This window comes from Grampus griseus (assembly GCF_964374135.1).
Source record: "Grampus griseus genome assembly, chromosome: 3".
Lineage (NCBI taxonomy): Eukaryota > Metazoa > Chordata > Mammalia > Artiodactyla > Delphinidae > Grampus > Grampus griseus.
The window spans coordinates 33,399,500-33,543,678 of NC_139019.1; the positions used below are offsets into that span (position 1 = coordinate 33,399,500).

The 144,179-nt window shown below is 39.5% G+C and overlaps 5 protein-coding genes and 1 long non-coding RNA gene across 7 annotated transcripts; 2 read left to right on the top strand and 4 right to left on the bottom strand.

The window, feature by feature from the left end:
* Positions 1-6,702: 6,702 nt before the first annotated feature.
* On the top strand, positions 6,703-19,735 carry PTGER4 (prostaglandin E receptor 4; the record flags this gene model as incomplete). The annotated part of the gene is made up of 2 exons (XM_082651145.1): positions 6,703-7,572; positions 17,785-19,735. The coding sequence occupies 2 exons, from the start codon at positions 6,703-6,705 to the stop codon at positions 18,373-18,375; spliced, it is 1,461 nt and encodes a 486-aa protein (XP_082507271.1). The 3' UTR covers positions 18,376-19,735.
* Positions 19,736-30,881: 11,146 nt separating this feature from the next.
* TTC33 (tetratricopeptide repeat domain 33) lies at positions 30,882-62,998 on the bottom strand. 2 transcript variants are annotated; one of them, XM_082651146.1, is made up of 5 exons: positions 62,904-62,998; positions 60,133-60,354; positions 37,935-38,016; positions 35,982-36,113; positions 30,882-33,049 (listed from the first exon to the last, which is right to left on the bottom strand). In XM_082651146.1, the coding sequence occupies exons 2-5, from the start codon at positions 60,351-60,353 to the stop codon at positions 32,696-32,698; spliced, it is 789 nt and encodes a 262-aa protein (XP_082507272.1). In that variant the 5' UTR covers position 60,354; positions 62,904-62,998; the 3' UTR covers positions 30,882-32,695. The 2 variants fall into 2 exon arrangements, with proteins under 2 accessions (XP_082507272.1, XP_082507273.1); XM_082651147.1 differs by lacking the exon at positions 62,904-62,998 and adding an exon at positions 62,762-62,899.
* Positions 62,999-63,204: 206 nt separating this feature from the next.
* On the top strand, positions 63,205-74,150 carry LOC309820417. The gene is made up of 3 exons (XR_014296509.1): positions 63,205-63,337; positions 69,216-69,265; positions 73,919-74,150. It is a non-coding gene; the product is annotated as an uncharacterized lncRNA (long non-coding RNA).
* On the bottom strand, positions 66,490-112,808 carry PRKAA1 (protein kinase AMP-activated catalytic subunit alpha 1; the record flags this gene model as incomplete). Its single annotated transcript, XM_082651144.1, has 9 exons — positions 66,490-69,395; positions 71,797-71,923; positions 72,036-72,522; positions 75,491-75,715; positions 77,476-77,563; positions 79,122-79,266; positions 83,283-83,376; positions 85,055-85,196; positions 112,682-112,808. 9 exons carry the CDS (start codon positions 112,806-112,808, stop codon positions 69,151-69,153), a joined length of 1,680 nt encoding a protein of 559 aa, XP_082507270.1. The 3' UTR covers positions 66,490-69,150.
* Positions 97,855-98,229, bottom strand: LOC309820918 (non-histone chromosomal protein HMG-14-like; the record flags this gene model as incomplete). Its single annotated transcript, XM_082651991.1, has 1 exon — positions 97,855-98,229. One exon carries the CDS (start codon positions 98,227-98,229, stop codon positions 97,855-97,857), a length of 375 nt encoding a protein of 124 aa, XP_082508117.1.
* Positions 112,809-129,809: 17,001 nt separating the features above from the next.
* Positions 129,810-132,515, bottom strand: RPL37 (ribosomal protein L37). The gene is made up of 4 exons (XM_082651148.1): positions 132,391-132,515; positions 131,518-131,653; positions 131,190-131,274; positions 129,810-129,926 (listed from the first exon to the last, which is right to left on the bottom strand). Exons 1-4 carry the CDS (start codon positions 132,391-132,393, stop codon positions 129,857-129,859), a joined length of 294 nt encoding a protein of 97 aa, XP_082507274.1. The 5' UTR covers positions 132,394-132,515; the 3' UTR covers positions 129,810-129,856.
* Between the last annotated feature and the right edge of the window lie 11,664 nt (positions 132,516-144,179).

Genomic DNA, 144,179 nt, shown 5'->3' on the forward strand with positions numbered 1-144,179 from the left:
TATACCTAATATCGGCTGTAATCACAGTCTAGCTATTGAGGTGATATTAGTGAATATTACCCAGACACAGAATTCATCTGGTTTTCTTCCAAAATAAGTTTCCAATTTTTAAATTTTGAGATGTTTATAAGAAGAATTGAAGCACATTTATTTGGGAGAAATGAATGCAAACCCGCCTGGAAGCAGGGAGCCAATGTGGGGACCTTGCAGAGGGGAGGAGGACCAGGAGGGGAACATTTCCAGTAAAAAATGGAAAGAAAAAGAACAAGCATCTTTGTGAGGAAAGAAGCTGTTCTTCGACAGGCATAAGGACTCAGCTTGTCCTACCAGATACTATCTATAGCTATGGGGTCCCTTGACCCGGCATCAGCTTATCCAGGGTACCACTGGGACCCTGTCCTGCAAAAACTGCTAGTGCCGGGCTTCCCTGGTGGCGCAGTGGTTGAGAGTCCGCCGGCCGATGCAGGGGACACGTGTTCGTGCCCCGGTCTGGGAAGATCCCACATGCCGTGGAGCGGCTGGGCCTGTGAGCCATGGCCGCTGAGCCTGCGCGTCCGGAGCCTGTGCTCTGCAACGGGAGAGGCCACGACAATGAGAGGCCCGCGTACCACAAAAAAAAAAAAAAGTAATATATACTCAACTTATTATTATGCCCTCTAAACATTTTATGCACAACAACTAATCATATAATCATTAGAAATAAACTTGGGCAACATAACTGTACGTAATAATAGTAACTATTGTTTTTAATATGTGCCAGATATTTTGTTTGTATGGATTACTATATTACTTAAACTGCAAAGGAACCAACTTAGTAAAAACTCCTTTTTGCTAAGGCTTAGGCAACTTAACTTACCTACTATGACCTTGAAGCCAGACTTTCTTTATCCCAAGGCCAATGATATTGAGGGGGAGAAAAAGAACACAAAGAGTCATATGGCTGGAGTTCCAGTTTGGGCTAAGAAATATAGAGGTTAGGGATAGAGGTTTGGGGATCAGACAGACCTAGATTAAAATCTTTGCCATTTATCACTACTGTGATCTGTAATTTACTCAACCTCTCTGTGCTGTGTGGGGTTATTATTCGCAAGCAATAGAAACTGAGTATGGTCAATTTAAGCAGGAAAATAATTTATTGGAAAACAATCAGTCACACGAGGAGTCAACAGGACGGCTGGCAGCAGCAAACTCAGTCAAGGTCACGCCTAACCAAGATGGTAAGGATGCCTCAACCAGCAGCCACTTACACTGTGGGACCCTTCACACCACCATCCCCAGATGCTGTGTAGTCTTTTAAGAAAGACTCCACATTCCTCCTCCACATTCCTTAACAAATATCAGTTTGCTCATCTGTAAACTGGGCCTACTAAGTGTAGTACCCTCCTCATGGGTTTCTTGTGAGCATTAAATGATATATGCATAAATCATTCAGCACAGTGCCTCACTGACTAAGCACTGGGTAAATTTCAGCTGGCCTCACTAATTTTTGTGCCTTTGAGTAAGTCACATAGCTTTTCTGTGCCCACAAGCTCATTACTGAAGACAGATGATTCCAATTATACTGTATTAGTCAGTATAAGCTAACTGCCCAAACAATCGGTCCCTCAAATCTCACTGGATTATTTCTCTTGCACTTCATTGTCCACTGAAGGTCGCTGGGATTGGAATGAGGTCCCTACTCCATGCAGGCATTCAGAGACCCGGTCAACTTCTATCTAGTGGTTCTGCCATACACCAGGGCCTTGCATCTTGTTGGCAGAAAAGGGAAGACAGAGAGCACAGAGGATCAGGGTCTTTTAGGGACCAGGCTTGGAAGTGGCACATATCACATCCTCCCGTTTTCCACTGGCCAGAATACAGTCACACGGGCTTCACCTGACCACAAGAAGTCTGGGACACACCATCCAGCTATGTGTTAAAGCAGAAATGCAAACAGCATTTGGTGAAACATGAGTCTCCATCACACCTACCTAACATCCTCGGGGGTTGCTAATAAGAACACATGCGAGTGCAACTGGGAAAGCTCTGTGGAAAGCAGCCAACAAGCTACAGATGACGCTGGTGTTGATGATTAAACCAGGGAGTCCCTGTGTTATTTTCTGAAGTGCTAAAAAATACAGCAATTCCGGGGGTGTGAGAAGAAACTAAAATATAATCAGAATGTCCATCTTCCTGTAGAAGAGATGCCTGGACTCATAAGGCTTTATCTCTCCACCTGTATCTTCAAAAATGAGGAACACTAGGTAAATAATCTCCTTTCTTTGTCCATTAGTCCAGTTCACAATGGGAATGCAGTGGAAATATTTGTTTGGAGAAAAAACAGGGGAAGAATAAAAGGGTAGAAAGCCATGCCGTTGAGGAGTGTTAACTGTCTGAGAAGAAGGCAGCCTGAGGCTGTCACTTGGTGGCCACCAGCCTCCACAGCAGTAATTTATCCCCACATGAAGACACTGGGGAGTTAATCACAGTACTGACACATGTAACAGCTCCAAGCACTAGACTCAGCACAAAATTTACGCTTATAAAATGAAAATAATTAGGTGCATATTTGAAATGCACCACTAAAAAGGGAGGGCAGTCCTTAGGACCACAACCACAACCGTGGACCTCTTTTCATGGCCAAGGTCAGGTTAATGCCATGCTTCTAATTTACTGAACCAACTGGGTGAGGGTGTAGAAGGCAGATGTATCCAAAGGCACTGTGTTATTTGTACCAGACAGATGCTTTTTTCACTGTTTTGAATATCCGTAATGGCCTGTCCAGAATGACAGAGAGCAAACACAGTTTGCACAGGCTCTGCTACGTGAATGTTAGCGCTTTAGAAACGCTCTAAGATGTGGCCAACTTCGGCTTAGTAGGGGATCCAGGCCAGATCTGATTCATCCTGCTGCCTTCCTTCCAGGAATTAGCCCCTTTGTTGCCCATTCCTTTGACCCAAGGAAGATTCAACCAAAGGGAACATGGTTGGTACCCTGCAAGCAGACTGTGCTTTTAAACGAGCTCCCCCCTTGGTATTTACTTAAAAGAGTAGTCAAGTAATTAGCTAGCAGAGCGCAATCAAACTGATCAGTCAGGCCATTCTTAGACTAGTGCAAACCTTCAGAGAGGATTTAATGACAGTTCTAAAGAACTGAACTAGGGGCTTCCAGTGCAGAGAAATAGGGACTGAGGCAGCAATGCAAGGGAGGATAGCAAACAGTGCTTAGAAAAAAAATCTTTTCATTAAAATATACAAACAGTGAAAAGAATTGTCCACATAATCAAGGCGATTCTTCATTTCCTTGTGCAATGTAGATTCCTGGCAGAGTGTGAGGGAAACTGAACTACACTGTCTCAGCTTTTCAAGTTAAGAAAATAAAATAATTATTTGTTTCCCAAATCTTCAACTTCTACTTCTGAAGGCTAAACTTAAGTTTTAAGAATCATGCACCAAAAGAAGTTACAGGTAAACCTACATTTTTTTAGTCTTGTATTCTGGATTCTTATTTATTTTCATTTTCCTAAGCTACTGTGGAAATAAAATGTAAAGGACTAGTAAGAAACACAGCTCTATTGATTACAAGCCCAGTTTATCAACGACACGCTAACACCTGTGTGCCTCAATTTTAACAACAGTGTGCCTCAATTTTTACACTTAATATACTTTTCATCGTGAAAAGTTGACAAGTACTAATCCTAATTGTTCTCCATTTTAGGAACTTCAAGTGGAAAGAGAACTGGAAAAAAATTTTTATTAGCAGAAAGTGATTGATTATAAGTGGAACTTCCCATTTCGTCTTCATATTGTGACTGACAACCACCTGACAGGGTAATAGTGATACAATGTGGTCAGAGAAGACTGGGGGTTAGAAGGTGCAGTTTCCTTTTTCTAGTGTTGATTTGATTTCAGTGCTGACACAATCCTAGAGCTTACTACTCATGGGAAGCACAGACAACAGGAGTGGTTATAGTGATGATTAAGACTCCGAGAAACTGACAAATAGCCATCAATTATTTTATACTGGGTAACAAATGTGTTTTTCTTTCTGAATCCCTGATATTCATGAGGAAACAATACAAACAACAGAATGATGTATCAATATATCCACATGGTGCCTTACACAAAATGTGTAAATACAATTCTAATATGTCCTGTAATTAGTTGAAATCTGAAATGCCCTCTTTTGTTTCTCCTATTATTTGTTACTGTGTCATTTGAGAATAACTGGAGAACCAGATAAATTCTTAGGTTTGTTCATTCATGAAATAATATTTAAGGCATAAGTACCTGCTCATCGTAAGAAGAATCAAGTTATTTACCTACCCTGTGAGGAGATGCAATATGTTAAAATGCATGTATACAACCCCTGGAAAGAGGTTTTCTTAGGAACTGAAATTGTGAAGACTCACACAATCTCACTTCATGGTTTAAAAAAAAAAATGGTGAAGCAATTATAATTATGCCATAAAGTTTTACAACCACTTTTTTTAGTTTTCAGTTCTTACTTCAGGAGGTAGAATAGAAAGAAGTGAATAACGCGTCGTCAAAAAGACTGTTCCCATCACAGAAGAAATTATAGTGTAATTCAAAGTAAAAAGGTAGAGCAATTGGGCTTTTCCAAGAGTTGACCAGGGTTAGAGTTGATTCCTTTACTTTCAAATCCCAGGCTCACTCTGCATCAGCCTTTCCAAGGATTCGTGGTGAAGGTATCTAAACACGAACGTAACAGGGCCAAGACACGAAGCTCAGTCTAACCATTGTCGCCAGGCGGAGAAGTTCCCCGGAGGAGAAGAAAGCCCTCCGCGGTTAGACAGGCAGCCCTTCCCCCTCACTACCCCTCCCCTGGGGGACCGCGCGCCACCTCTCCGCAGCCGCGGGGCTCTGCCACCTGCGCCGGGAGCGGTTACTGTCCCGGCTCCTAATTTTTGCCTGGGACTGCCCTACCGAGAGCAGCCCACGGCCTGGGCCAACTAACTTCTTTCATGGTGAGAAGATGGATTCTTCGTTGTTTCCCCGCCCATGCCTGGCGCCCACCCGCCCATCCACCCACCACAACCGTCGCGCGCACCCTACTGCTGACCCGGGGTCACGCGCGCACACACCCTATTTCTCCTCCCCGGGCCACGCGCGCACGCGCGCACACACACACCTCGGGCGTTCCAAAGTAGAGTCCTAAGCCGCTGACCTCCCTTCCCAGCACCCAGATGTTGCGACCCGCGTGAAGTAGGTGCGAGAAACAGCCCACTTGGAGCGGGAGGCAGTGAGGAAGAAGAGATGCCGGTTTCAGAGCTGGCCCCGCTGGATGCCGACTTCAGAGTACCTAAGAGGGTGCACAGAAGAGCACTGGGGCTTCCCCAGGGTTCCCGCGGACCACTGCTTCTCCGCACCACCTGCCTGAGGCGAGAGGACCAAGTCTCCAACACCCCCTCCCCTACCTCGTTGGAGGGCGGGAAAGCTGCAGGGAGCCGCCCCCCGAGGCGCGGTGGGATCCGCGCAGCCCGGAGCCCCTCCCTCCAGCCCGCGGAGCTTCCTCGCCGCGCAGAGGAGCTAGCACGCGCCCCGCCCCCTCCCGGTCTGGCCAATGGGCGCCCGGGCCGCGCACAGTGTGGCCCCGCCTCCGCCAGGGAAACTTGAAGCAGGAGAAAAGTTTGTACAGAGGCTGGAAGGGCAAGAGCGGAGCTCCAAACAGGCAGCGCGAGAGGAAGATGAACGGCCCCAGGTCAGAGCCTCAGGCCGAGTGGACCTCAAGCCGCCCCCAGGGCGCCAAAAGCGGCCTCAGCTGCAGCCGCCAGCCCCGGTAGCCGCCCGCGCTGCCTTGGGCTGGGAAGGAAGGCGGCCCGAGCCGGGGATCGAGGCTCGGTGCCACCTGCGCGCGCGGCAGTACACCTGAGCGCCGTCCGTCCGCGGACGAGACCCGCGGGCTTCGCAAAGCTTGGATCGTCTTTGAAGAAACGAAGGAAAGGAGAAAGAAAAAAAAATCCAAGATCAGGCTTCACTGACCCATTTCGCTGTCCTTCTGGTTCTCCAAGTTTTTGAAAGCTGACCGCTCTGACCCCTGTACCGGAAAATTGGCAGCCACCGAGAGCAGGCTCTGAGAAGGCAAAGGCTTGGTAAGCTCCACACTGAGCGGGGCAAGGCTGAGGGCAGGGTGAAGGCGTGTCCAGGATATCCGAGGCTTGACCCTGGGGGCTTACGTGGCTGCCACCTCCGCGGCTACCACAGGTGAGATAGGGTTGGAGGCACTGGGCAGAGAGCGGTGGGCGGGCGCCCCTTGAGCCGAGCCAGGGAGGGAAGAGCGCGCTCTCCAAATTATCTTCCGTAACCTGGTTTCAGTGAGACTTTTATTGACTCAGAATCTGTCGGGAAAACGAGCAAAACACTTTTCCCTTGAGATAAGTCTTGTTCATCTTGGCAGTGGATGAGTTGGCTTGGAGGAGGAGAGAATGGCAGTACTAACGTATAAATATTAATGCCAGTAGAGTGGTGCTGCTGGCAGGACGTATCCGGAGCCTGGAGATTTCGGTAGCCGCAGTTGGTAAGTGGCTACAATCCACAAAGTAGGATCGAGTTGCTCCCCTGGTCTCATCAGCATATTGTCTCTTGGGCGCGGGTCTGACACCTTTTTGCAAGTGGTAATTTCCGCTCACCGCGTCTTTGTCTCTCTCCTACCAACAGCAGACCCAGCCTCGCGATCCAAGGCAGTGTACCGCCGGCCACCACCATGGCCACCCCTGGAAGCAATGCATCCGCCCTGGCCTCCGACCGACTGAACAGCCCAGTGACCATCCCGGCGGTTATGTTCATATTCGGGGTGGTGGGCAACCTGGTGGCCATCGTGGTGCTGTGCAAGTCGCGCAAAGAGCAAAAGGAGACGACTTTCTACACATTGGTATGCGGGCTGGCGGTCACCGACCTGCTGGGCACATTGCTGGTGAGCCCGGTGACCATCGCCACGTACATGAAGGGCCAGTGGCCCGGGGGCCCCGCGCTGTGCGAGTACAGCACCTTCATCCTGCTCTTCTTCGGCCTGTCGGGGCTCAGCATCATCTGTGCCATGAGTATCGAGCGCTACCTGGCCATCAACCACGCCTACTTCTACAGCCACTACGTGGACAAGCGGCTGGCGGGCCTCACGCTCTTCGCGGTCTACGCGTCCAACGTGCTCTTCTGCGCGCTGCCCAACATGGGCCTGGGCAGCTCGCGGCTGCAGTACCCGGACACCTGGTGCTTCATCGACTGGACCACCAATGTGACGGCGCACGCCGCCTTCTCCTACATGTACGCGGGCTTCAGTTCCTTCCTCATTCTCGCCACCGTGCTCTGCAACGTGCTCGTGTGCGGCGCGCTGCTCCGCATGCACCGTCAGTTCATGCGCCGCACCTCGCTGGGCACCGAGCAGCACCACGCGACCGCCGCCGTGGTCCAGGCCGCCTGCCGGGGCTCCTCGGCCGCCGCCTCGCCCGCCCTGCCGCGCCTCAGCGACTTTCGCCGCCGCCGGAGCTTCCGCCGCATCGCGGGCGCCGAGATCCAGATGGTCATCTTACTCATCGCCACCTCCCTAGTGGTGCTGATCTGCTCCATCCCGCTTGTGGTGAGTGGCTGGGGCCAGGGCTCCACTCGGCCCTTTTCCTTCATCCACCTCCCTCCTCCATCTCCCGCTCCCTCCTCTTCCTCTCATTCCTCGGCCACCAACGCGTCTCCTCCAGGTAGGGGCTGGATCTGCACGGTCTGCTTCTCAGAGCAGCCCCGACCTCTTTTTAGGCCCCGTCGCTAAAGAGATGCAGCAGGTGCCTTTCCCCTACATCGCCGTTTCCTTCCCCGAAACCCGGGTTCTCTCTCTCTCTCTCTCTCTCTCTCTCTCTCTCTCTCTCTCTCACTCTCAATCTCTCGCTCGCTCTCTCTCTCTCTCTCTCTCTCTCACTCTCTCACTCTCTCGGGACAGCCCCTACCCCTTGATGCCTGACACTGGTCTTCAGCCTTCCGGGAACACCCGCCGCACTCTGTCAGATGCGGAGGGGAAACCGTTGTAGTGTGACTTAGCCCCGTCCTCTGCACTGTCTAGGGCAGAATCCGAAACATCAGGTGGTGATCTCTTTGGTGTACACTCCTTACAATAGTGGGGTTTTTATTTATGTCGGGTTTTTTGGTAGATTATGTAGAATTTTAGAGCTAGAAGGGACATTGGATGCATTTTGGTCTAGTCTAACTCCTTCACTTTACACAGGGAGTGACTTGCTTAAAATAATCCAGCAGAGCTAGTCTATCAAGCTGAACTCCCTGCTCTTTACCATGGTGAGAAGCACATCGCAGTGCACATGTGGCCCTACACAGGCATGGTCCAGACTCGGGTTCCGTCATTCTCTCTAGGGGCCAGGAAAGCAAGGTTTCTCAGGGGGCATATTAAGGGCAGCCTGATGTACATGGGGTATTGAATTCGAATCATCAGCTGTGAGAGGTACAGTGCCTTTCTAGAGAAATGGGGTTTTAGAGATGGCCATCTTATTTATTGCCAAGCCAAAGCCGTGCAGCTTGAAATGAACCTCAGACCCTTCTGACTCCAAACCCTGCCTCTCTTCTATTACGTCATGTCTCCCTCCGAGAACGCTTGTAATGTTGGCCTTCGCAGCAGTGTGTGTATTTGAGTTTTGGTACACTTTATTTTCAGGACACCACCTTCTTTTAAATTGCCTTTGGATTAACTTTCAAAGTGTTTTAAAATGTCATAAGCAGGAAGGTTGAAAGCCTACCGAGTTCTCCTCTGTTTGCACTAGAAACCCATGGGCAGATGCACATACGACTGTATCTAGAGTTTCTCTTGAAAGCAACTAGTTCTGAGTTTTTCCATCTCTCAAAACACCTCATTCCTGGAAATTCTAAACTATCAACTCAAAAAAGTTTGGGTTTTTTTTTATGCTGACTGGGAGCAAAAGAAAATAAATGTAACAGCTTATTATTCCTTCTTTTCCCTTATTAATGCCGTTCGGGGGATCTTTAATATAAAAATATTATATCTCTCGTAAAATTGACTGTAAATGGAAGGAACTTCGAAGTGGCTGAGAGCCAGCATACAGTAGCTTCTTGCCAATTTGTATAAACAGAAGTAAATATAATTGGCCAGAAGGGCCTTTAAACCATTGCAGGACCCAGTATAATTTACAGAATTGATCGAGCCACATAAATATATTTTACTGTCTGTAATGGCAACTCAGAATAAAGTGAGATTTTGGAAGAAACAGCTCTGCTCCTGCTGGGGCTTCCTTCTGTGGCCTCTGCGTTATGTTTTACAGAACAGTAAATGCCAAAGTGAGTTGTTGTTGTTTGCAGAACATGCACTTGAAGGAACTGACAAATTAGAGCCAGAAGCTTAGCGACATGCATATACTTTTAAAATGTGTTTTGGTTGGAGATAAGCATGTGAAGCTGTTGATTACCGCACAGTCACAGATGAATTGTTTTCTTCAAGCCTCTTATGAGCTGAAATAGCAGATCTGACCCAATGGTGCAGGGCCATTTATCACAAAGCCTTTGACATTATTTGAGAAGTAAGAGGCAAGAAATTATAGGAGCTGTATTTGTGGTTTGCAAATTAACCACATTTTAACTAACAGGGACTATACTCTATATAAAGTCAGTATCAAGTAGTAGATATTAAGTCATTTTACCCTGAAAATTGACAATGGCTCAGCTGAGAAGTAATCACATGGACATACCTTTGTAAGGAATAAGGAATCGTACAAGTAATGGCAGCTTCAGTTTTTAGCCTTTAGTTTTGGCCACTAAAATCTAATTTCAGAATCAATTTAATTGTAAATTAATGATAAGAACGGTGTCATTGTACTACTCACCCAGCCACAGTTTAGCAATTACTGAAAGAATTAAAAGGGAAACATCCACAACTGTAACCTTCCTTGGGTTATTTTTACAACTTTCTTGTTTTTCATGTTTCTCTTATTCATATTGTAATTTAAGTTGAAAGTTTCTGAACTTTGACATTTAAAATAGTCAGATCTATCTTCAGTTCCAAGGAAACTAATGAAGCATCTCTTTTAACTTTATCAAATAAAGTTGGTCACTAATCCTATCTGAGGCAAATCAAACCCTTCGAAACATTTAAAATGCTTTGGAAATAATAGAGCAAATACAGTTTATGTGCAGTTTAGCAAAGCGTGACTCACAACATATAAGGAAAACAAGCAGTCACTGCAAAGGACCCACATTTTTTATCTTTTGGACACCAGGGAAGGAAAAACTACAGTGGCTCTTAGAGGGCAGTTGGTATTGAATTTAGGATCAAAAGTAAATTTTAATTTGTTATCCAAAATATATATGTTGCATAAATAGAACTTGGAATGGAAATTTGAGAAAGGTTGGAAAATTAGTTGTGGATATATAAGGAACTGTGCTGAAGTTGCAAAATTTTCTAAAGCGAGTCATAAACAATGAACAGAAAAGATATAAATACAATGGACAGGGAACATTACATGACAAGGTTTTGTGGGAAGGCGGCGGTTGTCATTTTGTCTATTCTATTTATAACCAGGCTCTGGTTTTTAAAATACAAGAGAAGCTAAAGAAATGAAAGAATCTATGCTTAAGATAATAAAAGGGATTGAATTCTTTAGAAATATGTGAGACAGCCTCCTAAGGTCCTGGTGTTAAATGCTGCAGCTGGATCAACGTCTGGTGCCTAATTTTGCAGTTACTAATGTTACGATAATGATTATAATCCAATCTTTTGCCTCAGGGCTAAACAGTTACACTGTAGGATTTGAAAAGGCATTTTCCCCGCATGCACAGGCAAGCCATGGCAGTATTTATTGCTTACTCGTTTCTTTTATTTTCTTCTTACTTTGAAGTAGCAAGCATTCATCTCTGTTAAGGGCAGAATGGCCAATTTGATTCATCTTCTGCCTGGGACAGGTGAAACTTAGGTCTTCAGGAAAATAGCTTCCTGTGAGTGTTTATTTGTTTCCTTACTATAAACTAGTTGTCTGCATAAAGACTTCATCCGCATCTGATCAGTAAAGGTTTATTAGAGCAGAGGAAAGCTGTGTAGATTTTTGTTTACTGTAGGCAGGCTGAAATTGGAATCTTAAAACAACTGATGGGGTTTCAGATGCGTAAAAATCACATCTAGAGGTACACGAGGAATACCATAAATCCAGGCACGATTACAGCAGAACCTGAAGGATCTGATTATTGTTTTCAAATATATTTGGCTAAATTAAAAAATAGCAATGCCCCAAAGCAGATTTTTAGCCATAACATAAAATTGCAGACCCAGCAGTAGTAAGTACCTTGAAGACTGCAAAGCAGCACGTAAAAGTAAGGTGTTTTCCCTGCATCTCATCTGAGTCTTAAAAAAAGCTCTAGGATTCCTCAACTGCAGATGAAGACTTATATCATGCTACTTCCTGGGTGGCTGTGGGTGAGTCCTAGTCTAATGTTCCTTTCGCCATGCTGTGCTGACCTGTCAAGGCTTGGTTATGGAACATCTGCTAATAAGATATTTTTCCCCCAGAGCTGAAGTGATTCTTGCAGGTTCCTATTAGAATGTTGAAAGTTAGAGTTTAAAAAAACAAACACTGCAGAAATAAATTTTCAATGTACAGACCTGACCTACAGAGACGAGGCAATTCGCCTGCAGTTAAAATGGCCAGTTAGTGAGGCAGAGGGAAGGAGAACAGAGCTCTCACTCCACCACACAGCCAAGCACTCTCTCCACTCTCCTTTACTTAGAGATATTTTTTGTCACTAAATTAAAAAAAAAAAAGGTAAGCATTTCTAGTAACAGCTGTGTCAATTTTGGACTCTTCACAGGGCAGTTAGATAACTGAGCACACACAGATCACTCCTTTTATGTGCTCAGAACAGAACAAGGAGCACACGCACACAAATCCAGTTACAGGTTCTTGTCATTTGTTGGAAAACATTTCTACCTCGACAGTCAACTACCAAATCAGTCTAATCAAAATTTCAACATTCTTTTTCAATTAGACATTCCCCACCAACAAGTTAATTCTTAAACAGAAAGTGTGTGTTTTTGATACCGTGTCATTAACTATATACCCCAAAGCTACCTCTAAGCTGTGGTTTAAAAATTATTGGTATATTCCACAGTGGCCAAGCCTCCACATACTTGTACTAAGCCCTTTCATAATTTGCTCATAAATTCTTTATGGAGCAGGGCCAGCATTTATCTTTACAACATGTAGCCTCCCTTATAGCTTTCCTGTCATCACATCTAATTTTGAATTTATCATCTTTTCTCCAAGTTATGTTCCAATGCTCCTGAATCCTAATGTCTAGTCATCTTTGAGAAGTTTAGAATATTGTCATGTATGCCAATTTTAACAAGAAGCCACAGGCGCAAATCTGCAGCTACTGAAAAGTAGACTTTTAAAATGGCAAGAGACTGTATGTGTTGTTTGTATTCAGTGAATTCTTTTAAGGTGTTCCCCCGCCCGCCTCCGACTCAAAGGTTCAGTTTTCTCAGCAGCACACTCTTCCAAAACTGAAAACTGCCTGAACATGTTTATTTGTGTAACAAGAGCCCATTGGACAAGAATTGCAGAAAAGTGCTTTCCCCTCCCTACATGACACTGAAGTCCTGCTGTGGATGGTCCCATCTTAATCTGGGGTTTCCCCCCTTTCGGCAGAGCAAATCAAGTAGCCTTTAAAGTAAGGCAGAGATGGCTGTGTTTTTTTCAAACCTTATGAAGTACGTGGGCATTTTGTTCTTTTTTGCCTTCTTTTTCTCTACTTAAAGTCAGTCTCCATTGAGAACATGCTGCAAAGGAAAACTCTTTCATCTTGATTTTTTTCCAATGATTTGACCAACTTTTGAGAATGTTTTTACCCGAATTTGGAATGTTGCTTTTCAAACTCACGTTTATGCTACCCCGTGAGGTCTCCTTTCCTGAGAAGACATTAAATGACCAGGTTCAGTAGCTTGTATTAATTGTAAGCACCGCCCCCCCCACCATGGAACTCTGAAATAAAGCTCTTTCATTCCCTTAACAGTAGTCAGAATTAATTACTGCTGAATATGAAGTGAGCCACAAAGATGATTCTTTCCTTGCCTCTCGTCACCTTTGATTATGTAAGTCCATTATTAATTTTTTTTTACAACACTCTGACTTTTCTGAAAGGTCATGGGAATTTAAAAATTGAATGGTAACTCCTAATATTACATTCCCTTAAATAGCTACAAATTTCATTCCTTCTATATCCATTTCAGCTGTTCAAAATTCTTCCTCCTTTCAGGAGTAAGGAAGCAGTGGGAGAAACAACTAGCAACAAAACATTTCTATGTTAAAAATTTGAAAAAAAAAATTTGAGAAATGCAAAGTTTAGAATTAACCAAGATTCTGTTCTGAAAGAGGGTCTTGGAGGTGGCTGGGCAAAATACTTCTTTTTCTTTAAATTAATTTATTTGTTTTTGGCTGTGTTGGGTCTTCGTTTCTGTGCGAGGGCTTTCTCTAGTTGTAGCAAGCGGGGGCCACTCTTCATCGCGGTGCGCAGGCCTCTCACTATCGCGGCCTCTCTTGTTGCGGAGCACAGGCTCCAGATGCGCAGGCTCAGTAGTTGTGGCTCACGGGCCTAGTTGCTCCACGGCATGTGTGATCTTCCCAGATCAGGGCTCGAACCCGTGTGTTCCCTTGCATTGGCAGGCAGATTCTCAACCACTGCGGAAAGGGAAGCCTGCAAAACGCTTCTTAAGCGGCCTGTGGGACCAAAAACTCCCAAGTGGAGCAACACTGCCACCTAGAGGTTGGAAGTCTCAAATTCGCACAAATCCTGCCTTAGGTTTTTCACTAGAGGCTACTATACACCAGGGAGGGCCTGATACTAACAGATTTAAATCTATCCTTTCTTTTACCCTTAGGAACCTACTGTGTGAGAGTAAAATATAGATCTCATGCTTTTTACCAATAATTCCCTTGTCAGGAAATAATTCTTAAACAGAAGGCCAGCCGGCCTTAAAGCAGAAAAAGCAACATGGAAGTCATCTGGAGACCTGAGCCCCAGACCAAAATCGCCCACCAACAGGGTGGGGGATCTAAATAAGATTCTCAAAACGTCCAGGTTTCTGTAACACTTCATCTGAGAAAAGGTCCGTAGACCTGAGGGAATCTCGATGCCCAGGCGCAGCTGAGAACCTCAATAAAGAGTACGGTGGGAGGAAACCAAGATGCTTTGTTTCACTGGTTTTTGAAAGGATAGAAAATCAGTCATCCTTTGTCTTGATAGTATTTAACCAAACATGGTTTCTAATAGTATTTTAAGAGTAGTCATCATATACTGCTGTTCATTCTAGTTCAGTTTTTATTTAGCTGTCTTCCAGAGATCAAGGTAATAATTTCATCTTAGAGCCATGTGACCGCGTTATTCTATGAGATTTGCAGGACTGCTATTGCTTATTCAAAACATTTAGCACCAGATGTGTTTTAAATTCAGAACTTCTTGGCTTTTAGAAGAGTAATTTAGTAATATACTAAATGTATAAATGTATAAAATGTAATATCCCCAACAGAACTGGAACAGGACCTCTGGAGCAAAACATAGGAATATTCACATTAAGTAGAATAAATAAAATTATAAATCACTTCATGGTCTAGTCAGTTCAGGTTTTACAACCAAAAACAAAACAAATGAATAACAAAACAATAACAACTTCTTGATAAAGGATTATAAGCCTGTGGTTGATTGAGGTCTAAACTCCAGTGTAGGAAGAAACAGAAATGCAGTTACACCTCACTGATCTATAGCATCATCTAGAAATAAGTTTCGTATAAGTTGAGTTTTGCAGATTAATGAAATTTATTTACACATTTTAGACATTTTTATCCAATTTGTTATAAATCTTTCTAAAATATCCCTATTCTTTCTTAGTGACTCATACACCATGAACATTAATTATTATACTGTATGGCAAAGTGGCAATGTCATCAACTCTTATTAAAGTTAGAGATATTTGTCCCTAATTAAATGGCTCCAGCTATGTTTTTATGAGTTCTTTCTTCTTTTTATGGTTTTTTAATGCATCCTCCTTGGCTGTGAGACTCACTTCTTACTTCTCCCTAACCTTAAATAATTACTGAAGGCAATAATAATTATCAAATAATTACTAAAGACAGACGGCAGTTATCTTAAAACCACTATTTTTATATGAATTACAATGAGATTTTTATATAAAAGATCCTGGTGGAATTAAAAGTAAGACCCAGACATCATCATCATCATCCTTTAAGAGAAAAATTCTGGGGGTTTTTTGAATTTATATATATATACACACACACACATATATTTATTTATTGAGATATAATTGATATATATTTGTTTCAGGTGCACAGAATAAGGATTCAATATTTTTATATATTACAAAATAATCACCACAATAAGTCTAATTAACATCTATCCCCACACATAATTACAAGACGTTTTTCCTATGATGAGAACTTCTAAGATCTGCTCTTCAGGAGTAAATGTGAAAGTGTACATTTAACAAGTACTTTTTTGAAGCAGACTCACAGATATAGAGAACAAACTAGTGGTTACTAGTGGGGAGAGGGAAGGGGGAGGGGCAACAAAGGGGTAGGGGATTAAGAGGTACAAGCTATTAGGTATTAAATAAGGTACAAGAATATATTGTACAACACAGGGAATACAGCCAATATTGTATAATAACTATAAATGGAGTATAACCTTTAAAAATTGTGAATCACTCTATTGTACACCTGTAATTTACATAACATTGTACATCAGCTATACTTCAGTTTTTTAAAAAGAGTAAAAACTAACAAGTGCTTTTACCTCTAAGGAATAAAATGATAGTCTTCCTTCAGTTTATACAAATTCATACTCTTTTCATTGAGTCATCTGAAGTTCCCAGAAGTTGGCATATCATTTCATTCTTCCATGACTTGGCATTTTAAATAGAGTAATTCTATATGCAATGTCTGGGCTTCCCTGGTGGTGCAGTGGCTGAGAATCCGCCTGCCAATGCAGGGGACATGGGTTCGAGCCCTGGTCCAGGAAGATCCCACATGCCACAGAGCAACTAAGCCCATGCGCCACAACTACTGAGCCTGTGCTCTAGAGCATGCGAGCCACAACTACTGAGCCCATGTGCCACAACTACTGAAGCGGGCGCGCCTAGAGCCCGTGCTCCGCAACAAGAGAAGCCACCACAACGAGAAGCCTGCGCACCGCAGCGGAAGAGTAGCTCCTGCTTGCTGCAACTAGAGAAAGCCCGTGCGCAGCAACGGAGACCCAACGCAGCCAAAAATAAATAAAATAAAATGCTATGTCCTTCCTTCTAAATTCAGCAAACTCCCACTCATCCATCAAAACTCAGTCCAAGCTCCTCTCCCACAGGAAGCATCTTCTGATGCCCTCCCCTCCAGGTCTGGGTTAGCTGTGCCCCCTGTAAATGCCTCATCATTTATCCCCAGCAATAGTTGATCTACCTTCCTGTTTTGCACGCTGGAGGTTACTCTCTGCCTTCAAGTGTTGTTTGGTCTTTAATGCAACTTTTTGTGCCCAGAACCCATCACAACGCCTAACACACAATAAAGGCTTACTATTAAATGATTAAATGCATGAAAGAATATGAGTAAATAAGTGATTACGGTAAGAGCAAAAACGTTTAACTGTCAAAAATAAGACTCCACAACAGCAAAAAGGTTGTTAGGGTCTCCTTGTGTTTACTTCATTCATGCCATCCCGGCCTGTGCTGGGCTGGCAGCGTGCCCCTTCCCTTGAATAGCTCAAACTGCACTAGAATGAGTTGTCATCCTGTTGGGCTGTCCAGAGTGCTCTTGGCTGTTTACTGGCTCAAATGCTCCAGAGACACAAAGGAGGGATGGATTCCCTGAGTGGCAGTTGTTGAGCAAAACTATAGTTCCCAGGCAGCAGGGAGCCAGTGAAGGCTTAGCAGCCAAGTAGCATAATCAGATCTGCATTTTAAAAATAACCTCCTGGTGGTAGTTTGGAGGATGGATTGGAAAGAACAGAAATCGGAGGTGGGAAAGCTAGTTTGGTGGTTGATACAGTTACCCAGGTGAGGAATGCAGTTAGAGGGAAAAAAGGGGAAAGGTTTTCTTTTTTTCTTCTTTTCATTTATTGTATTTATTTATTTATTGACATATAGTTAGCTTATAGAAAAGATTTTTGAAGGAAGAGTTGATAACACTAGATGATTATTATAACCGGGGAACAGATTCATATAGAGAAAATAAAAACTATTCTCTGGTCATTCTAGATGATACTAGATTCAGATATTGGTTTAAAAGTTTCCAGGCTATTCTTTCTAGATCCTAAAATAAATTTCTGGGCTTTTCTGTGATTAGATGATTAGTTGACTTCCAAAATAAGTTTCATTTAAATATATACAAAGCCAACTGGCATAAAGGAAATGAGTGCCTATTGGGGAAAAAAAGATACTTCATTAGAATTACAAAAACTTGAAAGCACTCACAGAAATGAAGTTAATAAAATTATTCTCCAGGGAACTTCATGCATATGTTACCTGTACACACATTACATTCTTTTATACCCTCTTTGATCTTGGGAAGATATTCATAAGGTAGTTACAAATATATTGAAGTTACACTGACTTGAAACATAAATGTTAATCGGTGGTTCTTCTGAAGCTAATTGTGTATGCTGCTCTTTTCCTGGCACTTATTAACAGAAAAGAGGGCAGCTACCTAATGTTACTAAGTTAGACGTTGCATAAAAATGTTTCTCCCAGTTGCTTAATGATAACCACTAAAATGTGGGCATCTCATTTACACAGGTGCGGGTGTTCGTCAACCAGTTATATCAGCCAAATTTGGAGCGAGTGATCAGCAAAAACCCAGATTTGCAGGCCATCCGAATTGCTGCTGTGAACCCCATCCTGGATCCCTGGATATACATCCTCCTGCGGAAGACAGTGCTCAGTAAAGCGATAGAGAAGATCAAATGCCTCTTCTGCCGCATCGGGGGTTCGCGCAGAGAGCGTTCGGGGCAGCACTGCTCTGACAGTAGAAGGACATCCTCTGCCATGTCCAGCCACTCTCGCTCCTTTTTCTCCCGGGAGCTGAAGGAGGTCAGCAGCACGTCTCAGACCCTCCTTTACATGCCAGACCTCAGTGAAAATAGCCTTGGAGGCAGGAATTTGCTTCCGGGTGTGCCTGGCATGGGCCTGACCCAAACAGACAGCACATCACTTAGGACTCTGCGAATATCAGAAACCTCAGACTCCTCACAGGGGCAGGACTCAGAGAGTGTCTTACTGGTGGACGAGGTTGGTGGGAGTGGCAGGGCTGGACCTGCCCCAAAGGGGAGCTCCCTGCAAGTCACATTTCCCAATGAAACACTGAACTTATCAGAAAAATGTATATAGTAGTGAAGGAAAGAAATACAGCACTATTTCTGGAAGCTTCTAAGATCCTGTGCAATAGACACATAAATGAACTGTTTAGCCGTGCTCAGAAGGGCCCTCTTCATTCTACAATGCACATTAGAGAATATCCTGGCTTTTGGGCACTTTTCAAACAATCAAGTTGATTCCTATGGGTCCCGAGGTCTGAAGCACATTGGTTGCCATCTCGCTATGATACAGGATTTCGGTTACAACTTGATGGCTGGGAAGATGTACCCTCAGTTTTTCTACTTGATAGGAGGATGGCATAAGTTTGCTATTTTCATAACATCAAGAGCTTTATATCTGGCACACAGCAGAAGGCCAGGTACAGAAGGGCTCTATTCCAATAAACTAGGAGGACTATCTTATGGATGATTTACGTGTCTCACTAAAGCATGAAATGTGAATTTTATTGTTGTAAATATGATTTAAAGTATTTAAAGTATCGTCTTCTCTGTGAGAAGGTTTATTGTTAATACAAGGTATAATAAAATTATGGTAACCCCTCTCCCCTAGTATAACCAGCTGAAGTTGCAGATGTTAGATATTTTTCATAACCAAGTTCAGGCTATGGTGTTGAAAATTCACAGTGAGAGTCGTATCTATAAAAAAGATAAATTTTTAAAAGAAAGAGTTTAGCACTATTAAAGGAATAAAGCAAAATACTATTGAAGACACGAAAATTACAGGCCAAAATATTAAAGTTCTTTCTAAGCTATGTGTAATACATAGTAAAAAACGTTTAGTGATGCTGCATGCATTTATCCAGAAAACTGTGATTTCAGGAGAAACTAATATGCTGATAAATATTTTGTACTTCTGTCTTCTCTAGCTGGTACTTTTTAAAATGTAACATAAATTTTAAAAAGTGTTTAATAAGTAACCCATAATTGAAGTATATAATATAAAAATAAAAAGTCTAAGCAGCTTGTTTCCCCCCCAGAATTGTGCATAGTTTTACTTTCCTAAGGAATGATCTAGAATATTCTTTAAAATTTAAGAGAAAGGCAGATTGCACCATGAAGGGCTTTACTTGGAGGCGTGGAAGGATTGGTTAAATTAGCCTTTCACAGATGTCACAACAGAAGGGGTACAGAAATTGGGCATGTAAGGGTCATCTTTTAAAAGTTTTGTGTTAACGCCCAGTAATGCTGTACACATATTTGAAGGACTTTCTCAAAGAAATATTAAGCATGTTTTGTTGCTTAAAGTGTTTTTGTGAATTGCTTGGTTGTAATTAAATTGAGCCTGATAGTGATGTGGTTTTAAGCAGTTGTACCAACTGAAATTATTTTGGAGATTATAATAAATAAATACACTCAGTCTGAGTTCCATATCATCAGTTTTGGAAAACTTGTGTGATTTTTGTGTGTTTGTTTCAGGTCATCTTTCATCTTTTTTAATTGAAATATTTAAAATTTTTTATTTTAAAATAATGTCGAAGGTAAAGTTACAAGAATAGCACAGAGCCTTGGATCCACTTAGTGAAGACGGGCATTTAGAAACCAAGATCTGGGTGCGAAGTGTACTCAAAATTACCAGTCTGTATGGATAGTACGGGAGACAGTATTATGCTTAACTTGCTACATGTGAAGTATCCAAATATTTAATATTAAAAAATTAGCATAAACTTGTGACCCTTCCTACTTGTTAATTCTCTAGATCAGTGCTTTTCAAGCTTTAGCATGCATCACAGTCATCTGCAAGTCTTGTGAAAACACGAAGTTTCTGATTCAGTAGGTCTGGGGTATATCCTAGGTGATGCTGATGCTGCCAGTATTAGAACACACTGAGTAGCAATCCCCAGGAGTGAGGTTATGATTTTTTTTTTTTGCGATTTTTTTTTTAGAGAGATTTTTGGATGATATCAGAAAAGCTAGACTGTCATCTTCACAGTCCTGATGGCTTAGTGATTTCCGGCTGAGGGAAAAGGAGATCTGGCTCTTTCTACTTTACCGTGCTAACCAATGAAGAATAGGAAACAATGTTTTCAGAGAATATTTTACCTGTGAGAGAAGCTTTTGTTTTTCTTCCATGTATATGGACAATGAGACAACATCTAAATTTACGTATAAATGAATATATATATTCATCACCCATGTTCACGGAGGAAAAACAAAGCCTCATTCAGAAGTCAGCATTACTAATAGTCAAGGCATAATCTCACTCATCCTTTACTTCAGGTTCACCACCCGGAATGCTGATTCTGGCTTATTCTTTTTTTTAATTGGAATAAAACACATATAATAAAATTTGCCTTGTAAAGTATTGTAGCATATTCATAGAGTGCAACCATTACTCCTAATTCCAGAACATATTCATCATCCCCAAAAGAAACCACATACCCATTTGCAGTCACTCCCAATTCACCTTTCCCCCTAGACCCTGGCAACCACTGTATCTCTATGGATTTGCCCATTCTGGACATAAATGTAATCATACAATATGTGGCCTTTACTGTCTGCATAATATTTTCAAAGTTCATCCATGTTGCAGCATGAATCAGTACTTCATTCCTGATTTATGGCTGAATAATATTTCATTGTGTGAATATACCACATTTTGTTTATCCATGCATCAGTTGATGAGCATTTGGGTTGATCCCATTATTTGGCTGTTATTAATACCGCTGATAGCCACAGTTGTGTACAAGTATTTGTGGGAACATATTGTTTTCAATTCTCTATATACCTGGGAGTGAAACTGCTGGGTCATTTATTAAGTATATATTTACCTTTTTGAGGAACTGCCAAATGTTTTTCCAAGTGACTGCACCATTTTACATTCCCACCAGCAATGTACAAGCGTTTCAAGTTTTTCACATCCTCATCAATACATGTTATTGTCTTTTTAAATTATTACGGTCATCCTAATGGGTATGAAGTGGTGTCTCACTGTGGTTTTGATTTGCATTTCCCTAGTGACAAATGATGTTGAGAATCTTTTTTATAATTTTTTTAAATGGTAATTTTATATATATATTTTTTTTTTTAATTAATTTATTTTTGGCTGCGTTGGGTCTCCGTTGCTGCACGTGGGCTTCTCATTGTGGTGGTTTCTCTTGTTGTGGAGCACAGGCTCTAGGTGCACGGGTTTCAGTAGTTGTGGCATGTGGGCTCAGTAGTTGTGGCTCACGGGCTCTAGAGCACAGGCTCACTAGTTGTGGCGCATGGGTTTAGTTGCTCTGTGGCATGTGGGATCTTCCCAGACCAGGGCTCAAACCTGTGTCCCCTGCATTGGCAGGCAGATTCTTAACCACTGTACCACCAGGGAAGTCCCAATGTTGAGAATCTTTTCGTATGCATACTGGCCATTTGTATATCTTCTCTGGAGAAATGCCCATTCAAATCATTTGTGCATTTTTAAATTGGATAATATGTCTGTATTAGTTTGCTAGGGCTGCCATAACAAAGTACCATAGACTGGTTGTCTTCAACAACAGAAATTTATTTTCTCACAGTCCTGGAGGTTGAAGGTCCAAGATAAAGGCACTGGCAGATTTGGTTTCTCCCAAGGCCTCTCTCCTTGGCTTGTGATGGTTGCCTTATTGCTGTCTTGCCACGTGGCCTTCTCTGTACACATGCATCCCTGGTATCTCTTTAAGAGGACACCAGTCAGGGGCTTCCCTGGTGGCGCAGTGGCTAAGAATCCACCTGCCAATGCAGGGGACACAGGTTTGAGCCCTGGGCCGGGAAGATCCCACATGCCGTGGAGCAACTAAGCCTGTGTGCCACAACTACTGACCCTGCGCTCTAGAGCCCATGAGCCACAACTACTGAAGCCCGCATGTATAGAGCCTGTGCTCCTCAACAAGAGAAGCCACCGCAATGAGAAGCCCACACACCTCAACGAAGAGCAGCCCCCGCTCGCCGCAACTAGAGAAAGTCCGCGCACAGCAATGAAAACCCAATGCAGCCATAAATAAATAAATAATTTATTTAAAAAAAAAAAAAGACACGGGTCACATTGGATTAAGGCCCACCCTATGACTTCATTTAACTTAATTACCTCCTTAAAGGCCCTATCTCCAAATACAGTCACACTGGGGGTTTTAGGGCTTCACCATGTGAATTTCAGGGGGATACAATTCAGTCCATACACTGTCTTTTTATTGTTGAGTCTGGCTTATTCTAAAAAGAACGAAAGGAAGAAAAACTTCAGCATTGTTCGTCATCCATTCCACATTTACTTATAAGACTTACCAACTATGTTATGCAAAGACAGTTTTTTTGTTGTGGGAAACTTGTTTCTGATCATTTAGAGTGTCAAACTTTCTATGCAGGACAGTTTTGATTATCTAACTGGCTAGTATTAAATCCTACCTGGTCCCAGTAGGATATAGCAGACAGGAAGATAATTTTAACACCATCTCATAATCTTTAAGACAATCTCATAATCTAACCAACCAGGTCAAGTGTATTAGAAAAGATTGTGATATTGGTACAGCTATTAAAGTGGTACTTTGACTAGAAGACCATGGAATGCAAGAGTCTTTTCCCAAAGTACAGCCACCCCTCTGCACAAGTTTCTTACTGGAGCCACAAACACAAAGGGCCATGGAAAAATCAAGGCACAGTAGTATTCACTGTTAGCTATGCCTTTGGCCTTAGACTTTAATGCAGAAATATCTGCATTACATGAAACAGTCATTTTTCCTAAACTACTTGTCATAGTTTCAGAACAAAACAAGCCATGAAGTTTGCTCTCTTTTCACTGCTCCCCCACCTCATGCCCTTCCTACCACCACAGAGCCTGAGTCTAAGATGCTGCAAGTGTGATCTTATGATTGCTCTCAAGGTACGCCAGAAGTGGAACCAGAGAAAAATAGACTCAGCTCGAGAGAACATTCGACCCTATTGTTTAGCCTGAGCTGCCCTAGGCCACACATGGGGCTGTAGCCCTAGGCTGGAAGTGCTTTGGAAGAAAAGAAGAGAGAAAGATAGTTGGGCTTCTTGTCTTTGTATCAATATCAGCATCTCTACCATTCACTCACAACCTTATATTTATTTACCCTCCCAGGTCATCCACCCCATTCCACACCACAGAAGAGGAGGACAGAGGAGCACACCAGACATAGCTGTGTCCTAACAACTTTCAACCACAGCAAGTCCATACACTAAAATCTGAACAACTGGGTAAATATTTCTCTTTCTTGAGTTCAATACAAGGAAGAAACAAAGAGAATTCCAAGAACAGTGATGAAAGAGAACTCAAGGCCAACAGCTCTGCAGTAGAACACAGTGAAAGTAGCCTAAGGCAGGAGAAGGGGTTCTGGATGTGTCTCTAGGTTAAAAAAAAAAAAAAGGAAAGAAAATCAATGGATTATTTTATATTTGGAATATTGTGGGGAGTATTATATTTCTATTAGAGGGGATATTTGTAATATATACATGGAAAACTAAAGAACGACAACAAAAAAGGCATATTGACTCCATGAAAAAGAGAAGTACAAGAAAGGTAAAATAAAAATAATAGACTAGGTGAGATGAACTATGTGTGATAATTACATAGTCATATTAAACAATGAATATAGATGGAGGCCAAAATTATAAATCAACTGTATTGGAAATGGATGCAGAAGTAATAATATATTGAGGAAATGTAAGGGAGCCAAATCATATTCCAAATAGTTCACATCGTAAATTTCTAAAAAAAAAAAAAAAAGAGTAAGCAGTGAAATCATAATTATATATACACACACATACATATATATGCAGTGAAATCACATATGTGTGTGTGTGTGTGTGTGTGTGTGTATTCACACCCTTATACACCAATCATATTTGTAAAAATTTTATAATATGAAAATATCAAGTATGCTTTAGAAACTCTAATACATTGTTGGTGGGGTATAAAATTAGAACCATTTTGAAAAAATGAACTTGGCGTGATCTACTGAAATTGAGGATGTACACAACATCAATACGAATAATAACTGCAAGGATCGAAACATATATGTCTCAATGCATGACTTCATAATGATACAAAACCGAAACAGAACACCTCACCCATCACATTTGGAGGGTGCTAGAGAACCAGCGTATTATTTTGAAAAGTGCTAAATAAAGGGGAAGAACAAAGCCTCCACTACAGAAACTGCCTGTACTACATAAATTGTTTCCAAGGTAACAAAATAGTTGATGAGGGGAAGTTTTTCTTCAAAGATGTTTTCTAGCACCAAAATTCTAACAATTATCACCATTTGTAGCCTCTAATGACACAATGAATCTAGGCAAAAATAGGCAACAGCTTCTGACATTACAAAGAGAAAGAGATAGCCAGAAATATTTAACTTCTGGTCTAAATATCCAAAACCACCCATGATGTATTCTTACCAGAAAATTGAAGAATTCTAATCATTTTATAGGAAATGTAGGTACAGAGTAACATAATGATATTAGGTGGGATGCAAGAGACAAAATACAAAAAGCAGAAAATTCTAAAGGACAAACAACTCAGTTTAAAAAAAAATAAACTGCAAGGAAAAAATGAAAGGGAACCTATAGATTATAAAAGACTAAGAGACATATCAACAATGCAACAAATGGACTTTTTTGGGATCCTAATTTAATCAAATCATACTATCACTCAATGTGACACAATCAACAAGGTCTATGTTGTAGCTATTTTTGAAACTTAATTTGTAATTTTAAACTTTCCCAAAAAGGAAATGCTAGATCCAGGTGACAATGCTTGTTAGTTCTATTAAACGCTATTGAACAAAATACCAGATCTGTAGAAACTCTTTGAGAAAAGAGTAGGTGGAAATACTTTTCAACCTCTATTTTTAATGAGGTCAGCATTACTCTGATTCAAGAGCTAAGAGTATTACAAGAAAGCTACAGACCAATATTTTTCATGAACATAGACATAAAAATCCTTAATATTACCACATTGAATCAAAAAGGATCTAAAAACGATAATCCATCATAACTAAATAGGGCTTATTTTATCCCAGAAATGCAGTTGATTTGACGTTCGAAAAATACATGTAATTCATCATATTAACAGAATAAAAGAGAAAAATCATATGATTTCTGATGGATGCAGGAAATACATTTATCAAAATTCAATCCCCACTTGTTATAGAAGGTGTTTAGGGCTTCCCTGGTGGCGCAGTGGTTGAGAGTCCGCCTGCCGATGCAGGGGACACGGGTTCGTGCCCCGGTCCAGGAAGATCCCACATGCCGCGGAGCGCCTAGGCCCGTAAGCCACGGCCGCCGGGTCTGCGCGTCCGGAGCGTGTGCTCCGCAAAGGGAGAGGCCACAACAGTGAGAGGCCCGCGTACTGGGGGGGGGGGGGGGGGGGAAGGTGTTTAGTAGACTAGAGAAGGAACTTCCTCAATTTAATAAAGGACATATATAAAAACTACAGCTACCATCGTACTTAATGGTGAAAGACCAAAAGATTATAAACATGGCAAGAATGTCCATTCTCACAGCTTCTGTTTAACATTGTGCTGGAGGTTCTAGCTGGTGTAATAAGGCAAGAGATGGAAATAAAAGGCATTCGGTTTGGAAAAGAAGAAGGAAAACTATCTTCATTCACAACATGATAATATATGTAGAACAGCCTAAACAATCTACAAAAAAGTTAATGCAACTAATAAATGAATTATCAAGGTTGTAGGCTACAATGTCATTATTCAAAAATCGATTATATTTCTATGTAATAGTATCAAACTGGAAAATGAAAATTTAAAAACACCTCTTAAAGCATCAAAAAAATATGAAGTACTTAGGGATAAACTTAACAAAAATATAGGTAAGACTTATTCACAGAAAACTAAAAAACATTACTAAGAAATTAAAGATCTAAAACAATGACAATTACGCTGTGATCATTGATTCAAAGATGTGACATTGTTAAGATGGGAATTCTTCCCAAACTGATTTACAGATTCAATACAATTCCAATCAAAATTCCATTAGACCTGCATGTAGATAGAGACAAATGATTCTAAAATGTATATAAAAGAAACTAGAATAGTTAAACGATTCTTTGAGGAAAAAAAAAAGGTTAGAAAAATCACACTGATTTTTAAGACTGTAGGACAGTGTGATATTGGTATAAGAATCGACATATGGATCAGCCTAACAATACAGAACTCAGACAGACCCTCAAATACATGGTGAAGGTATTTCAATGGGAAAGAGCAGTTTTTAAAAAAATACATAGTACTTGAATAACTGAAAATCAAAAAATGAACCTAGCCCTTCACCTCATATATTACATAAAAATTACCGTGAAATGAATCAGACCTAGACATAAAAGCTAAAACTTCTAGTAGAAAACATAAAATCTTTCTGATCTTGGAGTAAGCACAGATTTCTCAGCACACAAAAAAATACAACCATAAAAGAAATATACTGGACTTCATCAAAATTAGAAACTTCTGCTCTTCAAAAGGTATCATTAAGAAAACAAAAAAGCAAGCCACAGATGGGGACAAAATATTCACAATACATATATCTCAGGATTTTTATCCAGAATATAGAAAAAACTTTTATGACTCAATAATAAGATAACCCAAACTAAAAAATGGGCAAAATGTTTAAAAAGGTACTTCCCAAAAGAAGATATACAAACGTCAAATAAGCATATAAAAGATGCTCAACATCATCGGGGAAATGCATATTAAAACCACAATGAGATATCATTACATATCCACGGAAGTCACTAAAATGAAAACCAACAGCAGTACCAAGCATTGACAAGGAAACGGCACAACTGAAACTTTTTTAATCCATTGCTGGTCAGAATGCATGATGGTACAGATACTTCGGAAGATTCAGTTTCCTCTAAAGTTCCACATATACTTATCATAAAACTCAGTAACTCCACCCCCAGGTACTTAAACGTATATCCACACACAAACTTGTGACATATGTATATAGCAGCTTTATTCATAATAGACCAAAACTTAGATGTTCATCAACAACTTAGATGTCCATCAACAGATATGAATAAGTGCAAATCATGATATCCATACAACAGAGTAAGAGCATTAGAAGGAACACATTACTGATATACACAATAGCGTGGATGGATCTCAACATGGATGGATTTCAAAAGTATTATGCTAAGCGAAAAAGGTCAGAAAGAGTATATATTGTATGATATATTTTTTTGAAATTCTAGAAAAGTCAAATCAACTTATAGTCACAGAAAGAAAATTAGTAGTTGACTAGTGCTGGCTGCTGGGGTGGAGGGGAACTGGCTATAAATGGGCATTAGAGAACTTTCTGGGTAATGGAAATACTCTACACCTTGATGGTAATGGTGTCAAAGCTCTTACAATGAATGCATGTTATTACACGTAAATTACACTCTTAAAGTTGACAGGGTGGGCAGAGATATTGTTTCATATTCTTCCCTTCAAATTAAATCTAGAGTCGATATTGTGGTCTAGCACAATGCTAAGTCAGCAGACCTTTTAGATACCCTGAACAAATGTTTACATGTTGCCTTGTAATTAACATTACCCATTTTCAATAGAACTTCCATGGTTTAAAAAAAAAGCTAAAATTAGAAAAAAATTTGGTTTTTGTCTCATGCTTACATTGAAATATAATCTGCATTAATCTTTGTTAGGGTTTGAGGGAGTCATAAAATAACACCCTTTTCTCCTCCTGACTTTTTGAGCCGCTTGAGAGACAAAAAGTCATGTAGAGATTTAATATGTCAGATTTACTGCTGAAAAAGTCTAGGTCAGAGGATGTGATTTAGGTTTGTGACAACAATGGCCACCCAATATCAAACCCAGAATTAGACAGACCTGCTCACCAAGACATGGGCAGTCCTGCACAACCACAGGTCTCCCCTCACAGGGACAGAGAGTCTTCACTGCAAAACCTACAACATTTCTGGCAAGAGACCACAACACAGGCTCTCTGCAGGCATGATACATCCAAAAAAAAAAAAAAAAAAGGCAGAAAGGGGCTGTATGTCCAGTTCTTTATCTTAAACTCCCTTTACTGGTGAGGTGGGAGAGGGGAGGGAAGGAAGAGATTGCAATTTCTTGGTTAATGGCTGTCCAAAGCAGCACCATCCCCACCCTCTGCCTTCCCAACAAAGTGTAGATCAGCATTTCTCATCCTTTCTTCCACCCTGCACACACAGCAAGTGAGGTTCACACACAACACACATTAAGGCACAATTCATGGTACACTGGCTATAGGGCCATCCCTTCTCTTCCATTCAAGTGGACATACTTAACTGCATGTGGCAGAAGTGACACATTTCATTTTACTTTGGTAATGAGTAAATCATTTATAAACATGTGTATTTTATTATTGGTTAAAAAAAGAAAAATCTTACTTTCTCAATCCTAAAATGTCATCAATTACAAAATACACCATCAGTTTCATAATAACCTCTGAGGAAAAACACACTTAATATACCTAATGATTTGAAGATAATTATAGAACTATGGTTTTTGTGTCAACTCACAGCTCATTTAGATACATGTATGTCATGAAATCAAAGTCCAGAGTCAATTTAGAAGGCTTCTGACTCATGAAACCTGAAATTAAAGAAATGACTGACAATTTCCTACTGCTGGGAAAGGAAGGGAAACAAGCTTTTGACATCATTACATAAAGTATATAATGTAATGTTAGTTATAATCCTGGAAACTCTAGTTTTCTGAAACAAACCTTTTTTTAATTTAAAGTCTTCATTATAGTTTTGACATACAACATCAATTTAAAAGCTGATTTCGTACGTGAGTACCATAAAATTTTGTACATAGGCTCCAATTAAAGTAGATCCAACTAATTATTAGAGAAATGCAAATCAAAACTACAATGAGGTATCACCTCACACCAGTTAGAATGGGCTTCATCAGAAAATCTACAAACAATAAATGCTGGAGAGGGTGTGGAGAAAAGGGAACCCTCTTGCACTGTTGGTGGGAATGTAATTGATACAGCCACTATGGAGAACAGTATGGAGGTTCCTTAAAAAACTAAAAATTGAATTACCATATGATCCAGCAATCCCACTACTGGGCATATACCCAGAGAAAACCATAATTCAAAAAGACACATGCACCCCAATCTTCATTGCAGCACTATTTACAATAGCCAGGTCATGGAAGCAACCTAAATGCCCATCGACAGACGAATGGATAAAGAAGATGTGGTACATATACACAATGGAATATTACTCAGCCATAAAAAGGAATGAAATTGGGTCATTTGTAGAGACATGGATGGATCTAGAGACTGTCATACAGAATGAAGTAAGTCAGAAAGAGAAAAACAAATATCGTATATTAGTGCATATATGTGGAACCTAGAAAAATGGTACAGATGAAACGGTTTGCAGGGCAGAAATTGAGACACAGATGTAGAGAACAAACGTATAGACACCAAGGGGGGAAAATGGCGGGTGGTGGTGGTGGTGGTGGTGGTGTGATGAATTGGGCGATTGGGATTGACATGTATACACTGATGTGTATAAAATGGATGACTAATAAGGACCTGCTGTATAAAAAAATAAATAAAATTAAATTAAAAAAAAAAAAAGTAGATCCAGGTTCTGTGATTTATACCTTGCATGACTTTTCAATGTTTAGCACATTTAAGATAAATACTCTATAATCTAAGAACCTGTTGTCGGGACTTCCCTGGCAGTCCAGTGGTTAAGACTCTGTGCTCCCACTGCAGGGGGTGCGGGTTCGACTCCTCGTCGGGGAACTAAAATCCCGCGGGCCACTGGTGCGGCCAAACAACAACAACAAAAAGAACCCGTTGTCTAGAGAATAATATATGATTCTCAAATCATCAGGCATGGTCTGGATGTGTAGTGTTCTGACTAATGAGTGTCTATGCCATACAATTTTCAAACAAGAATACTACAAACTATGTTCAATATAATGTTAGTGTTTAGTGCTGTTTCAGAAAGTATATTAAATATATTTGATTATATCTTTATCATGAACATCAATTGTTTTTCTCTCAGATTCAAAAGAATTTGCTATTATAGTTACCAAGCTTGGTAAAGATCTATCGGTATTCACATCCTTATAAAATAATGTATGCATTCTTCTCTTCACACACAGAAGAGTGTTAGCTAAGCATCTTTTGGGGCCTGAAGAAATGAGCTGCCTTCCTTCTGTATAATTCACTATTTCTTTCTCTCCTCCGTCTTGCATCTAAACCATCTTATGTCTTATCTCTGTGTAAGGAAGAGACAAACCTGGCCTACTGATGTCAATACAGAGGAAACGCTAGGTTCATAAACAGAATTTAGTGGCTACATGCACTCCATCCTGGGTCTTGCTTCTTTTGGGTTGAGATATAGACCTTACACCAAGAAGAGTCCTCAACTGAAAGCCATCTGTTCTACAGTATCAGAAGTAGTGACTTCTCACTTTCACGAAAGGAAAAGATTACAAAGAAGTTCTCCTCCTTTCTTAAAATCAGAAGAAAGTGAGGTTAAATAAAACCAATGCAAGTTCTTCATAGAAATAGCTAGCATTTACTGAGTACTTCATACACAAGACACCATACAAGGTGCCTTACATATTTTATTTTCACATAAGAAATGAATTAAATAAATCAATCTAATTTTTCAAAAGCTAACAACACAAAATAATAGGCAAACCTTTAAATGCAGAAAAAACCTATTTATTCACAAATTATACAATACACATCCATTACTCAAAACAACATACAAAATAGTAAGTGCTCACTTCTCTAGATACCCAACTATCTGCCCTTTGAGAATATACCTTATTAAACAAAATAAAATATAATTAATATTTGTTTTTTGGGTCTTTCTAAAACTAACTTCTTTAACCAGAGCTAACTTTCTGATACAACCTTAGGGAAAAAATATAATACTTTCCAAGGTAAGTGCTGGCTTCTCCAACTCTGAAAAAAAGAGGTAAGCATTCGACTAAAAGAAATGTTTTTAAATTATCTCAGAAAAATGTACAGTATTACATGTACATGCCCTCAGAGGGTAAGGTGAGATTCTTTAAAATAACTTACTTCCTCTCTAACAAGGATAAAATTAATTTTAAACCAATAATAGCTTCCTGAGTTTCAGAAGTAACAGTACACAGCAGTTCTACTGTACTAACATATATGTGGCATAAAAATAACAATTAATATTAGCAATGACAGTATTGACTTGTGGATGTGACTGTGGCCTTTCAATGAAATATATTCTGCAATATATCCTTTCTACTCATGGGACTGAACCATAAATCACATTTCATTTTCTATGTATGTTGTGCCTAAGGTATTCATTCATTGGCACTTCAATAAATCTCTACTTTTTTTTTCTCCAATTTTTAGAAAGGTATAATTTAGCTATTTAAAACTGTGATTGTTTCTCATTTCACTGAGTAGTTCCAGAAGAGTTAACTAGAAAAGGAATTCCAAACCATCAGCTGGAAAGTTATATCAAGAGATAAGTTATTTTCAAGGGTTTTAATCTTGTAAAAATAAGGAAAAGAAAATAACTGCTTTTGACTGGGACAACAGCAGTGCAATTTGTTATGATGTATCTATAAGAGCCATTCGTTTTAAAAAATGCACATCTTAAAAATGACTCACTTGGTACTAAGGACTACTCTATCTACTTTAATAATTTAAAAAATAAAACCATGATTCTGACATTTATCAGTATTTCACACATCTAACAAATACTGAAACTAGCAACTACCATTGTTATAAATAATTATAAAGTCAAAACAAAAGCACAAATCAGAATTAAGAGAAACTTCAGAAAATATTCAGAATGTACACATTTGCATGCATTTTCAGTCAAACTTTCAAGGATCCCACACATAACCAAATGACAACTTTGAATCAAAATGAATGTCAAAAACATTCAAGCTTTGTAACAGACTTACTCTAATGAAAGAAGAGAAAAAGAAGAGTGAACAGTAACAGCAGGGTATTTCTAGCAGGGCAAGAAGCCTACTTCCTTTATCATAAAAGCCAACAAGTCAATATTTTAATAACACTGGCCATCAAGTTATTCACTATTTGAGAATTTACTTTTCAAGTTGTATCTTTAAAATGCATTCACTTATATATTTGGATTAAATTAAGCTTATTAATCAAAAAACCACTGTACTCAGAATTTTAATCTTAAGAAGCTGAAATCATAGCTTATCAAAGCAGAGTCCAAACACTACACAATAATTCTTCCATTTAGTTTTCATATGCCTCATCTGAAAAACTTATTTTACAAACAGGAGTTTTGCCCTGTTTCTCTAAATGCCCCAACGGCTAAAATTTAGGTGGCAAAGATAGATTCAAATGATTCCTGCTAAGCTTTATCGGGCTTTGATAAAAACAGAGCCATCTGGTGGAGCAGCACCGTCTTCCTTCTCAGTCACAGTCTCTACAGTCCCAGAAGCCGACACAATAACCATTGTTTTATCTGCTGCAACTGTCTTCTGTTTTTCAGCAATAGCTGCACAAACAGCTACAATCTCCTCACTTTCAAAGTCATACTCAGGAATTGACTTTGGTGAGAAATGTGTTACCTCTGCTGGTGCTTCACTTTTTTTAATCCTCTGTGCTACCTTCTGCTGCTCCTGGAGCGTTCTTGCCCAAGAAAGGTCTTCTTTCCATATTTCAGGGTTCATTGGATAGATGTGAAGGGCTACTTGAAAACTTCGAATTGCCTAGGGAGGAGAAAAGGTCAAACTTTTTTTGTTTGCTTAGTTTTAAAAAAGGAGTGTATTTAATATAATCCACAATATCCATATCTCTCTCTCTCTTTTTCCTCAATGTATTAGAATGTAAAGATGGAAGTTAGAGCTGTTCTCTACCCACTAGATGATGGTTACAGTAAAAAAAAAAAAAAAAAAAAAAAGAGTCAAAGAGTGTAAAAGAAAGTGGCTGACAAATTGTTGATGAGGACTAAAAGTCTATTAAAACAGAGGTACTGATATTATGGCTGAAAACAAGGTAAATGCATTGTTCAGCTTCTGCAGATCAGCAAATATATAAATCTGGAGATTTCCTGGGCTAATCCATGATCAGAAAGGTACCAGGAATGCATATCTTTGAAGCCAAGAGTTTAGATCATAATAATGATAACACATCTTGAGTGTCACAGGAGACAAAGAAGGACGTTATATAATGATAAAAGTGTCAATTCACCAGAAAAATATAATGATTATAAATATATATGCACCCAACATCAGAACATTTAAGTATATAAACACTGACAGAACTGAAGGGAGAAATAGACAGCAATAAAGTATTAGTAGTGGATTCAACACTCCACTTTCAATAATGGATAGAACATTCAGACAGAAGATCAATAAGGAAACAGAAGATTTGAACAACACTATAGACCAAAGGGACCTAACAGATATATATAGAATGATTCATACAACAGCAGCAAAATACACATTATTCTCAAGAACACACAGAACATTTCCAGGATAGATCACATCTTAGGTCACAAAACAAGTCTTAAATTTAAGAAGACATACCAAGTATCTTTTCTGACTACAATGGAATAAAACTAGAAATCAACAGCAGAAGGAAACTGGAAAAACTTACAGATACATGGAAATAAAACAGCACACTCTTGAACAACCAGTGAGTCAAAGAAGAAATCAAAAGAGAAATTAAAACATATCTTGAGACGAAAATTAAAATGTAACATCCTGATACTATAGGATACAGCAAAAGCAAAACTAAGTGGAAGTTTATAATGATAAATGCCTATGTTAAAAAAAGAAAAGATCTCAAGGAAAAAAAACCTAACTTTATACCTCGAAGAATTAGAAAATGAAAAACAAACTAAGCCTATGAACATTTTCCAACATACACACCCAGCTCCGCATAAAAATCTAAATACTCATAGATGTATATACAACTATTGACTTTTAATTTACTGCCTGTTCTATTTATCTATGTATTTTCTTATGTTTTTGTCCATATGTATATGTAGAAAGAACTGTGAGATGTTAGAAATTTTAGCTTGTTTTCAATATATTTTTTACAGTATTCCCTTCATTATGACAATGAGTAAAGTTATTTTTTTAACCATTCTAGTATTTCAAAAGAACAGCTTAAGTTTACATAAAAATTACAAATTTAGATTTTTTTCAAGTAGAACCCTAAAACTGTATTAAATGGGGGAAAAACACTTTTAATTCCAAGAATTTCACAACATAAATGGAAAGAAATGTATCAAGCAGAAAAAATAACAATTTTAAAAAATTGAATAATTTTACTTTTATTGGTTTATTCAAAGTATCTCTGTTGTCTCACCTGCAGTTTATTTTCTTTCTTTATAGGACAATCTTTGCTAAACATTATGTCCTAGAGGTTTTTCCCATTACCATAGGTACTTATAAGCAAAACAGATAATGATCTGTAAGTTTTTAATAAAGGAGAAATGGGTAAAAAGTATCATAGAATAGACTTTTGTTTTGCTGTTAACCTGTTAGAAAACCAAATTCCTTGAGTTTCTTTTTCCAACTCTGATATGATTTAAGTCTTCAGATAAAAAAGAGGAAAGATGACTATGTTAAATGGCAAGGAAAGAAAACAACCTTTGGTTTAACTTGTTTCCATCACTGTGAATTTTATTTCAGATTATCAGTTTTAAGTTATTTTACTTTAAGCAATCCTTTTCTCATCAAAATTCCTTATGATTTGAGAATTTGACAAATATCTTCTTATTTAGAAATAATGATATATTTACAAGAGTACCAGAAAAATCTAAGTTATCTACAACTGACTAAAGCCATTATTAGTAATGTTAAATTCAGGATTTACCAATAATTTTAGCCTTTAAAGAAACTTCTTTGGTATTTTTTTGCTTGTTTTGTTTTTAACTGTAAAAAGCTAATAAAAGCATGAAAAATCTTAATTTTTGATGACAAAGAGCAAATGTGGCACCACTATATTAGATTTACAGAAGTCTTTTAGGAAATTAGCTGTCAGGTATATATAGTTCAGTCAAAAGAAAAACAAAAACAGGACAATGCTCACAGCCAACTCTGACCTACCAAGCCTACCTACAAGGTATAGTCCAGACAAGGTGAGAAATGCACCAAGTACCAGTTTAGAGTAAACTTTACACAATGAGTATTTCATTTTCATAAGCTTCTACCCTTCCCCATTTCTCCCCTCACTAAGCTTAGCAATTTTTCAGTCTGAATATTTATCACCATTACTCTCCCGTATTTCACTTTCTTCCTTCCTCAACATAATCTTTTAGTGGTTTTTGTCTCCATGGTGATACTAATACCACTTTATAATGTGGTAAATTTAATGATGCAAGGAACTAACCTAGAAGTTGTTTTATATTTAAATAAGGTTTACCAAATGCCTACATTTCATGTTAATATTTTTTTAATTCCCAGGATGTCAAATACCTGAAAAATATTCTGATCCTGATATAATTGATATCTGTAATGGAAAAAGATGTTTGGTAATAACTCATCTGTGTTTATGGGTTAATACCTTTAAAAGGTTATTTGCTATTTACTTTTTGTGTACACATGATAAATGACTATTTACTTTTTGGTTCAGCTGATGAAAAGCATGTCAAAATAAAATGTGATCACTGTAATAATCTGACTTACTTACCAAGACTATCTCTCCTAATCCAAGCTGAGCACGTCCCAAAGTTTGCCAAGATTCCCATGAATGTGGATTTCTCTGGACAGCCATTTCTGCAGCATGAACTGCTGGGAACGTTTCATGAAGAGACATTAGGACCTATAGCCAAAAAAGAAGAAACAAAACCCATCAGTAATATTCATAAATTAGCAAACTAAATACTAGCCAAAAAGAAAAAATGGATAATTGTATGTAAACAACTCTTTTCATTTTTAAAAATATATTTTTAGTCTGGAAAATGTAACATTTTAGTGGGTTTGACCCCCTTCTCTGCTCTTCAGGGTTAGAAATTATATTCTTCCTACTCCTGAAATAACTATGAAAAATATAAAGCATTCCCTTTTCAACTGATGAAACCTACTGTCCATCTGGTCAAAACCAGGTGGTCATATTCTGGCCATGGTGGCTCACAGCTATTTGAACCCCAATTCCCCTTCTATTTATTCTACTTACAATGTGTTTTTTTTAGGGAACTCCAGGTCCTGCCGTCAAACAAGGTAAATTTAAATTTGTTCAACTACCCATCCTATCCCTAGTGAACATCTTTCTGCTATAAAAATCATTTAAACACTCCACCAGCCTCCCCACAACTGGGTTCTTCAAATCACACACATCAGAAAAATCAGGGAGTTCCAGAACCCTCTACCTCAATTTATGGGAAAGGGCTGGCTTTTATCTATAATATTTTGCCCATCTGCATTTCACAAGATTTGTGACACCATCATTATCAGGTTCCAAATAAAACAACTCATTTCATATAGCTTGCCACAAATCCTATCTTTAATACATACATATTTAAGATTAAAAATTAAAGCCTTATCCAAATGAAGGTCCTCACAGCACTCCATTCAGTGGAAATAATTTATTTGGGTTTTTCCTGGATAAACTACCATCAAAGCTGAAAAAGGATGTGCCCTATGTTTGGGATCATCATCTGCAAGATATGCTAGGTGTGTGGATCAAGGCTGAACTGCAACCACTCCCTGCCAGAAGTATGGTTAATTCTCTGTTTGAGATTTTAAACATCTTTTGGATAATCTAATACAAGTGCTCAGACGTTTTCTTTATGAAATTTCTCACAAAGTATTAAAACTGTATTTTTAAGTACAAATGTTATTTTTATAATATTAATAAACTGAGTCTATTCTGACCTTTTGCTATGGACTAGGCCATTATTAGAGAAATAGCATCATCTAGAATCCAATCCATCCTCATTCTGAAGAGACTGAGTTATTGCTAAGTCCACTACAATTAATTTCCAAGGAAAGCTAACACATTTCATTCGTTTAAGAGATCACCAGTGACTTTTTAAAAGACATCCATCTGCTCATATCTTAAGCAGTTAGGTTGAAATGAAAGTTAGCTTCATTGTGAAGTGTTTTAAACAAACTTCTAATTTGATGCATGAGGAAGAGCCATAAATAATATGGTGACATATGTTTTTCCCAAATAAACTATATTTTAAAAAAAAGAAAATGGGGCTTCCCTGGTGGCGCAGTAGTTAAGAATCCGCCTGCGCAGGGGACATGGATTTGAGCCCTGGTCCGGGAAGATCCCACATGCCGCTGAGCAACTAAGCCCAACTTAGTTTTTTGCCGCAACTACTGAGCCTGCGCTCTAGAACCCGAGAGCCACAACTACTGAAGCCCGCACACCTAGAGCCTGTGCTCCGCTACAAGAAAAGCCACTGCAATGAGAAGCCTATGCACTGCAACGAAGAGTAGCCCCGCTCGCCGCAACTAGAGGAAGCCCGTGCAAAGCAATGAAGACCCAATGCAGCCAAAAGTAAATAAATTAAATAAATAAATTTACAAAAAAAAAGAAAGAAAATGGGAGGAAATGCTCTTTTGGTTCATCACCGCTCACCAGACATAGTGAGTGCAATTTCACAATGAAAGGGAAATTCTTCATAATTATTACCTGTGATTTCATCTCATACAGGGTAGCATCATTTGGGGTTAACTGTAGTGCTTCATCCCACTTCTGAATCGCCTCTCGGTATCTATGGTTGTTAAAGTTACATTAATATTATATTTTCAGTATGTCTTTGAGAGTACATGACCAAATTTAAAAATCAGAAAATAAGGAATAATTGTTTACCAAGAAATATCTCTATTCAAGAACTGATAATGGTGATGTTACAAAAGCAGGAAAATTTAAGACATGAAGGGAAAGGACAGCAAAAGAGAAAAAAGCAAAACCTAAATAAAAAAGATTTCCGAAATTTTTCAAGATTTTATTTTCTGGCCTAAGAAATCACCACCAGAATTTCTTTTTTTCACCAACCTCAATGTCTGCATGTGCTGTCATTCATTTCAGATGTATTACAAAGGATTTCTCTCAAGAACTTATAATTTAATTACAACCCTTGGCTCTACTGCAGCAATCTAGCTGACAGAGATGACAATTTAAGATGTTGCCAGGTCATTCTGTAAAGATTCTTCAGTTTTAAGATTTTTTGTCTATAAGCTCCAAGAACACAGGGACCATGTCTTAGTTATCACTATCAATAAATGGTAAGCTTATAAGATATGGGTCACATGAACGAAAAACAGTACGAAGACAGTGATTTCCACTATCATCTTTTCAGTGATGTTCTCCCAGTCACAACTCTCTTCTGAGCTAACATCTCTACCTAGATTCCCTATAGACACCTCAAACTGAATACGCCCCAAACTGATCTTAGCATACTCCATGCCAAATCTGCAGAAGCTCAGTAGCACTTTTTTTTTTTAATAAAATTAAGGAATGACTAAGTCCTGCATATCATCCAAAGCAGTCACCTTCACAGCATCCTTCCCAAGCAGTTAACTCATGTATACCTGATTATTTCTAGGAGGACAAAGTTCAAATTACTAGAATATTCTTCATTATAATGAGCTGAAACTTTCTATCCTGTACCTTCCCCTCAATGCTACTCATTCTCTTTTCTAGAGCTAAACAGAAAATATATAATCCACCAGTTTTCATTCCTGGCTACATAGAGATGATCTAGGGAGGTTTGTGCGGGGAAAAAAATACACGTGCATGCACACACACACACGCATACACACACACATATATGCTGGTCCCTGTCTCAGATCAATGAAAACAAATTCTCGGAGTAGGGCCCAGGCATCTGTATTTTTTTAAAGTTCCCCAAGTTATGCTAATAAAAACCAGAGTTCAGAACCACTGATAAGATCTCTATTGGGATATTAAGCCCTATCATGTACTGTCTTCTCTTAAATCTCTTCTTGCTACCCTTCCTTTCCTCTATGTATTCTAGTGTATAATTTCCTACCTTCTATGTGAAGATCCAAACCAAACATAACAACCAAAATGTGGGCTCACCTGCACTGATTATTATTTAAGCAGGGAGCAGAAAACTAAAGAAATAAAGGCAGAATCTGGTAGAAAATACAAAGCTGAAAACCATAAAAAAGTACATTCTCTATCTCTGCTTCCACCTTGCTACAGCACTCCTTTACTAGTAAATAATACAAATGGCAATACCATTTCCAGGGTCCTGTGCCACCATGGCACACGGCAAAAGGGCGGCAGCTATCTTAGAATAATTTTGCCACACTGCCAACTCCATGGCTAGCAGCAGGGGTGAAGGTGGACAGCACACAAGTGCACTGTTACAGAAAGCCTGCCTTAACTGCCACATGGGTTGTAGCAATGGCTACTGTTATTCTGTAGCAGCAGGCTAAGGTATCAATATAACAGTAAGCTGAAGATTCACCCCACAATGGCTGGCAGTCTTTGTTTCTAGACAAACCACATCTGAATACACAGAAATGATTATCAGAACCACTGTTAATATCTTCTTCCCTAACAGGGGTCCCCGCTGAGCCCCGAGGAGGTATTTGCTTGAAGACTGTTTAACTCTGGGTGAAAGACTACTCGAATTTTAGGAACTACCAATGATCTGAAGACAGAGAGACCATTATTCACCTCATTTTTATGATGTGCTACCATGATGCTGTATGTTTTCCCGTCTCTGCCTGCAACAGACCTATTCTTAGGACACAAATCAAATCTTTAAGAGCTTCACCAAGTGAAAATTACTTCTCTATCAAGGATTTTGCCAAACTCAAGCACCTGTGTAGAGCCAGGGTCCCCCAAGTGGGAAGTAATAGTGGAGACATGCCGTCTCACTGGCCGCTGTCCTTCAATGCTCCTCCTTCCGTCTCACTCAGAGATCCCTTTGCAGTGCTCCATGCATTGCTCTGCTTTCCACGGGCCCTGGCACTTCTGTGCAGAGTCAGGCTATACCCACTAGCCTGGCCTGCACAGGCCTGAGTGGTTGGCACACAATTCTCCACACAAACTGTGCTTAGCACGTGGTATACACACGCTGGCTAAACCACTGTGTCCCACTGTTACTTTCTAGTTACCCTGAATGGGAACCTGAGGCTCACAATTATTTTTAAATAATTGTCATGTCAGTGTTAGCTTAGACCCACCAAATGCACTTCAAAGTAAGACATTTAAGTATCTTTTCAGGTACCATTAAAATTCTTTATTTATGAATTCCAATTATTCTATTAAAATACCATCAACTCTACAGAATTAATTAACTAGCTCCTTCTGTAGCATCACCACCTATCAGGTCACACTGCTTGGATTCATATACTAATGCCTAAAGGAGCCCATTCTTAGTCTTTCCTTTCCCAGCCCCTTTAGATAAAGCAGCTTCCTTTAAGCCAAAAGTCCCTCTAAAAAAGGATGGAGAGAAAAGATACAAGGACTTCACCTGGTATTGCACTTAGCAAAAAAAAAAAACACACAGAGAAGGAAAGAGAAAGTCTGAACTTTACTGGCAGACTCTTAAACAGGGATAAAAACCACAGCTTGCAGAGAGGAGGAAAAGGGAAGGAGGAGGAAGACAGGGCCTGCAGATTCCAATGGACCTCTTCCTTCCTTGATCTGCACATGTACATCTTTTAAGGCAGCTAAGACAGCATATCTGTGCTGGCAACTATAAATTGCACTGGTGGCTTATATTGGTATTCAGTATTTTTTTGAACAAAAAATATTCTTAAATCAGGTCTTCCTTATATTCTTTACCTGAGTAAATGATACCTGTTTTGATATAAAAAATTTTTCCCTGGGTATACAAATAGAGAAGAACCAGAAAACAGAGGAAAGTGGGCGTGGGTATGTGCACACGTGTGTGCACACGCACACACACATACACACACATACAGAAATTAAAGACACAATTTCACCACCCAAAGATCATAACCATAGTTAATATACTTAACATTTTATTGTATACCCTTCCAGTATATTTTAATATAACGTATATAACACACACACAAAACGTCTTCTCAAGTCCTGAAATCATCAAATTCTTCCCTCTACAGCATAATACTTAAAGACTGATTACTACCGTTCCAAATGGATCCTCCCTTGTTAGATATTAAAAGTAACACTTTGGTACAAACTTCCAGTTATAAGATGAATAAGTTCTAGAGACACAATGCACAGCATGGTGTGGTGACTCTAGTTAACAGTACTGTATCACATACTTGGAAGTTGCTAAGACAGTAGATCTTAAGTGTTCTCACCAAATACAAACAAAGTAATTTTATGAGGTGATGGATGTGTTAACTAACCTTATTGTGGGAATCATTCTGAAATATATACATGTTCAAATCATCACCTTGTAAACCTTAAACTTACACAGTGTTATATATCAATTATATCTCAATAAATCTGGAAAAAAGTTACACTTTGGCCATTACAATTCTCTTTTGGAAGAAAGTGTGCCACGAATAATAATTATTAAAGAAGAAAAAATGTATTTTGGAGGTCAAACAGAATACACGTATTATATTTGATGTAAAACTGACTGGAAATGAGATCACCTTAGAAGGAAGGTTGTATAACTCAAGAAATCACTCACATTGATTTCTTTTAATTAAGAAAAAAAGCCACTGAGGGAAAAATAAGTATTATATTTACTCGTCTATACAACTCCCCTTCAGATTTTCTATTAATATGCCAGACGTACAAGGGACAGTTCCAGGTTAGTTTAGTTATCAGAATTAGCAATCTCTAAACTAATCAAGAATTCAAATGACACTAGTACTTTTTAAGTATAAGAAGATTATATCTAAAATACAAACCATATTCAGGTTGTTTAATCCTCTGAAACTAGTCTAGGTGTTTAACAATTAGAATTATAATTTTAAAATTTTGGCCTTATAGAAAAAAGGGGAAATCCTTATAGTGAAAAACAAATACAGCAGCAGCCTCTCATATGTTCTCTCCTCAATCTAGTACGCAGGTGCATGCACGCACACACAAACATACACTTAAAAGCTCTGCTTCAAATGAACAACTACTTTTTTTTTTTTTTTTTTTGCGGTACGCGGGCCTCTCACTGCTGTGGCCTCTCCCGTTGCGGAGCACAGGCTCCGGACGTGAACAACTACTTTTAAACTACTGTAAACAATAAGAGGACATGTACAGGAACCCTACTTTCAAAACCTTTGTAAGGGACAAAAAACTTTTTTCCTTCAACAACTTAAACATAAAAATAAACCTCTAAACAAATGCTGATGAAGGAAAGTTCTTAACAGGGGAAGAAAACAGCTAATAAATGCAGAAGAAATATTAGAATTTTAAAAATCATCACTTATGAAATAATGGATCTAGATGGATCTAAATGATGACCATCAGTGGATGCTAAAACCATTAGGGAAAAGATTGATGCAGAACTGTACAATGGAAGATAAGGCTGATATTCCCCTGAATGCTGTAACTGACCTTAGCATCACTAAAGGGACACCCAGATATTATATATATCATGATGTGATGCAACAGAAAGTAAACAACACCATGAATATTCTAGCAAAAAAAAAATTGAACTTCAATTGAAGCTGCCTGACTTAACTTCCAGTTTACATAAAATACAAGAGATGGAGAGAAAAAAAATTAAATGATCCAGAGGGAAAAAATCAGGCAAATCCAGAGTGTGAGCCAGTCTACTAAGCAATTTGCCTAGTTAATTCAAAAAGTCAATGCCATGGGAAAAACTTTTAAAGGTGAGAGAATTGTTCTAATGTTCTAAATAAGGGTCCACAAACTTTTTTCTGTAAAGGGCCAAATCGTAAATACTTTAGGCTTTGGAGACAAGACAGTCTCTGTTCCAACTACCTGACTCTGCTGCTCTAGTGTGAAAGCAACCACAGACAACACAAATGAGTGGTGCTGTGTGCCAACAAAACTTTATTTAGAAAAACAGATGGCATACAAAGTTTGATCCACTAACTGTATATAGTCTCAGACCCAGCTCTAAATTGAAAGAGACTAAAAACACCTAACAACCAGTAACGACGTATGAGTCTTGATTGGATCTTCAGCCAAAAAATCAGCTATAAAAAACATTTTATGGACAACTGCAAAACTAAATACATATGAGATACTAACAAATATTAGGAAATTATTGTTGTCTTACATGCTAGTTATATTATGGTTATTTTGGAAATGTCCTTATTGATAGAAAATTCATATAGAAGTTTTCAGGGATAAGCTTTCATGATGTCTGCAACTTATTATCAAATGGTTCATAAAACATATACAGAGAAAGCAAATATGGCAAGATAACAATGCTGAATCTAGGTGGTGGGTAAACAGATGCTCACTGTAATTTTCAACTCTTTTGTATGTTTCAAAATTTTCACAATAAAAAGTTAGAAAACAGTTTTTAATGGAAAGTTATAAGCATGTCCCCTATCTTTCTACATACACACATGCACACAATCACTAAAAGCCAAGTTTGCTGCTTGATAACAATATACTCAAAAACAAAAAGGGAAAAAAAGTAAACTATGTTTTTTTAAATGCACATCCAGTTTGATCTAGCAATTCCATTTCTATAAATCTTTCTTGGACTAAACTGTATGTGTGCACACTTATATCTTTGAAAGGATACCCACTATATCATTTGGAAAAATTAAAGATGAAAACGTTCTTTTTCAAAAGAGGTAAGGTTAAATACATTTTAGAACATCATATAATGAAATACAAGTATCCCTTCATATCCAAATCTTTCTGGTTCCTGATTTCAGATAGTTAAGAGTCTGGATAGTAAGAGACCTAGGACACAGCCATTAAAAAAAAAAAAAAAAGGACTTTCCCTATGGCACAGTGGTTGAGAATCTGCCTGCCAATGCAGGGGACACAGGTTTGATCCCTGGTCCGGGAAGATCCCACATGCCGCGGAGCAACTAAGCCCGTGCACCACAACTACTGAGCCTGCACTCTACAGCCCGTGCGCCACAACTACTGAAGCCCACGCACCCTAGAGCCCGCGTGCCCCAACTACTGAGCCCACGCACTGCAACTACTGAAGCCCACGCACTCCAGGGCCCATGTGCCACAACTACTGAACCTGCATGCTGCAACTACTGAAGCCTGCGTGCCTAGAGCCCGTGCTCTGCAACAAGAGAAGCCACCGCAATGAGAAGCCCGCGCACGGCAACAAAGAGTAGCCCCCGCTCGCCACAGCTAGAGAAAGCCCATGTGCAGCAACGAAGACCCAACACAGCCACAAAAAAAAAAAAAAAAAAAAGATCTCTAAGATGTATTAAGTTAAAAAGACAAGGGAGAGAATGGTATATATATATATATTATATTTAGAATGCTACCATTAATGATGTTTTAAAAGATCTATAGACCTACATGCTTATAAATATAAAGATTATCTTGGCAGGATATCAAGAAACTGGTAACTGTGGCTGCCTCTGGGAAAGTGAAATAATAGGCTAGGGGACAGGAGTAAGGGTAAGACTCTTCACTGTGTATCCTTTGTTATTACTGCGTTTGCTTTTTAAAAATCATGAGTATATTTCATTGCCTTTTTCTTTTCAGTAAAAATTTTAAGAATAAATTAAACAAACCATGGATCTGGGAAAGATCACTTAAGAAGAGAGTAGATAAGAAAGAGAAAAGATACCAGGCTGAAGTCTTCAAAATGTGGAGATCAAGCAAAGAAGGAAGGACCAGCAAAGATGACTGAGAAGCAGAGAAAGAATGGAAGGAGAAAATTCAGGAGTGTGTGTGATTTTATAGAAACCAAGAGAGAAGGCTGTCATGGAGAGAGTGACGAGTTGTACTGAATACTTCAGAAAGCTCTAATGTCATGCAGGTCATTGGTGACACTGACCAAAACAGTATTGTTGGAATGGAAGCCAGACTGAATAGTGAAGTGGAAGTAAAAAAGTAGGGACAATGAATGACTCACTTGGGAGGTTTTTCTGTGAATAGCAAATAGAGAAATGAGAAGATTACGCATATAAGAATATAAGATCACGAGGTGATTTACAGGGACTTCCCTGGTGGAACAGTGGTTAAGAATCCACCTGCCAATGCAGGGGACCTGGGTTCGAGCCCTGGTCCGGGAAGATCCCACATGCCACGGAGCAACTAAGCCCGTGCGCCACAACTACTGAGCCTGTGCTCTAAAGCCCGTGAGCCACAACTACTGAGCCCACGTGCCACAACTACTGAAACCTGTGCACCTAGAGCCAGTGCTCTGCAACAAGAGAAGCCACCGCAATGAGAAGCCTGAGCCACAACGAAGAGCAGCCCCCGCTCGCCACAACTAGAGAAAGCCCGCACGCAGAGACGAAGACCCAACACAGCCAAAAATAAATAAATTTATTAAAAAAAAATAAAGAGGTGATTGACATATCTCAGACACAATGTGTTTAAACTGAACTCACCATCATCTCCTACTCCAAATTTACTCTACCCGTATATCCCTGACTTAAAGAACTGCACCACCGAGGCATTAAGAAAATCCTGAAGCCATTTATTCTTGACTATACTTTTCCCTGCTCTAGGTCACATTAGTCTTCAATTCTCTAATTCAATTCCTTTAATCCACTGTCACTGCTACTAGTGTAGGTCCTCAGCCTTCCAGGATGGTCAAAAATTCAATAAACCAGTCTTCCTGAGAACAGTCTTGCCTGACTCCAATCCATTTTCTACTCTATCTCAGAAAAATATTTCCAAAACATAGTTTTGATGAGTTCACCTACTGATAAAAATATTTCAATAGCTCCGGTTACCTTCAACACACTCAAGTTCAGGCCTCTTAAATTTCACTAGACATCCAATAGACACGTCTCGGCTCCAAATCCCCTTTCTCCTCTAGACGCTCCTTTCACTGACGTTGTGCATTATGCTTCTTCCAGTTCTACTGTTTTTTTGGGGGTTTTTTGTTTTGCGGTATGCGGGCCTCTCACTGCTGTGGCCTCTCCCGTTGCGGAGCACAGGCCCCGGACGCGCAGGCTCAGCGGCCATGGCTCACGGGGCCAGCCGCTCCGCGGCACGTGGGATCTTCCCGGACCGGGGCACGAACCCGTGTCCCCTGCATCGGCAGGCGGACTCTCAACCACTGCGCCACCAGGGAAGCCCCTGAACTATTTTTGATACTCCAAAGGGAGAGATTTTCTCTGGCCTCTTCTTGGCTTTGCACATGCAGATTCCTACGACTGGAACATTGTTCTGCCCCTTCTTCAGCTAATTTCCATTTACCTTTTATGACTGTTCTGATGCTATCTCCTCCAAAAAATCTGGTAAAACACGCTTTAATTCTTTCATTCCCCCATTCAGTTAAACGCCCTCCTTTTATATCATCCAAGGAACTCTCTAAAACTGTACTCTTTACTCCATATCAAAACAGCTTCCCTCTTTGTGTTGTCCCCCAAAAGATGCTTATCTAATATTTTCTTTGTGGCATCAATGCCTAACAAAAGCACTAAATAAATGTTCAGTGAGTAAAAATAGATACAAGACATTAATATACTAAGTTAATTTGAGTGAGGGGAGAAGAATATGAAACAACAAATGACAAATGATGTTGAACATAATTTTATCTCTGCTGAATCCCACTGCTAGATTTTATGCAGCTTTAAAGTAAATTTTAATTACTTGTCCTGATTATTTAAATTCTTGACAAAAGAAAAGTTGCATACATGAAAACACTGCTAAACTCAAAATCTTTATTTTAGATATAACTGATTCCCATTCCCAGTAGTTTTGTTCTATAAAGTCACCATAAAGATTGAATTAATGAATACTGAATCATTGGTTCTAAGGTTAAGTTCCAGCAAGCCTCTCGTCACATTTTTATCAACTGATTAACATATAACCCCGTTTTATGTCCATTTCTGTTTAAAGACATCTTTAATGTACATTGCTGATTCACTAACACTAAACTCGTGGCCAGCGGCGCTGTAACTCAGGCCTGGATGAAGCTTACCTAACACACGTATTTTCTCCATATGGCACATCACAGCCTTCTTGGGCTTAACAACACTAGACAGTACTTCTGCACTACTTTTTTTGCTGTTTAAAAAGCCCCCCCCCCAACTTGGGGGCCTTTTTAAACAGCAAAATCATCAAGAAAAGGCAAAAAAAAAGGGGAAAACATAACACTAACTAGACCACAGACAGTACGCTTGCTTTCAGTATGAGAGGTAAAACACAAAGGCAGAGGGAGCATTGCCTTGTTTGACTCAGCTGGGAACTCAGATGGGAAAGCACCATGAGTACTGATTTTGGTGTTGCAAATAAATTGTACTGAGTAAGTGAACTCACAAATCCAAAATCCATGAATGAGGACTGACTGTATTTAAGAACAAATGTTAGAGCATTTTTGTCAATGTCAAATAAATTGTAACTAAACATATTGATCACCACTTTCCACTAATATCATGATAGACTTCTATCATACAATTTTATGTGCTCATGTGGGAATACCAAAACAAATTTAAAAGCTATTCCTATACAGCTACATTTCAGTAAATCAGCAGCTAATATATGATTCATCATTTTATTTCCTTACTAAAAACTATATCGTCAGGAACATTAAAGGGGACTTCCCTAGTGGTCCAGTGGTAAAGAATCCACCTTACAATGCAGGGGACGCAGGTTCGATCCCTGGTCAGGGAACTAGGATTCCACATGCTGCAGGGCAACTAAGCCCACGTGCCACAACTACTGAGCTTGCACCCCTCAATTAGAGCCCACGTGCCGCAAACTACAGAGCCCACACGCCCTGGAACCTGCATGTCACAATTACAGAGCCCAGGCACCCTGGAGCCCACACACCACAACTACAGAGAAGCACCACAATGAAAAGCCCCCACACCGCAACGAAAGATGCTGCATGCCTCAACGAAGATCCCGCATGCTGCAACTAAGACCTGACGCAGCCAAAAATAAATAAATATAAATAAATAAATAAATAAATAAATCTTTTTAAAAATTTTAAAAAAGAACATTAAAGTTTTCACCTTATTTTATATTGTGTTTTCTAATATTTATAAACATTGTTTCCCCAAAATGTTTAACGACAGAAATAACTTTTCTGGCTTAGTTTAGATTTTGTTATTGTAAGTTCAGTATATAATATTTGAAATTAAAGTTTAGTTTGGTTCCTTGATTTTGTGGGAGCTTTCATAGAGAAATTATAATGATGTTGAAATCTGTTGAGATTTGACTGAAAATCATGCGATTTCCAATGTAGGTAGATCAGGTTCCAAGTTTTAGACAACGGTCAATTCCCTGAATTAAACCAAAAAAAAAAAAATCCTCCATAAATTACTTTGAGTTTTTCTGTCTAGAATTTAGAATAACATTCTGAAGAAAGCAAGGAGAAAATAATGTGCAGTACCATATAATGATCATTCATTGTAAGGAACTTAACTTCTCGCAACTTCAGTTAGGCTCAGAAAGGAAGAAAAAAGAAGCAAAAACAATGAAAGAAAAAAATATACTACCTAATTGCATACTCTCTCAAGACAGTCATATTGAAGGAAAGGGGATGTGAAACAGGAAGAAGTATTGAAATGATGCTCAGACTGGAGTCCCAGTATGTTTTTACTAGGCAATAGCAAGAGACACGATATAAATATACTTTATTTTATACTAAACTGCTCTGAATTTTAGTCACTATCACTTATTGAAATTATGTGGACACAGGATTAGGTTAAGTCATAAAGTCTACTTTCAGTAATAATTTAAACAATTTACTTACACAAAAGAACAAACATGTCTTTAAAAGTTTCTAATTTATTATAGACAAGAACAAACAATTTAAGGCAGATCAATTCACTCTGGAAACAGTAGGAAGGTCCTCTGAAATTACATGGAAGTGCACACACACTGAATAAAGGTCATTTTCCAAAGCAAATTGAAACAACAATGCCAACGTCTAACTAGTACAGAACGTTTCTTAGTTGTTACTATATTGAAAGCAATTACCCTGTTCTACTCCTTGCTACACTAGGCAATGAGAATTTTCTGAAAAATTTCTAAAAAGTCATCATTTTAATATCCCAATTTTTACTTTAGATACAAAAATCATCTGAAATATTTTACCACCTATATTACTTATTCGTTTAGCATACACATACATGTCACAAAATAAAATTCACCAGAAATTAATTCTAGTATAATTTGGATTAAATAAAAACATTTACAAATAAATCAGTAGTTCCCTTATTTTAATGATAAATATAAAATCACAATAAAGGCAAAACAATAAGTAGAACTCCCTTCGCCTGGATGAACTCAATCATTTGTCTTCTTGCTTCCTTGGAGAAGCCTTCTGTGACCCCTTATCTAAATCACTCTGGCTCATGGTACCCGGTTACTTATCTTTGTAAAACTGTTTGAAACTTTATATTTATCTCTGTGCTTATTTAAACTAAAAGCTCTATGTAGACAGTGCAATAGGTACTTTGCTCCCCAAAGTATATGCAGCTGTATCAGCTAACACAGGACGAACTGGGACAGTATGGGAGGGCCCTGACTGGAAAATAGCCGCCACTGCCTAATCCAAAATTTGAAATTCCACAATTAGAAGTGTAGTCTTAAGAGTCCTAATGCATTGCAGCATATGTGGAGAATCTAGCAATAAAAATAAAGCACACTTTCGTCCTAAGAAAGATACATTATTTGAGAAATGAGAATTAATCCTAGTGATCACTGAAGAATTTTTAGTCCATAAGATAAATGTAAAAATCCTAAATAAAGGATTAGCAATTAAATCCAGCAACTTGCTAAAGTACAAAATCTACATGACCATGTAGGGTACGCCTCAGAAAAACATTAGAAAAGGTTTCATACGTAATAGATAATGGAGAAAAAAAAGTATATGACACTCAACAATGCTTACTATAATTTAATACCCAATTTTGATTATTTATAGCTATCATCTATAATGTTTTTAACAAAATATATATACAATATTAAAGAAATTTAGTTCCCTGGTGCTATTATCCACTAAGTATTAATGGTATTACCTCTAAAAGCATTAACTGTGTCACCTAAAAAAACGTGTTTGTACTTCTTAGGCATATTACAGGTGATTATAAGCTGGTCTCTAAATAATATTTCCAAATGTTATTATAGACACAACATGAAAAACTTTGGAAGTATGTTATGTTCTACCTTCTTTCTCTGGAAAATTCAATTGTTGCTTCATAATAATCTTTATACTCATAATTTTCTAATTAATAGCATAGTAGTAAATTCCACAGGATTCAACAGTAGCAAGTCTATGTCTCCCAGTCTTAGTCTATCTGTCCAGTCTTTCTTCTCCTCACCACTCCTTTGCTTCACTTAGCTGCATCTTTGCCCCGTCTCTACCTACACATCACTCCTTTGTTCGTGTGGGTTCCTCAGTGAACAAACATGTGCACATTTAGGTTCCTGTTCCCCCGCTTCTCACCTAGTCAAAGGCTCTCTCTCCTCTAAGACCAAGTGAAAATCCCCTTTTCCCATGAAGACCATGAGTACCACTTAACTGACCACACAGTCACACTTATATTTCTAAAGTAATTTATGTTTTACAAAGCACTTTCCATACAATTACTTAACATATAATTATTTTCGTAAAAAGTTAATTCACTTAGTGCTCACAAAAAGTCCTATAAGATTGGCATTACTTGTTTTCATTTTACTGATGGAAGAAACAAAAGTAGAGAGCAACTACAGGACTAGTCCAAAGGCACATGGTACTAAGCCTACACAAACCAGGATTTGAAGCTAGCTCTTATAACTACCTGACCAATGCTTTCTCTAACTACCCCAATATTGTTTTCGTTTAATTTTTCTCTAATTCTTCCATGTATTTCTATCTTCTCTTTACTAATGAGTTCAGGGACCAAAGGGTGGATTTGCTTGTATTCTCTACAATACCCAGAACATGACCGGGCACATAGAAGGTGCTAATATCACAGATTCTACCTATCTCATTTGTCCTACCTTCTCCAAGAGAAGTCTTGGAAAGCAGCAGAGAGAAGCATGGAAGACATGAAAAGAGGACAGAAGCTAGCATGCTTACAATACATTAAAAAAAAAAAAAGATGGAAAGACGTAAAAACAAATTATACCCTAAGACAAAAGTAGCAAACACCTTAATTCTTACTTTGTTTCATCTCACCATTCCACGTACAGATATTACAAGAAATTCCCAAGACCAGGGGAATAGCAACGTGGGTAGAAAGAATCAAGAGATTAGAATTATAGGTACCTTAAGACCCTGGGGTGTCTAAGGTTTCAGGCATCGTTGTGTCTTTTGAGGAAGGGCCTAAAGCCAAGGTCAGCATAGTAATAGTCCATACAGTGAATATTTTAGGCTTTGTGGGCCATATTGTCTCTGACACAACTACTCAATTCTGTTGTAGCACAAAATCAGCCGCAAACAAAAGGCCATGTTTGTGTCCCAGTAAAACTTTATTTATAAAAATAGACTAAGGTTTGCCAACACCTACTCTACTTGGGCCAACCACTGTTAAACTGCCACATTTGTCAAATGCCCTTTTTTCTTTCAGTCCTATTTTCTGCCTAACTCAACCAGGGGCAGTTAGCACCCCATGGAGGGCATGTATGGCAATTTATAGAGGACTTTTCAGTTGTCAAAGACTTGGAGGCACTAGTGGCAGGGGGTCAGGGATGTTAACATCCTGCAAGGCAAAAGGCAATCCTGCACAAGACACTGTCCTGCCCAAGATGCCAAGAGCATTATTCCTGAGAATCAGGCCGGCTCATCCACACACTGCCACAAAGCTGCTTACGCACCTAAGTTTAAGTTGTCCCAAAGTACAAAATAAACCAAGAAGTTCAAGATGACACTGACCATCCCTAGTTCTGTTTTCTCTTTTCATTAGGCAGGCATGCAAACATGCCCACACGTACAAACACACATGTGCAAACCTGTGCAAATACACAGATCTGAGGCAAAAAGAAAAATGTCCTCTTCCTGTTGCACTGTTTTGGTTTTGAAAACATAGCCACTGCTGTTAGCAGAGACACTGCCAAATGAAACGTGCTTTGTTCACCAAGGCATACAAAGGTTTAAAGGAACAAGTGAGCTGCTTTCCACTGGCTAAAGAGAAGCAAGAACTGGTGGGCATTTACTTCACTACTGTCGGCTTGGTGAATTCCCTCTCCTCCCTCATTTCTCATTTCCTCTTTGATTTACTTCTCCTGGCCTACAAATAAAAGGTAGCACCATCTAGTTCCTCCACTTTTGGATCACAGTAAACTTGGCACCTAATAAATCAATGGTCTCTCGTAAGCTCCACAGCATATCTCTTAATTCAAATTTGGTTTGGAACAGACCGAACAGGCATAGCCCTACTGCAGCTGCTGGATAGGAAACATTAAAAGATAAAAACTTGGTTTAAAGTCACTGTGGTTAATAAGTGACCAAAGTCTGATTCAGCCAATTTAAAGACAACCTTAACAGTATGCAACCAAACTAGCACAAAGAAGGAAGCAGAGGGAATAGTTCCAGGGACTGCCCAAGGGTGGGGTGAGATAATACCCTACATTGAGGTAAAGAACAGCTGGTCACAAAGCACTGAGCTGACTTTGTGACCACCTAGAGGGGTGGAATAGGGAGGGTGGGAGGGAGATGCAAGAGGGAGGAGATATGGGGATATATGTATATGTATAGCTGCTGATTCGCTTTGTTATAAAGCAGAAACTAACACACCATTGTAAAGCAATTATACTCCAATAAAGATGTTAAAAAATTTTTTTAATAAATTAAAAAAAAAAGAAAGAACAGCTGGTGATTAAGCCAAATAAGTCAGCACGCTTACTACCAGATAGAAATATCAAGGTGTTTAGCTACTTTGCTCCCAATTATGTCTGTAATTTACTGTAGCATCAAGTTTAATGAGCTATACAGTTACCAGCTTATTCACTTAATAAACGTTTATTGAGCACCAGAGCAGAATACTACTCTGGGTTAGGTAGTATTCTAGGTACTGAGGATGCAGCATTCAATAAGATATAAAAGGACCCTACTACTCTTCTAGAGCTTACATTCTAGACTGTATATGTGTGTGAAGAAGGCACAGAAAGGCAACAAACATAAGTTAAAACATGGTTAAGTGCCATGATGAAAAACACATGGACGGATGTGATGGGGGCGAATGCATGGTCAGAAAAGGTCTCTCTGGGAAGGCATCTGAGCTGAGAGCTGAATGACAAAAAGCAGCCAGCCAATGGAAAACCTGGAAAAGTTCATTCCAGACAAAGGAAGAGCCCAAGGCAGGATCAAACACCCCATTTTTTGAGGCAAGAAAAGAAAACGAGCATGGCTATAAAAGAAGGAGGAAGGGGATTGCGAGGCCAGAGAGGTAGTCCAAAGCCATGATCATGAAACTAGTAGCCCGTAGCTGTGAGTGTGGATTTCACTGTATGAGTGATGAAGTTTCCATGCAACACAGAGACATGAATTGCTTTACATTTTGAAAAGATCAGTCAGGCCCAGGGGAGGAGAATGAACTGTAGGGGTATAAGAATGAGCACAGGGAGGCCTGTTAGTTAGGAGACTACCAGAGTAACCTAGGTAAGAGCTGCTGGTAGATTAGACTAGGATGACAGCCATGAAAACAGAAGGGAGGATAAAAGTGATTTGGAATATATTAAAAAGTAAAATCATCTCAACTTGGATTGGATATGAGGAGTGAAAAAAAGAAAGGAATCCAGGATGAAATCTTAGCTTGGGTTACCTGGGAAATAAAGCCTGAGGCCTAAGCTTATAGGCTACCACTGTGTGGGGCGTAGGATCCAAGGGAGAAAAAAAAAAGAAAGAAAAGTGAGGCAGGAAGGAGGGAGAATAAATATAAGGCATATGTTAAGCTGACAACAGCTTCAAAACAAACACAGATGATTGTTAATATTGTAGAACTTCTTCAGAGACAGTATGAAACCGCTTTGTGTTGGAAACAGTCCAGTGGGGAAAGGAGGAAAAAGAATTTATCTGCAGCCTCCCTCCCATATCCTGTCTCACCTAGATCAAAGTCAGCCCCACAAGGCTTTAACCCACTCACACTTCTGGGTGTGTGACCCAGTGCCTCTAAAGCACCTATAGGTCCAACCTGGCCAGTGTCAAGGTGTGATGGTGTTTCATTATCAGTTAGCACCGTACATAGGGGCTCTCTGGTTTGTGCTGACAGCAGCAGCTGCCAGGACTTTATGGTAATAAGAATATTTGTAAGAACCTATAATGAAAAATAATCTGAAAAATATATATATATATATAAACTGAATAACTTTGCTGTATTCCTGAAACTAACACAACATTGTAAATCAACTACACTTCAATTTTAAAAACACATTAAAAAAAAGAATACCATGAGCTGTCTCAAGGGCGGGGTTTTGGAGGTGAGTGGGGCTGATTAGCTCTGGAATGGCACATAAACCAGCAGAGATGACTCCTGGCTTTTGATGTTAAAAGTGGCTCACTAATATTTAGAAAATGAAATGAAAATGAGCAAAGAAAATGAAAATGAGCAAAAGAAAACAGCAAGCAAAGAAGATTAACAAGCAGTGGACACTGAGACAAAAGGAAACTCATGAGAGTGTGGTGTTGCAGATTACAGGGCAATATATTTAAGAAGGGAGTGCTCAGCTGTGTTGAATACCAAGAGGCACACTAAATGAGAACCAAGACATGAAGACGGGATTTGACAACATGGAGGTCATCAACAACCTTTAGAAGTGGATTAGTGGGGACAGCAACTTGACTGGAATGGACTGAGAAGATGATTCATCAAGAAATGGAGTTTGGGGGCTTCCCTGGTGGCGCGGCAGTTGGGAGTCCGCCTGCCGATGCGGGGGACACGGGTTCGTGCCCTGGTCCGGGAGGATCCCACATGCCGTGGAGCGGCTGGGCCCGTGGGCCATGGCCGCTGAGCCTGCGTGTCCGGAGCTTGTGCTCCGCAACAGGAGACGCCACAGCAGTGAGAGGCCCGCGTACCGCAAAAAAAAAAAAAAAAAGAAATGGAGTTTGTTGTGAAGAGGGAGCAAAGAAATGGTAGGGTGTGTGGAGTCAAGGGAATGTTTTCAAATGGATGCTATCAGGGTATGTTTGTGTACCAGTGAGAGGGAGCTGGGGGGGGGGGGGCAATAAGGCGTAGGGGAATAGAAGGTACAAACTATTATGTATACAACACAGGGAATACAGCCATTATTTTATAACAACAAGTGGAGTATAACCTTCAAAACTTGTGAATCACTATATTGTACACCTGTAACTTATATAATATTGTACATCAATTATAATTCAGTAAAAAAAGGGTAAAAAAAGAGAGAGGGAGAGAGAAGACAACAGATGACATCCAAATGAAAGGGGGTTTTAGGAACAATATTCCTGAAAAGGCAAGAGAGATGAAGTCTAGTGCACAAGCGGAGGGGTGGGCCTTTGAAAAAAGAAGGGGCACTTCATTACAACACAGTGAACGCAGATGGCTTGGATGCAGATGCACTCAGATTAGGAGATGTGGTGGTGAGAAAATAAAGGCATTCTACACTGACTGCATCTATTCTCTTCCAAAGAATAAGAGGCAAGATCACAGTCATTAAATATATTCAGGTTGGCACTCAACAGAATGTGTTTCACACAGCCAGGTCACCTTCAGGTTCACACTGGTAAGTATGCTTTTCTAGACAAGGAACAAAATTCATGGTAAATTCTAATTATATTCTAGCTTCACACACATACTAATACTCACAAGAAAAAATGAAACCACTTAGCTACACAATCAAATATCACCATCTAGTGGTTGAAACCTTAAAAGCCAACATATCAAAGCTGGGACCCACATTGTGATTCTTGAGAAGATATATCCTAGTTAGAATTAATTCAAGAAAAAGCTGTTTGAACAAAATAACTTATAAAAAAAAACCTTTAATACTGCATGAAATCTACCAATCACATATAAAATCTTAAAATAAATTACCTAAAGTATATTTACTGAGTGCTTACTAGGTGCTAGGTGGCATGCTAAGCTCTTTTACATGGACTTGCTCTTTAACACCCCAATAGTCTATGAGGTAAGTGTCACCATTTTAATATAAGGAAACTAGAAATTGACCCTTGAAAGGTTAAGAATGTGCCCCAAGTTTATACAGATATAAATGATAAAACTAGGATCTGAACGGAGTTAAAATAACTTCAAAATCCCCACTCGTAACCACTAGACTTACTATACTGTCTCTATAAGGCACCAACATTACTTAGGGCTTGCGTAGAAAAGTAAACTAGTTTTCTGTTACAAAGAATCATGAATACTACAAGGTAGAACTTCAGAATTTAAAAACCATTCCATTGCAAACCAAATTTTTCTAAGAGCAGTTATAGTTTCTTACTAAGGAAATAAAATGGACAACAGGAGACTCTGATGCTCAAGAACTATGCCTCCTTTGGAGGAAGGCTGACATTAACACACTTGGATCATGCATAGTCAATGTGTTCAGAAAACTCTCTCGGTGCTAAATAAAACTAAATAGAGAATCTTGAGGGCAAAAATGAAGAAAATCACAAGGAGGCAAAAGAATGCATCCCCGGAAGTAGAAGGTGCTCCCTCCTCCCTCTCTCCTTCTTTAGCAATTCCTCCAGGGGCATCCCTACTTCTCTACCATTCTAAGGATTATTACTCATTCCAAGTTCAAAGCTGTTCCGTATTTTATTACTTAGTCCTTACCATCATAGGTTATAGGGAAAGGAATAAGACTCAGAAAAGAACAATAATTTTCAAGTGTCATATTCTCATACAGATAGGAAAATTCTATTCCCAAAGGTCCTTTGTGGTTGGGATATGAAATAAAATATGTTCCAGAATACTGTGTTCTAATCTGGAGTTTGAAATATATATTCCTATAGTGCAATGCAATATATGGTAGTTAATCCACAAAAACCTATTTAGCCATAATATAGCAAAACACAGCAGCCTTATAAATATTCAATAAATATTTACTGAGGGCCTGGGAAGTGCCACAAATTGGTCTAAGAGCTGAAGGCACAGGACAAAAGTCTGTCTAGACAAAGTCCCTACATTCCTGGAGCTTACATTTCTACAGAAGAAAGACAACTAAATATAAACAACTAAATAAGCGTATAAGGTAACTTCAAAAAGGGAGAAATACTATAAGAAAATTTAATATGCTGATGTGACTGTGGTTTTTCATTACTTTGTTAAAGTCATAAAATTACTTTTCACCATTGCCAATAGAATATAATGAAAAGGGTCTTACTGTTGCATATAAAGAGATCACAGTCTAGTTTTTTTTCTTCAGCAGTATTTGCTGCAAACTTATCTGTATTTCTTTGCTCCAGAAACACGAAGTTGGTAGAATCTTCCTAAACATGTAAAACAATTTCTTTTGCATGTTTAGGAAAATTCTTTGCATTTCCATATTCTGTTCCCACTTTCTTGAAATGCTTCCCACCACTATTGGTTTGGCAAAGTACTACTCCTTCTTTGAAACCCAGCTGAAGATTGAACTTATCTGTCAGAACTTCCTTGATATACCAGACAGAACTGGTGGCTCCATTCCCTGTGATTCTGAAATATTCTGTATGAACTAACCTGTCTTACTGCATACACTACTCTGCAATGTATTGATAATTATCTGTATTCTGTGCATCTTACCAAAGGCTGAGCTCCTTAAAGTCTGATAATATAGCTTACCTCTCTTTGAATGTTATTTTTAAAGAAGGATGGATGGATGAATGGTTATGTGATGTTATATTTTAATGATGACATTACACATTTCTTAAAAGTTGACTCATTTAATACACATTGGTACATCAATAAATGTCTAATACTGTTCCTGAACCAATAACTGCCACCCTAGAGACTAATTTACTTCCTGATCTGTCACCATAGTTGAGATCAACTTAATGATATCCTTTGAAACACAGATTTAGAAACATACACATGAGTAAAGAATTTTATTTTTCATTCATTTGTAAGGTTTATTTGACTAGTATTCCTTTCACCTAATCACAAAATAGAAGTTCAAAATTCTTTCTTTTTTTTTCTTGGCCACACCATACGGCATGTGTGAGCTTAGTTCCCTGACCAGGGATCGAACCAGTACCCCCTGCAGTGGAAGAGCAGAGGCTTAACCATTGGACCACCAGGGAAGTCCTAGAAGTTTAAAAATTTTAAAAAACAACAACAACAACAAAAACATGACTTCCCTGGTAGTCCAGTGGTTAAGAATCGGCCTTCCAATGCAAGGGACGCATGTTCGATCTCTGGTCAGGGAACTAAGATCCCACATGCTGCAGGTCAACTAAGCCCACACGCCACAACTAGAGAGAAGCCCACGCGACACAACTAGAGAAGTCCACGAGCCGCAACTAAGACCCAATGCAGTCAAATAAATAAATAAATATTTAAGAAACAATAAAAAAAGGCTGATGTAATGGAGGAAGAGGGAGTACGGGGTTGCTGGGTAGTCAGGGAGAGGTTTGCTGAGAAGAGGACATGTGAGCAGAGATCTGAAGGACAAGACGACAGACATCAGAACACAGGAAATAAGAGCTTTTCAGATGGAGTCATAAGACAAAGTTGTATTAAGAACTGTGTTCAAAAACACAGGGAAGACCAATGTGGCTAAAAATGTAGAGAAAATGATGGTGGTTTAAGATAAAGTTGATTTGGAAGACAGGGACTGAGTTTTATTTTTCTTAATTTAACTTCACTATTCTTCCTTATATTATTTCCTATTCCTTATATTACTTTCAATCAATTGAATATTCTCTTAGATATTTTTAAACCATTATTTCTATTTATTTTTGGCTTAGAGTAGCCGAACGACTCATTTCTACCAGATTCCTTTAATTCTGTTATCTTTTAAAGCTGTGTATACATTACTCCAAAACAAGTGCTAAATAGCTAAAAAACTTAATCATCTCACAGTGTTCTCCATTCAAAATAAAGCATCCAATCCAGCTGATTTCAGTGAAATGACTCAGTGTTTTGACATGCAGGAAAAAAAAATGAGTTATTTTGTTTATACACAAAGTTGGTATCTCTCATCTACCACAGGAAATTCATAGGGAATCCCATGGCAATAACTGAATAGCTTTTCCCTTCTACACACTAGTGTGGTCTAGAGAAAAAGATAAAAACAACAAAGTTAATGAACTTTTAACAGGCATTTACAGGAATTTCTAAAGATGTTTTATGGATGTTCTGAAAATGATTTCATAAACGTGGAAAATTTATAGTTGGTTTTCTTCTGACTAAGACAGAATGGCCAATCTTGCAAAGTTCTACAAGAGAAAAATCTTTGCCTAAAACACTGCAAATGAGAATTCACAATCTAACATTAGGCCATTAAGCTGTTAGTTGTCCTTGATTTATTGTCTACCATTCACTCCCAATTTGAGGTGCTAATATATTATAGCTTAAGCATTATTTTATGTTTTATATTACAATGAGTTAATAAGATTACTCCCAGAATCAAAAATAATAACATGCCTAGAAACAAAAATGCTGGTTCTTCAACTTTGACTCAATTATGACAAAAATGATAAACAGGAATCTTATAACCATCCTTACCAACAGAAAAAAAAAAAGAAAGAAAAAAGAAGATAAAGAACAAAGAAAATAATTTTTAAAAAGCGCTTCTTGTTCAGCACTACTTTTAATTTCTCAAACTCTTCAGCACCACAAGGGAGATACCAGTCAAAGGCACAAAGGCCTGACTGTAGATCTCTGGATGATCTGAGGAGTATTCTGTCCTACCAAAGGCCAAAACTGTTCTCGAAAAGAAAACTCTAAAAACATACCTTTTATTTTCAGCCAAAGTGGCTCCTTCGTCCTTCAGCTGTTTACTCTTCTCAGCACAGCCTTCAAGGAGAATTTCTTTCCTCCGTTTAACGGCATGAAGCCAGTTCCCTTCATCATTCTCAACTGCATCCTTCTCATCAGCAGCTTCAGCTTCAAACTGCTGGGAAGTGACCTTTGAGACCTTCTCACCAATCTTCCTTTTCCATCCAAAGGAAGCCATTCTGGAAAAATGACAAGGAAAGAGCTTTAAATTTCAAACTTGGCCTTTTATAGAAGTATTCCAACAAATAGGTAAAGAAAGGATAATAGGATTAGACTGTCATCATTTTTTGACCCCTAATTAAAATAGTGGATCTAGGCAATAATCACTGAAGGCTGCTAACATCATAAAGACAAGTCCACAATTGTATCTCCTGATGGAAGTGACGCAGCATCCATGAAGTACTTCTGCCAAAAGTTAAAGCTCAATCAGATCAAACCTCTACCAGTTTACAAGAAATATGGGATACAGATGAGCATGCTAAATAAGATGTCAGAGATGCAGACAGCAAGACACAGAAACTAAAGAAAAAACTGGCTTCTTCAAGAAATAACTGCCAGGTTTCTTCAAGAAAAAAAGAAAAGTGAGACTTAAGAAACACACAAATCAAATATAATGTGTGGAGCTTGCTTAGCTACAGGTTCAAACAAGCCAATGGGGAGGAAACCTTTACAACATAATAGGGGAAATCAGAACAATGATTTCATATTTGATAATATTAAGAAGTTCCTCCTTTTTTTTTGGTATAACAGTATTGCGATTATGTTGACAAAAAGAGTGCTTATCTTTTAGGAATACATATTAAAATATTTTACATGAAATTACACGATATCTAGGAATTGCTTCAAAGTAATCAGTGGGAGTGGGGAGTGCAATAGAAGAGAGATTTAGATAAAAAGATTGCTTTGAGTTGATAAGCGATGAAATTAGGTGGTGAGTACACAGGATTCTCTGTACTTTCCTCTCTCCTTTTATATATGTTTGAAATTTTCCATAAAAAGTTTCTGAAAGATTCAAACTTAGGAAATGACTTAATTCACAGAACTATAGGGTTAATCAGAATGATAAGAAATGTTAAACTATTTTGTAAACCTGCAATAATATACAAATGTAAGGGCTAAGCAAGACAGCATAACTAATGGAACAAAGTTAAAGGAAACCCTGGAAGAATTGAACAAATATTTATTTAGAGAAGGGATTCGCTGAGGGATCGAGAGCTCTTGCTAGTTACATGGATGGGTTTAAAGATACTGAGAAACCCTTGGAATTCTATATACATTTTTATATGCTCGTGTGCAATCTGCACAAGAGTCTCTAAGCTTTCATTCCATTCTTAAAGGAGACTATAACGCCAAGAAGATTATCATCAACTGACTGATCAGCTATCGAGATAAGGAAAAGCAATGAACCAGAGGTCTCCATAAAACTATCAAAGAATGGGCATTGTGGCAGTAAGAGAGGGAGAGAAACGAAATAGCAAGTAAGTTCTAGCAGATACCAAGATCTTTATCACTGATACACATGCTGCAGTAAAGTAGAAGTAACCACTAGAATGAAGGAGACAAAAAAACTGAGGTTGGCTATGAGGTCACTAACGTGGAAAGGCCCAAGATAATGGCAGATTTTGGAGGGGTAAGAAAATTGTGGGTCATGTACCTAAGTTCTTAATGAATATGACAAAGTGCCAATAAATTACAGCAATCAAGAAATGTACAGGTTGACACGGGTAACCACATGCTTTCCACAGGAGCAGAGATTTCTAGAAAAGCCTGTAGGAGTAATGGATTATAAGCTATACTAGGGAATCAGGACAACGCCAAACTCTCTCCCCAGACCCGTTATAATAGAGAAGAATGAGTTTCCTCTGTTTAAAGATGACTGCAAGTAACTTAGGGAAAGAACCAAGAAATGACTGAAAATGTAAGTGTTGTTACTAAGGAACACAAGTTCGGAGGCCCAGAAAGAGAACAACATGAGAGAATGAATCGTTAGGAAGGTCTCACGAGATAACAAAATAAGTCAAGATAAGAAAGAAGTCTTGTATTTATGACTGTCCCTAAAGGAGACAAGGATGAGGATGATTACGTTTTCTGGCTTCAAGTTTCCAAGTTGGCAATGTGAGGGACCAAGAAGTGTGGGAACTAATAATACAGACATTATACCCTGCCACAAGCTAGAGAATGCTTCTCTTCACTGAGACGTAAAATGCAGCACCCAAGACGAGAAACCTGATGAACACAAACAGGTAATGAAAACAGCATCCTTCCGGGTATAGGGATGTAGTCAGAGGTGAGGAATTCAAGAACCGATTTACCCGAAAATGTTACCGCACAGGAGAAAACAGCATTAGCGATTTCCCCTCATTTTGCACAACAGTAAAGAAGAGCGAAGTTCATAAAGGCTGCTCAGGACGTCACCCGCGAGTTCACAGCCCCGCCCGCGGCCGCGGGCCCCTGCCACGCTGGGGGCAAAGCCAGCTCGCTTCCGCTCCTCCCGCCGCTCAGGACGGGTCAAAGCCGCACCGCCCGCCTCAGAACGGGTGCCAGGGAGGGCCCGATCCTCAGACTTGCTGGTCCCTAGTGACCAACCTTAGCGTCCAGCCTCTGCCACACCCGCGGTGGGCCTCAACTCCGACTTCTGAAGCTCCTTTCTCCCGTTACCCCAAGACCCACCAGCCTCGCTTTCCTCAACTTCCTCCCGCTTGCACCACAGACCCGTAACCCCTGTTACCTGATGACCACTCCCCGGGTCCCGTGTTTACATTCCGCTTGCCCTTTGCCCACCGGAAACGGAAATTACCGCGCCTGACCTCCTGCCTGCTTGCCGTAGGTGCAGGGTGTCCCAAGATAGGGGTTGCTCGATATGGGGCGTGCGAACAGTCCAGAGAAGCTGGCAGGGAAGAGGCGACTCAGCGCTTTTCTCTTCCGCAATCCTTTCCCCGGGACCACAAATCCCAGAAGTCACTGCGGCCGCCCCCACCCCATTATTACCCTCCAAGGCTGGTAGTCCGGGCCTCCCGGGCAAGGAGCGCCCTCTAGCGGCAGACGAGAGCGTCGGCGCGTGGGCGCCCACAACTCGGCAGCGCGGAAAGCTACGGCTGCGCCGGCTGAGTGCGCGCGGAGAGGACAGCCCTGGCGGTACCACGAGGTCCATCCAGTCAGCAGGTAAAGGAGAAGAGGCCCGGGAAAACGATTTGGGGGGAATCCAGAGCATTGACTCACGACTCTCCCTAAAGGACTTTACAACCTAGTTGATGAGGTCGTCCAGACGCTGAAGACAGAGGCAAACCCGACTGAAATAGGGTACGGCCGTGGCTCAACCGTTGGGGAAAAAAAACCCGCAAAAAGTTGGACTCAATTTCTCTAAAGAAGAAAAAATTATGGCCCGAAAGTAGCTGTCTTGAAAATTTTAAAAAAGTGGGGACATGTAATACGGGGAAGTGTTTAGGAAATTGAAAAATTAAGATCGTTTTGATTTCTTAATGTCGCTGTGGATCATTTTTGTAGACCAGTTTTCTCAACCTCAAGGCTGTAGCTTTTCCAACGGGATGATTCTTTGTTGGGAGAAGGGGGCCTCTCCTGTGCAGGGCAGAGTGTTTAGCGGCATCCCTGGGCTCTACCCACTGGATGCCATTAGCATCCACTCCCACCCCACCAGCTGTGACAAGCAAAAATGTCTCCAGACATGAGAAAATGTCCCTGGGAAAAGATGGACCCCCCCCCACCCCCACCCCCACCCCCACCCCACCCCTACCCCATTGAGAACCACTGATAGGAAGCAAGGATTCTCCAAAGGTGATCCTCAGACCTGAGGGTCGTCAAGATCCTTTTAAAGTCAAAACTATCCCTATTTTCATACTAACATGAAGACGTCATTTACCTTTTTCACAATGTTGACATTTGCACTTAGAGTGCAAAAGCAATGGTGGCTAAAACCACTGGCACCTCAGCCCGAATCAGGGCAATGCTACCAAGCTGTACTAGTAGTCATTGTATTCTCCACCACTGTACACACTCATTGTAAGAAAAAGAAGAGGCAGTCCCTCAATGTCCTTGACGAAGCAGTAAAAATTATTTTATTAAAATGACCCTTGAGTACACACATTTTTTTTTAATATTGTGTGACAAAAATGGGAGGTACAAAGTACTTTTGCTCTATATTGAAGTATGATGTCTCAAGATAAAAGCACTCGTGAAATTGCTTTATAAACTGAAGTAGATGCTTTTTTTGTGGAATACAATTTTTACTTAGAAGGGCTTACACCCCTGCTGGTTTTCAGGCTTGGGTCTGACAGGCCTTTTCGTGAAAATGAACAAAGGGAGCCTGTTACATCAAGGAAAACAATCGACAGTTACCAATGATAAAATTCAAGAATTTAAGCAAAAATCATCATTCTGGAAAACATGTATTTGCCACAGTGAGCTTGCCAGCTTCCCAGTACTTTCAGATTTTTCCAGTGAGATCAGTGGTGGTATCAGATGCGATTTTTATTTATATTGTTGGATTAAATGTTTCAACATCGGTAAGAACTGTGGAAGTGAACCAGTTTTTTCAAAATGAGCAATACGCAATTATGGTAGCCAACCTCCAAGATAGCCACCTATGATCTCTAATCCTGGCATTCATACTCTTGTGTAGTTCCTTCCTACATCATACCAGGATTGTTCTGTGTGGCCTGTAGGATAGGGCAGAAGTGATAGTATACCACTTCTGATATTATATCACTTCTGATATTAATAAAAAAGACACTACTAAGGTGATGGCAATGTTACTTCATCTGGGTTAGAGGTTTACATGGCCATGTTCATTGCAAACCTAAAACACTGAAAATACATCAAGCCAAATATTTTATGATTTGTGCACTTTTCTGTATATGTTATACCTCTATAAAACTCTTTAAAAAATATATATCTCCCTAACAAGGCATTCAGAGCAGGATTTATGCCTTATGGTCACATTCATAGTGCTTGGTTCATAGTTGCCTTATGAGGGGATATAGTTTGCAGAGTAAAATAATTAAACGGTGCTCGAAGCCGTACCCCTTTCTAAAAGGAGTCTTTCCTAAATCTCTCAAATAACTTAATCTTGATCCACTCTACCCTAGTAAAGGCGACCTCCAACACTAAGTTTTCACACTTCACCCACCACTTTCCTACTTACTTTGGTCTGTGATCATAATGCATCTATTTATATATTTGATAATTTCCCATGCTGTCTGTATAGACAACATGATCATCTTCCAAGTTGCTAGAAATCCTCTACATTTGTCATAGTTAACGTTTATTGTCATCCACAAAAAATAGAACAGCCCATTTGTTTACAATAAATAGAACAGTTCAATAACTATTTTTCAGACAAGAGAATTTCTTGTACAATTTTGTTCAGTCAGGTTACTTAAGAGTAATTAAGTTCCCTAAAAGAACAATCTATGTGCTGTTCATAACAGTCTAGTACTGTGTTCTGTTAAAATTATCAGGCTATTTTAAGGATTCAGAATGTCAGCAATCTAACACAAGCCCTGCCAACAACGCCGTATAAGATTTCATACTGATTGAATTCTAACAGGAGTGGAATACTAACCAAATCTAATGTTAGCAGCCAAAGATAATTGCTCTGATTTTTATTGTATATAACTTAATATTTTGTTCAGGTGGTTAATTTTTAGATGAAACAAAAACTCACTAATTTAGATGAGACAAAAATCACCACGTTTAAGTGCTAAAATCTGTTCAAGCACTATACTTTAGGCACATTGTTTAAAAAGTGCACAGATGGTCAGCCATAACAAGTGCCTTTTTTTTTTCCATGTAGTTTTCCCAGAAGTTAAAAAAGTTAAGCACATTGTAAGCCGATGAAAAATGATGTTTTTCTTTATTATCCGTTTTCCAAATCAAAGTATTTGAAATTGTATCCTTAAATATACTCTGGTCAAGACATACATGAACAAGTCTCAGAAATATTGTACCACAAAGATTGATTTCTACCATACTACCAATTTATAGTTATGTTTTATGTGGACTTTCATTCATCTAGTGAAGAGAACTCACGAAGAAAATATGATTTCTGTTGTGGATGGGGGAGATGGAAGGAGTTAAAGGGAAAAGATTTAAATACATTTTTTTTCTTTCATTCCAAAGGTTCATGGAGTTCTACATCCACCCATAGTCCACCAGTCATTAATTCAGTGTGAATGGTATCACTACAAGGTCAAAAAGTAGGGGGGGGGGGGCAGGGTGAGAGGGCAGGACTTTTTGTACAAAATCATTTAAAACTCTGAAAAACTACAGAACCATCCAAAGAAAAAATATAATCAAAGTAAAAGCAATGGAGTTTATTTCAGTGAAATTATTTTAAATTAGATATGATATATTAAGCTCCCATATCCCCCAACCTGGTAGAAAAGTTCCTCTCAGTGAGAAATCATTTATTTTAATGGCAAAATTTTTACATATCAGTAAAATCTGTTATATTTAAAACTATGTATACAGTACATTTCTGGCAAAAACCTTATACATCTTTCAGTTGTCAAGACAAAGTAAAAATATGGTTGCATAAAATCACAAAAAATATAAATTGCTGAAAAGATAATAAAAAAAGATTAAAAATCATTTGCATTGACTCCCTTACATCTTCAATTAGTAAGAATTTGCAAACCACAGTAAATTTCTGAAAATTCTGATGCAACCTTGACATACTCAACCAAAAGTTGTCATTTCAAATATCCCAGCTTAAAAAAAGAATTTACTGCAATAGTCTGTGCATTTATTATACTATTTGTACAAGTGCAATATTTAAATATCTTCAAAATAAAACTCAGTAACTAAAAGGAACCACAATAACTTAAAAGAAGCAGTTTACAAAATTAACAATTTTTAGAAGGTCCTATTTAATTGGTTCCTCTTTTTTTCCCTGCTCCCCACAACAGGTTATAGAGACATTACAACGATGTCTTAGTTCTATATACAAATCTGTAGCTTTAAAAATACAGTCTTCTGTTCTTAACATTAGGAACATAATGCTGCATTTAGAGCCTACATGAAGTCAATATCCTCAAAACAGAGGGCCACATACAAGTTATAAATACAGTTTGAACTTATATTTAAATGGAACTCCTATAATTGTATACAGCTTTCAGATTCTAAGTTGAATAGAATAAGCCCTGGACAAAAGGAAGCAAGGTTTTTCTTTTGAATTCAGTGCATGTTTCTAGGGGTACTGGAGCCAAATCTACAACTACAGTAACTATGCGAGCTATCATGACATTTGAGTACATTATCATCTGGTTACAGAGGTGCCAAAAACAAAACTACAATACAAAGAGTCTTAAAAGAGAAAAAAAGATAGTTCCATTGCAATGGAAAAATAACACCAAAAAATTCTTCTTGAAGTTAAAATATAGTATAAGGCAATTATGGGTGACACAGTAATTTTTTATTACCATACACATGATACGAATTTTATCTGAGGTGACTAAATTTTTTTCTTACACCTATTATGTAATGCATTATACTAAGAGCAAGAGAAAGAAAATATAAATCAGAGTTCTTAGGAAGATTAAGCAACTTTAGGCAGTTTCCATAATGCTACTTTTTAAAAAGTAATTAAAATCCAAAGCAAATGTTACTATTTAGAAGAACTAACTGATCTGTTCCATATTTTATCAAAACAATAATAAAGTAATAGCTGATGAAGGAGACACCAAATGCAATGTATAAACATTAATTGGAGCCTGGTTTGAAATAAATTTGTAGTACAACAGGGGAAATCTAAATATGCATGATTAGATGGCATTAGAGAATTATTAATTTTTAATGGTATTATGGGTTTTTTTAGGAAAATGTCATCATTTTTTTAGGAGATGCTTTAAGTGTTGAGGGGTGATGAATATATCTGCAAAATCCAAATGGTTCAGGGGAAAAAAGCATACACACACACACACACACACACATATATATATAACTGTATCTATATACAGATATAGATAAAGCATATATGGCAAAATGTTAACAAATGTTGAATCTAAGTGGTAGATACACATGTGATCACCTTAGAGCCTTTCAACTTTTCTTTTAAAAAATGTCCATAATGAAGTCTAGGAAAAAAAGTCATATCTGAGCATTTAAATAGTTTGCAAGACATGTTCTATGCACTGAATCAATTTAAAAGATACATGATTGAATGACTAGAACTTTTTGCATACATTTAATACTGACTGACATGATGAGCAGAGGACTTTGATATTGGCAAAACCAGCATGATTTATTTACAGTATATGCAACACAGCTCTTGTGACAAAAAGAGCAATTTATGTACAGAATATAGTGGGACAAATTGTAAAATTAAACTTAGTGCCTAGAGTATCTGAATATATAAGTTCTGTGTGTTTTTGGACTTAACAAATGAAAGAAAAAAATTTAAATGTGTCCAATATCTTTAAGGTGACTTACCATATACTACAGAATAAGAAGAACATTAAGGAGGGGATATGGAAGAATCATCCAGGCTGTCCCTACTGTTGAAGATACTTGCTATTTAAGGAGCCCAGAAAACAAAATCACCTATAAAGTTCCCTGGGGATTCTAGGCAAATATTTATTGAATAAATTTATGAAGCAAATATATAACACATCAACACGTAATTAATATATGAAGGCCTTTATGGTAAATTAATATTTGACAAAGCCCTGTATACACTAAATATAAAATAGCCAAAAATCAAGTGAGCCTGAGAGATCTATAATTCATTGTGTATATTATATTATTCTATATGCCTACTGAACAATGAACAAAATTATCGTAATTCATTTCTGCACATTATGCTTTTAACTATTAATCATGTTCCAGTCCCTGTGCAAACTGCATTCCGAAAGGCCAACCCTCAGTTATAATTATGTATAACTTGATTATAAATGGAAGCATTTGGCTATGATTTATTATGCATGCTTATTGCTATCAAAGAAATAAGCAAAGTTTTAGGTTTACTGTGCAAGAATTTTAATTAGATTTGCACACATCTCAAAAAATTCTATTGTGTGACTTCCAGGTCTTGGAGTTAAGTCAACAGGAGAAGAGTCAAGTGACGTTACAGATGAGGTAAGAGAAGCTTCTGAGGACTTTCCTTGAGCCTCAGCATCTGAATCATTCCTTTGGCAAGCTCGATAGTTGCTAACTGAGCCCGATCTCTGTGGAGTAGCAGTCCCTGATTTGGCTTCAGTAATTTCATCTGGGTAAAAAGAAAATTCAATTTATTATAATCCATGACACCCTCCCGAAAATTTTAATAGTATTTAATTTGCTTCTTTAAGTGAGATCACTGACCAGCTATCAAGAGCATGTTTACTTTGAATACCTCCTAAAATAGAAGCAATGAATCTGTATTATGCCACTTGCCTTTTTTACACACAGCAATGTATTCTCCTAATGACTTATTAAGATTGGGTACATATTTGGCTACTCATCAGTCTTGCAATCCAGGATTAAGAGAGCCCAATAAACTAATAATGAGGCTTAATAAACATCATTCCCTAGCAATAAAAGTCAATCTTTCTATATTAAAATCATAGAATAAATGCACTTAAAATTTCAACCCTGGAAATCATCTCATTTAACTCCTCGTTTTATTGATAAGAAAACATAAACCCCTTAAGAGTTAAGTGACAAATGAACAGAGAGGTAAATCTAGAACCCAAGTCTCCTACTCTCATCTTGGTGCTCTTCATTCTCCCACTTTGTCTTCATATTTGATTTAAGATCTTATAAAAGAACAATTCCAATGAACAAAAATCAAGGAAAACCTAAGTTGGGAACACAATATAAAAACAGTAAATGTCCGTTCAATTGGTAAACCCAGGTACTAATAAACCTAAGATTCATGATTTTTTTTTTTTTTTTTTTTTTGCAGTACGCTGGCCTCTCACTGTTGCGGCCTCTCCCGTTGCAGAGCACAGGCTCCGGACGCGCAGGCTCAGCGGCCATGGCTCACCGGCCCAGCCGCTTCGCGGCATGTGGGATCCTCCCGGACCAGAGCACGAACCCGTGTCCCCTGCATCGGCAGGTGGACTCTGAACCGCTGCACCACCAGGGAAGCCCCAAGGTTCATGAATTTAATCCAAATACAACGGAAAAAAATAAAACCCATTCTGTATCTCAGACTGTGTTAGTAAGTGTTAGAAGAAAAATACCATCTAGACATAGACAAACAGGTTTACCCAACATATCATAGCTCAAAACTATGTCTTTCTGATACTATGCAGGTACTATCTTTGAGTTTACAAAGAAGACAAAAAATTCACAGGTAAATCTCATCTAATAATTCCATATAATCTTAAATGAACAAAAGTGGCAACATATCTTAATTCAATTGATTTGGCCAATGAAGAATTGCCATAAACTTCTACTTAATTAAAGGTTCTGGGAGGCTTTCCTGGTGGCGCAGTGGTTGAGAACCCACCTGCCAATGCAGGGGACACAGGTTCAGGCCCTAGTCTGGAAGATCCCACATGCTGCAGAGCAACTAAGCCCATGCGCCACAACTACTGAGCCTGCTGTCTAGAGCCCACGAGCCACAACTACTGAGCCCGTGTGCCAAAACTACTGAGCCTGTGCTCTAGAGCCCGCGAGCCACAGTTACTGAGCCCATGTGCCACAACTACTGAAGCCGGCACTCCTAGAGCCCACGCTCCGCAACAAGAGAAGCCACCGCAGTGAGAATCCCGCACACCACAATGAAGAGTAGCCCCTGCTTGCTGCAGCTAGAGAAAGCCCGCGCGCAGCAATGAAGACCCAACACAGCCAAAAATAATTATTTTTTTAAAAAGGTTCTGTTTGTGAGAGAACATTTATATATATATATATACACACACACACACACACACACACACACACACACACACACACACACAGCTATAGCCTTTCATAATGCTGGGGTAGAATTATTATTGATATTTATTTGAATTATGAGTCAAATGTGTTCCATCAGGCTTTTTAGTAGATAAGGTAAATTAGTTTTAAGAGTCGGGGCTTCCCTAGTGGCGAAGTGGTTGAGAGTCCGCCTGCCGATGCAGGGGACACGGGTTCGTGCCCCTGTCCGGGAAAATCCCACATGCCACGGAGCGGCTAGGTCCATGGGCCATGGCCGCTGAGCCTGCGCGTCCAGAGCCTGTGCTCCGCGACGGGAGAGGCCACAACAGTGAGAGGCCCGCGTACCGCAAAAAAAAAAAAAAAAGAGTGTATATGCATGGGAGACCTGAATTAATGTACATTTCAAACCATGGTATGATTTTGCACCATTTACTAGAAGTCAACATTTATTCTAAATAAAATATTTTATCTTACCAAAATGAACTACAAAAAACAGAAATGTAGAAGGAACTATCACTTTAGGATCAGGCTGTATCAGGCTTTAAGGATTTTAGAAGATAATCTTAAAAGGACAATAAACTATTCACAAGATACACAAATGTTCACGTCAACAAAGGCACAAAATCTTATATTCTATGTTCTTTTGCTATTGAATTACTAGGAACAATTCAAGAAGCTTCAAAAGAATCAAAGATTTACTAAAATGCCAAATTAGGTAAAAAGGTCTAATATGTCATCTATGTTGTTCTGTGTGACGTACATACCATCAATACTACGGAAATCCAATAAGTATGTTCTACTGTCCACTTGGTATAACTGTAGACTCATTTTGGAGAATGTACTTGTCACAGGATTCTTCCTTCGAACACGCAAATAATATGGGTTTACAACCTAGCATATGGTATGGAGAAAAACAAAGTCAAAAGGAATTCTTCTAGAAAACATTATATAGACTACAGGTTTGTCAAATGTGCTAATAATCAGAATGCTCTTTCTTTCTTACCTTCCATTCATAATCCAGTTGTTTAATTGCTCTACAAACTTCTGCCATGATATCATTTGGGCGACTTTGACTTCTAATTCCCAAATGCCATTTTGCTTTCCTTACACCTTGGTGTTTGGATTTCTGTGGATTTAATTCATCGAGGGTATGGCGTGCCCTTGGTGTTTCAGCAACCAAGAATGGTACTCTTTCAGGATGGGGCCGGGTCAAGTGGTGATCATCGAGAAAAGAATCTGGTGGGCTTGTTGCCAAGTAAAAATCTTTGGCCTCATTCATTATTCTCCTGTTGTCTATTATGAGGTGATAGGCAACTGCCAAAGGGTCCTGGTGATTTCTGTTATAAAGGCAGCTGAGAACCTCCTCTTCTGAGCATTCAAATTTTTCACATACTTCTTTTAAGGCTTCATCATCAATCATGGTTGAACTATATGATGGATCCTCAGGAAAGAGATATTTTGGAAGGTCCTGTTTAAACCATTCATGTTCCCTGAGAGAAAATGGCAGGGGTCAGAAGGACTTCTAGGAGAGATGAGACTGAAAGTAACAGTTTGGGGGAATTTAGGATATGAATTCATTTATATTTATACTCATACTGTATTATTATTATTATTTTTTTTTTTTTTTTTTTGCGGTACGCGGGCCTCTCACTGTTGTGGCCTCTCCCGTTGCAGAGCACAGGCTCCGGACACGCAGGCTCAGCGGCCATAGCTCACGGGCCCAGCCGCTCCGCGGCATGTGGGATCTTCCCGGACCGGGGCACGAACCCGTGTCCCCTGCATCGGCAGGCGGACTCTCAACCACTGCGCCACCAGGGAAGCCCTATCATTTTTTTAAAACTGAGATTTTCCTCTTCTGGCTCACATTTCATTGTATATGTTAAGGGAAATTCTCCAGCCTTCCTCTGATTTTAAGAGGAAGAAAACACTGCTGGAGCAACCAGAAACAAAGTGTCTACACTTCAAAGTTTTGGAACAAATGGCAATGGCAAAGACCATGTTATTTCCAGTTCAGAAAGAGAACAAAATTAGTCTGTGGATTCATTATAATACTCTTTGGATATAATGTTAAGTGACAAAATATATAACAACAACAAAAATAGACAACTGTTATTCATTGAGTGCTTACTATGTGGTAGATTTTGGGCTAAACACTTCATATATATTATCTCACCTCATTTTCAAACAACTCTGTGAAGATAATATCCCCTTATTTTAATGAAGGAACTGAGGATTTCCTAACTTCATATATAAAAGGATATTTTTGACTTGAACTATGTAAAAAAAAATATGCTAAAACTAAAAACATTAAGAGAGGAAAACACCCAAAAGAACAATGATTATATTCTGGGTAATGGAATTAAAAATCACTTTAATTCTCTTCTCTAATTTTTTTCGTGTTTTCTAAGTCTTTTCTAATTGTCACATATTTCATTTAAATTGGAAAAAACATGTAAAACACAAGAAAAAGCTATCACTAAGATAGTCTGAAATATAAATTTTACAGAATGACTAGTCCTTCTCCTCTAGTGGTAAAGTCATGCCCCGCCACTCACAGTCTGTTTTTTAGCTAGTCTGCAGCATATGGAGTAAATGGAAAGGAATGAAGCTTTTTTCTTTTCTTCTTTTTTTAATTGGAATATAGTTGATTTACAATGTTGTGTTACTTTCTGCCGTACAGCACAGTGAATCCAGTTATACATATACATATATCCACTTTTTTAGATTCTTTTCCCATATAAGTCATTACATAGTATTGAGTAGAGTTCCCTGTGCTATACAGTAGGTCCTTATTAATTATCTATTTTAGGAATCAAGCTTTAAGTTATACATATGATCTTTCTTTCTTCTTCATTATCCTAATGCTTTCTTCTTTACTATTCCCAGATATACGTCTGATTTCTTTCTTCCTTCGCCCTCCATCTCAGAGAAGTGTGCTGTCTAGCCGTTAGAAGACCAAAAGAGAAATTTCCATAAGGGAAAAAAAGGAAAGAAAAATGATGGTAGAAGAAACAAAGTTTGCAGTTTTTTAAAAAATCTTCATCAGAAATGACCTGCCCAAATTTGAGAAGGAGATTTGTCATCATCACTTTTGCCTTATTTAAACTATTCTGTGGAACCATATGCAACTGGTAAAATTGATGGACTTTTTTACCTACAAAACAGTAATTTCATATGTAATTCAATGTATACTACTACAAAAACAAACATGTCATTGATTGAATCAAAATTTTCTCATTCCCTGAGATGAACAAAAGGGAAAAATATGATAATTTATAAGATCAGAACTCAAATAGCAACACAGAAATTTACTATGAAAAAATATTAGTCCCCATGAGAATATGTAAAAGTCAAACATGAAGCACACTATAGAAAATCTTAAAGAATCACTACCAAATCTAATACCCAACCAGGGTCCTTTTTATTAGCTCTTTTTTTAAATTAAAAAGTAATACACTGGGCTTCGCAGGTGGTGCAGTGGTTGAGAGTCCACCTGCCGATGCAGGGGACACGGGTTCATGCCCCGGTCCTGGAAGATCCCACATGCCGCGGAGCGGCTGGGCCCGTGAGCCATGGCCGCTGAGCCTGCGCGTCCAGAGCCTGTGCTCCGCAACGGGAGAGGCCACAACAGTGAGAGGCCCGCGTACCGCAAAAAAAAAAAAAGTAATACACTGACAAGTTCAGGTTTCTGGTAACTGACTATACTGCTGAACTGAATGAATAAGCATTTTCAGAACTCTAATGGAAAACTGATGAATTCATAAAAGTGCTAACAAAAGATCAAGATAAAAAAATAATAATTACATGGGACTGAGTGAACTGATGAGGATGATTATAATTTTTGTGACTTTCTGTTTGAATTTAAAAAAAAGTTAAAAAAAAAAGTAACTTACTGGTGTCCTAAGAACTAGTGAGGAGTGACAAAACTGACAGATCAAAGCACCCTTCCCCCACTTCTGACTTTAACTCCTCCACCTTATTTTGTAAGCACCTATTTTTCTGATCAGATATTATCCTGTTTGAAATGCCTAGAAGAGATTATATTTTCCTTACTGAACCCCAAGTATATTATTACAATACTTAGCTAAGAGTGAATTCCCCTCTATTTTAGTTACAGTATACACATTTACTTTAATAAAAAATATTGTATTCAGAATTTCATTAAAGCAACTTTGTAGATGTATGGAATAAAAAAAAAAGTAATATAATGTTCACTGCTACAATTTCAAAACAAATAAAGAAACAAAAGCAAAAAAGTGAAAGCCCTTCCTCCTACCAATCTTACTTCCCTAAAGCAGCCGGGTTAGTATGTGTTCTTAAATATCAAAATAAAATAAATGAGTCTATACACTATTTTTAACATAAAAACAGGATTACATTGTACATACTGTTCTGCAAAATTTTCTTTCACTTATATCACTGATACTATTAGATCTGATAATCAAGTTGCTTTATCACCTGATATCTTTGATTGTGGCTCTCTTCATGGGATCCACCTGCAGCATATGTTTCAAAAGGCTAATCACAGAAGGGTTTAAATACTGAGGGGTATAAAAGATCCCATCACATATCTTCTTAAAAAGAGTTGGCACGTGATCATCATCGAATGGAAGTGTTCCACATAATAAAGCATAGAGAATAACCCCACTGCTCCATATATCTACCTCTGGACCAGCATACAATCTGTAACAGGAAATATCAATTGGATTAAACAATCATTAGTAACTTAAAGAGTAAATCAATTAATCATTTTAAATATAGATACTTCATAAAGAATTATTAGTCAGAATATGGTTTCTATAAGTCACTGCTGTGTACTACACATACAGATTCTATACTAATTCTATCAGTATTATCTTTGAAAACAAAAATTAAGAATTTTTTTAAGTTACAAACTATAGCTAAAATTCTGTCCATACTACCTCACAAGGGTCCTCATGATATCCAATCAATAGGGCCAAACTTTGAACAAACATATCATTACTGAATTTAAAACCATTGTTTTTTGGTTACAGAGGAGAGATTAAGTGATCTTTCATCAAGTGAGAATGTTCTGACTCTAAAGCCACTCTCCGAAATAACCCTCATACCTCATACCTCATACCAAGGTAAAAGGGGCCTGAGGCTGTAGAATGAAGCCCAGCTAACTAATTCGCAGAAGATTTGAAACTCTTATTTGCAGTACACTGTAACCCACTGACTTAACTAGCTACTGACTAATTAGATAACCCATTCAAAGTCTGGCTTCAGGGAAGGATTTCTTTAAATTGGTCAAATAAATTATTGAACTGATTAATATATACTATTTTGAAAGTAAAAGTTTCCATACATCTAGACCTCACAGAAGGACCTTATCCAAACTGGGAAAATTAGACTTCAGTAATGGCCCATTACATATATGCACAATTACATTTCTTTTTGTTTATTTAATTAACACTGCCCCCAGTATCCAGATCCTAAATTGTTTTCTTCCCCAAATAGACAACCCACATGAAATAATAATTTAAACATTAAGTTAGTATAAAAAGGTAATGATGAAACTTGATAAATCTAAAATTAGATATTTCTGCCTTACTCATAACCATGCCTTAACACAAATATAATTTCTCTGAGCAGTCTAGGCAAGCAAGCTTATGAAAATAGAAAGAAAATACTACTCTATTTCTGCATTCTAAATTAATCAGGATGTAAGACATTCAAACAAAGAAACATGGTTTGAATGAAAAGTTATTAAAAGTTAATTATAAAAACTAGTAAACAAACTTTAGCTTCTTTGTTTTCACTTTCAGTAGTATACTGAAGAACAGTTACTCTTCAAAAAATTAAATTTTCCTGTCATCTAAACTATCCGAAAAGCTGCCCTATACTAAGATCCTCATGTTCTCAATGCTGGTGGTTAGTAAATTGAGACATTAGAATTCTTAAAATATTTCAGTCTCTAGAAGATTTAAAGAATGAAAATTAAATAAAATCTGAGGACTTTATCAATACTTCAGTCCAATTCCCCAAGGCATGTTATCATAAAAGCTAAAGCTAATTTGAAAAATTAAAGCTACCCATTACACTTTTAATTCTTCATCTAAGCAAATAGTACACTATTTCTTACTACTAGATATTTCTGTATTATTCAAGTTTTTAATGTCTCACCTTTAAAACTTGCTAGTTTTAAACCTTCAGTTTCTTCCACCAGGGGAAAAAACGAGTACTCTCATCTAACTAATATAATTTTGACTTGCAAACCAACATCCTCCTCAATAAATGGAGTCCTTAATCCTTATTCACTTATAATGTTTTATTCTTAAAATAGAATACCTTCTGGATAAGAAAAAAATAAGCTTTAAATTCCTTTCAATAGAATTGAATATTACACTATAGACTAACAAAGTCTAGGAAAAGAAGACAATTACAAATATATTGGGCGGGGAGGAGGTGGCAAACACTACCTTCCTGAAATTACTTCTGGTGCAGCATAGTTGGGTGAGCCACAACTTGTTCTTAAAAATTCACCATCTGACATCATGTTTGAAAGACCTGAAAATGCACAAAATCCACTGCTCAAGATTTCCCAAGAACAAAAATAAAAACAAAACTCCATTAAACAATAAAATTGAGTTTGCATTAAAGTGATAAATCATCATTTTGTTCTTTGCTTCAACAGAATCCTGTAGTCTTTACTGTTCCCAAATATTTTGCCTTTATGCCATAAAATCTGCAATCTGTTTCAACATATAAAGTTAGTGCATTGTTGGAGTTTCATGAGTACATATTAAGTTATTGGTTATTTTGTTTAATAGAATAAACTGGGCATGTTTAAGTTTTATTAATATAGAAATTACTAGAAAAAAATGTAGAACCGAATTAAAAGTTTCTATTAACCTCCATTCTGATTCTTTAAAAAAAAATTATAGGGCCTCCCTGGTGGCGCAGTGGTTGAGAGTCCGCCTGCCGATGCAGGGGACACGGGTTCGTGCCCCGGTCTGGGAAGATCCCACATGCCGCGGAGCGGCTAGGCCCGTGAGCATGGCCGCTGAGCCTGCGCGTCCGGAGCCTGTGCTCCGCAACGGGAGAGGCCACAACAGTGAGAGGCCCGCGTACCGCAAAAAAATATATATAAATAAAAATAAAATAAATAATAATAATTTTTAATATCAAAGTTCCTTCATAGTTCTACTACAAAAAGAAAACTCGGGAACTCCCTGGTGGTCCAGTTGTTAGGACTCGGTGCTTTCACTGCTGTGGCCCGGGTTCAATCCCTGGTGGGGGAACTAAGATCCCGCAAGCTGCGCAGTGTGGCCAAAAAAAAAGAAAAAAAGAAAACTCTGCCTCCTCAAAAATACAATGTATAAAAAATAATGACAACTAAAGAATAAGAAAGTCAAATAATTTAGTCAGTTACAAAAAAACTCAGCAGCTCAGAGCTGTTGGGCACTATTTAGTGAATCTCTATAGATTAAAATATATAAACATATACAAAACTTAAGAAAATATAAGTATCTCCTCTGATTTGAAATGAAACTAAAAAAAGAGACTTGTAGATATTCATTTTTATCTCAGGTTTAATAATGTCAATGGCAATTTATATAAGAAATAAAGGAAAAATAAATTCATTAAATTTTCCTCAAGCTGAAACTATGTTTTTCTATTTAAAATATTTTACTTTCTTTTTTTAAAAATAATTTTGTTCATATGGTTTGCCTTCTGGCTTTCAAAGTCTGAATAACTCCAGCCCAGTCTCTTTCCTCTTGCTCCATACTTGATCAGAAGCACACACTGAAAACAGTGTGTTCTATTGATAACACTATTTAGCAAATAGTTAAATAATGGTCCTTCACAAATAATGGTCTCTTTTCAAGTGATGTCGCTAATGCTGCCAATTTAAATTGTTTGCCTATGTCATAAAAGTCAATTTTAAAGACATAAAGCTAAGAGAATTCCTTATTTTTACTCCTTTTTGTAGCTCATAGACAAATGGTGAGGATATGCTACTTTGGGATACTCAGTCTATTATATAAAAGCAAAAGTTATCTGAAGAATCCTACTGATGTTTGTTAAACATAATGAATATATGAAACTATAAAAATATCCTTACCAAAATCAGCAATCTTTGCATTCATGTGTGCATCAAGCAGGACATTTTCAGGTTTCAAATCTCTGTGGACCACCATATGCCTGTGACAATAATCCACACCAGAAAGGATTTGTTGGAACAGACGCCGACTTTCTTTTTCATCCAGCTAAGAAAAGTAGAGAGGCAACTTAAACGTGTGTCTTTCAAAATAAATTATTCTACCTATAATTTTCCAACCTATAAAACTGTGAAGATGCAAGGAACCTTCCAAATGAACCTCACTCATGAGATACTTTTGAAACGGGGAGGAGATATAGGCAGCATAAAACGGAAATGCTAGGAGGGTCTTAGAACCCAAATCAGTAACTCAACTTCCTAATATTATCACTCTCTTGACTATACCCTAATAACTTGTTTCACCTAATCTCATGCACTATTTCAAATAATTTCAATTTCTACCTGAAAGTAGGCATGTTTTTTCCTGTAAATTGCAAATATTTAATCCTTGATTCCTTTAACAAATATTTATTGAATACCTTCAATGTGCCATGCACGATTTTAGACACTCAAGATACAGCAATGAATTAAAAAAAGGCCCTAATCTAGTTAACGAAAATAGACAATAAACATATAAATATCAATATAAGGAGTAAGAGTGTTTTGAAGAAAAACAAAGGAGGATAAGGGCACAAAGAGTTATGCTGGGGTGGGGAATACTGTTGTGGACTATATGAGAAAGCAACATTTAAGCAGTGTTAATGAATTAGCAAGCAACCATGTTATCATATCTCCTGAAATAAAAGATGTTTTAATTTTAACAAAAGAAAAACCTTAATTCATTTGTTTTATAAAATATAACAGCATTTATCTTTACTATGCTTACTGAAAACTTACATCTTATGCTGTAATTACATTTTAAAAAATATTCTTTAAAAACTTCTCTGTCCATTTATCTATATTTTATTATTTTATGATGTTTTTTCCATAAGTGAAAGCCATTACTTGGGTATGCCTGCTCCCAAGAAGTCATATTTAATAAATAAGCTATTAATTCTCTACGCAAAGGACTCTAATATGCAATTCTCTACCACAGGTCACAAATTAGCATTCTAGAACCAGGTTCCTACACCTTTAATGGTATGGATAATCTGGAATATGAACCAGTAATTTCTTTTGAAAGCAAAACTAAAACTATCAAAGCACTCAGAGATACCCTTCCTCTAGAGAAAGTAATAATGCATTAGCAATCTAATACCTTTATTTCTAGAATATAGGTTCATTTTTTAATACGACTTCATATCAAATACACTAAATGAAAAAAAGAATGTGTTCTAAATGTGAAAGAGAAGAAAATTTAATTGATTAAGCAAAATACAAGAGGTAAAATAACTAGATAGGCTACAAAAATGAAAATTATACTCTATTAATAATAAATAGAGTACAAAGGATCAAGGAGGGGAAGTCTACAAAGAAAGATTAGAAAAGTCAAAGCATATTTCCATTTAAGCATGGCAGATGGAACCTTCTGTCTCCACTCCTTGAAACATCACTAAGATGACAGCATATAAAGACAAAAGAGCAAGAGAACAGACAGCAGTAATCAAGGAGTCACTAAGCTAGAGAGTAGATTAACAGTGATGAAGACTTGGCCAACCACAAAAAGCTGAAATCTAATAAGCCTTTAGGGGTGGAAATCAATGATAAACTCATCTGCACGCAGACTCCTGGAAGGGCTTAGATATTGGAAGTGTGGGGAATTTCTGAAGGTAGAAGTGAGAAGTGGACTGAAAACAGGACAACTGATGGAATAAAGAAGTTTTAAGCTCACCCTTACTGGGGAATAAGACCCACGATTTACTCTTTAGTAAGGCTGAACCAGCTCTGTTCTCAAGGACACCAGAGTAGGAATGAGGCACCAGAAGGAAAACATGGGGATAAAATGAAAGTCAACATACTAACCAGTAAGGCTTGCGGGCCTTTCCCCATTTAGCTCGCAGAGCACTGGCAGCTAAGCTAACACGCTCAAGGAAACTGGAAGGTTTCTTCTGGAGCAACTTTCTGATCCAAGGAAAAATATTTGTAATTGTTAACATTTGGTGTTTCCTAGTAAAACAAACAGGTCCGTACCTATTCAACCTATGGGAAGGCCCACCAATTAATAAGTTCCATCCTCATGAGCTTGGCATTTAGAATCTCACTCTCAAATATGAGTGGACAACCCAGAATCACCAGGTATCTGAGCAAGGGTCATGCACAAAAGACAAAGACCAATAAAATGAATAGAAAAAAAACAGGGAGCAGGGAGCAGAGAAGGTACAGAAGCAATCCAGGGAAGAGAAGAAGAAAAAAATTTTAAACTAATTGTCATCCTCAGACAGATACATTTATTATCTCAGTGGAACAACAACAACAAAAATAGGCTATTTAAAGAAAGACAACTGGCTTCCCTGGTGGTGCAGTGGTTGAGAGTCCGCCTGCCAATGCAGGGGACACGGGTTCGTGCCCCGGTCCGGGAAGATCCCACATGCCGCGGAGCGGCTGGGCCCGTGAGCCATGGCCGCTGAGCCTGCGCGTCCGGAGCCAGTGCTCCGCAACGGGAGAGGCCACAACAGTGAGAGGCCCGCGTACCACAAAAAAAAAAACAGCTGGAATTTTAATATGCAACAGATAAAATTGAGGAAAATCCCCACAATGTAAAGCAAAATGATTAAGACATGAAAAACAAAAGATAAGAAAGCAAGATGCCAATTCAATTTGTGTCTGTTTCCATTTTTCTAGACAGAATATTTGTGCGGGATTGCGGGGGCAGGGAGTGGGGAGTGAAAAGACAAGTGGAATACCTGAAATTCAAATGAACCATGTTAAGAAATGGTAAAATCAAAATTAATTTGGTTAATGATTTTGATGAAAGTAAGGATATGCTACATAGAACAAATGAGTGAATGATATAAAGAATGTCAGATTGGGAGGGAAAAAAATTGGCTTCTCAGTGCTTGACGTGGCTCTTCCAGAAAGAGGTTTTTGTATACCACATACCCTGGGTGTAAGAAAAAGTATGCGCAGGGGGCAATGTTCAGTTTTTGTATCTGTAACTTAAGACACTGTTCAAAATGTCTTCTAAAGTTCCTTCCAACTCTAAATTCTTTAAGTCTAATTCCCACCTCCTTCATGGAGCCTGTTCTTACTATTCCAGATACATCAGATTTCTGAAACCAAAAAATGAATGCAATTTAAATGTGACTAGGGTTGACTAGCAAGGCCTAGATCTTTAAGTATTTAATAATATATTTTTTAAGGATTACATGCATAATTTAAGATATATATTAAAAGTATTTGTATGCCCAAGAAGCAAAGTCTGAAGATCGTGAGTTCTGGAGTCTCAATCCAATTCTGTCATTAATAAACTATGTGACCTTGAGCATATATATAAACTGTGAGTCTCAGACTTCCCTGGTGGTCCAGTGGTTAAGACTCTGCGCTTCCAATGCAGCATGCACAGGTTCAATCCCTGGTCAGGGAACTAAGATCCCACGTGCCACAGAGTATGACCAAAATATAAAAAGTAAATAAATAAAAATAAATAAACTATGACGGACTTCCCTGGTGGAGCAGTGGTTAAGAATCCACCTGCCAATGCAGGGTACACGGGTCCAATCCCTGGTCCAGGAAGATCCCACATGCCACGGGGCAACTAAGCCCATGCACCACAACTACTGAGCCTGTGCTCTAGACCCCACGAGCCACAACTACTGAGCCCACATGTCACAACTACAGAAGCCCCACGCACCTAGAACCCATGCTCTGCAACAAGAGGAGCCACCGCAATGAGAAGCCCACGCACCACAACGAAGGGTAGCCCCCGTTCGCTGCAGCTAGAGAAAGCCCACACGCAGCAATGAAGACCCAATGCAGCCAAAAGTAAATAAATAAATTAATTTAATTTTTTAAAAAATAAATAAATAAACTGTGACTCTTAGTTTCCATATCTGTGTAAGTAGGCTAAGGAGATAATCTTTAAGACGCTTCTTAGCTCTAAATAGTCTATGATTCTAGGCAAATACATGACTAAGGGAGCTGGTTATTAAACAGACCTCTTAACAGAATTGCTTTCTGATATTCTGATGCTAGTAAGGGATCAGGGGAATTACAAAATATACACAGGATTAAATCAGAACTGCTTACCCTTCCGTTTTTACAGATATAATCAAATAGCTCTCCTCCTGAGACATATTCCATCACCATGAAAATATCAGATGGTGTACTGATGACCTGGTACCTGGTAAGAGAAAACATTATCTACCAGTATTAAAACATGTATATTCATTCATTCAATAAGTGTTTACTAAGCACCTATAATACACCAGGCACTGTGCTAGACGCTGGGAAAACTGCAGGGAACAAAACAAATTCTCTGCTCTCGTGGAGTTTATTTTCCAGAAGCCAAGAAACAGACACTGAATAAAAAACAGTATCTCAGGTGGTGGAACATGCTATGAAGAGAATCAAAGCAAAACTAAGGGAAATCTTTCATACAGGGTATTCAAGGAAGGCCTCTCTGATAAAGTAACATTTAAGCAGAGCCTAATGGAAATCAGGGAACAAACTATGCCATTATCTAGGAAGAAGGTGAACCAGGCAGAGGAACAGCAAGTGCAAAGGCCCCCGGGGGAAACCTGCCTGGCGCATTTGAGCAATGGTAGGAAGGCTAGAGCAGAGTGAGCTGGGAGAGAGAAACAGGATGTGGGGTCAAAGAGGTAACTGGACAGCAGAGGACACAGAACCTTAAAAGTCATGATGAGGCTTTGGCTTTTACTCTATAGGAGAAAGAAAGCTATTGAAGGTTTTAAGCAAAGCAGTCACATGATCTGGCCAAGTAAAAGGGTAACTTTAATCGATGGCAGCAACGTGAAGAACTGACTGGGCAGTAGGGTGGAAGCAGGTGGCTACGGCAGTAGTCCATGAGAAAGGTGAAGGGGGCCCACACTGGGTTGATGATAATGAAGGAACTAGAATGAGATCTTAGTTTGTGAAGGAAGGGATGGAATGGAGGTTGGGAAGTGAGAGAAATAGGAAAGTTAAGGATAGTTCCTAAGTTTCTGCCCTGAGGAACTGATATTAACTGAGATGGTGAAAAGACCAGGAAGACCAGGCACCGGAGGGTAATAAAGGGTTCAGTTTGGGCCAGATCGAGTTTCACATGCCTCATGGTCACCCAAATGGAGATGTAGAATAGGCAGTGTGCATATTCAGGAAACAGGTTTCAAAGCAGGAGATGTATATTAAGGGCTGTCAGCATAAGGATGGTATTTAAAACCATGGCACCTCAACACATGAGAAGAGGTGAGAGTGAAACAAATTTTGAGTCACCAGTTCAATACAAAAGCCTAAATGGTTTTAATTTATAGCCTGCATAATAAAGCTGAGTAGTAAATAACTTAACTGTAGATCCTACAATTGTCAGCTGTAAAACAATGGTAATATTACTGCCTTTTGAAATTCGGATTCCTGAAATTCTATTATTTGGATTTGGATTCCTGAAAGTCTATGATTTGTTACTTGTTTTATCAGATATAAGCAGCGTGGGGGAGTGGAGACCCTACTTTATGGTCTCTAGTGAGGCGAGCTGATATCATGTGGAAATTTGGATGGCAGGAGTTTTTACTAGCAAATCATTGTGGGTTCTACAGCAATAGGGGCACTGAAAGTTATCTATCAGAACGGCATCAGTCCCGAAAATGAGAAAGATAACATCTGATCATCACAAGGGCAAAATGTGAACTTAGGCTTAAGGGACCATGAATGGGGTTAGATAAATACATGAACAGGAAGAAATCTGAAAACCCTCAGGAACAGACCAAAGCAATGTCACTCATCTTTCTCACTTGTCAGATTAAGAAGGTTAACAAAAATGATGAAAAAATGATATGACTATATTTAATACAATCAGATCTTACAGTTTAATTATATGAGGATGCCTGAAAAGCTTGAGGTTCTGAATTTCTCTGCGGATTTTTCCTACTACATCAAGGCTTCGAATCTTCTGTCGATTGAGTATCTTCACAGCAACTTTATGCCCAGTCAATTCATGTTTGCCAACTGTAGGAGAAATAATTTTAATAAATTAGCGCCAGGTTTGATTAATAACATATTTAGAACTATTCTAAGAGTAGTAATCTTAGCATTCTCCAAATGTACTTGCGCAGTTCCAAGTTCTTTTTTTCTTTTTTAATTTTTAACTGGTGTATAGCTGCTTTACAATGTTGTGCTAGTTTCTGCTGTACATTAAAGTGAATCAGCTATAGGTATACATATATCCCCTGTTTTTGCATTTCCTTCCCATTTAGGTCACCACAGAACATTGAGTACTATTCCCTGTGCTATACAGTAGGTTCTCATCAGTTATCTATTTTATACATAGTAGTGAACATATGTCAAGTTCCTTTCAATTCTGCCTGATTTACCCCTGAACGTTTAGATGTTTAAAGCTGGAAGGCTAAGGGAGAGAGAAAGAAATAAACTTCTTTTTGCTCTCTACCTTTTTATTTATTTATTTATTTATTTATTTTTGGCTGTGCAGGGTCTTTGTAGCTGCGTGTGGGCTTTTCTCCAGTTGCAGCTTTGCGGTGCACGGGCTTCTCATTGCCGTGGCTTCTCTTGTTGCGGAGCACGGGCTCTAGGCACGCAGGCTTCAGTAGTTGTGGCTCATGGGCTGTAGAGCGCAGGCTCAGTAGCTGGGGCACATGGGCTTAGTTGCTCTGCAGCATGTGGGATCTTCCCGGACCAGGGCTCGAACCCGTGTCCCCTGCGTTGGCAGGCAGGTTCTTAACCACTGCGCCACGCGGGAAGCCCTCTCTACCTTTTTGTACTTTTAAATTCTCTTAATTTACTTTTCATTTTTTAAACTATCATATATACAAATTGAACTTGTTTCTTTTGTTGTGCAGTTCTATGGATTTTAAGGCATGTAGAAATTGGCGTAATCACCATTATAATCAGATACAGAACAGTTGCATCATATCAAAAACCACCCTCATGTTAGACACACTTTCTCTATAATCTCTTGAACCTTTAAAATTTAGGTTCATGAGCATGTAATTTCTGTTTTGAAAAATAAGAAAAAAATTTTAAGTGATTACCTTTCAATTTTGAATGCTATACCCAGATAATAAATGGTTATAATAGAATTTAGACATTTTTCAACAGAGACAAAGTCTCCAAAAATTTAGCTTCTAAACACGCTTTCTTAAGGACCTAGTGGAGAATTAATATTCCATCAAAATCAGGAAAGAAACCAAGATGGTAAGAGGGCAGACAGCAGAAGCAAGAACCACAATTCTCCAGCCTGTGGAAGGAAAACCACATTCACAGAAAGACAGACAAAATGAAAAGGCAGAGGGCTTTGTACAAGATGAAAGAACAAGATAAAACCCCAGAAAAACAATAAAGTGGAGATAGACAACTTTCCAGAAAAAGAATTCAGAATAATGATAGTGAAGATGATCCAGGACCTCGGAAAAAGAATGGAGGCAAAGATCGAGAAGATGCAAGAAATGTTTAACAAAGACAGAGAAGAATTAAAGAACAAACACCTAGAAGAATTAAAGAACAAACAAAAAGAGATGAACAATACAATAACTGAAATGAAAAATACACTGGAAGGAATCAATAGCAGAATAACTGAGGCAGAAGAACTGATAAATGACCTGGAGGACAGAATGGTGGAATTCACTGCCGAGGAACAGAATACAGAAAAAAGAATGAAAAGAAATGAAGACAGCCTAAAAGACCTCTGGGACAACATTAAATACAACAACATTCGCATTATAGGGGTCCCAGAAGGAGAAGAAACAGAGAAAGGACCCGAGAAAATATTTGAAGAAATTACAGTCGAAAACTTCCCTAAGATAGAAAAGGAAATAGCCACCCAAGTCCAGGAAGTACAGAGAGTCCCAGGTAGGATAAACTGAAGGAGAAACACACCGAGACAAACAGTAATCAAATTGACAAAAAATAAAGACAAAGAAAAATTATTGAAAGCAACAAGGGAAAAATGACAAATAACATACAAGGGAACTCGCATAAGGTCAACAGCTGATTTCTCAGCAGAAACTCTACAAGCCAGAAGTGAGTAGCATGATATATTTAAAGTGATGAAAGGGAAGAACCTACAAGCAACATTATTCTACCCCGCAACGATCTCATTCAGATTCGACAGAGAAATCAAAAGCTTTACAGACAAGCAAAAGCTAAGAGAATTTAGCACCACCAAACCAGCTCTACAACATACGCTAAAGGAACTTCTCTAAGTGAGAAACACAAGAGAAGAAAAGGACCTACAAAAACAAACCCATAACAATTAAGAAAATGGTAATGGGAGCATACATATCGATAATTACCTTAAACGTGAACGGAATAAATGCTCCAACCAAAAGACACAGGCTCACTGAATGGATACAAAAACAAGACCCACGGCTTCCCTGGTGACGCAGTGGTTAAGAATCCGCCTGGCAATGCAGGGGACACGGGTTCGAGCCCTAGTCCAGGAAGATCCCACATGCCACACAGCAATTAAGCCCGTGCACCACAACTACTGAGCCTGCGCTCTAGAGCACGAGTATCACAACTACTGAAGCCCGTGTGCCTAGAGCCCGTGCTCTGCAACAAGAGAAGCTACCGCAATGAGAAAACCATGCACAGCAAAGAAGAGTAGCCCCTGTGCGCCACAACTAGAGAAAGCCTGCGCGCAGCAACAAAGACCCAATGCAGCCAAAAATAAATAAATAAAATAAATAAATTTTAAGAACAAAAAAAACAAGACGCATATATATGCTGTCTACAAGAGACCCACTTCAAACCTAGGGACACATAGAGACTGAAAGTGAGGGGATGGAAAAACATATTCCATGCAAATGAAAATCAAGAGAAAGCTGGAGTAGCAATACTCATATGAGATAAAATAGACTTTAAAATAAAGAATGTTAAAAAAAAAAAGAATGTTACAAGAGACAAGGAACGACACTACATAATGATCAAGGGATCAATCCAAGAAGAAGATATAACAATTATACATATATATGCACCCAACATAGGAACATCTCAATACATGAAGCAGCTGCTAACAGCTATAAAACAGGAAATTGACAGTAACACAGTAATAGTAGGGGATTTGAACACCTCACTTACACCAATGGACAGATCATCCAGACAGAAAATTAATAAGGAAACACAAGCTTTAAATGACACAACAGACCAGATAGATTTAATTGATATTTATAGGACATTCCATCGAAAAACAGCAGATTACACTTTCTTCTCAAGTGCACACAGAACATTCTCCAGGATAGATCACATCTTGGGTCAGAAATCAAGCCTTGGTAAATTTAAGAAAATTGAAATCATATCAAGCTTCTTTTCTGACCACAACACTATGAGATTATAAGTCAATTACAGGGAAAAAACGTAAAAAACACAAACACATGGAGGCTAAACAATACGTTACCAAATAACCAAGAAATCACTGAAGAAATCAAAGAGGAAATCAGAAAATACCTAGAGACAAATTGCAACGAAAACACGATGATCCAAAACCTATGGGATGCAGCAAAAGCAGTTCTAAGAGGGAAGTTTATACCAATACAAGTCTACCTCAAGAAACTAGAAAAATCTCAAATAAACCATCTAACCTTACACCTAAAGGAACTAAAGAAAGAAAAACAAACAAAACCCAAAGTTAGTAGAAGGGAAAAAATCAAAAAGATCAGAGCAGAAATAAGTGAAACAGAAACAAAGAAAACAATAGCAATCAATAAAATTAAAAGCTGGTTCTTTGAGAAGATAAACAAAATTGATAAACCTTTACCCAGACTCATCAAGAAAAAGAGGGAGAGGACTCAAATCAATAAAATTAGAAATGAAAAAGGAGAAGTTACAACAGACACTGCAGAAATACAAAGCATCACAAGAGACTACTACAAGCAACTCTGTGCCAATAAAAATAGAAAACCTGGATGAAATGGACAAATTCTTAGAAAGGCATAACCTTCCAATACTGAACCAGGGAGTAATAGAAAATACAAACAGACCAATCACAAGTAATGAAATTGAAACTGTGGTTAAAAATATTCCAACAAACAAAAGTCCAGGACCAGATGGCTTCACAGGTGAATTCTATCAAACATTTAGAAAAGGAAGAGCTAACACCCATCCTTCTCAATCTCTTCCAAAAATTTGCAGAGGAAGGAACACTCCCAAAGTCCTTCTATGAGGCCACCATCACCATGATACCAAAAGCAGACAAAGATACAACAAAAAGAAAATTACAGACCAATATCACTGATGAACATAGATGCAAAAATCCTCAACAAAATACTAGCAAACAGAATCCAACAGTACATTAAAAGGATCATACACCATGATCAAGTGGGATTTATCCCAGGGATGCAAGGATTCTTGCAATATATGCAAATCAATCAATGTGATACACCATATTAACAAATTGAAGGAGAAAAACCATATGATCATCTCAATAGATGCAGAAAAAGATTTTGACAAAATTCAACACCATTTAGGATAAAAACTCTCCAGAAAGTGGGCATAGAGGGAACCTACCTCAACATAATAAAGGCCATATACAACAAACCCACAGCAAACATATTCTCAATGGTGAAAAACTGAAAGCATTCCCTCTAAGATCAGGAACAAGACAAGTATGTCCACTCTCACCACTATTATTCAACATAGTTTTGGAAGTCCTAGCCATGGCAATCAGAGAAGAAAAAGAAATAAAAGGAATACAAATTGGAAAGAAGAAGTAAAACTGTCACTGTTTGCAGATGACATGATACTATACATAAAGAATCCTAAAGGCTCTACCAGAAAACTACTAGAGCTAATATATGAATTTGGTAAAGTAGCAGGATACAAAATTAATGCACAGAAATCTCTTACATTCCTATACACTAACAATGAAAGATCAGAAAGAGAAATTAAGGAAACATTCCCATTCACCATTTCAACAAAAAGAATAAAATACCTAGGAATAAACCTACCTCAGGATGTAAAAGACGTGTACTCAGAAAACTATAAGACACTGATGAAAGAAATCAAAGACAACACAATCAGATGGAGAGATATACCATGTTCTTGGACTGAAAGAATCAATATTGTGAAAATGACTATACTACCCAAAGCAGTCTACAGATTCAATGCAATCCTATCAAATTACCAGTGGCATTTTTCACAGAACTAGAACAAGAAATCTTAAAATTTGTATGGAGATACAAAAGACCCCAAATAGCCAAAGCAATCTTGAGAAAGAAAAATGGAGCTGGAGCAATCAGACTCCCTGACTTCAGACTATACTACAAAGCTACAGTAATCAAGACAATATGGTACTGGCACAAAAACAGAAATATAGATCCATGCAACAGGATAGAAAACCCAGAGATAAACCCATGCACCTATGGTCAACTAATCTATGGCAAAGGAGGCAAGGATATACAATGGGAAAAAGACAGTCTCTTCAATAAGTGGTGCCGGGAAAACTGGACAGCTACATGTAAAAGAACGAAATTAGAACACTCCCTAACACCATACACAAAAATAAACTCAAAATGGATTAGAGACCTAAATGTAAGACCGGACACTATAAAACTACTGGAGGACAACATAGGAAAAACACTTTGACATAAATCACAGCAAGATCTTCTTTGATCCACCTCCTACAGTAATGGAAATAAAAACAAAAATAAACAAATGGGACCTAATGAAACTTAAAAGCTTTTGCAAAGCAAAGGAAACTACAGACGATGAAGAGACAACCCTCAGAATGGGAGAAAATAGTTGCAAACGAATCAACGGACAAAGGATTAATCTCCGAAATATATAAACAGCTCATGCAGCTCAATATTAAAAAAACAAATAACCCAATCAAAAAATGGGCAGAAGGGACTTCCCTGGTGGCACAGGGGTTAAGAATCCACCTGTCAATGCAGGGGACACAGGTTCGAGCCCTGGTCCAGGAGGATCCCACATGCCACGGAGCAACTAAGCCTGTGCGCCACAACTACTGAGCCTGCACTCTAGAGCCTGCAAGCCACAAATACCAAAGCCCATGTGCCACAACTACTGAGCCCACGTGCCACAACTACTGAAGCCCGCGTGCCTAGAGCCCATGCTCCCCAACAAGGGAAGCCACCATAATAAGAAGCCCGCACACTGCAGTGAAGAGTAGCCCCCACTCAACACAGTTAGAGAAAGCTCGCACGCAGCAACAAAGACCCAACACAGCCATAAATAAATAAATAAACAGGCAGAAGACCTAAATAGACATTTCTCCAAAGAAGACATACAGATGGCCAAGCAGCACATGAAAAGCTGCTCAACATCACTAATGATTAGAGAAATGCAAATCAAAACTACAATGAGGTATCACCTCACACCATTTAGAATGGGCATCATCAGAATATCTATGAACAACAAATGCTGGAGAGGGTGTGGAGAAAAGGAAACCCTCTTGCACTCTTGGTGGAAATGTAAATTGATACAGCCACTATGGAGAACCGTATGGAGGTTCCTTAAAAAACTAAAAATAGAAATACCATATGACCCAGGCAATCCGACTACTGGGCATATACCCAGAGAAAACCATAATTCAAAAAGACATATGCACCCCAATGTTCATTGCAGCACTATTTACAACAGCCAGGTCATAGAAGCAACCTAAATGTCCATCGACAGACGAATGGATAAAGAAGATGTAGTACATATATACAATGGAATATTACTCAGCCATAAAAAGGAACGAAATTGGGTCATTTGTAGAGACATGGATGGATCTAGAGACTGTCTTACACAGTGAAGTAAGTCAGAAAGAGAAAAACAAATATCATATATTAACGCATATATGTGGAACCTAGAAAAATGGTACAGATGAACTGGTTTGCAGGGCAGAAATTGAGACACAGATGTAGAGAACAAACTTATGGCTACCAAGGGGGGAAAGTAGTGGGGAGGGGGTGCTGTGATGAATTGCGAGATTGGGATTGACATGTACACACTAATATGTATAAAATGGATAACTAATAAGAACCTGCTGTATAAAAAATAAAAGAAAATTCAAAAAGAAAATTAAAAATAAAAAAATTTTTCTTTAAATAATAAATAAGTAAAAAGAAACCAAGATGGTATTCAGTAAGAAGGGATCCAATATAGGAGAAAAAGAAGAGAATCCCCAATAAGGTAATGAAGCAAAGTCATAGGTAACAGCTGTGTAGAAGGCTGGAAGGCAACAAATCCAGACAGAAATGTTGCAGAGGATCCAGGACGGTTATTTCTAGGGAGAAAAAGAATAGACAGATAAATTATCTGACAGGTTTGAAAGTACGTAATGTTACATTGAGAAAGATCTTACAGAAGCATTTGAAGATGTGGAGAATTTAACCTTAGGTTAGAAGAAAACTAAGCAAATGAAAAAGTGAGGTAAATTAATAACTCCAGGAAAAATGAAAAGTTCTATAAGTAAATATAGTCATAGTATTGGCTTAGCAGATAGTTTTTACACAGTCACAATTAGGAAAACACCAAATATGGATTTTTTTTAAAGTGTGACATAATTATATTAGGAGAATGAGGGTGTAGAGGAAAAGGTACAAAAGAACTAAAATCTTTGACCTGGAAGTTATTATGCTTAGTGAAGTAAGTCAGACAGACAGTCTCCTCAGCAAGTGGTGTTGGGAAAGCCAGACAGCTTCATGTAAATCAATGAAGTTCAAACACTCCCTCACACCATACACAAAAGTAAACTCTAAATGGCTTAAAGACTTAAATACAAGACATAATACCATAAAACTCCCTAGCAGAGAACATAGGCAAAATATTCTTTGACATAAATCATGGCATATTTTCTTAGATCAGCCCAAGGCAAAAGAAATAAAAGCAAAAATAAACAAATGGGACCTAATCAAACGTATACACTTTTGAACAGCAAAGGAAATGAAAAGACAACCTAAGCACTGGGAGAAAATATCTTCAAATGATAAGACCAATAAGGGCTTAATTTCCAAACTATACAAACAGCTCTCTCAATATCAAAAATATAAACAAGCCTATATATATATATATATATAAACAAGCCAATCAAACAATGGCAGAAGACCTAAATAGAAATTTCTCCAAAGAAGACACAGATGGCCAATAGGCACATGAAAAGATGTTCAACATCTCTAATTATTAGAGAAATGCAATTCAAAACTGCAATGAGGTATCACCTCACACTGGTCAGAATGGCCATCATCAAAACATCTACAAATAATAAATGCAGGAGAGGGTGTGGAGAAAAGGGAACCCTCTTACACTGCTAGTGGGACTGTAGATCAGTGCAGCCACCATGGAAAACAGTAGGAGGGTCCTAAAACAACTAAAAATTGAACTACCATATGATTCAGCAATCCCACTTCCTAGGCATATATCCAGAAAAGATGAAAACTCTAATTCAAAAAGATACATGCAGACTTCCCTGGTTGCACAGTGGTTAAGAATCCGCCTGCCAATGTAGGAGACACAGGTTCGAGCCCTGGTCCGGGAAGATCCCACATGCCACAAAGCAGCTAAGCCCGTGCGCCACAACTACTGAAGCCCACACGCCTAGAGCCCATGCTCCGCAACAACAGAAGCCACCGCAATGAGAAGCCTGTGCACCGCAATGAAGAGTAGCCCCCGCTCACCGCAACTAGAGAAAGCCCACACACAGCAACAAAGACCCAACGCAGCCAAAAATAAATAAATAAATTTATTTTTTAAAAAAAAAAGCATAAGAGGAGAAAGGCAAGTTCCTCCTAAGATGACACTGTTCCCAAAAGGCCAGAAAAAATTTTAAAAACGAAGAAGAAAAGATACATGCACCCCAACGTTCATAGCAGCACTATTTACAATAGCCAAGACATGGAAGCAAGCTAAGTGTCCATCAACAGATGAATGGATAAAGAAGACGTGATACACACACACACACATACACACACACACACACACACACACACACACTCACACACACACAGGAACATTACTCAGCCATAAAAAAGAATAAAATAATGCCATTTGCAGCAACATGGATGGACTTAGAGATTATCATATTGAATGAAGTCAGACAGAGAAAGACAAATATTATACGATATCACTTGTATGTGGAATCGAAAAATAATAAAAATGAACTTTTTTAAAAAACAGAAACAGATTCACAGACATAGAAAACAAACGTATGGTTACCCAAGGGGAAAGGATGGGAAGGGATAAATTAGGAGTATGGGATTAACAGATACCACTATATATAAAATAGATAAACAACAAGGATTTACTGTACAGCACAGGGAACTATACTCAATATCTTATAATAACTTACAATAGAAAAGAATCTGAAAAAGAATATATATATCCACAACACTTTGCTATATGCCTAAAACTAACACAGTATTGTAAATCAAGTATACTTCAATAAAATTTTTTTTTTAATTTTAATAAAATAAAACTAGTGAATATAACAAAAAAGAAACAAACTCACAGATAAAGAGAACAAACCAGTGGTTACCAGTGAGGAGAGGGAATTGGGTAAGGGCAAGATAGGGATAGGGGATAAAGAGGTACAAACTACTACGCATAAAATAAATAAGCTACAAGGATATGTTATACAGCACAGAGAATATGACCAATATTTTATAATAACTATAAATGAAGTACAATCTATAAAAATTTTGAATCACTATGTTGTACATTGGAAACTAATATAATACTGTAAATCAACTATACCTCAATATAAAAATAAAATAACTTAAGAACGAACTAAAATCCTCATCAACCATAATAAGAATTTAACAAAAAGTCTGTCAACAAGAATTAAGATAACTTTTATGCATGCATTATCAATTAGAAATGTGGAAGTTTTAAAAAAACAGGGCTTCCCTGGTGGCACAGTGGTTAAGAATCCACCTGCCAATGCAGGGGACACGGGTTCGAGACCTCATCCAGGAAGATCCCACATGCCGTGGAGCAACAAAGCCTGTGCGCCACAACTACTAAGCCTGTGCTCTACCGCCCACAAGCCACAACTACTGAGCCCACGTGCTACAACTACTGAAGCCTGCGTGCCTAGAGCCCGTGCTCTGCAACAAGAGAAGCCACCACACTGCAATGAAGAGTAGCCCCTGCTCGCCGCAACTAGAGAAAGCCCGTGCGCAGCAATGGAGACCCAATGCAGCCAAAAATAAAATAAAATAAATTAATTAAAATAAAATAAAAAATTAAAATTTTTTTTAAAAAGATAAATACAAGAAGAAACAGCTAAGAGTTGAAAGTGGGGGTAGGAAATTGTTTTATAAATAGACCTCTTAGCACTATTTGACATTTTAACATATACATGTATTACTTTTCAAAAAAAATTTTTTTTCAGTTTTAAATAAGTGATTTAGAGTTTTAGTTTTTCAGGAAGAAAATGTTCTCTTCTAAATTAGAACATAGTTTGTAAGACCAATATCAAAGAGCTTTCCCTGGCAATCTTCATAATTACCAGCTGAAAATCAAGGGTAATGATAACAAGAAATCCTTCATGAGCTGAATTGTGTCTCTCCCCAAATTCATATGTTGAAGTCTTAATCCCTAGTACCTCAGAATGTGATAGTATTTGGAAATAAGGCCTTTAAAGAGATGACTAAGTTAAAATGAAACAGTTGGGGCAGGTCCTGATCCAACCTGACAAGTGTGCCTTTAGGAGGAAATACGGATACACAGAGAAACACACGTGAGGAGGTACACACAGGAAACCACGTGAGGACAGTGAGAGAAGGCAGCCATCTGCATGCTAAGGAGAGAGGCCTCAGAAGAAACCAAACCTTAATCTCAGACTTTTAGCCTCTAGACTGTGAGAAAATAAATTTCTGTTGTCAAAGCCATTCAGTCTGCAATATTTTTGTTATGGCAGCGCTGGCAGACTAATATAATATTTTTTACTATTTCCAAATTGAAAACTCAGCATTGATATTTTAAACTCCTTGTATTTAAAACATTATTTTAAACAAAGAATTATTCTCATTATTCCAATCTCAATAGACTTTCCTGCTTGATCTGGGACTTAGGAAGGAGCCGAGCCTGACCATCCTTTAAAAACCCCCAAGGACTAGGAACCACTGCAGGTTTTTAATCACGGGAGGAATGAGATAATTATTTTTTCTAAAAGAAAAAAAAGACACATTGTTTGCTCCTCACTTAATATGTGCTCTTGACGATTTAACAATAAGAAGTTTAGAATTTTAGAACTAAAGAGAACCTTACAGATCATCGGGTCCAATGGTTTTCAACAATTTAACATTTTTTTCCCCACCAAGCTAACCAAGACAATGAGTGAAGGGATCTTCTGCCCCATGAAACCCCCTGCAGCTGAGAGGGGTGGACAGGGGATGGGGTGGTTCCTCATTATTTTGAATTTTTTAAGCATTTGCTACTTTGCTTAAATATTTTAGTTAATAATATTAAATTTAAGGTTAGGTTATACAGATATTTCACAATAGAAGAAAAAGTCTTTGTTAAATAAGACTCAAAGAAAAGTGTTTAAATCAGAGTCCTAACTCAGTCCCTTTCAAGAATGTAACTTACCACCTAAGTTCACCTTCTATTTTGTCCAGATCCTTTCCTTTTTTTTTTCATAATTGAGATTTTACTGGTTGTTTTGAGGATCAGCACAGACATTTAAATTGTATACAATTCTTTTTTTTCTTGGCTGTGTTGGATCTTTGCTGCTGGGCACGGGCTTTCTCTAGTTGCGGCGAGCGGGGGCTACTCTTCTTTGCTGTGCGCAGGCTTCTCACTGCGGTGGCTTCTCTTGTTGCAGAGCATGGGGTCCAGGCGCGTGGGCTTCAGTAGTTGTGGCACACGGACTCAGCAGTTGTGGCGCACGGGCTCTAGAGTGCAGGCTCAGTAGTTGTGGTGCACAGGATTGGTCGCTCCAAGGCACATGGGATCTTCCTGGACCAGGGCTTGAACCCGTGTTCCCTGCATTGGCAGGCAGATTCTTAACCACTGTGCCACCAGGGAAGTTCCTAAATTGTATACATTTCTTAACATACGTACCAAAAATCTAAAAAATCATGTAGTTGTGATTCTTTTCTGAACAGTTATTCCAGTGACTTTCCAGCTTAAAATTTGGAGGCAAATTTTCCTTGACAGGGTATCAAGTACCAATATCTTCAAATACTGATGTGCTGTTACATCGTAAGTCCCACTAATTCACAATTTAATATCATATACACTACATACTCAAATTGTCAATCGTTCAGAGCACATTAACAAAGTTACGAGAAGAACTGGACTACCACAACCAAGATGTTACAGAGTACACAAAATTCTGACCAGGAGAGCCAAGATCAGGGAGTGAGTGGTTTGCTTTAGGAAACAATTCAACCAAAAACAACATGGGAAAAGAAGTAATTTCAAGTGTTTAAGACATTAAATGCACAACTGACTCCAAACTGCCATTTAGTATGCTTTGTATTATAGGATATAAAAGCTACCCCTCATCTGTGGAATGTTAAGCTGACACCCAAGATAATCAAAGCCTTCCATATTCAATATTCCACTATTTTCTGGTTGTACCAAAAAACAACCAGCAAATGATTTCACCTCTTAAAAAAAAAGCATTTACACTTAAAAAATGGGATAAGGTGGGATTCCCTCCTTTTTAAAACTGTTTCTAGAGCTACTAAAACACTTGCATTTACAAAATAGTTGATAAGAATATTCCTCTGGATTGTACAAGCAGGGAGACAGGGACCGCTGATAGGACCGGATGTGCGATATGAATCAGAGTTGCTTCTTTCTCTCCTGCTTCATCAGAGGCTGGGCTCTTCTCATTTTTAGTTTCTCTGTTTTCTGCAGGTAAGTCTTCTTTAGTCTCTTGGTTAGCCACTTCAGCCTGTTTTCCCTTTGCTCCTCTTTTCCCTTTTGTCTGCACTTTTTTGGCTGAAGATTTATCCTTTCCTGCTGCCTTTTTTGGCTTCGTTTCCACTTTTGCAGGAGCCGGTTTAACTGACAACCTCACCGATCTCCTCTCGGGCTCTTCCTCGGCGGAGCTGACCTTCCTCTTGGGCATTGTGGCGAAGGGGCGGGCATGTGCCGGGTGCCTGCGGGCCGTGGCACGCCGAGAGGCCGAGAGCCTTCTCGAAGCTGATGCTGGGACCCGCCCAGATCCTTTCTTAACTTTCACAATACTCCCACAATACAAATCTTCCCAGCACATGAGCAAATGTTCAACCGCAACATAGTCTAACCCAAAGGATTATCAGGGAATCATAAAGTAAAAGTGCCATTTTTTTTTAAAACATCTTTATTGGAGTATAATGCTTTACAATGGTGTGTTAGTTTCTGCTGTATAACAAAGTGAATCAGCTATATGTATATATATATATATATATATATCCCCATATCCCCTCCCTCTTGCGTCTCCCTCCCACCCTCCCTATCCCACCCCTCCAGGTGGTCACAAAGCACCAAGCTGATCTCCCTGTGCTATGCAGCTGCTTCCCACTATCTATCTGTTTTACATTTGGTAGTGTGTATATGTCCATACCACTCTCTCACTTCGTCCCAGCTTACCCTCCCCCCTTCCCGTGTCCTCAAGTCCATTCTCTACGACTGCGTCTTTATTCCTGTCCTGCCCCTAGGTTCTTCAGAACCATTTTTTTTCTTATATTCCATGTACATGTGTTAGCATACAGTATTTGTTTTTCTCTTTCTGACTTAATTCACTCTGTATGATAGACTCTAGGTCCACCCACCTCACTACAAATAACTCAGTTTCGTTTCTTTTTATGGCTGAGTAATATTCCATTATATATATATGTGCCACTTCTTCTTTATCCATTCATCTGTTTATGGACACTTAGGTTGCTTCCACGTCCTGGCTACTGTAAATAGTGCTGCAATGAACATTGTGGTACATGACTCTTTTTGAATTATGGTTTTCGCAGGGTATATGCCCAGTAGTGGGATTGCAGGGTGGTATGGTAGTTCTATTTTTAGTTTTTAAAGGAACCTCCATACTGTTCTCCATAGGGGCTGTATCAATTTATATTCCCACCAACAGTGCAAGAGGGTTCCCTTTTCTCCACACCCTCTCCAGCATTTACTGTTTGTAGATTTTCTCATGATGGCCATTCTGACTGGTGTGAGGTGATACCTCATTGCAGTTCTGATTTGTATTTCTCTAATGATTAGTGACATTGAGCATCCTTTTATGTGTTTGTTGGCAATCTGTGAAACACAAAAGACCCCAAATAGCCCAAGCAATCTTGAGAAAGAAAAATGGAGCTGGAGGAATCATGCTCCCTGACTTCAGACTATACTACAAACTACAGTAATCAAGACAGTATGGTACTAGCACAAAAACAGAAATATAGATCAATGGAACAGGATAGAAAGCCCAGAGATAAACCCACACACATATGGTCACCTTATCTTTGATAAAGGAGGAAAGAATATACAATGGAGAAAAGACAGTCTCTTCAATAAGTGGTGCTGGGAAAACTGGACAGCTACATGTAAAAGAATGAAATTAGAACACTCCCTAACACCATACACAAAAATCAACTCAAAATGGATTAAAGACCTAAATATTAAAAAAAAAAAAAAAAAGAAAAGAAAAATCCTAAATATAAGGCCAGACACTATAAAACTCTCAGAGGAAAACACAAGCAGAACACTCTATGACATAAATCACAGCAAGATCCTTTTTGACCCACCTCCTAGAGAAAGGGAAATAAAAACAAAAATAAACAAATGGGACCTAATGACACTTGAAAGCTTTTGCACAGCAAAGGAAACCAGAAACAAGACGAAAAGACAACCCTCAGAATGGGAGAAAATATTTGCAGACGAAGCAACTGACAAAGGATTAATCTCCAAAAAGTGCCATTTTTAAACTACTACAATGTAAAGGGAATCTCTAACTTTTCTTGTAAGTACCATTTATATAGTTCACCTAATCTCAAAACCATCCATGGCTGGCCAATAGACACATGAAAAGATGCTCAACATTGCTAATCATCAGAGAAATACAAATCAAAACCACAATGAGATATCACATCACACCTGTCAGAATGGCTATCATCAAAAAGCCTACAAATATGGGCTTCCCTGGTGGCACAGTGGTTGAGAGTCCGCCTGCCGATGCAGGGGACACAGGTTCATGCCCCAGTCCGGGAAGATTCCACGTGCCGCGGAGCGGCTGGGCCTGTGAGCCATGGCCGCTGAGCTTGCACGTCCGGAGCCTGTGCTCCGCAACGGGAGAGGCCACAACAGTGAGAGGCCCGCGTACCGCAAAAAAAAAAAAGTCTACAAATAACAAATTTTGGCAAGGATGTGGAGAAAAGGGAACCCTTGTACACTGCTGGTGGGAATGCAAATTGGCGCAGCCACTATGGAAAATAGTATGGAGGTTCCTCAGAAAACTAAAAGTAGAACTACCATATGATCCAGCAATCCCACTCCTGGGGTATATATCTGAAGAAAACAAAAACACTTAATTCAAAAAGATACATGCACCCCAATGTTCATAGCAGCACTATTTACAATAGCCAAGACATGGAAGCAACCTAAGTGTCCATCAACAGATGAATGAATAAATAAGATGTGGTATATATATATATATATATCTCCATATATAACAATGCTATGAAATAAGTCAGACAGAAAGACAAATACTGTATATCATCACTTATACATGGAATCTAAAAAATAAAACAAACTGGTGAATATAACAAAACCGAAACAGACTCACAGATATAGAGAACAAACTAGTGGTTACCAGTGGGGAGAGGGAAGTGGGGAGGGGCAAGACAGAGGTAGGGGAGGAAGAGGTACAAACTGTGTATCAATATGAAATAAATAATCTACAAGGATATATTGTACAGCACAGGGAATATAGCTAACGTTTTATAATAACTTTAAATGGAGTATAAATCTATAAAAATTTTGAATCACTATGTTGTATACCTGAAATGAATATAATACTGTAAATCAACTATACCTCAATTAAAAAAAAAAAAGAACCATTCATAGCTAAGAAATTATAGAAGCTTTCTGAAAGATGGCACGGTAACATAATGCACTGGATATATTTCCATCAAAACATCATTAAAATATATATGAAACCAGTGAGGAAGAAAAACCTATAGTCACAGCTGAAATGAACTGTAGAAATCAAGCACATTCTAATTTCTGATAAGGTTTTCTACAGTCTCCAGTACCAATCAGATGTGATTAAGAGGAGTCAACTTGACTGTTAAACCCTAATTCAGGAAGTATCTTCTTTCTGAGACCTAATTTATTGATACTGAGTAAGTACTAATCTCATCTGTCCCAACTACCCCCCAAAACTCCAAGCATGGCTTAGTAGGAACCTTTTCCCTTTAACTGCACAACTGAAACAGAACTGGGAAATAGCAACAATACCAGTTAATATTGGCAGAATCCATTTGGGTCTAAACTCCAATTCATCACCCAATTCATCAACTGGTTGATGAAACTCCAATTCATTGACCAGTCTCCTCTTATACCATACTCTGCTTATTTTCAACCCCAATTAACTTTAAGAAACAATTAGGGCTTATCTGAAACTCCTGATGTACATTCTGTCATGAAATAAGGACCCGGAATAGGAAAGGCAAAGCATTCTCTCAAATTCATTCATTTGGCCTTATGTATGGAGCATCTACTATACGCCAGTTAACGCTGCCAGGGAAAGTACCAATGGAAAGCAGCCTGGGTCCCTGGGACGTTCCTGGCCTCTGAAGTGGACCAAAGTAACTGTAAGGTAAGAAACACCAAAACGAGTCCCAAAGAATTAAACAAGCAAACTAAAAGAATGGACATTAATAATGCTCACTGGAGAAATATGTGAATGTTCTAGGAAAATTATTAACTATTTCATGATGATAAGAAAATAAAGAAGTTATGAAATAAGAGAGTGCAAGACAAACTTTACAACAGAACAACTAAAATCATTTAGAAAGCAGTAAGTTGCAGCAGATATGTGACAGAAAATTTTATGGAGCACATACCAAAAAGTTAGGAAGAAACTAGCAAGAGCAGGAGGGAAGGTGATAGACAAGGCATAGGGAATCAAGTAAAATTCAACTCATGAGTAATAAGGAGTAGACTATCATTCCACCTATAAATAATAGATGCCCCCCCAAAAAAATAAAGAAGGCAGAATAAACAGAATGAAATCAATCACCAGACAATCAAGATATAGCTAAACTTTTTTCTAAAACTTGAGCATTTCATCAAATTATAAATTAATTAGAAGTATAGAGGCATAACTTCTTCACTTTTGAAACAGTGGAAGAAATCACAAAAGTGTGATTGCATAAATATTCAAACAAAAATTAAGACAATGTCAGGGAGGGGGAAGGTGTCATGACAACAACTGTAAAGAGATCATTCAAATTCTCACACATGCAGACATTCCAAACTAAGTCAATAGGCAGAGTACATGATCAGTTTGGGGTTTTTTTGTTTTTGTTTTAATATTTATCTATTTATTTGGTTGCACTGGGTCTTAGTTGTGGCAGGCAGGCTCCTTAGTTGTGGCATGCGAACTCCCAGTTGCTGCATGCATGTGGGATCTAGTTCCCTGACCAGGGATAGAACCCAGGCCCCCTGCGTTGGGAGTGTGGAGTCTTAACCACTGCACCACCAGGGAAGTCCCAACAGTTTGGTTCTTTTAATGGAATATTAGTATAATAATTCCTTTTTCATGGCTGTGTAAACCAACAGTACATTTTAGGGCAATAAAAAGGCAATTAATGTCCTAGAATAGCATTAAAGGTGCTATTTCATTTTTGTTTTAATTTGTTGTTCCTGGACTTGTAATTTAACTTAGAATTAAGTAAATGAAAAAATGTGCATAAATATGTTTATTACAGTGTCTTATATAAGAACAAATACTGCAATTAACCTAAATGACCAATTTCAGAGAACAGTTTAACATATTGTCATTCCAACATAACAGACTCATAGAAAAACTACATGAAATGCTCTCATAAACATGAAAAGAACAAACAAAAATTGTATATGTATTCTACATTTTCCAGCTATACAAAAATATTTACATAAAAATGATAATGTGCCATAATTAAAAGTTATTCTACTCTGGTCTTTTTTTCAAATTTTACTTTTTAATATTCTATTCAATTAAGAAAAATTTCAAAGAGAAGGAAAAAACAATGATAGGTATTAACAGATTCATCTTTTTCAGGAGTAGGGCTAAGCACCCAATTCCACTTCCACATGAGAAGGCAATCTGTGTACAGAGCATGGGCTTTGCAGTCACAAAGATCTGGGCTTTGGTCCTGCACGAAGGTATTTACTAAATGTTTGACTTGAACAAGTTAAGTTACTTCAACCTTCTATTCAAAATCAGAATACCGCGTACTCCATAAGGGTGACATGAAGTAGGCTTTGTAAAGCACTTTCCATAGTGACCGGCACAGTTAAGTGCTCAATAAAGAAAGGATGGCTATTGCTATTCAGGGTTATATATTCTCCATTGCTTCCAAACCTGTCCCCCATTCCTAGCTAATCAGTCCTAAATTTTCTGATTTAATCCTATATAGCCAATCTTATCTCAGCTCTTTGATTTGTCCCTTTTATCCACTTAGATCCAGGTACATAATAAGTACTAAATAAATAATAGCTGTAATTTCTATGCATCTAGTTTCCATCCCCATAAGCTTCAATCTCACTAACCTGCTCCATCCTCCTCTATCCCATCAATACCAGAGATTTCTAGCTTCCAAAGTTCAACCCATTTCCTAACTTTGGTTAATTTTCAACATAATATTGCTAGACATATATATACATAGTGCCAAGTCCTTGACAAGGATTTCACCTACTACCCAAAAACTATAGAAACACTTATTCTGTCATAGAAGAGCACAGAGGTGAAAACAGGTTCATTTGACTTAAGTTGAAATCAGATTTTTTTAAATGACTACTACTTTTTAACATATAAATCTAGTTGATTTATAATACATAATTAAGGTGTACAACTCACTAGTTAATATTCATGACATACCCACTTTGTACCCAAACATACTGACTCCAACTCTCACCAACCCTGGAAGACTAGTATTATTAGCAACACTTTACAAGTAACTGAGGCACAGGAAGATGAAATAACTTGCCCAAAGTTACACAGCTAGTGACTGACAAAGCAAAAATACAAAGCCAGATCTGTCTCAAAAACTTGTGCTTTTTCCAGAAAGGGTAAGTGAAATGTGATATTTTTAAAAAGATAATCCTCAAAAGAATATTACATAGTATAATAAAACTAAATATCCTTTTAATAAAACATAAATAGTAGAAGTTGAACATATAAGCAGAACCCTTAATTTACAGTCTTGTAGTTTTGAAAAGAATAATAGACTGAATTCCCCATACTAATAAGACTTATTCTAAAAATTCATTCACATATTTAAGAAATAGTTATTGAGCACCTGCACCTACTATGTGACAGACACTGCTACTATGACCTTTTTCTTGTATATGAAAAATAAATCCAGTCTAATAAAAACCTGCTTCCTATTGATTTCAATGTTTTAATACAAGATACCAAAGAAGACATTTTATTCATTCTATTAAACCAGTTTAAAAGTTACTCAAGGGCTTCCCTGGTGGCGCAGTGGTTGAGAGTCCGCCTGCCGATGAAGGGGACACGGGTTCGTGCCCCGGTCCGGGAAGATCCCACATGCCACGGAGCGGCTGGGCCCGTGAGCCATGGCCGCTGGGCCTGCGCGTCCAGAGCCTGTGCTCCGCAACAGGAGAGGCCACAACAGTGAGAGGCCCGCTTACCACAAAAAATTTTAAAAAGTTACTCAAAAAGTACAATTGATCCTTGAACAACACGGGTTTGAACTGCAACAGTCCATTTATACTAGGATTTTTTTCAGTAAATAAACATTCAGCCTCCCTATCCCCATATGCAGAACCTGAGGGTATGGAGAGCCGACTGTACTATGTCACTTAATATAAGGGACTTGAGCATCCACAGATGCTGGTATCCTCAGGGACTCCTGGAAGCAATCCCTCACAGATACTGAGGGATGACTGCATCATAAGGGAGAAATTAAGAACATAAAACTAAAAGTACATAGGGATTTCCCTGGCGGTCCAGTGGTTAGGACTCAGGGCTTTCACTGCCAGGCCCTGGGTTCAGGCTCTGGGTTCAAGCCCTGGTCAGGGAACTAAGATCCCACAAGCTGTGCACCACGGCCAAATAAATAAACAAATAAAAGCACATAAACTGTAATGGCAAGTGCAGTGGGTTGAAAAGTGTCCCCCTCCCCACAAACTCACGTCTACTATATCCACAGAATGGGATCTTATTTGGAAATAGGGTCTTTGGGGGTGTACTTAGTTAAGGATCTCAGGATGAAATCATCCTAGATGTAGGGTGGGCTCTTTGTCTAATGACTGGTGTCCTTATAAGAAAAGGAGAGAACACAGGCACACACACACAAATGGGGCCATGTGAAGACAAGCAGAGAATGGAGCTTTGCTACCACAAGCCAAGGAACACCAGGAGCCACCAGGAGCCACCAGAAGCTGGAAGAGGCAAGAAATAGATTCTCCCCTAAAGCCTTCAGAGGGAGTATAACCCTACTAAACCCTTGATTTCGGACTTATGGCCTCCAGAACTCCAAAACAATTTCTGTTGTTTTAAGCCACCCAGTTTGTGGTACTTTGTTACTGCAGCCCTAGGAAACTGATAGGTTTATGATATCCACCATTAAAATCAACAAGTTAACAAAAGTAATCTTTTTTGAAAACAGGTTTTCTAAACTGAACTACACATGTCCAAGAATTCTTTTTTTTTTTTAATCAATTTATTTATTTATTTATTTTTGGCTGCGTTGGGTCTTCATTGCTGCGCGCAGGCTTTCTCTAGTTGCGGCAAGTGGGGGCTACTCTTCGTTGCAGTGCGTGGGCTTCTCATTGTGGTGGCTTCTCTTGTTGCAGAGTATGGGCTCTAGGCATGTGAGCTTCAGTAGTTGTGGCTCACTGACTCTAGAGCACAGGCTCAGTAGTTGTGGCGCACGGGCTTAGTTGCTCCGCGGCATGTGGGATCTTCCTGGACCAGGGATTGAACCCATGTCTCCTATATTGGCAGGCGGATTCTTTCTTTTTTTATAAATTTATTTATTTTATTTATTTATTTTTGGCTGTGTTGGGTCTTCGTTGCTGCACATGAGCTTTCTCTAGTTGCGGCAAGCAGGGGCTACTCTTCATTGCAGTGAGCGAGCTTCTCATTGCGGTGCACGTGTCGTGGAGCACGGGATCTAGGCGCATGGGCTTCAGTAGTTGCAGCATATAGGCTCAGTAGTTGCAGCATATAGGCTCAGTAGTTGTGGCTCACGGGCTCTAGAGCACAGGCTCAGTAGTTGTGGAGCGTGGGCTTAGTTGCTCGGCAGGCGGATTCTTAACCACTATGCCACCAGGGAAGTCCCATCCAAGAATTCTTAAATGGAACACAGTGATGATGGGGAACCAAGCAAATGTTCACCTTGTATGAGCATCAGTTACTCCCTATGCCCTCACACAGTGACATCCATGGGAGTTACTTCTTGCTCCCAGACTATTATGTTCCAGCTCCTAGGGTTTTCTGCTTTTTCAAGTTGTGTCTCATCCTTCAAAGACTATCAGGAGTCAACTCACAGCCTCCTCTCCAATGTTCTAATTTCAGGATTCTAAGTTTCTATGGGCTAGAAAAATCATAAAACTAAAATTATTAGAATAGACTTTCTAAAGTATGCTCTACAAAACACTAGGACTGGAGACTCTCCACAGAAAAAGATTTCACAATCAAGGAGTCTGGGAAAGGATGTCTGCTCTCCCTTTTGGAAACTCATTATACATATTAATATAGTAATGGCTCTAAAGAGCCCTGCCGTAAGGAAACCTAACAAACGTTTAACCTGGTATTTCCCAGTCTTAATTGGATCCAGGTTTTCCCCTCAGAAGTTTTAAAATATGTTGGGCTTCCCTGGTGGCACAGTGGTTGAGAGTGCGTCTGCCGATGCAGGGGTCATGGGTTCATGCCCCGATCCGGGAAGATCCCACATGCTGCGGAGCGGCTTGGCCCGAGAGCCATGGCCGCTGAGCCTGCACGTCCAGAGCCTCTGCTCCGCAACGGGAGAGGCCACAACAGTGAGAGGCCCGTGTACCGCAAAAAAAAAAAAGTTTTAAAATGTGTCCCAACATTGATTCTCTAAATATTTTCTCTTTCAGAGTAGGCAGTATCTCCTATTATTTTTCTCCCTTTTTCCTCCCAGCAAAATCTTACTAATTTAAGGCCATAATATAATATGTCATGTTTTCCTTACTTGTAAGAACACAGATATCTGCCTTGAATCCAACTGGCAACGTACTTCAGCATTAGAATTTCAGTAGCGTAATACTTTTGAAAATATAGTCACCTTATTATAGCTTAGGAAGCACATTATCACATTCGATCCTCACAATAAACCTATGATACAGGTAACATGAGGCTCTGGGAGATTAATTTGTTGAAGTAAAGCTATTAACTGATCAAGTTGGAACCGGTCTTCTAATTAGAAATATTCCAAGTCTTGGACCTCTCCACTCTACCCCACCATCAAAGTGCAGTGGAAAGGGGAAAAAAGCCTTGGCACAATATCAAAACCTGAACTTTTTCTCAAAACTAGGCTAAAGATTCTCCAGTGACTTAACTCAGTTACAGCCAAATTAACTGCTGCTCCATAAGTCAATCAGTGCAGTAAATGGACTTTGTCAGGAATATGCATTACTAAGATATTTCTCCCCTTTTCCAAAGCTCAAAACGTTACTCTTCAGACTGTCACTGTTTTACAGTAATGCTAAGATGTTGCTTTTCAGTGAAATAGAAGACAGGTATTTCTGCCATGAAAGACTTGAGTCATTCACAGCAAAGGTTACCAGAATTCACAATGTCTCCCGCACAACAAAAGCAACAGATGAGTCAACTAAATATTAGCTAACAACCTGTTATTGCTTTCTAAAGGGAACTTTGTCTAACTGTAGAACAGTGTAACAGATGCTCTTCTAATCAGCTATGTAATCCTGAAGTAAAACAAGATCATACTTTGAAAGAGAGAATTTTAAATACTGATAAAGAGACGCCACAAAGATGGAAATATTTATAAAGATATTCTAATCACCCAACTATTTCATTCTCACTCTAAAATTGAAAAAAAAAAATCTCACTGCTAAAAGCATCAGGGAAATAACTTAATCCTAGAGAGAGATGAGTTTTAAAAGCTATAGGTGGAAATGTGAGAAAGGTACTTTTCCTTATCCAAACATTTCAGGCATCCCAAAAGGCAAGCCAAATACCCATGTTCCACCCAACAGTAGCTTAAGCAGTAAAACATTAACAGATGCAACTGAAGCCCAGTCTGACTCCTCCCAGATTCCTTTCTCCTTTCTCTCTCCCTAGAGGTTACCACTATCTTGAATGTGGTGTTTGTCTTTCCCACAGGTATGAATCCATAAATGATCCAGTAACAATGTTTTTCATATGGTTATTTTACAAATTTAATTTTATATATTCTTTTGAATACATAATACCTGCACTACACAATTCACAACTATAAAAAGATATACAGTGACATGTCCCTCTGCTACCTAGTTCCCCTCCCCTGAACAACTAATGTAACAGTTTCGTGTGTATCTTTAAAGAGACACTCTATACATATGCAAGTAGTTACACTTACTTTAATTTGTCCCTGCTCTTTATACACAAATGGTAGGAATACTATATACTTTGTTCTACTATCCCCTTATTTTTTCCTCTTAAAAATACACATTGGAGGGCTTCCCTGGTGGTGCAGTGGTTGAGAGTCCGCCTGCCGATGCAGGGGACACGGGTTCGTGTCCCGGTCTGGGAAGATCCCACATGCCGCGGAGCAGCTGGGCCCATGAGTCATGGCCGCTGAGCCTGCGCGTCCGGAGCCTGTGCTCAGCAATGGGAGAGGCCACAACAGTGAGAGGCCCGCGTACCGCAAAAAAAAACCAAAAAAAACCACATTGGAAACTGTTCCCTGTATTATATGAAGTCGCTTGTTTTTTTTTCCTTTTTTCCTAATATCTGCAAGGTATACCACTATGGATAAACCATAATTTAACTATTGTCCTACTAGAAAGGTTACTTCCAATCTCTTGTATTTATAAACAAGATGATAATGAATAACTCATTATTTCATACACCTGTAGGATAAATTCCTAGAAGTTGAATTGCTGGGTTAACTTTAATAAATACTGTCATACTCTATAGAGGTGGTACAAATTTGTCCTCCTACCAGTAATGCATGAGTGTTTTTGCATGTTTTTAAATTTTATATGAATAACATGACTATATATATTCTTCAACTTCTTGTTTTTGTGGCCTAACCTTATATACTTGAAATTCACCCATGCTGATATATATAGCTCTAATTCACATATCGATTTTTTACTTAAAGAAGCTTTTAGGTAACTTCTTTGATTCATACAAAGAGTCACCTATTTATCTTAAATTGCAGTTTTATATAGAAATACTCACCAAATTAATAAATAGATTGTATGTATAAACAGCTCATTTGCCAAAGACTACCCACCCTACTAAAGAGGCATCTTCTTTTGGAAAACTAACAAAAACTGTCATTTAAATTTACTGCAGTAGTAACATGACTCTGTTCATCCATGCTTTTATAATTGTTCTGGGAGGAAAGGGGACTAGACCCCACAAGGGAGTGGAGACTAACACCTTGACAACCGGGGAGTGGGGGGGGAGAAAAAAGTATCTTGGAAATAATAAGATAATTCAAGCATAATCCCAAACTAACCCTAGCTGTCTATTTAAAGTTTCCCCTCAAAATGTTACCATTAAATTACCAAAGGATCTTTTTTAAACCTGTAACAAGAAACAAAATAATTCATATGAATTTAAAGTCCTCTCTGCACCCCCCCCATAAGTTTCCTATAAGATGGAATACCATATCGGGAATTTTTCTGCATATCTGTATAACATCCTCTATTAGACTCCTTTTCTATGTTAAATTTAGCAATGTGTATGACTAATTTTAAAACCTCTAGCTAATCCAAATTGTCTCCATTGAAATATGTGGCTAATCATATAATTTATAAGAATTCTTGTCAAATTCTTGGCTACTGTAAGTTACCGTCGTCACCACTACAGTGGCTATTTTTGCTTGCTCACTGGGCAGCTATGTCCCCCTTCCTCTCTTCTAAAAAAAACCCATTTCTGTGTAGGTATCTACTCTGTCCCCCCATACTATTCAAGTACTTCAGAAGAAGATGCCCCCCACACACACACACACGTCCAGGAGTGGGCCATATTCCTCTAAGGGTAATACCATCTCTCCTGCTAGTGCCTACTTATAGGAACACAAGCCTAAGCCATGGTATCCCTGGCCAGAGGGAATGATTGAGCCAATGAGACTCATGAGGGCTATGCTGGGGCTTCCTTGCTCTGGACAGAGAACCACAGAAAGAGATGTTCTTGGCTAGGCTGAGTTGGATTTTCTTATTTGGGACAGAAAGCATTCCAACTGTTCAACAACTTTAAAAAATGCACTGGTTGAAGATTTTGACCACCATCAATTAATGTATTTATGAACAAATGAACCATATCTATAAAACCTATGATCCTTTGACTAATACTGGCCTTTCTATATTTGGAGAGATTGTTGACTTTGACAGTGTGTGGTATTTCAAGAGAAGCACATGTGGAGGAGCGAAGGTTAAGGAATAGCAGTCACTGGAGGGATTCAAGGCACAGCCACATCACAGATCAAACCCAGGAAATGAGAAATATCCTCTTGCTTTCCTATCTGCCATGCCAAAAGCCACCTAGCCAATAAGAAAGTGAGACCTGACTCTGCTCAGGTCTATATTAGGAAAACAATGAGTATCCTAATCCAAACAGAACTCTGGGAGGGGTGAAGGCATCAAAACTGTTATTACTATTTGGGTGGCATTAATGAGTATTTCTTACAAATACTTATAAACTGAAAGTTTGTAATTGCTAACAAGTAAAGAGACAACATCACCAAAAATAAATAACTTCAGAAGCACAGAAACATCTTACTGGCCTAATACAGACCCACCCTAATGGCTGTTATTACCCTATTCTGGCATTTGCTTCTTACTTTCTTACATTGTTGGCCTTGCTGATTTTCTTAAGAAGGTTTAGGCAGTTGCTTCCCTGTGGGCTATACAGCAATTTTCCAGTTCTATGACTCAGAAAGAGCAAGAGAAGGAAGGGCTCTCCTCTTCCATCCCTAGATAAAATCAGAAAATGTTTATTTAGCTCCGATAGAGCAAGGCTCAGTTAGTTAATTCACTGTACAGACTTTCACAAACTTTTTTCTCTTTCAAGTCAAATATTTACCAAGCGCTTAGTATATGCAAGTCACAGGCTATTTATCCAAAGCCAATGCATGAATTATTTTTATCAGTTCCATACTTCCTTCCTCTACATCCCTAATAATAAAGTCAAATATTTTGAAGGAAAAATATTTATGCCTCACAAAATTTGCAATTAAACTTTTTGTGCCAGCACTGGTGGACTGGAGAGCAAGTTTGTTATTTCCGGAATACTGTATTGAAACACAAGGGTAAGCGATTCCACTTTTCTTTAAAGAAAAAAATTTTTTTTCAAGTAATGTACATAAAACTATTAATTAAAATATAAATATCCTGTGAAAATAAACGGAAACTAACTGCATCAGTGAATTAATAAACACTATCTGGAAGCAAAATCTGCACTGCCTACCAGGTTTGGTAATTCAGAAACACTGAAGGCACGGCGTCTGCTTTCAGACCATAAACCAAGGATCGCAAATACATGTAGGACCAGTTTATATTCATTAACTGCTCCGAAAAAAATTAGTGATCCTTTCCGACAAAATAGCCTTTTTTTTTTTTTTAACTCTGTAAACTACTCCCCAAAGCAACCTTACTTCGGGGGAACACATTTCACACTTGAGAATCAGCCAGGGCAGGTAAGTCAACAGCCTTCTGAAGAGGACTGAAATATGGACAATGCCGAGGACGGCCAGGGAACCGATGGGCTGGCCCTGAGCCGAGGGATCACAGCTGGGACGAACGGCGGGCCGCCTCTCCAGGGTTCCCGGCCAAGACCCCGGCGCCCCCACCCAGCTAAGGGAGCGAGTAGTGCAGCCCCCGACCGTCAGGCCTGGGAAAGTTCGCACCTCTGCATCCCCGCCCCTCGCACGGACTAGCCCCTCCGGCCGTCGCACCGTCGCCATGGCGACCAGTCCCCACCCCACCCCCGCCCTCCCAGGGGGCGCCGCTCCGCAGTCCCGCCGTGGCCTCCGGCTCTACTCCGGCCGGAGCCTGGACAGGGACTGCCGAGCCCGGGGGACGAGGAACGCAAGGGGCGGGGGAGGATGAAGAGATGCGAAAGGCGGAAGTCACTCGGATCCCGGGCTGAGGCCGAGCCTTGCCCCGGAGGTCCTCACCCTTCACTTTGCCGAACGTCCCGACCCCCAGCGTGTCTCCCAGGATGTAGTGGCCGATCTTCACCCGCCCGTCGTGTTTCTGCTTCTCGGCTGTCGCCATTTTTCTCCAGGAACTGAGTCTGCGCATGGCGCCGCGGGAGGGGGCGGAGGGGGCGGGCAGGGCCGCGCCGGGGGCGGGCGGGGAGAGGGTGGGGACGCGGGAGGGGAGCCGCGTAGCCGAGCCACCGCCCTGCGCCGTCCGCCGTGTCCCCGCAGCCAGCCGTCGGGCGCAGACGCTCCCCCTGGCGGGGCTGGCGGGGGTCTCTGGGAGGGGCCCCGGTACCTCGCTCCATGCCCTGCATCCTTGCGGCATCGGGCGCCCGCCCACCTGCGCTCGGGAGGGGGCTTCCTGGATTGCAGAGAAGGGCCGCAGCCCCTCGGCTCCTTTCCTCTGGCGGAGTCTCTACAGGCAGTGGTCTCCCCTAATTATTACTCCGGAGTCGTGGGGACCCGCTCCCATTCCTATTACAAGGTGGGGAGATGGGCACTGGGGAAGTTGCTTGGGTAAGGCAGATATGTGGCTTGTTATCAGTGCAGCGTGAATTGAAACATGGCTGGAGACACCACCCTGCCACTGTTTTCTAACCTTTTCATTTTTCCTGTTCGGATGGAATCTATAAGCCCCTGGGAGTTGTCACTTGCATCTTTGATGAAGTTTCCTTTTCCTCCACTCCACCTGCACCCGCGCTGCTCTTTTTTACTTTGAGCCACTAAGTTGCTATTGGGCACCTCGACAGCTCAAGAAGCGAGAGATGTTGGTCTTTCCTCCTGCTGGATGCCCTCCTGAAATGTTCTCCCCACAACAAGCTCTGAGGAAGGAGCAGGTTGGGGTTAAGGGTGAATGTGTGTGTGTTCGGGAAGCAGGATGCTACCCAGACATTTGGATGTATAGGAATTAATATTTTTAGATTACCAGTAAAATGTAGACTTTGAACTGAAAACAAGGCTTACAGTTGCATCAACCAAATCAATCGACAAATATTTATTGTACTTTCAGTGAGTAAAAGTTAGTCTATACAGATGGGATCATGGCATATCACAGGGGGAGTAGAGAAAGTATGTTTATTTGTAATAGAATTTTAAGTGAGTGTGTTACTCAATTATATTCCTTTAACATGGGCAAAATCAAGTGTCCAAAAAAAGTTTATGTGATCTCAGTTTTGCAGTGTCATAGCATTTGGACAGGTGTCAATGGGCAGAGTTAGACTCTTCATGAAAATAATATAAAAAAGAAAAAGACGAAAAATGTTACCTTTTTCCTTCCAAGTGAAAGTTACTCTTCTGGTTTTTATATACTTTATATTTATGAAATAAAAGTAATATGCATTAAGCACAGCTTTGTTCCAAGCAAGGTACTGCAGGAGAGGCAAAAACCTTTGAGCTTAGAATTACATCAGATAATCAGAGGACATCTACAACTAGCCTTGGATAGATAATCACTTCCTACTGTATTATGGACTGCACATATTTTGAAGAGCCAGAAAGTTAAGAAATCTTTGATTACTGAGATATTTGGGGGGTAGGCAGTGGTTACTGTTGTAATTTTTGCTCTGTTGTTTCTTCACCTTTACTGTTTGTAATGTGAGTTTCGGCAGCTTTTTTTTTTTTTAATTTATTTATTTGGGGGCTGTGTTGGGTCTTCCTTGCTGCGCGCAGGCTCTCTCCAGCTGCGGCGAGCGGGGTGGGGGGGCACTCCCCGCTGCGGCGCACGTGCTTCTCATTTTGGTGGCTTCTCCTGCTGTGGAGCACGGGCTCTGGGCGCACGGGCTTTAGCAGTAGTGGCAGGAGGGCTCAGTAGTTGTGGCTCGCGGGCTCTAGAGCGCAGGCTCAGTAGCTGTGGCGGACGGGCTTAGTTGCTTTGCAGCATGTGGGATCTTCCTGGATCAGGGCTCGAACCCGTGTGGCCTGCATTGGCAGGCAGATTCTTAACCACTGCGCCACCAGGGAAGTCCCTAAGTAGCTTTTATTGCTGTTTTTTCTTTTGTTTGTTTCTTATGCTGAGTTAAAAATGGAATTCAATTAACAGTTTCTAAGAAAGTAAATGATAAACCTCCTTTATTCCTTTGCTTTTTCTCTTTCCTTCAGTCCTTTTTAAAAGTTTTTGTCACATTTTCTTCCTTCCCAGACACTATGGGTAGACACAAAATGAAAAGTCATGGTCCCTACCCTGGAGAAGCTCATAATCTAGGAGGGCAGTTCTCTGTATCCCCCCAACCCCACAATAGATAATGTTCACATGTTCAGCATTCTTCCGGGGGGGAAGTAAAGATAAGGTAAACTGTGACTTATGCCCAGTTTCCGGACCCATCAGTTGTACCCCTATCTCAACAAAGTATATTGGAATAGAAGTGGGCAGGAGTGACTTTGTAGAAGTAACCTCGAATCCAGTCTAGTTTAGGAGGGGAGAAAAGTAAATTGTTTTCAAATTTCAGTACTTTAACTTTTATTAGCACAAATAAGTTACAATACCTTTCAGCACTGATGAAGACAAACCAAGATGACCGAACACTGTGGTGGAGAACCTCTGGTCTCATGGGGAAACTCACTAGTTTGTTGTCAGCTGCTTCCTCTTTAGCCCTTCAGAGATTCTGAGGGAGCTGTGCACCCTGTTAGTCTTTTCTTGTTAAGGCCATCACAGTGTTAGTAAACCATACATTGTCAGGGAGATGCTATACTTCCTCAACATCTATCTGTATATGTGGTGGCCAGAACTAAAAATTTTAAGTACTGTGTTGCTATTAATGCAGCCTAATATATCCTTAGTAGTAGTTACATTGTAACTAATATTCAATATTTATTCAACAACAACTAGGTATTAGGCAGACTGATAAACTCTGAGGACTCAAAGAACAAAGGAACATAGTACTGCCTTTGACATGGCCAAGCAATGTGATAGGTGCTATAATAAAAATATATATACATATGGTCCTAAAAGGGCTTCATGAGACAAGGGCATAACCTTTATCTGCAGAGGTCCACAAAGTCTTTTAAAATTGAACATATTTAGAGGAGTATTAAGAGTACTTTATACTCAAAGAAAAGGGTGGCATGGGGGATGAAGGAACTTGGGGAAGGCATCCCAGGTGAGAGAAACAGCATATACAGAATCACAGAGGGAAGGAAGCCTTAGACTTTTTAGGGAAGAGCAAAATGCTTACAGCAGACAAAATCTGGATGGATAGAGGGACTGACTAGAAGAAATAAGAGAAACAGGACAAAACCCTGAGAGGCCTCATATGGGCTTCTCAGTTTCACCATTTTCTTATAGACAGTGGTGAGCCATGGGAAGATGTGAAGTAGATGCCTTTTAGAAATACAATCTTTACCAAGGGAATTGATAGCTATGGGTGCCTTTGGGAAGGCAAACTGGGTGACTGAGAGTCAGGTGCAAAGTGCAGACTTTTCCCTATGTACTCTTTTGTAACGTTTTGGTTTTAAACTTTATGCATATATTACAGAGTTGAAAAAATTAACTGTTAGAAAAAAATTTTTTTAACTCTGACTTTAGTGTGGAGGATAGTTTGGAGAAGAGCAAGACCAACGTGTGTGACAAGAGACTTGCAATCGCCTAGTGAAGAAATGATGAGGCAGGTACCATGTATAAAAAGGAAAAAACTGGGCTTCCCTGGTGGCGCAGTGGTTGAGAGTCCGCCTGCCGATGCAGGGGACACGGGTTCGTGCCCCGGGAAGATCCCACATGCCGCAGAGCGGCTGGGCCCGTGAGCCATGGCCGCTGAGCCTACGCGTCCGGAGCCTGTGCTCCGCAACGGGAGAGGCCACAACAGTGAGAGGCCCGCGAACCACCAAAAAAAAAAAAAAAAAAAAAAAAAGGAAAAAACTCAAGACCTATTTAGATATGAAATTAGTGAGGTACAGAGATTGGTGTGGACAGAGCAGGAAAGGAAGGAATCCTAATTACCTCCCAGGTTTCTGGAGAGATTGTCAGGAGGATGGGGAATGGAGGTTCAGCAGAAATAATGAATTCTATCTGTGACATTAAGGCATCTGAGAGACCTTCAGGAAAGATATCCAGGAATGTACGGGTAATACAGGTCTATTAGCCCAAAAAAAGGTCAGTGTAGAGATACAGATTTGGTGTCCTCACCAAACAAGTGGCAGAGTAGGGCAGTGCATTTGGGTGAGATCTCCCCAGGTTGTAGCGTTAAGGGACCCAAGGACGGAACGCTCACTTAGAGAATATGGATAATTAAGAAGATCCAGAAGCAATGTGAGCCTATGAAAGAAACAGGAAAAAAAGCCAATTTATGTTAGATATTCTCTAGGAAGTTACAGTGATTAAAATTAGTTTGCGGATAGTTTTCCCCTATTTATCTAGGGTTGATGATTCCCAACTCCTGGTTTGAAATATTTTTAGGTTAACACTTTTGCAACCCCCTCATGATGATGAATTTTAAGCTTCAATTACCCTTGTAAAAATAGGCCCAGAGCTGTTTTCTAGGGAAAATCTTAGCACTGTTCACAAGGACTCCCTCGGTCCATCTCTAGGTAAATGTGGTTGGTTAGTCCTGGTTGGGTTCCTTGCTTTTAATAAGAAAATGTCAACCCTGCCCACCTCTCAGTTGATTCACTAAGCATCAGGCACATGCATCTGTCCGTGATCAGCAGCACGAAGAATAGTCATTCACCAAAAAAATGTAACTCCAAACTCTTTGCTGCCCTATTCTTATCAGTTAAGGGAAATAATGTCCTTGGATGGTTGCCTGAAGGGTAGGCTGATCGTCTAAATTGTGCCCTTGGACCATCTGAGACTATCAGAGAGAGGTCGTTGGACTGTCTGGCTCTGGTTACTGTTAGATTCGTTTTTACTCAACTTGGTAATACAAGGGGCTGATAACATGTGGACGCCTTTAATAGGCTAATAATTGGGCTCTCTGTTCCAACTAGTAATTTGGTTCCCTTCAAAACAGTATTCTTGAAAAATTTATTCAACGTTTATTTAAGTGGAAAGGCAGAGATAAAGGATGTCTGGTGTCCCAGGAAACAAAGACCCTGCTGTTCCCAGACACTAACTTCTTAGGCAGCAGTCCACAGGCCATCTAAGCATGCATTTTGTGGGGTGAGGAGGTTTTATCCCACCCCAAGTGACTTACCAAAGTAGTTCTTTTTAGCCGCATCCTTCCAAGAAGAACTCAGGTAAGTAAAGATTAGAGTGACGTTTTGGAGCCCCCGAGATGTGCAGTGTCCTTTATAGACTGGCTTCCGGGCAGCAGCCCAGCTCAGGCCTGTCTGCTCTTCTGCTGCTGTCTCTGTCCTCAGTGCAGGAGGGTGCTGAGGGCTGCTATGAGAAACAGACATGCAAAGCTTCCTTACTTCTGCGGACCCAAATGTACAGCCTACCTCTAACCAAGAACGTCGTTGCTAAAGGCATGCATGTTAGTATTCTAACCTCATCCCTGGATTAATGTATTTTCCTTCCCCTCAGTTCCTTATTTATTTATTATTTACTTTGCTGGATATTAGCACTCTCTAGGCTTCCCAGATGCATTTTTTAAAGTAGACTTTATTTTTAGAACAGCTTTAGATTTACAGAAAAAATGTAAAGATACTACAGAGTTCTCATATACTCATGCCCAGCTTCCCCTATTACTAACACCTTACATTATATGGTACATTTGTTACAATTAATGAGAAAAATAAACCAGTGTTGATATTATATTATTATTAACTAAAGTCCATACTTTATTCCAATTTCTTTAGTTTTTACCTAATGTGCTTTTTCTGTTCCAGGATCCCATTCAGGATACCACATTACATTTAATTGTCATGTCTCCTTAGGCTCCTCTTGGCTGTGACAATTTCTCAGATATCTTGGTTTTTGTTTTTTATGACTTTGACAGTATTGAGGTGTATTAGTCAGATATTTGCTGGAATGCCCCTCTATTGGAATTGGGTGTTTTTCTCATGGCTAGATTGGCGTTATGGGGTTTGGGGAGGAAGAACACAAACAATGGTCTATCTTAATCAAACCACATCAAAGGTCTATTTGGGTTTCTCTATAGTAATGTCACTTGTTTTTTCCTCCTTTCCATACTGTACTCTTTGAAAGGAAATCACTAAGCATAGCCCACACTTAAGGATTGGGGAGTTATGCTCCGTCTCCTTTAAGGTGGGATATTTATTTAAATTATTTGGAATTCTTCACAGGAGATTTCTCTCTTCTCTCCCATTTATTTATTTGATCATTTATTTATAGCAGTATAGACTCATGAATATTTACTTTATACACTGAGTTATAATCCAATACTCCTTCATTGTATTGCTCAGATTGTTCCAGCTTTGGTCATTGGGTGCTCTTTCAGTTGGCTCTTGTATCCCTTTGACATGCCTCCATCAATGCTGTTTGTTTTTGGTTTTGTTTTGTTTTTCAGTACGCGGGCCTCTCACTGCTGTGACCTCTCCCACTGCGGAGCACAGGCTCCGGACACGCAGGCTCAGTGGCCATGGCTCACGGGCCCAGCCGCTCCGCGGCATGATGGGATCTTCCCGGACCGGGGCATGAACCCGTGGCCCCTGCATCGGCAGGCGGACTCTCAACCACTGCGCCACCAGGGAAGCCCCCATTTCCCTGATATTAATGTTGAACATCTTTTCCTGTGTTTATTTGCCATGCATATGTGTTCTTTGGTGAACTACCTATTCAAATCTGCCCATTTTAAAAATTGGGCAATTTATGTTTTAATTATTAAGTTCTGAATACAAGTCATTTATCATATATGTTTTGCATATATTTTCTCCAAGACTGTGTCTTGTTTTTATTTTTTAAAATAAATTTATTTATTTTTGGATACATTGGGTCTTTGTTGCTGTGCATGGGCTTTCTCTAGTTGCAGTGAGTGGGGGCTACTCTTCCTTGTGGTGCGCGGGCTTCTCATTGCGGTGGCTTCTCTTGTTGCAGAGCATGGGCTCCAGGCACATGGGCTTCAGCAGTTGTGACATGCGGGCTCAGTAGTTGTGGCACACAGGCTTAGTTGCTCTGTGGCATGTGGGATCTTCTCGGACCAAGGCTCGAACCCATGTCCCCTGCATTGGCAGGCAAATTCTTAACCACTGTGCCACCAGGGAAGTCCCAATACTACACTATCTTGACTACTGCAGCTTTATAGTAAAGCCTTTTTTTTTGGTTTGTTCTGTTTTTAAGCAGTTGTATTGCTATTCCATTGTAAAGAGGTACAGTAATTTGCTTAACTCAGCCTCTACTTAGGGGTTAAGTTGTTTCTATTTTTTATATTACAGATAATGCAACAAATGCCCACGGGCATATAACTTTGTACCCTTGTGATAATGCTTGTGTAGGGTACATGTTTAGAATTGGGAATGCTGGATCAGTGTTCCCCACATTTTCCCCTAGTAATTGGGTCTAGTTTCAGGTATAGATCCATTTGGGTAAGACTTATAGTGTAAGTAACTAGGCTGTGCTTGGCTGTGTTCTAAGACACTGTCTGACACTGTGTTCTAAGATACGGATCTTGAGCAATGCATTGTAGCCTATGTGTTAAAGCAAAGATTTCCTGCTTTCCTCTTTGGTCAGTTCATGTGAGCTATAGAAAGATGCTTCCTCGAGAACACAAAAATAAGAGTGCTGTCAGAGTTAGTGTTTGTCAGAACATCAGGGGCATTCTGCCTGTTTGACAGTTATACTTTTGATCAATTGGCAAGCCCATTTTCAAACAATTATTAATTTAATCTGGGATTGGATTAATCAGTTTGCTGATTAACCATAGAGGCGGATGAAGTGCATGGTGTGGTGGAGAAGTTGAGTAGATGGAGAAATTAAGGCCTTGAGGTTGAAACTGAGCTCAAGTAGTAGGCATCTCAGGACCATGCTTTCTCTGCTCCCTCTGCCTTTCAACCTAATCCACAACAAGTAACTTCTGAACCTCAATCAAAGATAATCCCCCAGTGGTTAACCCACCCTACCTGAATAATGAGTTGACTGTAATTTTGTTTTAAACATGACTTGGGCTTATGCATGACCACTTTCCCCTCTTCCTACCCTTCTTGGTTCACTGATATACTCCCAATGCCTAGATCAGTGGCTAGCACATAGACAGGGTACAGTTTACATCTGTAGATAGAATATTGTTAAAATTTAGTTTATTGAATATACATTTATCTTGATTTGGTTAACAAGAGCTTCCCCTGAGAGATAAGCCACCCTCTTTGTTCTGATCAAATCAAATTTCTGAGCCTACAGTGCTGTAGAGTCTCTAGCATATAGCAGACACTACTGACCACGGTGAATTCACCAAGATACATGTTGTCTTATAGGGTTTTGTCTTCCTGCTATTATCAGTGACACCCATTATCCAGGAATATAGTAATAATAGTAATAATTATGATCACTAACATTTATCAGACTCTTACCCTGTGCCAGGCACCATGCTGAACACTTTATATGCACCATCCCATTTTATTCTCATAGCAACACTTCACAACGAACATTATGAAGTAGGTACAACTGTAACTGAAAGTGGGGTCCAGCTGCTCGCCAATCAAAGCAATAAAGAGGTAAGGTTGGTGGAAAGGAAACTTTGCTTTATTTTGGACGCCGGCAACCCGGGTGTGGGGGGGTGCGGATACCTGTCCAAAGGCCGACTCCCCCCCAGCTGACAATCAGGGGGCAAGAGCTTTTATAGGCTGAGGGAGGGGCTACATGCAGAAACAATAGTCAGCTCTGACAGTCATCTTGAAATTGGTCATCGGTGGTCTGACCAGCGTCATCTTGACTGTTTTAAGTACGATTTAATCTTCAGTTCCAGGGTTGGTTTGTTCCCATTTCCTTGAGGCCAATTCTCGGAATTGTGGCAACTTATGTCATGGCCACACTCTGGCCATCATGTAGTTAACTTCTTCCACCTGGTGAGGGTTTCCGTTTCTATAAGACAGCTCACAGGACATGGCTCAGAATATTATCTATAGCCCTTGAGGGGGAACTAAAAGTCCTTGACTTTGCTTAATGACTCAACTATTATTATTTAGTCTTGTTGGACTGTCTTTGTTTCTGCATTTTCTCACTTCTCTGATGAAACTTATTCTTTGGCTAAAGTTTTTCACAGACAAAAGGCAGGCTGAGGACATGGGGGGCAAGGACCATAGGGTCCTGCTCCGTTTCACAACTTTTGTACCATTTTACAGGTAAAAATCTTGGCTTAAGTTAATTAACTGAACTAAAAGCTAGCAACTGTTTTGATTTTACCTATATACTTACATGGTGAATGCAGCATTATTTTACTTTTTAAAAAATATTTATTTTTTTATTATTTGTTGCACTGGCTCCTTAGTTGCGGCCTGTGGGCTCCTTTAGTTGTGGTATGTGAACTCTTAGTTGCAGCATGCATGTGGGATCTAGTTCCCTGACCAGGGATCGAACCCAGAGTCCCCTGCATTGTGAGCATGGAGTCTTAACCACTGCGCCGCCAGGGAAGTCCCAGCATTATTTTAGATGAAGACAACTTTACCAAATGATGACTCAACCCCAAAACACTAAACTTGTTATTGTTTAGGTTTGGGCTACCCGGTAGGATAGCCACCAGCCACACGTAGCTGTTGAACATTTGAAATGCAACTAGTCTGAACTGAGATGTGTTGAAAGTATAAATATACACTATATTTTGAAGATTTAGTATGAAAAAATATATATATCTCAATTTTTATACTGATTACAAGATAAATAAGATACAAGATTACAATAAGATACAAGATTACAAGATAAATAATACTATGCTGGGCAAAACTTTAAATAAAATAATACTATTAAAATTAGCTTTACCTTTTTTACATTTTTAAATGAGGCTGTTAGAAAATTTACAACTACATATGTGGTTTGCATTTGTGGCTCGTGTTGTATTTCTACTAGATGCTTGTCTAGCACATTTTATAGACATTTATATTGGCCAATTCAGCACAGATTTTACTCATACTGAATCTGACAGAGAGCTCTAAGCTGTATCAAAATGATTCTTGGTGATTCAGAAAAAGGCCTATGGTTTCTCCAGGACCAAGCTCCCACAGTATGGGGGCTTTCCCAATGCCAGGCCCCTGCAGTGTTGGTGGCTTCTCCAGTGCCAGGTTCCTGCCCTAGTTGTGCAGAGCGGGGGATACTCTTCGTTGTGGTGTGCGGGCTTCACCTTGCAGTGGCTTCTCTTGTTGCAGAGAATGGGCTCTAGGCTCGAGGGCTCAGTAGCTGTGGCACACGGGCCTAGTTGCTCCGCGGCATGTGGGATCTTCCCAGACCAGGGATTGAACCTGTATCCCCTGCACTGGAATTCTTATCCACTGCGCCACTAGGGAAGCCCCATGTGATGGTCTTTAAATCTGCCTATAGTTCATCTACTTAGATTCGAAGAGTTGTCTCTGATGAATGTGAAATTTATTCAAAATTTAGAGCTGTTCAAAAATTTAAAACTCTGTAGTATATTCTCATAGGACTTTTTTGGGGGGGAGAGGGCAGGAATCAGGAAGGGGCAGATTTGCCCTGATCCCTATGACCGTAAAATAGCTTGCTATTACCTTCAATGAGTTAATCCAGTGCTAAAATTACATATGTTAATGTCTGTACTATATGATGTATGACTAGCACTGTGGTTCCACACCTAGGCCATAGATGAGTAAGTATTCTATTTAATAAAGACAAATTTTCTACAAAAGGAATCTTACATTGTACAATGTCTGTATTAATTAAATGCATTCCAGTAACACTATTGTCAGAATCCTTATTACCAGAAAAAGAAAATATATACCTTTCACCATCTCTGTGCCTTAGTTTGTTCCTCTCCAAAATAAAGTTTTATTACATCATCTCAAGTCTCTTGCAAATTTAAAAGCACTGCGCCATGCTGTGCTACCTCAGAGATCTATGTTCCCAGAGGTTTCTCTCTCCAGTCATCCTAATTGAACAGTACTTCTCTCTAAGTCTTCCTGTCTCTCTCCTGCCTTGGGGAGCTGCTTCTCCTGAGGGCTGCTCCCCTGCAAAACAGGGACCATAAAGTTTCTGCTCTGACTATGCCCTCTCCACTCTTGAGGTGACTGAGCCATTTACTGACAAGCCATCCTTCCTCCCATTTGCCCAAGATGGTCGTGTTTCTGAAACAGAACTATTGGCCACCTGGTATTAATCCCATTTGCTTCTTCCTCAGCCACCTCTACCACTTGCCGTAACTTAAGGAAGATGGACCTTTCTCCAATACCCTGTTTTATCAGTTGTCTTTTTTACAAAAGACATTTCCCCTAAAGGCCTTAATTTCCTCCACATAACTCGAGTCCAAATCACTTTAAACATTTTTGAGGGCAAATCACACACTTTTTACATATGTTAGATGTTTATTTGCAGAGCTATATAATGTAACACTATTAGATTAGGGCTCTGAATTCCCTGGTGGTCCAGTGGTTAGGACTTGGCGCTTTCACTGCAGTGGGCCCGAAGTACCAAATTAGACAGACAGATAGACACAGACACACACACACACACACACTGGAAATGTATACAAGAAACATTTTTTTTTAATTGAAGTATAGTTGTTTTACAATGTTGAGCTAATTTTTGCTGTACAGCAAAGTGGTTCAGTTATACATATATATGCATTCTTTAATATTCTTTTCCATTATGGTTTATCAGAGGATATTGAATATAGTTCCCTGTGCTATACAGTAGGACCTGGTTGTTCATCCATTCTATAGTAGTTTACATCTGGTCACAGCCTTTAGAATCCTCAGCAAGATCAAGGATATAGAGGGGTCCAAGGGAAAGACTGGTAAAGAAATTTCTTTGAAGAGTTTTAAGTATTCAACTCAACCTTCTTGGAAAAGGGGGTTACTACCTTGTAGCTCTAAACCTAGGGAAGGAAACTTCAAAGGAACCACTCAGAGAGCTTTAAAATTTGCTTCCTGCAACTGTTTTGGTGGGGGGCCAGGAAAGTGCTGCTGCCTGAGATCTCCCTGCACTTAAGAACTTGTTCAGGCCAGGGAGGTGGGAATGTTTCCTGTGGACAAGATGTGGGCCACTCAGGAGAGAGGGACAGCATGGGATAATTTTGAATCCTGTCCGTAGGGCCCTCAGAGGTAGAGAAGACCTCAGGAGAAAGAGGTTGGATCCTAGGGGCTAGGAAGGAATCACAAAAGACTATTCTGAATTAAGATGGGAACTACAGGAGAGGTCATACAAATGCCCAAGAGAGGAAAAGTTTAATCATCTGCAGGGTCCAGACATTGTTTACCCACCCAACCAAGGAAGAACCAGCCCCCATCCCCCCACCTCTCCTTCCTCCTCCTGTCTACTCTTTAACCCCACTGAGGAGTGCAACTGCAGCTCACAAGCCCCAGAGAATGTATACAGGGAGAAGGCTGAGATCAGAGGGACCATGCCCCCTTCTCCACTGCTGGCTCCAACCCAAAGGAGGCCCAAGCTGGAAGATGTGAGATAAGGTTAAGTCAATTTTGAAGTCTGACTATAACGAAGGACTGGAAATTTTATTTGAAATAAAAAAATAACTTACTGAAATAAAACTTTTTACAACTAATCATGACTGGAGGATATTTTTTGTTATCTGTGAATAACCCAAAAAAACAAGGGTCAGACCAAGTCTTCATCCTGGGGCACAGGACCATATTTCCACTGTATAAAGATGAGGACACAAAAATAAGAACTGTGTTTTTACCTCAATCAACATACCATGCCTGTGGTAATCTACAAGCCACCTGCATACATGAGAACCATTTTTTTTCCACTGGTATTTTCTTTGAACAAGACATCCCTCTACCTTACCATACAAGGAAGCTTTTGCTTCAGATTCCATTCTTGGTTCCTGAGGTTGATAGCCTCTGCCCTGTGCTTCTCTTAGATTATGATCTGAACTACCTTTTGTTTTGAGGAAGAAAAAAAAACCAACAAAAGAATGAAATACAATCCATATGTAGTACGAATAAGAAAGAGAAAGCTCCTTATCATTTAACTTGGTAAAAGTTAGGGTTGGGATCTTAGTTCCCTGACCAAGGATTGAACCCGGGCCCTCAGCAGTGAAGAGTCCTAACCACTGGACCGCCACAGAATTCCCATAATTTAACTTGCTTAATCACCTTTCTAAAGGTTCCTCCACTCCCACTCTATCACACTCTTTATATCTTTGTCTTCACAGCACTTATCACTACCCGAAATTGCTTACCTGTTCTAGGTCTGTCAACCCCCAACACACACACACATGCTATTGAAATCTTTGTCAGACAAGGACCCTTGTCTGCCTTGTTTTCCACTTGTATCTCCTTGGCCTAGACCTGCTTCTGGCACATAGAGGTCACTAGATCTGGTTCATAAGTGGCACTGTATCAACAGAAATGAAAGGGAATCATAGAACATCTAGGTTCTTCCAGAAGTATATTTAATTTTAAACTCTCAGTTTTTCCTTGCCCAATCTCCCCTGAACCTCTAGCAAGTTGGCTTTGTTCTTGCTGCTCTATTGAAACAAAGTTTATGGAAGTAAACACTAACCTAAATTTTGCAAATCCTGGAAGGTTTTTTTAATTTAAAAATCTTTTCCTCCTTGGCTTCAGCCACATACAATACTTGGTTTCAACCCTATCCTACTTCCTGGGCTACTTCTGCAACCACTAGAGTCAACTGTCAACTTCAACCATGTCAGTTGTTGCTCCCACTGTATCTCTAACATTGCCTAGCACATAGTAGCATCATCATATGTATTATGTTGAACAAATTAATGAACCACTCTCTCCCCTCGTGTCTCCTATGGACATCTCCCCAAATCTTTCCTTGAGCCTCTCCAAATTGTCTTTTCTTTCTAAGTATCTGTATTTTCAAATGGTTTCAACCATTACTGAGTCAAGGATGGTTTACTGAAGTTCATCAGTCAAGAAACTGAGTCCTTAAAAAAAGAGAGAAAAAGAAAAAAGGAAGTCCTTTTTTTCTCATCATTTCCAAATGCCTACCAGGTCTCACCATCACCTCATACCTCCATTTAAATTATCTTCACCATTTTAACCCCTAAAATCAGTTCCCTTTCACAACTCTCTGTTCATTACTTCCAAATGCAGACCTCTAGCCCAGGCTTTACACTTCAACGGCCACCAGGCTTACTCACATCTTCCCATGTACTTCCTCTTGGTATCGCACAGGCAACAAAACCTAACTCTAATTTCCCCCCTTGTTGCCTCCACCCTATATTCCCTCCCAGTGAATGCACCACCTCCTTGCCCCCTAGTCCAAAACATCCAAGACTCCTACCTCCAATATTTCTGAGGCCTACCGCACTAGACACAATGCTGTTTTTTAAGTTATTATTATTTTTTAATTCATTTTTGACTGCTCTGGGTCTCCGGTGCGGCTCGCGGGCTTAGTTGCAGTATGTGGGATCTTAGTTCCCTGACCAGGGATTGAACCCAGTCCCCCTGAATTGAGAGCATGGAGTCTTAACGACTCGACCACCAGGGAAGTCCCGCTATATTTTTATACATGTGATCTCATGGAAGCCTCACACAGCCTGATACAGAAGAGGGGGCTTGGAAGCTACTCCCTTTGATTCAAGTTTTACATGTTCTCAGTAGAGACATCCCCCCTACAGCCAGCCCCACTGCTACCTTAGTCCACAACCTCACGATTTTCAGACTATTTAAGAACCTGTTGCCTGCTTTTCCAGCTTCAAAACGTATCACATCCATACCATCACCTCCCATCACCATATTAATCTTGCTAATGATAACTAATCATGCCATTGTGTGTGCTTAAAACCTTCCAATGATTTATCATTGCTTCAAGCTAAAGTCCAAACTCCTTAGTATAATACTCAAGACCTTCCACATCTGATCCTCACCCCTCTAGATTCTTACCAACCCCCTCACCTTCTCTAGACCTGACAAACCACAGTATCTGTGATTGAAAGGCCAAGTAAACACACAAAACATTAAGACATGTTCCTGGGTCTCACTTCAGATACCCTTTGGTGACACCCATCTGGTCCTGAGTATCCTCTGCCCAAGAAACACAAATTCCTTAGTTGTGGCATTGGCCCTAGGCATCTTTTGTCAGATTGAGGCCCACTGTCCAAACCAACTCTGACCCTCAGGACATGAGATACGTCAGATGTGAACTTCCTGCAAACTAGTATTCAATGAACTGAATCCACCTGATTGCATTCTATACTGAATGTGTTAACCCAGCTCCGTCTCCCTCCCACTGCTGCTCCCTGAGTCTTAATTTTACCTGTGATTGGAGCAGCCTCAATTGGTCTGTGAGCCACCTACGATCTATGGAGATACTTACCATTGCATCAGACAATCTCCCACTGAAACCCAACCTGTCTGTCAACGGTCACAGGCACTGGCAAACAAGAGATAAGCTCCCCTTACACTCAAATACACAGGCCTTTCTTAATGCATCACTGCCCACCTCTCTCACAACCCCTTTGTGCCAACTGTTTTCTGGCCCAGGATTTAGAAATTCCACGTCTTCAGGTCAGTGCCCATTCACCTCAAGGCCTAATATTTATTCCATCCTGGGCATTACCTATCTTAATGGGCCTCTCCATCACTCAGGAATCAACCATTAGTTAACACTGGAAGATTTCAGAAAGATCTTAACACCAAGTTAGATGATTTCAGTACTCTGAAGCCAAAATATATTAAAACCACTGTTTTTGTAGGTCAAAAGCAATTTCATAAACTTGAACCTACTATACCAACTTTAGGCCGCAGCCACTGTAGAAGCACCTTCACTCACTGAACTCGGAAGCCCATAATGTTAAGACCTCCAGCTTACAACTGCGGCACAGGCACAGCAGTAAAATCACGTCAGCTGGATCCAGGAACCATGCTCTCAATTATGCATCCCTAAAGTACAGAGTACCGAGTCATTATGTTGAGTCTCACATATTGGGAGGAAGCCCAATGTAGATTTAGATCAGCAGTGGCTTCTGTAGAAGTTAAATGTAAGCTAAGACCTGAAGGATGAGTTAGGAAAAAAGCGGGAGGAAAGGAATTAGCTAGAATTTTGGGAATGCATTCTAAAGGTAAGATTGTTGAGGCAGTGATGATCATGAAGACCCCTTCAAGGTCAGGTTAAGGACGTTATACTTAATACAATGGGAAGCTAAAAGGTAGGAGAGCACAGCTTGGCCACACTGCTATTTTATGCCAGTTGTTCCAACACTTATGCTGTTTAATTAATGTTCTACTCTCTCATTCAGCAGTCCAACAAAGTCAGCCTTGTCTTCACTTCAAATGGCAGTAACACTAGAACTGGGAAAGCAAGGCAAAAAAATTCAGAGCACCGAAAATCAATGATCACCCAGCTAAGGGTTAAAATAATTCCAGGGATCTATTTATCATTGCCTTTAGCCTACAAATATAAGTTTATACTTGGCCTTCCTTTACATTCTACTCAATCCACCGTATTTGCCCGTGGCCCTACAAACTTTCTTCCATATTTTGTTGTTGACTCACACTGAGCAGGTTGCTTTGGTTTTTCACTTAGCTGACCACCTTAAACGGCATGCACAGCCTATAACCTAGGTGCCAAGCAACAGTTAAGATCACCTTTCCAAACATCTGAAAAAGTGTATGTATAGCTGCATCACTTTGCTATACACCAGAAACTAACGCAATATTGTAAACCAACTATACTCCAGTAAACATTTTAAGAAAAAAGAAAAAATCACCTTTCTAAAATAGAGTTCATTTAACTCCTAACCTTCACGTTCTCACCGGTACTCCAAAGCCTATTGTAACGACTGATAACCACTCCCCAAAAACCATAGATGTTCCTAAAAGAAATGAAGTTATGCTCTTTCACTCACTCTAACATTTTAAATATCCATATGTGTTGTACTAAGAATTGTACCATGTAAATTCACTATATTCTTCACATCATATGCCAGTGTTGTCTGCTTGAAGGAATCCTGGAATTCTGCTTGTTCCTTGTCCTCTTAAGCAGTATCACAACCCAGTTCAAAAGTTACTGTTCCAAAACAGCCACTTAACAAGTAAATCTGATTTTAAGCTGTCCCATTCGCAAACCTATACAAATCATCGATACAAGCCTATTAAAAATACCTTAGCACACCAGACAGTTTTTCAGAGCCAGAACATTTATTGCGTGACTAATAATTGAAATCCTTAAGATGAACTGGATGCTGCAACAGCTGCCCTCTTGGGTTTGGGTGTTGTTCCTTCACGGAATCCATGCCTGCACCGTTAAAAACAAGAACAGTTACTTCAGCAATGCAAATGCATACATTTTAATTTTTGCTATAACAGATTTTTATGAGCTTATCTCAGTTAAATCTGAAATCAATATTGAATTCATATGTTCAGACATTTATTTTTACAACATCACTGATAAGCTGCAGTATTTACTTCCTTCTGCTTCAAGGTAGCCATTTCAGGAACACAGATAACTTTAATTGGAAAAAAAAGAAAAAAGGGCAACATATTTGGTTGTACTGATCACTGGGCCAGTATTTCCCCACCACTTAAGATTCCCAAGGCATTTGTGAAAACGAGTTCTTAAATTACGAGCCAGAGATCCTACTTTCCTTTAGCCAAGGAAAAACAATGTGTTTAATGGTAGACATTTTCTCAACTGCTTAACTACTCTATAACGTAACTCATTTAATATTAACACCTACTTGAAGTGTACCGTTATCCCTCTTTTGAGGGACAGACAGGTTAAAGTTGGCTTCACTTCATGCTCTGAACTCTTACATTGAACTAGCAGACCACTGAATCCTAAGCCTATACTACTGTATAATAGTCTTACACATTATGAAGCGCAAAGCGCACAGAAAGGTCACTTTAGCAAATGAACACAAGCACATCTAAGGGTGTTGTGTTTACAAACCCCCAAACTGTCTTCAGGTTTTTTAAAATTTGAAAACCTGGAATTCAGCAGTAGGTCAGAAATTCTGCTAAATATCCTACACTGCACAGGACAACCGCCCTCCCCAACAAAGAAATCACCTCAGCTGAGACCTTACGTGGGTTAACCCCTCAAAAGCTACCACTAAAATGCAGTTTGTTTAGTCTAGATGGGGGCTGAAATTAAAACTCTAAGGCCTGTCTTTAAGTAATACAAGACTATAAAATTTCTTTCTACACAAACGCAATAGCAACTGACAGTTTTCTATAGCACACTTGCCCAAAGCCACAAAACCCCAAAGTCTCCTTTATGCACGATTATCTTGACAAATTTTGGTAGGAAAGTGAAATGTAGGTATGCTAACAAATGTCATCACATTTTCTGGAGTCTAGCTCCAACTAAGCCCCAGCATGTATAGTTCATACTACTGTTTACTGAAATATTCACAAGATCTAAACTAACTGATCTGAAGTTTATGGTGGCAGAAGAAAAAAATCCCTTGCTAACACCTCATCCCACCAACCAGGGCATTTGAGAGGATAATTATGCAAGCTCACAGAACCAACTACAACTGAAACATAAAAACTGTACCTGAATCTGCGGTATACAATTTTTAGGTGCCTCATTCGACCAGTCCCGGTGGTATTTCGTCTTTTAGCTTTAGCACTCCAGTTATCTAAAACACACATTCAGGTGAAGGTTGTAAACGGTTTTCCCCACACACCTTGTAAGCTCTGTCGGTCAATATACTTAAAAATGCCCGCCTTGGGTTTTAACCCCACTTCATCGCCATACAGATGCCCCATTCTGCTAGGGGCCACCAAATGCTCAGTCATGCCCCACTGAGGTACAAAACAAACACGGGAGAATTCTCAACGCCATGATACACTCTATCAGAGTTTAGTAAACATGCACTTACACTTCCTCTTCCTCTTGGCAGGGTAGCCACATTTACCACAGGTCGACTTCTGAAGGTGGTAGGCCTTAGAGCCACAGCGGCGGCACAACGTGTGCGTCTTATTCCGACGCTTTCCAAACGAGGACGTTCCCTTCGTCTACAAGTTAAGGGAACAGACGATTCTTCAATCTAGCAATTTCTACACACGTTCTTACGTTTTCAGTTAAAGAAACTATTGATAAGATTTCATGACAACCACAAGGTCTCAAACTGTGGGAGTCTGACTTTTCTTTTTGTTTAAAATGTGGTGTATTTATTTTATTTACATGTTTTCAAGTCGACTGCAATGTATTAACAATTCAAATGCTATAAACATAGCAGAGTCTGACTTTCCTTAAATGCTAAATCAGAGACCTCTATCGGAATTTCACGTCATCTAATGCCCCCTGCAAGAGCTGCTGTGTTTTGAAATCCGCTATATTATTAAAAAAAAAAGATATAATGCAAAAGACGAGATAACGTGGTTTTCCTACCACCCCTACTCCAAAATCTAAGAGCTCCCGCCCAGAGACCACCGCCAACGATTCCTTGGCGTACAGAGCCACTCTCAAACTATGCTTCTTCTGTCCTTTCCCATAGGCAGACAGGGCTGTGCGGGCTCCCCAAAAGTCAGACAGAAGCAAGGTGCCTAGAGCAGCTGCAGCTCCACGACTGCAGGCCCCGCACTCCCAGACAGATAGGGGCCACTCTGCCTCTCGAGGGCCACCGCAAGTCCCTTTCCTGCCCACCAGCTCCCCTTATCGGAAACCTTGCCGGGCCCCCACGGATAGCAAGGAACGCGGCGCAGGGCGCTAGGATGGAAGCCGATTCCGACAGCCCTTGCAAACAACTCACCATCTCGCTTCTGCCACCGAGGCCAAAGAGAGCTAATTCGAAGGCACTTCCGCTATATCGCGCTCAGAAGCTTCCGCCCAGGAAAGTACTTCCGGCGGCACGCGGTGCACCGCTCTCAAGCGTCCGTTGCTGCAGCGTGGGTGGAGTCGAGAGGAGGATCCCGAGCCAGGCGGGGCCAATAGAAGGTTCAGAGGGGCGGGGCTCACAGTTTTCTGGATCCGGGGTGGGCGTCTGTGTAGCGTTCGGATTGGGACTGGGGTTCTTCGCCAGGTTCTTCCGCAGTCCCGCCGGAAGCTTTCGGCTGACGCTGGTCATCGCTGAGAGGTTGCTAGGAGGACGGAGCTGGGCTCAGGATATGAAGAGAAAGGCAAATAATGTTTTTTCTAACTACAGTACTTTAGAGGCAAAGGATTTGATCCCCAATCTTGTTATGCCAAGGAATCAGACGTGGAACTTGTTAAATAGTTTCCTGAACTCTATCGTGAGGAAATGTGGTTCAGCATCTTTGGATGGGGCTTGGACATCTGTACTTCATTCAAAACACTATAGTGTTGGGCTTCCCTGGTGGCGCAGTGGTTGAGAGTCCGCCTGCCGGTGCAGGGAACACGGGTTTGTGCCCCGGTCCAGGAAGATCCCACAAGCCGAGATCATTTCTATCCAGATGCCAGGTTTAGGTCGGCAGGAATGACTTCTGAAACAGATGATCTTGTTACAGAGTCCAAGCTCACTCTGCTCGCCGCACGACAGGCCAATAAACTGGGAGACGAGGTGTTGAGGCAAAGAACACGACTTTATTTGGAAAGCTGGCGGACCGAAAAGATGGTGGACTAGGGTCCCCAAAAAACCATCTTAGCGGGGTCTGGATGCCAGTTTCTTTCATAGAATCAGAGAGGGAAGTAAAGTAAAAAGGCAGAATAGAGAGGGAGATGCGGGGAGGAAGTAAAGTGAAAAGGATAAACATCTTCTGGAATGACCAGCCTCCGGGAGGGGATGGTTAATTTCTTCTTTCTTGCAGCCATTCACAGGTGGGTAGGGTTCCCTGAGGCAGTCCATTATGTATGATTATAATAACAAAAGCTACGAAAAGTAAATGCTAAAGTCAAACAGATCCAACATGGAGTCAAAATTGGGTCTTCCCTGTTGCAATCTCTGCTGTTACTTACGGTGTTTTGCCTTTTGACAGAGAATGATAGTTCATAAATCTTGCATCTGTTATTCTGATATAGTTCAGGTCTCTTGACTTGACCTGCCTTCTTTTCCTACAATAGGTGAAATTAGTGCTGACTTTTCCCTTTAAAAAAAAATCACATAATTTAAATTCCTAGCTGCAAACAAAATTTTTACACCTGTTTCACTGTATTTGATGTGAGGGATATATTTTCTTTTTTTATTTTTTATTTTTTGCGGCATACGGGCCTCGCACTGTTGTGGCCTCTCCCGTTGCGCAGCACAGGCTCCAGACGCGCAGGCTCAGCGGCCATGGCTCACGGGCCCAGCCACTCCACGGCATGTGGGATCTTCCCGGACCGGTGCACGAACCCGTGTCCCCTTCATCGGCAGGCGGACTCTCAACCACTGCGCCACCAGGGAAGCCCAGAGGGATGTATTTTCAAATCTTCATCTCCTGGCCACACTTCCCCCAGCTCACTTCTGAAACCGTGTAACTCAGATTGGGACTCGAACCCAGCCAAAACCCAGATTGGGACTTGAACCCGCGGTGTTTTAACTGAGATCACACACCTGGTCTCAGGATTTAGACCCACGGTCTTTTCTTGATGTCTCATCACAGAAAGAATCCAGTGAGCGACAAAGTGATAGGTAAGAAGTTGATATATTTAGAGAGAAACACACTCCACAGAGTGTGAGCCATATCAGAAGGCGAGAAAGGCACCAGGGTATGGGGTTGTCAGGTTTTTTAGGGGTGGGTAGTTTCATAGGCTAATGAGTAGGAGGAGTATTCCAGCTATTTGGGGGAAGGGGTGGGGATTTCTAGGAATTGGGCCTACTTTTTTTAAAATAAATATGTATTTATTTTTGGCTGCTTTGGTCGTTGCCGTGTGCGGGCTTTCTCTAGTTGCGGCGAGCGGGGGCTACTCTTCGTTGCAGTGCGCGGGCTTCTCACTGCGGTGGCTTCTCTTGTGGAGCACAGGCTCTAGGTGCGCGGGCTTCAGTAGTTGCAGCACACGCGCTCAGTAGTTGTGGCTCACGGGCTCTAGAGCGCAGGCTCAGTAGTTGTGGCTCACGGGGTTAGTTGCTCCGCGGCATGTGAATCTTCCCGGACCAGGACTCAGACCTGTGTCTTCTGCATTGGCAGGCAGATTCTTAACCACTGTGCCACCAGGGAAGCCCAGGCCTACTTTTTGACCTTTATGGTTGGCCTTGGAACTGTCATGGCGCCTATGGGTGTGTCATTTAGCTTGCAGATGTGTTACAATGAGCATATACTGAGACTCAAGGTCTAGTGGAATTAGACTAGTCTACCATCTTGGACCTATTTGGTTCTAATTAGTTTACGTCATGTCCTCGGGCTATGTTATTCTTTTAAAGGTTTTGCCCTGCCCCCTTCCTGTTCACTTCCATTTGCATTCAAAGTGTGTGCGATGCAGATTTCCTGTTACCAAGGAACTGAATTTAAACTTCCTCCCCTAAATTTACATTTTACTGTGAAATATGCAACTTCAAATAAACACTTTTCTTCCCATCAGCCTTGAGATCTCCTGGAGCAGGTTCTTGTGGGAGAGGAGGGTATTTATGGGGAGCAGTGGGGAGGAGATGGGGTTTGAGAAGCTGGTTATTAGAATACCTTACCAACCAAGTTGAATTAAAAAAAAAGATTGGCAAACCTACTAACATTGCCAATCAAACTGTTAGTATTAGGTGGGATACATCTCTTGAAACCCATACCTTTGTGACACATTTTAAAACTCTCAACCTAAAGTTAATTTTTAATGTCATATATGGATTCTCATATTCTTTTTCAACCTTAGGGACGCCAGAATTTAATAAATCATTTTCCTTTGTTATGCTCAGCATTGGTCCATGCATGGCCTGCTTTCACTTACACGTTTAACTATTTACCTTTAATAATTTAATAAACACCTATAAACTCATTCCCAGATGATATCCTATGTCTAACTCCATGATTTCCCTGTCCTCCAATCCCATCCCATCCCTAGCCTCCCCTAACCAAGGTAGCCATCCTTCTGAAGCCCATTTCCGTACTTCTCATTTTATATAATTATACCGATTCCATGTGTATTCCTAAAATGTGTGTGTATGTGTCTGTATTTACATTATTTTGAGCTTTTCGAAAAGGGTGTCATGCAACATATAATATTTGGGGACTTAAAATTTCCCCTTAATATTGTTATGATTTATTTATGTATACTGTGGGTCACTGAAGTTCATTCTTTTTCAATGCTGTATATTACATTATATGAGATACCACAGTTTACTCATCCAGTCCTGTTGATAGTTATTTAGATTGTTTTCAGGTTCTTGTGAACTATAGCTGAAAATAAAAACCAACTAGATAGTTTTTTTGTTTTTGTTTTTTTTTGTTTTGCGGTACGCGGGCCTCTCATTGCTGTGGCCTCTCCCGTTGCGGAGCACAGGCTCCGGACCTGCAGGCTCAGCGGCCATGGCTCACGGGCCCAGCCGCTCCGCAGCATGTGGGATCCTCCCGGACCGGGGCACGAACCCATGTCCCCTGCATCGGCAGACGGACTCTCAACCACTGCGCCACCAGGGAAGCCCCCAACTAGATAGTTTTAAAAAAATTAAAGTCAGCTAACAAGACAAAAAATGTAAACTATTAAAATAAATAGAAATATTTAAAGTAGAAGGTATGAATACCACTGTAATCATATCACCAGAGATACCAGTGTTACAATTGGAGTATCTCTTTCCTGGCTGTCTTCTTTTAAATATAATGTATATGTATATACACATATTGTATACATACACTATACACATATTAACTTTTTAAATAAAAATGGGATCTATAACTTGCCATTTTCCATAATATATCATGGGTATCACTACTTGTCAATATGTGTAGATTTATGTCATCCTTTTTTTTCTTTTTTTTTTTTGTGGTATATGGGATGAGGGCAGACGGTTTTGTAGCTTTTGTACTTTTATTTATTTATCTATTTAAAGGCTTTATTGAATTTGTTACAATACTGCTTCTCTTTTATGTTTTGGTTTTTTGGCCGTGAGTCATGTGGGGTCTTAGCTCCCTGACCAGGGATCGAACTCGCACCCCCTGCATCGGAAGGCAAAGTCTTAACCACTGGACTGCGAGGGAAGTCCCTACTTCATCACTTTTAACTTCATTTTGGTATTGCATTGGAACTGAGCAGAACTCTGCACCCCACTCCCACCCCACCCCAAGCACAAAGGCTCCTTCATGTCTCCTGCCTCTTGTTTATAGAAAAGCTGAAGTCTCCCAGGCCTCCCTGAGTCACAAAACAGCAAGCTCAAGCCATTAATGATTAGGACAATAGAGTCACAGACTCCGTGTCTGATGCACATTGCTGAGTTGTTTTACAGATACTATAACTGCCACCAGAGGGGAAAAGCTAATTGCATGATGACTAGATTGTAGCCATGACATAAGCTGCTCTAACTTGAGCAGTACTGAATCTATGGCTAGTACAATTCCAAGAACTGGCCTTAAGAGAATGGGATTAACACTATTGCTCATAATAATCTATATCTTGGTGGGCATCAAAATAATTGTAGCTTGTTCTGCCTGCATATGTAAGTGGGCAACTAAAATTGTCAGCAAAGAGATGCTGCAAACCCGTGCTGACATCTTCCACTCTAAGAATACGGTGCCCTTTGTCAGAATGAAGAAGTTACAGAAGACAGACCTTCGCCCATGATCCCGTAGAAATGGAATGATGTTCTGACACGTGGGGATTTGTAAGCAGCTTTTGTCAGGAGAAAGCTTTTTGCAGGAAAGACCTCTTTCCAGGAGGCCCCTTTTGCCTTGTCACTAACCTGAAACCAGGCACCCCCATGCTCTACTCATCTCCAGCCCTAGCATGCCTTTCAAATCTTGATCATACAATATGTTGCCTAATCTGTTGGTTCTTTCTATAGATCAAAGAAGCTGAAATGAAGAATAAGTCATTAACAGATGACCAGATCTCTTCCCTAGCTTCCCCTTCAGTAATCTTGCAAACAAACTGTGTGAACAAGATAGCATCTAAAGAAAAATCACAGGAAGTTGACAAGCCTGCATACAAGTCTGCACACAGTGGGGGATGGCGACTCCCACCCCCTATCTCAATGATTGAGATTACTTCCCTTTTTCCCCATAAAAACTTTCATGGCCAAGCATAAGTTTCAGAGGTGGATTTTGGGGACACTGAGTCCACCATCTCCCCAGATTGCCAGCATTCTGATTAAAAGCAACTTTCCTAACAACATCTCTCTCTCTCTCTCTCGTATTTTTTTTTTAACCTTTATTTATTTACTTATTTTTGGCTGTGTTGGGTCTTCATTGCTGCACACGGGCTTTCTCTAGTTGCAGTGAGTAGGGGCTACTTTTCGTTGCAGTGCACGGGCTTCTCATTGCAGTGGCTTCTCTTGTTGTGGAGCATGGGATCTAGGCGCACAGGCTTCAGCAGTTGTGGCACGTGGGCTCAGTAGTTGTGGCTCGTGGGCTCTAGAGCGCAGGCTCAGTAGTTGTGGCGCACGGGCATGTGGTATCTTCCCGGACCAGGGATCGAACCTGTGTCTCCTGCATTGGCAGGCAGATTCTTAACCACTGTGCAGCCAGGGAAGTCCCTCAAGTATTGATTTTTTGAGTGGTGAACAGCCAGACCTGATTAGGTAACACCATTGTTGATGTATCAACATTTGTTCCATAAACCCCCAATTTGTGGATATTTGAGTTATTTTCAATTTTCTGCTGTTATAAAAATGTTGTAATGCAGATTCTTGCACATACATCTTTGGGCATTTGTCTGATTATTTCCATAAGGTAATTTCCTATTCAGTGCAGTGGGATTGCTGCACTGAATGGTATGAATTTTGATTTTTATCTGTCACATTTATTTATTTATTGCTGCATATTGACAGATTTCTCTCCAAAACGGTTAATCAATTCACATTCTTATTATCGCAGATAGAGCCCAGAGTAGAGAATACCTAGTCCAATCTGAAGTTCAAGAGAGGCTTCTCAGAGGAGTTGACTCAGAGGAGTTCTCAGGGGCTAAGTCATATGAAACTGAGTCAAGTCGTCAAAAAACGATAAATAACCTACAGGGAGACAGGGTCCATGGGGGCTGAGGGCTGGGTTCCCCCTCCGCTTTGGCTTGTTTCTATCCACCCTCTCCAACACTAGGCATCATTGACATAGTTAATCTTTGCCAAATAGAATTACTCTGTGCCTTAAAAAAAACAAAACAAAAACAAAAAAACTCCCCCAAAACTTGTATTTATGCATTGGAACTATTTCATAGTTCATTTCCTACTCTGCAGAAAACAGGAACATTGGCTACTGGGAGTGTTCCCTCAGAAATCATAGAAAAAGAATGAGAAAAGTTACTTGAACTCCTCCAACAAGATCCTGATTGTATCTTAGATACATTAACCTCTCAGAGGCTAATTTCTGAGGAAGAGTATGAGATTCTGGAGAATATTACAGATCCCATGAAGAAAAGTTGGAAGCTATTAATTTTGGTACAGAAAAAGGGAGAAGTGAGCGGTCAGCTTTTTGTCAACTGTTTACTTAGTACTTTTTTTTAAAAAAAATATTTATTTATATTTGGCTGTGTTGGGTCTTAGTTTCTGTGCGAGGGCTTTCTCTAGTTGCGGCAAGTGGGGGCCACTCTTCATTGCAGTGTGCGGGCCTCTCACTATTGCAGCCTCTCTTGTTGCGGAGCACAGGCTCCAGATGCGCAGGCTCAGTAGTTGTGGCTCACGGGCTCTTCCCAGACCAGGGCTCGAACCCATGTCCCCTGCATTGGCAGGCAGATTCTCAACCACTGCGCCACCAGGGAAGCCCTACTTAGTACTTTTTCAGAGTCAGCTACCATTTGGGACTTAAATCACGGTAAGTTAAATTTCTACACTTTTTTGGGCTGAGAGGGAGGAGGCAGATTTCCTGAAAAAAAGAAAATTTTTACCTTTTATTTTCATTCGTCATTCTCCTGGAGATAATTTTCACTGAGATATGATAAAAGGGAAAAGTGTCCAAGATTTAAAACGCAGGGAATGATGTATCTTATTGTTTTAAGGGATTTATAATTTTTTGTTCAAACTCAATCCAAAAGCTGCAATTGTTTTTGTTTTTTTTTAAATATTTATTTATTTTATTTGGTTGTACTGGGTCTTAGTTGTGGCAGGTGGGCTCCTTAGTTGTGGCATGCTAACTCTTAGGTGCAGCATGAATGTGGGATTTAGTTCCCTGACCAGGGATCAAACCTGGGCCCCCTGCATTGGGAGCATGGAGTCTTACATGCTGCACCACCAGGGAATGTCCCCAAAACCTGCACTTGTTTTAGTGGTAGTATAAACTTATTATTCTGGCAGTGACATTCTGAAATACTCATAGTTGGAAAGAGACTACTGTTAGTGACACATCAGGATTTCCTTATGAAGTAAGTGAATTCATGGGTATTAACAACCTCAAGACCAAAAGCTGCATCTTTCACTTAGTATAGCCATTTTGAAAATATAGGAAAAATAATTTTTAACACACATATGTAGTAGATTAGCAACTTCATTTTTTTTTTTTTATTTATTTTTGGCTGTGTTGGGTCTTCGTTGCTGCGCATGGGTTTTCTCTAGTTGCGTCGAGCGGGGGTTATTCTTCATTGCGGTGCGTGGGCTTCTCACTGCAGTGGCTTCTCTTGTTGAGGAGCAGAGGCTCTATACGTGCGGGCTTCAGTAGTTGTGGCTCACAGGCTCTAGAGCGCAGGCTCAGTAGTTGTGGCGCACGGACTTAGTTGCTCTGCGGCATGTGGGATCTCCCCGGACCAGGGATCAAACCTGTGTCCCCTGTATTAGCAGGCGGATTCTTAACCACTGCACCACCAGGAAAGTCCACAACTTCGTTTTCTCTGTGAGAAGAATGCCAGCAGAACTTTAGTTTTCTGGAGCAAATCAAATTCTAATTTTTCAACGTTCAAAGATAATTAGTGGCAAATGAGGGCACACTTCTTCCAGAATGAATTGTTTAGCAGTTTTGTAAATTACTACCAGAGACAGGTGTAGCTCCTTTTCTAAAGAATAGTGAAGATTATTTTAAGAGATGTTAGACAGGCAGAGGCTCAGATAAAAAGATTAATGTTAATGGTCTCTAATGTAGTATAGGACCCGTATGCTTAGAGAAGTAGGTCTTGTTATTTCCAGGACTTATTCCAAATCAGAGCTATTTGCTTCTTGATTAGAAATTATTAGGATCAGATTTCATTAGCAATGGCCTTATGTAGTCTGAGCTGGTTTGGGGTCACAGTAAATCCACAAGTAAACACAGGATTCAAGTTTTCTATTTCACTTATTTACCCTTTGAGTTTGCTGTGAAAGACTCGAACTTTTGAGCAAGGCAGGAGTGTGATCTGATATTTTTCAGTGGGAGGAAGTTCTGACAGTTGAGCCGTTGCCGTTTATGTAGCAGGTGGTAGGTATTCCTGTTATACAGTGAAATAAAGGAGATGATGCTTTGAGGTCATGGAAAGTCAAGTTATTATATAACATCTGTTAATTTCAAAAAAAGAAAATAAAAATCCCCCAACCTTTCCTAATCCTTCCAGAACTTTTAAAACATGAGTATATAGAGCCACCGCAACCTGTGGGGGTAAGCAGGGAAGGTATTTTTTATTCCTGGAGAGAAAGAGCCTGAGAATCCTGAGATCACCATGTCCTACAAAGAGAAAGAACACTTGGATTTGGAAACAAGTCTTTCACGGACAAGAAGGCTGGTTATCGGGAAACTGCTTGGTCCTCAAGGGAAAATGAAAAGGAATACAACACACCAAAATTCACATCTCTGCAATTGGTTGAGAATGTTGAATGTGAATTTCCAGCAACTATTGAGTATTTACAGGATGAACAGAGATATGAGGAGCCAGATGATTCTTTACGCTTAGGAAAAGAGGAATATCTAGAATCTGTTGGGTACTCTGAAGATGCAGACACCCCCGTGGAAGAGGATGCTTATGATGACCCAGAGTGCATTATCTATGACAGCAAAGAGGACTCTTTGTATTCTGAAACCATGGAGTTCTCTGATGAAGAACAGAATTATGAGGATTCAGAAACTGGCATGTCATTGGAGGAGGAAGAGGAGAAAAGTATGGAAGGTATGGGAATGATGTGTGTATAGTTACTTAGGCAACAACTTATTTTCAGGTTGCCATGACATAATGGGGAGAGGGGCTGAGGAAAGGCACCAGATGGCAGCAGAAAAGCAGCTATACAAAAATTTCTTGGACCTCTCTAACTTGGAATTTCCTCAGAGGTGAGTGTTGACTGGGAGGAAAACCCAGGACCTAGGAACAGCAGACAGTATAAGCTAAAGTAAATATTGACTATCAACTTAAAGGTTTCTGCAGTCACCTCCATCATACATAGAACCACTAATTTTAGCTGTTACCTTCTGTTCTCAGATTAAGCCTTTTTAATCATTTTAGCTCCTTTGTGACCAATGGAATATGGGGGTTATGAACCTGACTATTGAAGTGGGCACAGGAGAGGAATTTGTGATAAATGGATAAAATCCCAAAATAAAGCTTGTCTTGATCCAGTCCAAATATTGCCATTTTGATGAGGAAGTCTTGAATATTTCTCAATGAAAATTCAAAATACGAGAAATGCTTAATTTGGAGAGATATTGTCTGGGAAAATAAACATCACCAAGTTCTGAGTACAGAAGGGGAAGGTAAATACCAACTCACATTCAGTCCAAATCCTGGGAATTCATAATCCAGTTATGGGTCACAAAAGAGTAATTTCCTTCTCAGCACACCTTGACATAGTTACTAGGGCTGCTGTAACAAAATAGCACCACAAACTTGGTAGCTTAAACAATAACAATTGAAACGTATTGTCCTACAGTTTGGAGGCTGGAAGTCTGAAATCAAGGTGACTCTAGGGTTGGTTCCTTTGGAAAGCTGTAAAGAAGAATCTGTTCCTAGCTTCTGGTAGTTTTCTGGAAATCTTTGGGCTTCTTTGGCTTGTAGAAGCATCCCCTCCACCCTCGCCCCCCTCACCCTACCCCCACAATCTGCATTCATCTTCACATGGTTGTCTTCCTGGGTTCATGTCTCTATGTTCAAATTTCCCCTTTTTATAAGAATACTAGTCATACTAGGTTAGGGCTCACCGTAATGACCTCATCTTAACTAATTACATCTACCATGTGACCCCATTTCCAAATACCATTACATTCTGAGGTACTGGGGCTTAGGATTTCAACATACGAATTTGAGGGGTACATAATTCAACCCATAACACAGCTCTTGTCCCACCCCCATACCTTCCCAATATGTAGTTGCTTTTAGACCTCATTCTTAATTTTTTAAATATATTACAGTTGTTGCATAGGGTTGAATTAATTAGTCATTGCATACTACCCTCATTATTCTGCAAAAAGCCCCTTTTGTTCATCTATTTCATTTTTTTCTCTATTTCCCATTCACCTTCCTCCATAGGTAATTCTTTTTTCTTTTTTGCGATACGCAGGCCTCTCACTGTTGTGGCCTCTCCCGTTGCGGAGCACAGACTCCAGACGCGCAGGCTCAGCGGCCATGGCTCATGGGCCCAGCCGCTCCGCGGCACATGGGATCCTCCTGGACTAGGGCACGAACCGTGTCCCCTGCATCGGCAGGCGGACTCTCAACCACTGCGCCACCAGGGAAGCCCCCATAGGTAACATTCTAATATTATGTGTTTCTTGCATGATATTGTTTTGTTTTACATGATTTTTCTGTATCATTTATTTATCACAATAATAGTATCTCAACGTAGCATCTCAAAATTAGGGTCACTTAAAACCATAAGAGTGTGTAATTGTTCATGTGTCTATAGTTGGCAGAGCAGTTCTTCTGGTCTTCGCTGGGTTTACTCCTATATCTGTGGTCAGCTGGCATAGGCTCATCTCTCATCTAGCAAGCTAGTCTGGACTTGTTCTCAAACTCCGCGAGGCACATTCTTATGGTGAGGGAGAGTAGTCAGAGAGAGACAGAGAGAGACAGAGTAGTGAAGGCATTTTTAGGCTTAGGCTCAGAACTATCACGCCATCTGTATGATAGGTTTCCTAGGGCTGCCACAAAACGGTGGCTTAGAACAATGGGAAATATATTGTTTCACAGATATGGAGGCCAGAAGACTGAAACCGAGGTGTTGGTAGGGTCATACTCTCTCTGAAGACACTAGGGAAGCAGCTGTTCCAGCCCTCTCTCGCAGCTTCTGGTAGCCTGAGGTGTTCTTTGGCTTGTAGACCATCTTCTTGGTGCATGTCTCTGTTTTCAAATTTCCTCTTTTTATAAGGACACTGATCAGATTGCATTAGGGCCCACCCTAATGATCTCATTTTAGCTTGATGACCTCTGTAAAGACCTTATCCACAAGTAAGACCACATTCTGAAGTACTGGGAACATCAACAAATCTCTTTGGGGGGGATACAATTCAACCCATAACGCATACATACAATTCTGCCACACCCTGTTGGCAAAAGCAAGTCACAAAGCTAATTCGAATTCAAGGGTTGGGGAAAAATAGACTCCACCTCTTGTGAAGTAGTATTGCAAAAAGTATGGATGCCAGAAAG

Bases quoted from the DNA above. Each gene is read 5' to 3' on its own strand.
- RPL37 (XM_082651148.1), bottom strand. The intron at 131,275-131,517 runs GTAAGTGCATGT...TGTGTGTTTTAG, and splicing joins TGCCAAGAGGAAGAGGAAGT to ATAACTGGAGTGCTAAAGCT. The intron at 129,927-131,189 runs GTACAGTTTTTA...TTAACGGTGCAG, and splicing joins ATTGTATACCGCAGATTCAG to GCATGGATTCCGTGAAGGAA.
- TTC33 (XM_082651146.1), bottom strand. From the start codon at position 60,353: ATGGCTTCCTTTGGATGGAAAAGGAAGATTGGTGAGAAGGTCTCAAAG. The intron at 38,017-60,132 runs GTATGTTTTTAG...TAACAACCATAG, and splicing joins ACTTTGGCTGAAAATAAAAG to ATACCGAGAGGCGATTCAGA. The intron at 36,114-37,934 runs GTAATAATTATG...TTTTGGCTATAG, and splicing joins TGTATGAGATGAAATCACAG to GTCCTAATGTCTCTTCATGA.